Source organism: Pygocentrus nattereri, chromosome 7 (assembly GCF_015220715.1).
Source record: "Pygocentrus nattereri isolate fPygNat1 chromosome 7, fPygNat1.pri, whole genome shotgun sequence".
Lineage (NCBI taxonomy): Eukaryota > Metazoa > Chordata > Actinopteri > Characiformes > Serrasalmidae > Pygocentrus > Pygocentrus nattereri.
Genome location: NC_051217.1, coordinates 32,560,081 through 32,686,030, shown reverse-complemented (window position 1 = coordinate 32,686,030; position 125,950 = coordinate 32,560,081). Strand labels below are relative to the sequence as shown.

At 40.0% G+C, this 125,950-nt stretch overlaps 5 protein-coding genes and 1 long non-coding RNA gene across 12 annotated transcripts; 1 reads left to right on the top strand and 5 right to left on the bottom strand.

The window, feature by feature from the left end:
• Positions 1-13,893: 13,893 nt before the first annotated feature.
• On the bottom strand, positions 13,894-19,039 carry LOC108431192. The gene is made up of 9 exons (XM_037540234.1): positions 18,830-19,039; positions 17,347-17,402; positions 17,159-17,233; positions 16,970-17,047; positions 16,742-16,840; positions 16,579-16,626; positions 16,407-16,487; positions 15,883-16,286; positions 13,894-14,581 (listed from the first exon to the last, which is right to left on the bottom strand). The coding sequence occupies exons 1-8, from the start codon at positions 19,002-19,004 to the stop codon at positions 16,137-16,139; spliced, it is 762 nt and encodes a 253-aa protein (XP_037396131.1). The 5' UTR covers positions 19,005-19,039; the 3' UTR covers positions 13,894-14,581; positions 15,883-16,136.
• A 9,371-nt stretch (positions 19,040-28,410) lies between these two features.
• On the bottom strand, positions 28,411-35,009 carry LOC108431183. 4 transcript variants are annotated; one of them, XM_037539911.1, is made up of 10 exons: positions 34,462-35,009; positions 33,779-33,849; positions 32,292-32,347; positions 32,104-32,178; positions 31,915-31,992; positions 31,687-31,785; positions 31,524-31,571; positions 31,352-31,432; positions 30,856-31,231; positions 28,411-29,394 (listed from the first exon to the last, which is right to left on the bottom strand). In XM_037539911.1, exons 1-9 carry the CDS (start codon positions 34,467-34,469, stop codon positions 31,082-31,084), a joined length of 666 nt encoding a protein of 221 aa, XP_037395808.1. In that variant the 5' UTR covers positions 34,470-35,009; the 3' UTR covers positions 28,411-29,394; positions 30,856-31,081. The 4 variants fall into 4 exon arrangements, with proteins under 4 accessions (XP_037395808.1, XP_037395807.1, XP_037395806.1 ...); XM_037539910.1 differs by lacking the exon at positions 34,462-35,009 and having other exon boundaries at positions 30,856-30,953; positions 31,121-31,231; positions 33,779-34,133; XM_037539909.1 differs by lacking the exon at positions 34,462-35,009 and having other exon boundaries at positions 31,915-31,989; positions 33,779-34,133.
• Positions 35,010-36,962: 1,953 nt separating this feature from the next.
• Positions 36,963-42,611, bottom strand: LOC119263743. The gene is made up of 4 exons (XR_005130491.1): positions 41,947-42,611; positions 38,571-38,693; positions 37,611-37,713; positions 36,963-37,016 (listed from the first exon to the last, which is right to left on the bottom strand). It is a non-coding gene; the product is annotated as an uncharacterized LOC119263743 (long non-coding RNA).
• A 2,898-nt stretch (positions 42,612-45,509) lies between these two features.
• On the bottom strand, positions 45,510-56,056 carry nutf2 (nuclear transport factor 2). Of its 2 annotated transcripts, none has more exons than XM_017704191.2 (5): positions 55,971-56,056; positions 51,082-51,203; positions 50,601-50,672; positions 50,093-50,191; positions 45,510-47,252 (listed from the first exon to the last, which is right to left on the bottom strand). In XM_017704191.2, exons 2-5 carry the CDS (start codon positions 51,178-51,180, stop codon positions 47,139-47,141), a joined length of 384 nt encoding a protein of 127 aa, XP_017559680.1. In that variant the 5' UTR covers positions 51,181-51,203; positions 55,971-56,056; the 3' UTR covers positions 45,510-47,138. The 2 variants fall into 2 exon arrangements, with proteins under 2 accessions (XP_017559680.1, XP_017559681.1); XM_017704192.2 differs by lacking the exon at positions 55,971-56,056 and adding an exon at positions 55,760-55,919.
• A 2,022-nt stretch (positions 56,057-58,078) lies between these two features.
• Positions 58,079-68,401, bottom strand: tsnaxip1 (translin-associated factor X interacting protein 1). Of its 2 annotated transcripts, none has more exons than XM_037540013.1 (16): positions 68,341-68,401; positions 65,285-65,342; positions 65,059-65,165; positions 64,675-64,801; positions 64,429-64,522; positions 63,888-64,084; positions 62,388-62,529; positions 62,028-62,197; positions 61,069-61,228; positions 60,317-60,444; positions 60,095-60,223; positions 59,629-59,787; positions 59,412-59,521; positions 58,953-59,076; positions 58,621-58,727; positions 58,079-58,453 (listed from the first exon to the last, which is right to left on the bottom strand). In XM_037540013.1, exons 4-16 carry the CDS (start codon positions 64,708-64,710, stop codon positions 58,249-58,251), a joined length of 1,761 nt encoding a protein of 586 aa, XP_037395910.1. In that variant the 5' UTR covers positions 64,711-64,801; positions 65,059-65,165; positions 65,285-65,342; positions 68,341-68,401; the 3' UTR covers positions 58,079-58,248. The 2 variants fall into 2 exon arrangements, with proteins under 2 accessions (XP_037395910.1, XP_017559682.1); XM_017704193.2 differs by lacking the exon at positions 68,341-68,401 and adding an exon at positions 66,710-66,817.
• Positions 67,147-119,584, top strand: ranbp10 (RAN binding protein 10). 2 transcript variants are annotated; one of them, XM_017704194.2, is made up of 15 exons: positions 67,147-68,118; positions 82,445-82,556; positions 83,340-83,392; positions 90,775-90,942; positions 91,133-91,155; positions 91,491-91,675; positions 92,710-92,822; positions 93,971-94,079; positions 100,638-100,783; positions 103,654-103,846; positions 105,212-105,351; positions 110,101-110,246; positions 111,865-111,976; positions 113,069-113,210; positions 116,790-119,584. In XM_017704194.2, the coding sequence occupies exons 1-14, from the start codon at positions 67,920-67,922 to the stop codon at positions 113,197-113,199; spliced, it is 1,830 nt and encodes a 609-aa protein (XP_017559683.1). In that variant the 5' UTR covers positions 67,147-67,919; the 3' UTR covers positions 113,200-113,210; positions 116,790-119,584. The 2 variants fall into 2 exon arrangements, with proteins under 2 accessions (XP_017559683.1, XP_037395911.1); XM_037540014.1 differs by lacking the exon at positions 67,147-68,118 and adding an exon at positions 68,376-68,482.
• The last annotated feature ends 6,366 nt before the right edge of the window (positions 119,585-125,950 follow it).

Below are 125,950 nucleotides of genomic sequence, written 5' to 3'. Positions count from 1 at the left end.
GTGAAGTGCATTTTTATGCCTGCTAGAATCTGATCAATGTATTTATATTTGTTTTGTAGCTGCTATAAAAGGTAGAAATTAATTTTAAACAAGACACATTTTCATGGTTTTCCTGGGGTCAAACCACCTGACTGACACCTGTGACAATAAATTAGAGTTTTTACATTTTTACTCATGAAAGGGCTGCTAACCTTGTTATTACACCATGAAGATTACTTTTTAAAGACGTCAAAATAAAAGTCTTCTTCTGTTGGTTTTGCTACGACATGAAAACTCCCCATTTTCATAGGTTTTATCATAACTGGACATTCAGCTTTTAACTGTCTGAAGCCTTAGAACTGTGCTAAAGCTACATACCTGCATAGTGATATTTTACAACACGCTCCTGCATTAAATCCTCCCAGAGTTTAAAGAAGGAATAATACTGAAAAGCAGGACGTTATGCAGATGATGATGTAGTTCCAGTTTAAGATTAAAAGTGTAAATAAGGAATATCCATGCAGTTCTTCTAAAATGATCTTATTCATTGAGTTTAGGTAGTTTATGAACATAATTCAAAGCAAGTCTATGAAGATTTTGGTGAATATTTGTGGAAACGGTTTAAGTCACTGTCAAAGTCCAGTGTTTGTTAGCACCGTTAGCTTAGTAGTCCTAGGGTCATTATCATATGCTGTGACTTTAGAATCTCAGAACTTTCAAAAAATGACTTAAGGTTTTTAATTATTTTTAATATTCATCATCACTAAAAGAGTGAAATACACAGAAAATGTCTGCGTGAAACTTAAACACTTTATTTTGCAAGGTCAAGTCAACAACTTATGATGCAACTCCATGTTGTGTCCACCCTGTCATGTAAAAAGACAACATACATAAATGATGTCTAGAAAGTCTTGTAGAAACTATGGAGTCATTTTCAGAGAGACATGGTGTCCTGTTTTTCACAGTAACTCTTATGGCCCGTCAAAATGATTGGTATCCATAATTACTGTTTACTCAAAAACACAGTAAAAAGATCACAAAAATCTGAATCAGAGTCAGAGCCAGTCCAAAAAGTCAAAAAAAAGATAATGAAACAGCAGTGGCACCAAGGGGGGATCAATAAAGAGAGTCAAAGACTTCAGAAAAAGGTCTAGTTACTCTAAAATATCCAACAGTGGAGGAATCAAGTCAGTACTCAGGTGAGGATGACCTCTGGTGATGAAGCCAGGTATTACACCTCACAAGATCATTTCGTATTTACAACATTCCATATTTACTCACTGGGTGGTGAGAGACTGAGTGTGTCATGCTGACTATTTAAGTGCTCTTGTTACAGTGTGATGAGTGACAGGACAAACAATTAACCTGTTTTAAAATCCTTGAAATAACAGTTTCATTCTTTTAACTTCAGTACTTAAACTGTTAATAGAAACTATTATTTTATATAAAAAACAACAAAGAATTGTCATGTATATGTCCACCCTGTCAATGACAATGAGAATTAACTCAATATTTCAACATGACAGGGTGGACATCTTTAGTTTGACCTCAGCTAACTATAGAGACAATATGAGAAATATTAAGCTTAATTCATTTCCATATTTACTGACCGTGCAGCAGGTCTTCAGTCCATTGAAGATAATATGACAGATGTGATGTCAGTGATGTCCGAGGTCACTTTCTTAAAGGGTCAGATATCCCAAGATGACAGAGTGGACAGCAAATCTTGGACATGTGTGAATAATTTTAATAATCATAATAATAATAAATTATTATTATTTATTATTAATAATAAATAATCTAAATGCCTAAATTATTAACAAGCATCTTTAAAACTTCAGGAAAGGTTTCCGGTCTACCATGACGTTGAGAACGGTCGACTAGCTTTATCGCTCCTGGACATTCTGAAAAAACAACCCTGAAAACTCGGAGTATACACAGAAAAATAGATTGTTTTGGACTATTTAAGAAGGGGTTGTCACTAGAAGCAGAAGAACAACAACTACAGCCGTGAATATGGAAGCAGAGACAAAACAAACAAGTCAAAGCAGCTCCTCAGAACACAGGAAGATGGCGCCCATCAGCCCAGCGCTAGTCTCGAATGCATTCTGAGCGAAATTAAAGAGTTCAGACGCGACAACTGACAACAGCTTACAGATATCAAACAAGAACTGAGCAAGACCAACAGAAGACTGGAAGGAGTAGAGGGACGAATTGAAGAAACCGAGCAAAGAACGACCACTTTGGAAACTGCGCGTCATACAACAGCAAACCGCAGTTGAAGCTGGACTGCTCGACCAAGAGGGACGCGCGCGCAGGGAAGACATCCGAATCTACGGTATTCCAGAAGGCGCAGAGGGAGGTTGCATGGTGGATTTCTTGGAAACCCTCTTGAAGAACCAGTTCGACTACCCCGAAGATACAGAGCTCCGAATCGAGAGGGCACATAGAGCCCTCGCTCCAAAGCCCGTTCTATTGTGGCAAAGTTCCAGAGTGCCTGCATGAAAGAAGACGTGCTCCGCGAGCTTGGGAAAGAAATCTTCTTCAACAATAGCAGATTCTTTGTAGATCATGAATATCCACCCACAGTCCTCAAAAAACGCATGGAATATGCAGAGGCTAAAAGAGAGCCGAAGAGTAAGAAAATCAGGTTTCAAACACCTTTTCCAGCGAAGCTTCGAGTTTTCTACGAGGACAGGGTGAAGGTATATCAAACTGCTACAGACGCTACAGAGACACGGTCAAGCGGGGACTCACAGTGAAGGTGGTGCACACATCTCCAGCCCTCATTGAGGAGATTGAAAAGCTGTTCGTGTGGCAGGAGACTGAGAAACACAGCCGCGGAAAGAAAGGTAAACTGAGCAGGCAACCAAAGGAACACTCGGTCCCTCCGTATAAAGAAAGACTGCAGAGTTTTAGACGGAGATCTCCTGAGCGCGAGTGACTTTAACAAAGTGAACTGCTGCTTTCCAAACACATGCATATTATTTAAAAAAGGTTTTCTGTATTTTATACACGAATTTCTTTAAAATGTCCAGATACGTTATCCCTTTCCCCCCCTTTTCTTTTTAGAAAGTAAGGCACACTGTTCTTATTAAGGGCCTCCTCCCAAAAGCGGAGGCCTTTTCTCCCTTATGAGAGTCTCCTAACATCAGACTCTCAAAAGGTTCAAATTAAACGAACCTCAACCTTGGAAGTCAATGTTACGTTTAATTTGTCAATGTTCATAATTGTTTATATTATATGGTTGTTTAAGTTATATAGGAGGGTGCCTAATAGTTTAAACATTTTCTATAGTGAGAGAATGTGATATTACTTCAGGAACATGTCAGAAACTCAAGATAATTTCATTTAACGTAAATGGTCTATTAAACCCTGTAAAGAGAAGCCAAATTTTGACCAAAACGAAAAAAGAAGAGGCATCTGTCGTTTTTCTTCAAGAAACTCATTTAAATGACATGGGACACGAAAAGTTAAAAGGATTAGGCTTCTCCAAAATATATTTATCTTCATATAAAACTGGGAGTAGAAGAGGTGTAGCAATATTAATATCACAACGAGTAGCTTTTGAGTTACTTACAATGACCAAAGATGAGGAGGGCAGGTTTATTTTCATTTCAGGAAACGTAGATGGGATGGAAATAACATTGTTAAACGTGTATGCTCCCCCAGGTAGCAATATTAAATTTTATCCGAAAATGTTCAATTTAATGGCAGAAGCTACAGGAGTATTAATATGTGGAGGTGACTTTAATATTCATCTTAATCCAAAAATGGACGTGTCCCATACGTCACCTAAAAAAAACAACCTCAATACAAAAAAGAATTGGACTTATAATGGAGGAACTAGGAATAATAGACTTGTGGAGGGACTTCTACCCAACAGAAGATGATTATACTCACTACTCATTTTCCCATTCAACATACTCCAGAATTGATTATTTCTTTATTTACAAACAAGACTGACATAAAATATTAAAATGTGAAATAGGAACCATAGACCTCTCTGATCATGCACCAGTCTCAATGACCATACTACTCAGAAATGTTCAAAGAAATAGAACATGGAGATTAAATACAAGTGTACTTAATAATCCTCAATTTATTGAACAAATAAAACAAGAAATTAAAATGTTTTTGTTTGGGATAAAATTATTTCTAGATACATATGGCAAGGCCGAAAACCATGAATTCGATTTCGAACGTTGCAGCTCCCAAAAGAGAGAGGAGGAATGGCATTACCAAATTTGGAAAAATATTACTTTGCAGCACAGACAAGGCCTCTAATCTATTTATGTAATCCTGAATATACTGCAAGATGGAAAGATATAGAGACTTCATTGATAAATGATCCTCCAATACAGGCATTCCTAGGAGATCAAGAATTAAGCAAAAATCTAATTGAAGATATAAAAAACCCTTATATCAAAACAACCTAGATTACTTGGGTGGAAATAATAAAAAAAGCATAATTTAAAGGAATTAATGAGACTAATCCGATGGTGCACTTATGATACTGATTTCATACCCAATAAACTAGATAAAAGATTTAAAATCTGGTCTACGAAAGGGATTAATGCGTATTGCAGTATGATTGAAAAAAATCATTTACAAGATTTTCAAAGTGTAAAAGAGAAATATTCCCTTGAAAATCAAGATTTTTATCATTATCTACAGATTCGGCACTATCTCGAGAAAACAATTAAAAATAACTCATTTGAAGATGACATATTAAAATTATTTATTGAAGCATATCAATCTCAACCTTTAAAGGGAATTATATCTAAATTGTATAAGGGACTAATGGAAAAAACAGGAAATTCAACAGAATACATAAAACAAAAATGGGAAAAAGAAAATAGGCAATATATTACGGAAGAGAGATGGCATAAAATATGTGAACAGCCATGGAAAAGTACTAATGCACTTAATTGGAGAGAATTTGGGTGGAAATGTATAACTCAATATTTTATTACACCTAAACAGAGACCTGGAGAAAACCGGGAATGCTGGCGAATGTGTGGTCAGGAAGCTGGACACTGGCATATATTTTGGGGATGCCCGAAATTAAGGATTTTTTGGTCAGATTTGCACGATACATTAGAGAAAATATTAGGCTTAGATGTTGACTTTAGATTTGACACTTTATTTTTTGGAGAGATCAGTCCTCAAGAAATAGGATCAAATAGATATCTCTGGAACATCCTCTTGATTGCAGGTAAAAAAAAGCCCTAACAAGGAGATGGCGCATACTTGATCCCCCAGTAATGGAAGAATGGATAAACATAATGAATGAAATATATGTAATGGAAAAAATTACGTTTGCTATTAGACTGCAGAAGACAAAATTTGCAAAACTATGGTCAAAAAGGACAAAATATATGAAAAGTAAAAGACCAGACTACATTGAAACACAAACAGAATAAACTACAACTCAGAACATAAACGTACTATTCCTCTCATTTACTTGTTTTATTTCATTTTTGATTTTCATTCATTACATTATATGAAGACACCCGTCTTGTAAATAGTTCTTTGTTCTGTAAATGTTTTTTTTCTGTTAAAAGTATAAAAACTGTCATAATTGTGATATCAGAAGTGATTAAAAAAAAGGAAAACTGTGTATCATGAATGACAATGATTGGAAGTTTACACTGGAAAAATAAAGAATTGCAAAAAAATAAATAAATAAATAAATAAAACTTCAGGAAAATCTAGAAATTTTAAAAAGACAATCAACTTAACAACGAGCACCTCAGACATGTCCAAATCCCATCTCCACATAAAAGAAAACAAATGACATAAAATGTACAACATTAATTTTAAACTGAAGGTTATCTTCCTTATATATTCATAATATTTTGTTAATTTAGAGTAAAACTTACTAAATTAATGTTTCTCAATGTTCTTATGAAATTTAAACTATGCTGGGACACTGAAGGCACATTACACTGACATTGACCAATAACAGGCATCCCGTCCTGCTTTTGAGGTGTGTTTATGACAGTTTTTTTACGAGATATAAACAAGAGACCTGATCATCCTCCTTGTGAATAAACAGCTCGCATGTTTTTGTTTGTTCGTTCCCTGATTGTTAGATGTTGCTCCTTTATCTTGTTTTTAATCTTTCAAGTTACTTTCTTGAACGGAATATTTATTTTAAAATTTGTTTCTTAACCTTTAAAACGTTGTTTTCTCAATTTTTAACTAACCTTCATTTCTTTGTTTGGATGCTGAAATAATGGTGGCCATCCCTGAACACGAGCTCCACACGCTGAACAGGGAGCTGCAGCAGCTGGATCAGCAGATCAGGCCTCGCCTGAAGTGGCAGACAGAGCTCCATGAGTGGAAAACTCACTTGGAAGCAGCCTGGGACTCATCATACACAGCTGTTTCAAGACTAAGCCCATTGGCAACTTCTTCTCTGCCAGCGCTACTACCACCTGGGTTTGCCCATCTTCACACCCGCACTGGAGCAGGGCTGGGAACGTCAGCCTGGCTGGGGAAAGAGAAGGTTTCACTAATTCTTCCCAGTCTGGATTTCACGTCCAGTATCCGATTCAAAGCCTTTAGCTTGTCACCTGCTTCAGTGCCTCGGACAGATAATCAGGAGAGAGTTGTTATAATTGGAGACTCTGTAGTGAGGCATCTAAAAGTACCTGGCTTTAGAAGTAACGCTGCTGTCTGTTTAAAGGGCACCTGCTTCTTGGATATTTCCAAGCAGTTCCCCACGGCTCTGAGCAAACACAGGGACGTCGGCACCGTGGCCATTCATGCAGAGGTGAACGATGTCTCATCCCATCAGAGTGAAGTGCTTAAGGAGCATTTCAGATTACCTCTAGACACTAAGAAAAGAACCAAGGCCAGGATCCTCATCTCAGAACCTACCGGAGAGGAAGCGAGGTGTTCAGCAGGTTCTATGCGCTACACTGCTGGCTCTAAGGCTGGTGTAAGAACAACGGTGTCGGCCCCTTGAAAAACTGTAGTATTTTCTGGGAGCGGCCGGCATTTTACTACAGGGATTGATTACACCCGAGAAAGTATTACACCAGGCCTGACTGGACTTAACGGTACTAAACAGACATTAAACTTTGCGCTACTCAATGTGAGGTCACTAAATAATGATGATTCAAGATCTTATAAATGAGCATAAGCTAGATTTTATGTTTTTGTCAGAAATGTGGCTTAGTTATAACAGCACAGCAACTAAAAACTACAGATGCATACTTATTATGCATACTGTAAGACACGGCAGACAAGGAGGCGTGGCCTGCTTTTATAATAGTGACTGCAAAAGTACTACTATTGGTGAATTCAGTTACGTCCACAAACTACGATCAGATTCTTCTGTCTGAGGACTTTAACTTGCATATTAATAATAATATTAATAATCCATCAGATAGTAATGCATTTGAATTCATTAGGACTTCTAGAGGGCAGCTCTACCCATAAATTTGCTCGCATCCTGGATCTGGTCATCACTAAAGGTTTAAACACAAATGTGTCCCAAATCTCTGATGTTTTCATATCAGACCATTTCTGTATTTCTATTTTCTGTGGTTGGTATAGTGTAGTGGTTAACATCTTTGCTTTCCAGGCTGTAGGCGGGGGTTCAATTCCTGCCTGGGCAAACACCCTACACTATACCAATAAGAGTCCTTGGGCAAGACTCCTAACACTGCCTTTGCCTACCTGTCTAAAATGGTCAAATTGTAAGTCGCTCTGGATAAGTGCGTCTGCCAAATGCTATAAATGTATTTTCTTTCAAATAAATTTATACATAAAGAAGAAAGTACCTGAAATTTACTTTAAAAAGCATTACATTGACTCTATAATAGTTCAGAAGTTTAAAAGTGTTTATAATGGCTCAGCAAATACAGATCTGACTCATCCTGTAATGGTTTAGTCTCTGAACCAAGTGCTAGATTCCATGAAACCATTTACTCCATGGTTTCAAAAATCCATGGTTGATTGCAGAAATACACCAGCGTGAGAGAAGTTGTCATAAAGTAGGGAGCTTGCAGATACATTACGATATTCTCAAAGATCAGATCACAATCTATAAAAATACTATCAAAATATCCAGACAGTCGTACCTCTCTAGTGTAATTAATAGACATAAAGACAATACCAAAATCTTTTGTTTAACCACAGACAGACTGAACAACCCCAGCTTTTCTGCTAGTGCATTTCATGGTGGTTTAAGTGTTTGCAATTTCATTTTCAAAATAAACTTGACCTGATATGACAGAGTGTAGCTCTGCTGACTAAAACAAGCTCTTATAATGTTCCTGACAAGCCTTCTACAACCCCAATTCCAATGAAGTTGGGACGCTGTGTAAAACATAAAAACTAAATACAAAAACAGAATACGATGATTTGCAAATCCTTTTCAACCTATATTCAAATGAATACAGTACAAAGACAAGATATTTAATGTTAAAACGGATAAACTTTTTTTTGCAAATATTCACTCATTTTGAATTTGATGCCTACAACATGTTCCAAAGAATTTGGGACGGGACAACAAAAGACAGGGAAAGTTGAGGAATGCTCACAAAACACCTGTTTGGAACATTCCACAGGTGAACAGGTTAATTGGAAACAGGTGAGTGTCATGATTGGGTATAAAGGGAGCTTCCCTGAAAGGCTCAGTCATTCACAAGTAAGGATGGGGTGAGGTTCACCACTTTGAACAACTGTGTGAGCAAATAGTCCAACAATTTAAGAACAATGTTTCTAAATGTGCAATTGCAAGGAATTAGGGATTTCATCATCTACAGTCCATAATAACATCAAAGGATTCAAAGAATCTGGAGAAATCTCTGCAAGTAAGCAGCAAGGCAGAAAACCAGCACTGAATGCCCGTGACCTTCGATCCCTCAGGCAGCACTGCATTAAAAACCGACATCATTCTGTAAGGGATATTACCACATGGGCTCAGGAACACTTCAGAAAACCACTGTCAGTGAACACAGTTCGTCGCTCCATCTACAAGTGCAAGTTAAAACTCTGCCATGCAAAGCGAAAGCCAGATATCAACAACACCCAGAAACGCCACCATCTTCTCTGGGCCTGAGCTCATCTGAGATGGACTGACGCAAAGTGGAAAAGTGTCCTGTGATCTGACGAGTCCACATTTCAAATTGTTTTTGGAAATCATGGAAGTCGTGTCCTCCGGGCCAAAGAGGAAAAGGACCGTCCGGATTGTTATCAGCGCATAGTTCAAAAGCCAGCATCTCTGATGGTGTGGGGGTGTGTTAGTGCCCATGGCATGGGTCACTTGCGAAAGGGGAATTCAGAACTTTTCCTCATCTTCTGTGCCCCTGCACCCCCACCCCCACCCCTGCAGACTCTGTTCAAAGTTAAATGGACTAGTGCTTTAGTTTTCTGTTCATGGCCTGTCCCTTTACTCGCTGTGCTCTAGTAGCTGCAGAGTACTTGGCCTTGTTTATCTCCACACTTGTTTTTACTAGAATCTGCCTGTGTTGGCCATTTATTGAGTTTTGGCCTATTTATTTGTATAAAACGTAAACTTTATTTTTTCTGTTAACTTTGTCTCTTTGTTCACAGCTCGTCCACCTGCTCCAGCTCCAAGAGCATCTCCTTCCACAGCGACTTCAGCCAGAGTGTCTCTATTGCCACAAGATGGTCAGGGGTCCCACCTTGCTTCTGAGGTGTGTTTATGATGCTTGTCTGTTGTTTCATTATGAGATACAGTGGGTTGCAAAAGTATTCATACCCCTTGAACTTTTCCATATTTTGTCACATTACAACCACAAACATAAATATATTTCACTGGAATTTAATGTGAAAGACCAACACAAAGTGGTATACAATTGTGAAGTGGAAAGAAAATTATACATGAATCAAAACATTTTTTACAAATAAAAAATTAATAAGTGCGACGTGCAAAAGTATTCAGCCCCCTTTTCCCTGAGTGCAACCAATTGCATTCAGAAGTTGCCTGATGACTGCTAATGACTCAAAAGGGTCCACCTGTGTGTAATCTAATCTCAGTACAAATACAGCTGCTCCGTGACGGCCTCAGATGTTGGTTAAGAGAATATTGGGGAGCAAACAGCATCATGAAGTCCAAAGAACACACCAGACAGGTTAGGAATATGGTTTTGGAGAAGTTTAAAGCAGGCTTAGGTTATAAAAAGATTTCCCAAGCTTTGAACATCTCACGGAGCACTGTTCAATCCATCATCCGGAAATGGAAAGAGTATGGCACCACAGTAAACCTGCCAAGACAAGGCCGTCCACCTAAACTTACAGGCCGAACAAGGAGATCACTGATCAGAGAGGCAGCCAAGAGGCCCATGGTGACTCTGGATGAAATGCAGAGAGCCACAGCTCAGGTGGGGGAAACTGTCCACAGGACAACAATTAGTCGTGCACTACACAAATGTGGTCTTTATGGAAGAGTGGCAAGGAGAAAGCCATTGTTAAAAGAAAACCATAAGAAGTCCCGTTTGCAGTTTGCCAGAAGCCATGTTGAGGACACAGCAAACATGTGGAAGAAGGTGCTTTGGTCAGACGAGACCAAAATAGAACTTTTTGGCCACAATGCAAAACGCTATGCGTGGCGGAGAAATAACACTGCACATCACTCTGAAAACACCATCCCCACTGTCAAATATGGTGGTGGCAGCATCATGCTCTGGGGGTGCTTCTCTTCAGCAGGGACCGGGAAGTTGGTCAAAGTTGATGGGAAGATGGATGGAGCCAAATACAGGGCAATCTTGGAAGAAAACCTGTTGGAGTCAGCAAAAGATTTGAGACTGGGGCGGAGGTTCACCTTCCAGCAGGACAACGACCCTAAACATAAAGCCAGAGCTACAATGGAGTGGTTTAAAAAAAAGAATATTCATGTGTTAGAATGGCCCAGTCAGAGTCCAGACCTAAACCCAATTGAGAATTTGTGGCAAGATCTCAAAACTGCTGTTCACAAACGCTCTCCATCCAATCTGACTGAGCTTGAGCTGTTTTGCAAGGAGGAATGGGCAAGAATTTCAGTCACTAGATGTGCAAAGCTGGTGGAGACATACCCTAAAAGACTTGCAGCTGTAATTGCAGCAAAAGGTGGCTCCACAAAGTATTGACTCAGGGGGGCTGAATACTTTTGCACGTCGCACTTATTAGTTTTTTATTTGTAAAAAATGTTTTGATTCATGTATAATTTTCTTTCCACTTCACAATTGTATACCACTTTGTGTTGGTCTTTCACATTAAATTCCAGTGAAATATATTTATGTTTGTGGTTGTAATGTGACAAAATATGGAAAAGTTCAAGGGGTATGAATACTTTTGCAACCCACTGTATAAACAATGCAGCTGTGTTTCATCCTGTTCAGTTTTTTTTTTAACTTGGTGATGTAAATAATACTTGTCATGCGAACCAGTATCAAACAAACAGGACCCCCATCACAGTTTTACCTCATTATTACAGTAATTGTAATGTTTGTAACACAAATTATGCTTTTTTCTAAATTCTGTGTGTGTGTGTGTGTGTGTGTGTGTGTGTGTGTGTGTGTGTGTGTGTGTGTGTGTGTGTGTGTGTGTGTTGGTATAAGTGGTCTATGAAGACATTTTTCTTGACTTTTCAGTGTGTTAAGATGACAATGTGGCTTATCAAGATATTATTATGTCCTTGTAAAGTAAACATTATAAACTTTGTTATATGACTGTTATAAGACTCCCTATGCGATTTCCATGAATGTCCTGATAAAGCAACAAACCTGACTTTTGCTGTATCGTGTTGTATCACTTTGCTGCCCCCAGAGGCAGGAGTTGGTATTGCAGCCACCATACACGTCCTTACAATCCATACACATGACCCATACATAATACCCAATAAGTCAAAAAATATTACTTTTTTGTATCGTGTTATAAATTTGCTGTCACTAGAGCTACAAACTGGTACTGCAGTCACTTTAAATATCCACTAATTCTTTACACAAAGCGCTCCATTTTAAAATAACCGTATTACAGAATGCTACACTGATAAGATCCAGATTTTAAGGACCGCACAACAGAGAAACCTCATGTAGAAGTGAGTATTAATCTCATATCTAAATATCTAACTCATATCTAACTCTTATTTAAAAACAGTTTTAATCATTGATTACATTCACAGTACAGTAGGCTTGCCCGTTCCAATTAGTTTACCTGGTTAAATAACCTGCATTTTAAAATAAAAAGAATGACCATTTATTAATTTTGATGTAACTAAGTAGTGATATAAAATAAAACTGAATTAACCGTACTATTTTTAACATAACAGCTACACATCTTATGATATTAACAGATAGCTATCTATCAAAGTTATAGGCCCCATTTCTGGAAATGAGTAAGAGATTGTGAAATATTAAAAATATGACTTTTTGTCATTGTTCTCTTTTTTAAAGTTATACTGTACGTTTTGTGGATTTGGAGACCTCTAGGGTGGAAATTGCTCACAGGCTTTACAGGGTGACTCACAGCAGCACACTATATTTTAGCGTTTTTATTGTATGTCATATTGTAATCATGTGATTGTGTGTGTGTGTGTGTGTGTGTGTGTATATATATATATATATATATATATATATATATATATATATATATGTATATATATATATAAACACTCCACAGCAAGCACAGGGAATATGTATTCATATGTAAACCAGACACTGGGAAATTACATATATTTTCTGCTAAAATATTATGCTATGCCTCTAATTTTAATGACTCATGTACAGTATGTCAATGGTAACACATACAGTCAGAAACAGTAACATCAGAGTATATGTCACCAAGTATCAGAACTTATAGATTAGGAGTGTTATATACAGTACAGAACTGGAATCTACACCGACTGGCTACTTCATTAAATACACCTCCTTGTGACTGCAATCACTTTCCATATTATCAGCTCCACTTACCATATAATACCTCTTTTCCACCAACAAAGTGCCGGTGCTCGTATCACGAGCTGGCGCTGGTTCCCAGGAACTAGCGAACCCTTTAAGAGCAGGCCCATGTTTCCACTGGTTTGAGAGCCGAGCGATTGCGTATCTGGATGTGGACGTTCCCGAGCCCAGAAACAGAAGTCGATAGACAAAGCATAAAAACAACATGGTGGAACACGTTCTTCATTTGAAAATTTTACTTCTTGCTTGACGATTCATTTTTCCATTGTTTTCCATCTGCTTCCATAGTTTTCACTCTTTCTATTGCTTCTTTGGAAAATGGCGTATCAACAACTTGACGTGGTGATGGCACTAGAAGACCAACACAAACTGTGCAGCAGCAGATGATCTATCGTCTCTGACTTTACATATACAAGGTGGACCGACAAGGTAGGAGTGTCTAATAGACTGGACAGTGAGTGGACACAGTGTTTAAAACCTCTAGCAGCACTATTGTGTCTGATCCACTTGTACCAGCGCAACACACACTAACACGCAACCATCACGTCAGTGTCACTGCAGTGCTGAGAATGATACTACCCAAACAGTACCTGCTCTGTGAGGGTCCTGTGGGGGTCCTGACCACTGAAGAACAGGGTGAAAGGGGGCTAACAAATTATGCAGAGAAACAGATGGACTACAGTCTGTAACTGTAGAACCACAAACTGCTCCTATATGGCCAGTGAAGCTGATAAACTGGACAATGAGTGTATAAACAAGGAGGTGAACGCAACAAAGTGGCCAGTCGGTGTATAAATCCATTTATGCACTTCACAACTTTTTTTGATGAGAATTTTTCAAGGAATAATTTTGACAGAAGGTAAAAATTAGAACAAATCCATTTGTTTGTAACATTGAAATAAATTCAGACTTTATTGAAAACTATTCATAGGGTTATAGTTGTTATAAATACTCTACAAATACAATTTACAAAACAGAAATAATGATAATTGCCACTATTTTGATTGACAATAACTAAATATAATCTTAATTATTTTTACTTATTAAAGTCAAAATTCCTTCTGAATGATGATTAGTCTGAGCATGGATGCCAAACTGTTAGTTATAGACAAACTGAAGAACAGCAACTACAGCCAATAGTCTAGAACCCAGGCTGTGAAGCCTTCTAGCAGGATCTCAGTAAAGAGTCCATGTGTGTCACTCAAAGCAGATTCACTGCTTTAACACAAAAACCTCTGAGCTGGTTGGTAGCTTGATGTCATGATGATGAGATGAAGTAACATCTTCTGACTCAGTCCATGGCTAAGATGATGATGATAACTGAGAGCTTGATGTGTATGATGGCAGTGGTGATGAAGCTTCTGCTGATGATAATGTCCAGTGGTGATGATGGCACTGATCTCCTCTTCATGGGTCCTGATGTCTTCAATGGTCCTGGGTCTGTGGTTAAGACAATAATGATGATGCCAGAGGCGATCCTGCTTCTGATGAAAATAAACGCTGGAGATAAAGTCCAGTGATGGCTGATGGTGAAGTCTCTAAATGTCTTGCTGCACTTCTTGTCAAGGCTTCCTTCTGCGTACATCCTCTGATCTGGTCCAGACCCTGAAGTCCACAGTTTGAAGACATGTAGGAGTCACTGCTGTCTAGAGCCTCGAATCCAGAAGGAACGAAGCACTGGAACCCTGAATGAAGCACAGTGAGAAAGAGAGAAAAAGAGAGAGTAAAGCTCTATTCAGACAGGTTGCACTTTCTATGAGGAGCTGGGGCAATGACAGTTCACCCTGAGGACATCTGTAATGTTTAAGAGTGATTCACACAGGATAAGAAATCTCAGGCTAAATGGAAGAGATGGGAGTGGCTGCTTTATTCATGCACTGCCTTCACTACAGGAAAGAGTAGAACAGATGTGAAAACATTTCATTTATCCATTATTTTGTCTACATAATGATTTACCTCACTGTGTTAGGTGAATGCAGTGTGTTATTAATTGCCATTAGCTTTTTTTTTTAAGTCATGTTTACATGTTCTCAGTTGTGCACGTGAGACAGGACAGAAACGCTGCATATTAGCCTGAGAAGTTGAAGTTAGCTTCCTATTCACCAGCTTCTTGTTTGATTGTTCTCCTTCTACCTTAAATGGTCCAGCAGTTACATTCTGGCTCCTCAGGCATTATAATGATAACTGCAGCATCATTTAAGGAGGAACAAGAAAATTCCCAACAAGAAGCTGGCGAATAAGAAGCCGACATCAGCTTCGTCAGAAAACACAAGTAAGCGCTTCTTTGAGCATCTCCCGACTTGAGAAACTCTGTTTCCACAGGATATGATAGTGTTTTACTAACATTTCCATTTGCACAGGATTAATATAACTGGAGGTTATTTTTATGGCTCATTTTACAGAAGATAAAAGGCATTAGCATCTTTACTGACACGGGAGCAAATTGAACTGAATATACTTTATAGTCTATTATTAAAACATTTGTACTCATGAAATTGTTCAACCTCAAAGATCACACATCACACACTCCCCACACCATCACATTCACTCCAATCATAAACTCTGACTTACTCCTCCGTTTCATGTTCTCCTGACATGCCCTTCCAGAGTTACAACACAACTCTATTATAAATGTTAATGTTTTAAAATGTTAAAACTCCCTTAATGCCTACTGGTGTGATCATTTATAATAAACAGGTAAGCTAATAAAACATTGTCCATCACTGGATAAAAAAAAAACCTGCTGATACAATTTATGAAAGAAATATGACTGGATTAAAATGTTACTTTTCAGAGTCCACATTTGTATATAAAAACAGATGTAGAACTATTTTACTGTCACAAAGATTACATAGAAAACATTTCTCTACAGTAAACTATTTCACATCAAACCACTCTGAATGACTTTAATATTACACTGCAATGATTCAACCATGCAGGATTTGAACAGTTACTGTTATTCCCCTTTAAAATTAATATTTCATACCATGTTTCCAGTCTAGAGATGATAAGATGTGATGATCCACCGTCATTCTCTCAGAGATAAATCTTCAGGGGCTCTCCTGGTTACACAGAAAACTGCATCTGAAAAACACACACACACACACACACACACACACACACACACACACACACACACACACAGAATGATAGAAAAAAATGATATAATTAGCACTATAATAACTACAGTTACAATGATAATGAACTTAAAAAGGTATGATATTAAAGTGTAGAGTGTGATTAGAAGCCTGGTGGGGGTCCTCGTGGTTTGCTAGAAACCATGTACGGTGCCAGCGTCTCAAGGATCCGGGTGTTGCTGGAATGGTGAGTCCTGAAACAGCCATCTGAACCAATGGATACCATCTTCAGTGTCTTCCCCACTTTGGTTTGCTGCAAAACACACACAGAGAAATGCTGAAAATGCTTACATTTATAATTGGACACAATTTTACAAACTACTAAGTTACAATCTATTAACTGAACTGCAAAAGTACACAATGAAGTACTAACCAGAGTAACATTCTGCAGTGATGTCTCCACTGATTCAGTGCGAAGGTAGAAGGTCGCCTCGCTGATTGATGTTCCAAAACGCTGAATGAGCAGATGAGATGTTGATGAAAACATCTAAACAGGGCAATCTGGCAGCAAAGGTCTTACGGTCCAAATGAGATTACAGCTTTACCTTGATGCAGGCCACAGCAGCCACAGTAGCGAAGTGCTGAGGAGGAAGCTGTAAAATCAGTGAACACCATGAGGTTCAAATAAAAAGGCAGTAAAACAGACAGAAATGGCAGAAAACATGATCACAGTCAAATGATGAACCTGCTCCAATAACTGAGTCTCACCTCCGGGAACAGATGATAAAATTCGTTGCTGAGCACCCACCAGTGCTCAGACTCCAGCCCCTCACAGATGGTCCTGTGTTGGAGCTTCAACTCCACCAGCTGCAGGAATCATGAAAACATCTCATTAACTTCACCATCGTCACACTCAGAATCAAACTACAACAGTCAGTAAAGTGTTTCTCTGTGCTGAAAAGTGAATCATTGGCAAAATAATCAGCTGAAACGAACCTTCGTGCTGTCAAAACGTGGCTGTGAGAAGGTGTAAGCAAACATCCTGTTTGCTCTGTCCAAAGCTTGGCAGTGCTGCTACAGGGACAGAGGAGAATAAAGTGTTTGGGGGAGACTGCAGTACTAATCACATATTAGTGGGAAAAATTCTTTCTTTGAATTGAATCAGTGTGAAGAACAGAATTTTACCTCAAATCTCACCAGCGCTCCGCAAGAAAGGGGTGGGATGAAGACCGCCTGCTGCCAGCTGAGCACAGAAACCTCCTACAGCAAAGACAAATCAGTGGTTAATACAGGGACATTGGTGTAGTCAAGTCTGAATAAACTTTATCTTCATGACCTTTAGCCATTTTAAACTGATGAGTAAGAAAGACTACCTGTGGCACGGGGGCACAGCCTGAAGGTAAGATGGCCAGCCTGTGTTCCTCCATTCCTGAGGAAAATAGTTTAAATAGTAACTGGCATGTTCAGGATCCTGAAGGGCTTTACAGTGTAAAGAGAATCTGCAGCAATGTTCAACAACTCTCCTGAATGAAGGGCAGCTGAAGGGTCACTATGATCTGACCGTTTGTTACTCTGGGGCTGAATTACAGAAACATCTTAACTCTGATATCTTATCTGTTTAGTAACCATGACAACTTCAGTTAGGACTGACTTTAGGACAAAACCTATCACAGAACAACAGTTCCTAACTTCATGATCTCATCCTAACTCCAGATCAGAAAACAGTATCACAGAAACATCCTGACTAGACAAATTTTCCTAATTACTGTCCCAACTTTAGGACAAGGCCAGTGTTACTCTAACCTCTGTTTTAACGGTCTGTTTCTATTGTCTTTAGACAACTCTCAGACTGCAATAGAGCCCCCTGTTGCCCCACTGAGGGCAAACTGGCAGCCCAATGACTTTTGCTCAGCGTTTTCCAGGCAGTCAACCAGTGGTTAAACAGAGTATTAGACAAAATGTCATGTCCATCACTTTTTCCACTCACAGTCCTAGAGGGGGTCGATCTTATCAAGCCATTGGACCAATATCTGCTTAGTATCCGGGCTGTGACAGGCAGCATAGTTCACTACCAGCATAATGACTTTACATTTATCCCTGCTGCAAAATGGTGGGTTGACTTTTGATGTTTTAGTTTTTTCTAAATATGCGTTTTAAAAAGCCCAGCAGACTCGATCTACCCCGTCTCCTCTCATCGACTTCGTGTGTTAATGTTGGTGAAAGCTCGTCTAATGAGCTATTCCAGTGCTGGTGGTGAATAATGAGGAGACAGAGCTGGTCTGTGTCTGTTTATTAGGAGGAATAACGTTAGCGCTGCTGGTTAAAAGCGTTTGGGAAGTAGAAACTGACGCTGCTCTGATAAACAGCACTGAGCGCTTTCACTACATTCACATCTTACAGTTTATCACACTGTAGTTTGGACCTTTTCACATCAAGAACTGCAGCTCTGTGACAAACTGACTCACATTTTTCACATTATTGTGGAGAAGTGTTCACGTTTCGGCTGCGCGCGGATCGTCTGTTGCTCAGTAACAGACACAAGTGATTAGCTTTAGGCTAAAGTTAGCTAACGTTACTGACACAAAACAAAGTGAAATCCCTCCATATCACCCAGTCTCGGCCTGTTAAAGTCTTCAACCGGTCACTTAAATAAAAAGCGCATTTTTTAAAAGTCTTTCTCCCCAAAAGCCCCTCAGACCTGTTTTCCACTAAAGCCCACCGTCAGCTGTAGCTGCTGCAGGTCAGAACACGCTGTCAGGATCAGCAGCACTAAGTTTCTCTCTCTGCGGCCGTTTTTCTACATCAGGTGTCTCTCTTAGCGCCCTATGCTGGCAGAAATATCCGCTCCTAACTCACCGTCGCAGCCGTCCGTCTGGGTCGCTGCATCTTCGTCCCTCGTCGTCCGCTGTCCGTCCTGGATCCGCCACCTGTAAAAAAGAAGAGCAGACGTTACAGCTGCTGCTGAGATGCCGGCGGCCCAAAGAACCGCTGGCCGCAGCTGAGCGCCGAAGATGAACGCAGGAAGCTTCATCTTAAAGCAGAAGGACTCCGGTAGTTCGCTGAGAGTGAGAGCTCAAGAGAAAGCAGCTTGATCGTTTGGGTGTCGGTGAACGACTGAACGATTTTAGACGTTCAGCTTCTTTAATGTTCTATGGAACGTTCTTTCACCTTGGTAACGGTCTTTAGTTCAAAACATGTTTAAGTTACGTGACAGCGGTGTTTGTAACATACAGTCCATCAAACTTCACATCTCACCTTTAAACTCATCTTGTGGTTTGAAAACTGTTGCAGACAGAGAGACAAATAAGACAAATAAGAAAGAAGATGTAGAGAATTTACAGAGAGATTAACATAGTAGCTCTGTGTAAAGGAGATTTAGACTGTATTTACTGTAAAATAGCTCTACAAGTGGAACAAATCAGAGTCTTAATCCTGCTGTGTCTTACAGGAAAGTGTCCCTGAAAGACAGTAAAAGACAAGATGGAGATGAAGAGTGAAAACAGTTTGATTCACTTTACTGAACCAGTTCATGCTTCACTCTAAATGAACACATTATTATGAATATCTAAGAATGTTAAGCTTCACTTTAAAATACATTTTGTACTTTTTAGACCTTTTTCTTTGACATGGATTTTGACGTGTCTGAGGTGCTCATGGTTAAATTTAATGTCTTTTAAGTGTAAATTCAATAACAACTTTATAAAATGTATGTATTTTTCATCAAGGTATAAAATGTTTTTAAATTATTTAGGTATTTAGTTTATTCATAAATGTGTTTACCTGTTCACACATGTTCAAGATCTGCTGTCCAATTTGTCATCTTGGGATGTCTGACCCTTTAAGAAAGTGAACTTGTACATGACTTCACAACAGTCATGTTGTTGTATCTACAATGCACTGAAGACCTGTAAAAAGGTTCAAATGTCTAACTTGTCATTGTCCACCCTGTCATTTATCTTGCCATGACAGGGTGGACACATACATTATATTTCCAAAAGTATTCACTCACCAAATCATTGAATTCAGGTGTTCCAATCACTTCCATGGCCTCAGGTGTATAAAACCAAGCACCTAGGCCTGCAGACTGCTTCTACAAATATTAGTGAAAGAATGGGTCACTCTCAGGAGCTCAGTGAATTCCAGTGTGATACCATGCTAGGATACCATGCAAGTCTAGTCGTGTAATTTTCTCACTACTAAATATTCCACAGTCAACTGTCAGTGGGATTATAACAAAGTGGATGTGATTGAGAATGACAGCAACTCAGCCACAAAGTGGTAGGCCACGGAAAATGACAGAGCTGGGTCAGCGGATGCTGAGCCACATAATGCACAGAGGTCACCAACTTTCTGCAGACCCAATCACTACAGACCTCCAAACTTCATGTGGCCTTCAGATCAGCTCAAGAACAGCGCAGAGAGCTTCATGGAATGGGTTTTCATGGCGAGCAGCTGTATCCAAGCATTACATCACCAAGAGCAATGCAAAGTATCAAATGCAGTGGTGTTAAGTGCCGCTACTGGACTCTAGAGCAGTGGAGATGCGTTCACTGGAGTGATGAATCGTGCTTGTGCATCTGGCAATCCGATGGATGAGTCTGGGTTTAGCGGCTGCCACGAGAACAGTAATTGTCTGACTGCATTGTGCCAAGTGTAAAGTTTGGTGGAGGTGGGATTATAATGTGAGGTTGTTTTTCAGGAGTAGGGCTTGGCCCCTTAGTTCCAGTGAAAGGTCCTCTCAAAGCTTCAGCAGACCAAGAGATTTTGGACAATTTCATGCTCCCAACTTTGTGGGAACAGTTTGGGTACAGCCCTTTTCTGTTCCAACATGACTGCACACCAGTGCACAAAGCAAGGTCCATAAAGGCATGGATGAACGAATTTGACTGGTCTGCACAGAATCCTGACCTCAACCCAATAGAACACCTTTGGGATGAAGCGGAGACTACAAGCCAGGCCTTCTCGTCCAACATCAGTGTCTGATCTCACAAATGCGCTTCTGGAAGAATGGCCAAAAATTCCCATAAACACACTCCTAAACCTTGTGCAAAGCCTTCCCAGAAGAGTTGAAGCTGTTATAGCTGCAAAGGGTGGGGTGACATCATATTAAACCCTATGGATTAAGATTGGAATGTCACTCAAGTTCATTTGCGTGTGCAGATGAGTAAATATTTTTGGCAATATAATGTACATGTCATGTGCTTGTTTTTTATTGTTGTTTTTCTTGGTTTTATATAATTAATTATATAATTCATAACATATAATAAATATTAATAGTTTCTATTAACTGTTGAACTATTAATGTTAAAAGAATCAAACTGTAACAAGAGCACTTAAATAGTCAGCATGACCAAAACACAGACACACTCAGTCCCTCACTCACCCAGAGTCACTCTCCTCTCTCATAAGCTGAGGTGTTTATGATGGGCACACTGTTAATGAAACTACTGCCATTGTTGTAAATGTGAAATGTTCTTGTCCACCCTGTCATATCCTGGTCCACCTCGTCATCTTCATGTTTTATTAGAATAAATCAGAAATTCTTCACATGTAAACAAAGCATCATAATTGCTTTATTATACAGAAGAGTCTCAAAGACTCAGCACACCGATAATGACTCATAGGGTTTTCTGCTCACTCCAAATGCAGTCATTAAACAAAGACATGTTTGATGTCCAAGTTCTGCTTCTTTAGTGTAGTATTAGGGCTGCTAGGCTAACAGTGCTAACAAGCATGGGAAGAAAATAGTCATCTAAATGGTTTCTGCAAATACAGGCCAAAATCTTCATCATATTTGCTTCAAATTATGTTAATACGCTACATAAACGTTTTTGTAAAACAGTTTAGTAGAACTGCATGGACATATTCACACATTTAATCTTAAATTGGAACTGCAATGTCATCTGGATAATGTCCTGCTTTTCTGTACTATTCCTTCTTCAAACTCTGGGAGGATGTAATGCAGTGTTGTAAAATGTCACTAAACAGATATGTAGCTTCAGCACTGTCATATCACAGCCTTGCTGTAAGACAGTTGGAAGTTGAATATTAAATTTTGATAAACCTACAAAAATGAGGAGTCATGTGATGCATCAAAATGAACAGCAAAGGACTTTTATTCTAACATGTTCTTAAGAAAGAGTGGTGACCCAAAGAAGAGCCCAAGTGACCTTTAAGTTCAAAGCCAAGGTCAGTGGCCCTTTCATGACTCCTAAAAAAAGAAAGAAATTGAGTTAGAATTTGTCAGTAAGGTGGTTTGTCCCCAGGAAAACCATAAAAATGTAATATAAAAAGATAAATGTTCATATACTTGAAATGTTTATTGTTGAAATGTATGTTTATACATACATTTTAAGAACACATGTTTACATTGGTGTCCAAGTACAAAGATTACTTTAAGTTACATACTGATAAATGTGATTAAATATTAATTCTTTTTTTCTTTTGTCTCGTTGCACTAGCTGACATTGTCTTGGTGAAAAATTCAATGATCCAGTCTAAAACGAATTCAAAACTATGAAAGTTATCATCATCATCGTTAACCACTAGTCCAGATAGGGTCGCGGTAGCAGTTGAGGGAGCAGAGAATCCCAGACAACCCTGTCCCTTGCAACTTCCTCCAACTCATTCCCGGGGACCCCAAGTCTCTCCCAGGCCAACTTGGAGATATAATCCATGATGATCAGATGCCCGAACCACCCCAGCTGGCTCCTCTCAATGCTGAGGAGTAGCGGTTCTACTTTGAGCTCCTCCGGGATGACAGAGCTCCTCACTCTATCAAATAGTGTAGCCTGCCACCCTATGAATAAAGCTCATTTCTGCCGCTTGTATTCCAGAGCTCGTTCTTTCGGTCATTACCCACAGCTCATGACCATAGGTGAGAGTCGGGATGTAGACCGACCGGTAAACAGAGAGCTTTGCCTTTTGGCTCAGCTCCCTCTTCACCACTACAATCCGGCAGGGTGACCACATTACTGCTGCTGCCTGTCCCAGCCTGCAGCCGATCATATGATCCCTCTTTCCATCACTGGTGAACAAGACCCAAAGATACCTCAACACCTTTCCCCTTACCTGGAGCGGGCATGCCATCCTTTTCCGGGGTAAGACCATGGACTCAGACTTGGAGGTGCTGACCCGCATACCAACCGCTTCACACTCAGCTGCAAACTGGAGGCATCCATGTGATTCAGCCAAAAGAACAACATCATCTGCAAACAGCAGAGACACCACCCTCCGGCCTCCACACATCATGCCCTCCTGACTCCGGCTACACCCTGATATTCTGTCCATGAATATCACAAACAGGAGCAAAGACAGAGCACAACCATGGCGGAGCCCAATGCTAACACTGAAAGGGTCTGACTTAATGCCAATTATATGAACACAGCTCTCACTCTGGGAGTACAGAGATCGAATGGCCCGGAGTACCCCATACTCCCGGAGGACCTCCCACAAGATATCTCGGGGAACACGGTCATATGCCTTCTCCTAGTCTAAAAAACATATGTAGACTGGGTTGACAAACTCCCATGCCCCCTTAACAATCTGTGAGAGGGTGAAAAGCTGGTCCATTGTTCCATGGCCAGGACGGAATCCACATTGTTCCTCGTCAATCTGATGTTCAACTATCAGTCAGAGTCTCTTTTCGGGCACATTGGCATAGACTTTCCCAGGGAGGCTGAGCAGTGTGATACCCCAATAGTTGGCACACACCCTCCGGTACCCCTTTTTAAAAATAGAGACCACCACCCTGGTCTGCCAGTCCAAGGGTACTGTTCCTGAGGTCCATGTAATATTGCAGAGGCGTGTTAGCCATGACAGCCCCACAGAATCTAAGCATCTCTGAACAAATCTCATCCACCCCAGTGCCTTGCCACTGAGGAGCTTACCAACTACCTCAGTGACCTACAACAGGGAAATGGAACTGAGGTCTTGATGTGTATGATGGCAGTGGTGATGCTGCTCCTGATGGAGAAGAAAATCATATGACGACAGTGTCCAGTGGTTCACAATTCATGACTATCAGGAATGGTCAGCCTGTTCAGTCTGTGTTTGATCCACTTGTACCAGCACAACACAAACTAACATACCACCACCACTTCACTGTTACTGTAGTGCTGAGAAGGATTCACTACGCAAATAGTACCTGCTCTGTGAGGGTCTATGGGGAGTCCTGACCACTGAATAACAGGGTAAAAGGGGGCTAACAAAGTAGCAGATAAACAGATGGAATCCAGTCTGTAATTGTAGAACTACAAAGTGCACCTATATAGTAAATGGAGCTGATAAAACAGATAATGAGAACTTTTGAAAACAGGAATTTCCCTTGATTATTGAACAATATAACTATGATTATTTTCTGCCAAGTCTCCAGTCTGGTGATGAGTAGATGTGATACTCCACTGTCACACTCAGAGAGGAAAACATCCAGAGGCTCTTCTGACTACACATAAAACTACATCTAAAAAACATACATACAGACACACACAGACATTGAATTTAATTCAAATAGGTTGTTAAACGTTTTACATTTACAGCATTTGGCTGACACTCTTATCCAGAGCGACTTACAATTTGATCATTTTACACAGGGAGGCCAAGGTGGTGTTAGGAGTCTTGCCCAAGGACTCTTATTGGTATAGTGTAGGGGATTGAACCCCAGTCTACAGTGTAGAAGGCAAAGGTGTTAACCACTACACCATCCAACCATCCAAGGTAAGGGGAATGGACCTGCCCCTAGTGGAGGTGTTGATAAAGGCTCCTTATCCATCTACAATGTTTGTGACAATACAATATCATGAAATTCACTTACAAAACTGTAATGTTGATTTGCCCTAAAGCTCCCTTCCCCTTAACTTACATAAAGAATCTGTAATCTTAATGTTATTGCCAAACAAGGTGAAGGTTGAATCAGGGTAGGCACTTGAGCACATTTTCCCATTTCCCTCACTCACATTAACAATCCATAATCTTGATTTATATATCTGTTATTTTATCATGACTTTAAACCTAGCACAGCACTATCCCTAAAACCCCAAACCATAATTTGGGGCCTAACCCCTAAACGTTTCCTCAGATGTACAACAGTGGTTTTAATGTCTGATTGTGAACCTTAAATAAATTTTTTTGGGTTAAAAGTTTGTATTTGTACCTTTCCATAAACGATTGTTTTAAAACAGAACAGTAAAATAAAAAGCCTGGAGACGAGACGGGGTGTGTGGAGAAAATATCATTTCAGTGGATTATGGTACAGTAATGTTCCCTGATTAAAGGTACTAAGGTGGACCCTTGAGGGTCCCACCCCAGTAACAAAAGGGGCACTGACCCAGAGACAGCTTAACACCTTTATTTATGACAGGATGTGTTTGTTCTCGGTGCAATTAGTCATTGGGACAAAGTAGGCTAGCAGTGGATGAGCAATAAAAATAAATTTGTGTTTTCATTTATGTGTTTATGTGTTTATCTTTCATACCTCACAGAATTGCAATCACTGTCATAAAAAGCCAAAACATTCCCCTTGCTTTAGCAAAGTGTATATGGTATATGAGAGAAATATAGCAGCTCTCAGAAGCAGTATCACTTATCCTAATGAGAATTATTCACAAGCAAATCCCTCTTTTGAACTTCACAAAACAAAGCTCTAAGTTAAATTTACCTACAGCAGCAGCAGCTCAGGGAACCTGAATTTTCTCTTGACGAAGTGCAAATAACTGCAAACACAGACAGTAATTTCTGCTTTGAATTTGTAAAATACTTAAATATTTTGACTAATAATAAAATGTGAATGGTTTATTTTCCTTAAAATGTTAAACAGGATTTCAATACTAAATTGTTTCTGTTCTTTGAAATGCAGGACAGGAGGAATCTCCCAGCATGCTTCAGGCTCTGCAGATGCTCTGTAGTGAAGTTCAACCAAACTATAACAACGGCAGTCAGAAGAGCGCCTAGCTATTTTAGTGATGGACATCACAACAGGTCACTACATGTTCACTACCTAACAACTTCTGCACAGGATCTCAGGATTTTGCACCACTGAACTCCAGCAAAGTGAAATCTGCATATTTACGCATGAATTTTTGTTTACACAATGTACATTTTTAGTGCATTCTTATTTTAACTTCATTTTTTAATTACTCAAATTGTTTGGAGCTCCTTTAAATTTCATTTATGAATAAATTCTATAAGCAAAGTCTGCTGAGGCCTGCACCCCAAGTGACTATCTTGGAAGTTTGCATTATCCCTTTAACAGCCTAGAAGAATGGTAGAAATAGACAGCACTATAGCGCTGCAGCTATAAAATGTGATTTCTGCTGTTTCGGAGGTTCCTCAGATAACCTATGCATTCTTTTTTCAGTAACAATGATCGAATATACTGTATTTGTATGATAGAAATGTGCAAGATGTACAAACCGGAGATAAACTGGATTTTCATCCTCATAGGCTAGTGAGTAAGTCAACATTCCTGTTCATTGTATTTAAGTACTATTATCTATTGTGGCAGTTGTATGTAATGTTATTATATCAAGAAAGCTGTAGTTGTCCTGACTTTTATCTCAGTGCTTTGCAGAGAGATGGGAATTGTTTGCATAGCAGGCGGTTCTTACGCCTGCCTTTTCATCCCGCATTGCTCGCTAGCTGCTTAACACAGGATGACAAGTTTTCATAAGCACAGAGCCGGAGAGGCCACTAGGGGTCCTAAAGAAAGGGGCAATGTCTATGTTTCTGCATTTGCAGAGAAGTGGGCACTTCTTGCAATAGGCAAGATCAGTATGAATCGGCACAACTGTTATTTCAAGGATTTTAAAACAGGTTAATTGTTTGTCCTGTCACTCATCACACTGTAACAAGAGCACTTAAATAGTCAGCATGACACACTCAGTCTCTCACCACCCAGTGAGTAAATATGAAATGTTGTAAATATGAAATGATCTTATTATGAACAATGCCTCCCACCCACTCTACGACACAGTGATGAGCTCATTCAGCTCAAGACTCACTCATTCTTACCTGTGGCCATCAAACTCTATAACTCCTCCCTCAGTGTGTGATTCACAAAACTCAATACGAAACTGTTCATATGTGCAATATTAACAATTGTGTGTGCAATAACTCAGAGGGACACTAACTTAATTTAAATAATTGTAACTGCTTTATACCTGATGTTTCATATTACTATCACAATCACCGCCACCTTACTATATTCATAAGTACTTTAAATTTTTAAATACTGTAAATTTCTCTATATTGTCTTAAATTATTAGTAAAGTGTTTATTTTTACATAAGTGGCTGCAACTGTAACAACTGCAATTTCCCCCTGGGATCAATAAAGGAATCTGAATCTGAATCTTGTCAGGTGTAATACCTGCCTTCATCACCAGAGGTCATCCTCACCTGAGTACTGACTTGATTCCTCCACTGTTGGATATTTTAGAGTAACTAGACCTTTTTCTGAAGTCTTTGACTCTGTTTATTGACCCCCCTTTGGTACCACTGCTGTTTCATTATCTTTTTTTTGACTTTTTGGACTGGCTCTGTCTCTGATTCAGATTTTTGTGATCTTTTTACTGTGTTTTTGAGTAAACAGGAATTATGGTTACCAATCATTTTTAGGGCCCATACGAGTTACTGTGAAAAACAGGACACCATGTCTCTCTGAAAATGACTCCATAGTTTCTACAACTTTCTAAACATCATTTATGTATGTTGTCTTTTTACATGACAGGGTGGACACAACATGTAGTTGCATCATAAGATGTAGACTTGACCTTGCAAAATAAAGTGTTTAAGTTTCACGCAGACGTTTTCTGTGTATTTCACTCTTTTAGTGATGATGAATATTAAAAATAATTAAAAACCTTAAGTCATTTTTTGAAAGTTCTGAGAAGTCACAGCATATGATTGGCCGATTTGGAATTTGACAGTGACTTAAACCGTTTCCACAAATATTCACCAAAATCTTCATAGACTTGCTTTGAATTATGTTCATAAACTACCTAAACTCAATGAATAAGAGCATTTTAGAAGAACTGCATGGATATTCCTTATTTACACTTTTAATCTAAACTGGAACTACATCATCATCTGCATAACGTCCTGCTTGTCAGTATTATTCCTTCTTTAAACTCTGGGAGGATTTAATGCAGGAGCGTGTTGTAAAATATCACTATGCAGGTATGTAGCCTTAGCACAGTTCTAAGGCTTCAGAGAGTTAAAAACTGAATGTCCAGTTATGATAAAACCTATGAAAATGGGGAGTTTTCATGTCGTAGCAAAACCAACTGAAGAAGACTTTTATTTTGACGTCTTTAAAAAGTGATCTTCATGGTGCAATAACAAGGTTAGCAGCCCTTTTATGAGTAAAAATGTAAAAACTCTAATTTATTGTCACAGGTGTCAGTCAGGTGGTTTGACCCCAGGAAAACCATGAAAATGTGTCTTGTTTAAAATGAATTTATACCTTTTATAGCAGCTACAAAACAAATATAAATGCATTGATCAGATTCTAGCAGGTATAAAAATGCACTTCACAACTTTTTTTTGATGAGAATTTTTCAAGGAATAATTTTGACAGAAGGTAAAAATTAGAACAAATCTATTTGTTTGTAACATTGAAATAAATTCGGACTTTATTGAAAACTATTCATAGGGTTATAGTTGTTATAAATACTCTACAAATACAATTTACAAAACAGAAATAACGATAATTATATGCTGTTGAGACTTGCCACTATTTTGATTGACAATAACTAAATATAATCTTAATTATTTTTACTTATTAAAATCAAAAGCCCATCTGAATGATGATTAGTCCGAGCATGGATGCCAAACTGTTAGTTATAGACAAACTGAAGAACAGTAACTACAGCCAACAGTCTAGAACCCAGGCTGTGAAGCCTTCCAGCAGGATCTCAGTAAAGAGTCCATGTATGTCACACAAAGCAGATTCACTGCTTTAACGCAAAAACCTCTGAGCTGGTTGGTAGCTTGATGTCATGATGATGAGATGAAGTAACATCTTCTGACTCAGTCCATGGCTAAGATGATGATGATAACTGAGATCTTGATGTGTATGATGGCAGTGGTGATTAAGCTTCTGCTGATGATAATGTCCAGTGGTGATGATGGCGCTGATCTCCTCTTCATGGGTCCTGATGTCTCCAATGGTCCTGGGTCTGTGGCTAAGACAATAATGATGATGCCAGAGGTGATCCTGCTTCTGATGAACATAAACGCTGGAGATAAAGTCCAGTGATGGCTGATGGTGAAGTCTCTAATGGTCTTGCTGCACTTCTTGTCAAGGCTTCCTTCTGCGTACATCCTCTGATCTGGTCCAGACCCTGAAGTCCACAGTTTCTTGATGACATGTAGGAGTCACTGCTGTCTAGAGCCTCGAATCCAGGAGGAACGATGCACTGGAACCCTGAATGAAGCACAGTGAGAAAGAGAGAAAAAGACAGAGTAAAGCTCTATTCAGACAGGTTGCACTTTCTATGAGGAGGTGGGCAATGAAAGTTCACCTTGAGGACACCTGTAATGTTTAAGAGTGATTCACACAGGATAAGAAATCTCAGGCTAAATGGAAGAGATGGGAGTGGCTGCTTTATTCATGCACTGCCTTCACTACAAGAAAGAGTAGAACAGATGTGAAAACATTTCATTTATCCATTATTTTGTCTACATAATGATTTACCTCACTGTGTTAGGTGAATGCAGTGTGTTATTAATTGCCATTAGCTTTTTTTTTTTGTCATGTTTACATGTTCTCAGTTGTGCACGTGAGACAGGACAGAAACGCTGCATATTAGCCTGAGAAGTTGAAGTTAGCTTCCTATTCACCAGCTTCTTGTTTGATTGTTCTCCTTCCACCTTAAATGGTCCAGCAGTTACATTCTGGCTCCTCAGGCATTATAATAATAACTGCAGCATCATTTAAGGAGGAACAAGAAAATTCCCAACAAGAAGCTGGCGAATAAGAAGCCGACTTCAGCTTCGTCAGAAAACACAAGTAAGCGCTTCTTTGAGCATCTCCCGACTTGAGAAACTCTGTTTCCACAGGATATGATAGTGTTGTACTAACATTTCCATTTGCACAGGATTAATATAACCTGAGGTTATTTTTATGGCTCATTTTACAGAAGATAAAAGGCATTAGCATCTTTACTGACACGGGAGCAAATTGAACTGAATATACTTTATAGTCTATTATTAAAACATTTTTACTCATGAAATTGTTCAACCTCAAAGATCACACATCACACACTCCCCACACCATCACATTCACTCCAATCATAAACTCTGACTTACTCCTCTGTTTCATATTCTCCTGACATGCCCTTCCAGAGTTACAACACAACTCTATTATAAATGTTAATGTTTTAAAATGTTAAAATTCCCTTAATGCCTACTGGTGTGATCATTTATAATAAACAGGTAGGCTAATAAAACAAAAAAAAACCTGCTGATACAATTTATGAAAAAATTACTGGATTAAATTGTTACTTTTCAGAGTATTTGTATATAAAAATGCCTTTAATAAGCTAAAACTGTCCTTAAGAGGGGAATTCAAAACTGTACACTGTACATATACATATATACACAGTAGTTCTGAGATAATGTCATAGAGTAAAACAGTTTTTTAAAACTTTTGTGGTTGAGGGATTTGTAAAGTTTTGTAAGGCAATATAGTCCCTTATGAAATCTGAATTTTTCAGATGTAGAACTATTTTACTATCACAAAGATTACATAGAAAACTTTTCTCTACAGTAAACTATTTCACATCAAACCACTCTGAATGACTTTAATATTACACTGCAATGATTCAACCATGCAGGACTTGAACAGTTACTGTTATTCCCCTTTAAAATAAATATTATTTCATACCATGTTTCCAGTCTAGAGATGATAAGATGTGATGATCCACCGTCATTCTCTCAGAGATAAAACTTCAGGGGCTCTCCTGGTTACACAGAAAACTGCATCTGAAAAACACACACACACACACACACACACAGAATCATAGAAAAAAACTATATAATTACCACTATAATAACTACAGTCACTATGATAATGAACTTAAAAAGGTATGATATTAAAGTGTAGAGTGTGATTAGAAGCCTGGTGGGGGTCCTCGTGGTTTGCTAGAAACCATGTACGGTGCCGCCGTCTCAAGGATCCGGGTGTTGCTGGAATGGTGAGTCCTGAAACAGCCATCTGAACCAATGGATACCATCTTCAGTGTCTTCCCCACTTTGGTTTGCTGCAAAACACACACAGAGAAATGCTGAAAATGCTTACATTTATAATCGGACACAATTTTACAAACTACTAAGTTACAATCTATTAACTGAACTGCAAAAGTACACAATGAAGTACTAACCAGAGTAACATTCTGCAGTGATGTCTCCACTGATTCAGTGTGAAGGTAGAAGGTCGCCTCGCTGATCGATGTTCCAAAACGCTGAATGAGCAGATGAGATGTTGATGAAAACATCTAAACAGGGCAATCTGGCAGCAAAGGTCTTACGGTCCAAATGAGATTACAGCTTTACCTTGATGCAGGCCACAGCAGCCACAGTAGCGAAGTGCTGAGGAGGAAGCTGTAAAATCAGTGAACACCATGAGGTTCAAATAAAAAGGCAGTAAAACAGACAGAAATGGCAGAAAACATGATCACAGTGAAATGATGAACCTGCTCCAATAACTGAGTCTCACCTCCGCGAACAGATGATAAAATTCGTTGCTGAGCACCCACCAGTGCTCAGACTCCAGCCCCTCACAGATGGTCCTGTGTTGGAGCTTCAACTCCACCAGCTGCAGGAATCATGAAAACATCTCATTAACTTCACCATCGTCACACTCAGAATCAAACTACAACAGTCAGTAAAGTGTTTCTCTGTGCTGAAAAGTGAATCATTGGCAAAATAATCAGCTGAAACGAACCTTCGTGCTGTCAAAACGTGGCTGTGAGAAGGTGTAAGCAAACATCCTGTTTGCTCTGTCCAAAGCTTGGCAGTGCTGCTACAGGGACAGAGGAGAATAAAGTGTTTGGGGGAGACTGCAGTACTAATCACATATTAGTGGGAAAAATTTGTTCTTTGAATTGAATCAGTGTGAAGAACAGAATTTTACCTCAAATCTCACCAGCGCTCCAAAAGAAAGGGGTGGGATGAAGACCGCCTGCTGCCAGCTGAGCACAGAAACCTCCTACAGCAAAGACAAATCAGTGGTTAATACAGGGACATTGGTGTAGTCAAGTCTGAATAAACTTTATCTTCATGACCTTTAGCCATTTTAAACTGATGAGTAAGAAAGACTACCTGTGGCACGGGGGCACAGCCTGAAGGTAAGATGGCCAGCCTGTGTTCCTCCGTTCCTGAGGAAAATAGTTTAAATAGTAACTGGCATGTTCAGGATCCTGAAGGGCTTTACAGTGTAAAGAGAATCTGCAGCAATGTTCAACAACTCTCCTGAATGAAGGGCAGCTGAAGGGTCACTATGATCTGACCGTTGTTACTCTGGGGCCGTATTACAGAAACATCTTAACTCTGAAATCTCATCTGTTTAGTAACCATGACAACTTTAGTTAGGACTTAGTTTAGGACAAAACCTATCACAGAGCAACAGTTCCTAACTTCATGATCTCATCCTAACTCCAGATCAGAAAACAGTATCACAGAAACATCCTGACTAGACACATTTTCCTAATTACTGTCCCAACTTTAGGACAAGGCCAGTGTTACTCTAACCTCTGTTTTAACGGTCTGTTTCTATTGTCTTTAGACAACTCTCAGACTGCAATAGAGCCCCCTGTTGCCCCACTGAGGGCAAAACTGGCAGCCCAATGACTTTTGCTCAGCGTTTTCCAGGCGGCCAACCAGTGGTTAAACAGAGTATTAGACAAAATGTCATGTCCATCACTTTTTCCACTCACAGTCCAAGAGGGGGTCGATCTTATCAAGCCATTGGACCAATACCTGCTTAGTATCCGGGCTGTGACAGGCAGCATAGTTCACTACCAGCATAATGACTTTACATTTATCCCTGCTGCAAAATGGTGGGTTGACTTTTGAGATGTTTTAGTTTCTCTAAATATGCGTTTTAAAAAGCCCAGTAGACTCGATCTACCCCGTCTCCTCTCATCGACTTCGTGTGTTAATGTTGGTGAAAGCTCGTCTAATGAGCTATTCCAGTGCTGGTGGTGAATAATGAGGAGACAGAGCTGGTCTGTGTCTGTTTATTAGGAGGAATAACGTTAGCGCTGCTGGTTAAAAGCGTTTGGGAAGTAGAAACTGACGCTGCTCTGATAAACAGCACTGAGCGCTTTCACTACATTCACATCTTACAGTTTATCACACTTTAGTTTGGACCTTTTCACATCAAGAACTGCAGCTCTGTGACAAACTGACTCACATTTTTCACATTATTGTGGAGAAGTGTTCACGTTTCGGCTGCGCGCGGATCGTCTGTTGCTCAGTAACAGACACAACAAGTGATTAGCTTTAGGCTAAAGTTAGCTAACGTTACTGACACAAAACAAAGTGAAATCCCTCCATATCACCCAGTCTCGGCCTGTTAAAGTCTTCAACCGGTCACTTAAATAAAAAGCACATTTTTTAAAAGTCTTTCTCCCCAAAAGCCCCTCAGACCTGTTTTCCACTAAAGCCCACCGTCAGCTGTAGCTGCTGCAGTTCAGAACACGCTGTCAGGATCAGCAGCACTAAGTTTCTCTCTCTGCGGCCGTTTTTCTACATCAGGTGTCTCTCTTAGCGCTCTATGCTGGCAGAAATATCCGCTCCTAACTCACCGTCGCAGCCGTCCGTCTGGGTCGCTGCATCTTCGTCCCTCGTCGTCCGCTGTCCGTCCTGGATCCGCCACCTGTAAAAAAGAAGAGCAGACGTTACAGCTGCTGCTGAGATGCCGGCGGCCCAAAGAACCGCTGGCCGCAGCTGAGCGCCGAAGATGAACGCAGGAAGCTTCATCTTAAAGCAGAAGGACTCCGGTAGTTCGCTGAGAGTGAGAGCTCAAGAGAAAGTAGCTTGATCGTTTGGGTGTCGGTGAACGACTGAACGATTTTAGACGTTCAGCTTCTTTAGTGTTCTATGGAACGTTCTTTCACCTTGGTAACGGTCTTTAGTTCAAAACATGTTTAAGTTACGTGACAGCGGTGTTTGTAACATACAGTCCATCAAACTTCACATCTCACCTTTAAACTCATCTTGTGGTTTGAAAACTGTTGCAGACAGAGAGACAAATAAGACAAATGAGAAAGAAAATGTAGAGAATTTACAGAGAGATTAACACAGGAGCTAACACAGTAAAGTGTCATAGCAAAGGCTCTCAGTTTTACTTTTAATACATAAAAAAATCTTTGTGCAGTATTTTGGAGTATAATGGAGTATATCTGGAGTATAATGGAGTATTTTTTGAAGATTGATGAGGTAATTAATTTAATTTGGAGTAAGACTGTAATGACAGGCCAAAACTTACATCATCATTTATCTTTGAAGTCTTGGGGTCCTGGTAGTTTTTAAGTCATTTTTGACACTTCACCAGCCCGTCTCCTGTTAAAGAGTATGACCTGACAAAGGGTCAAACTTGCTAGTGCAGCATAATCTTTAGCAGATGTTTTCTCTTTTAGGACCCTCAGTGCAGATTGTGTCTCCTGATGAAGGAATTCATGGAGCTTTTGGATGTCTCTAGTAAGTGGCAGGGGAGAAGCTTTGTTGTATTTTGCTTCACTGAGATTTGTCAAGGCAGAATGGGAGACAAACTCTGACCACTTCATTTCACACAGCTTCTGGAACATGCTGACAGGTCTGATAGCCTCCTGATCATCTGCCATGAGTCCACGGCACTGTACAAGGTCACTGACCTTTCTCAGAGAATCACCCATTTTTAATGTGAGGCTTGGAGACTTGGAGGGCAGCACGGTGGCGTGGTGGGTAGCGCTGTCTCACAGCGAGGAGGGCCTGGGTTCGATTCCCTTGACGAGTAACTCCTCTTTGTGGAGTTTGCATGTTCTCCCTGTGTCTGTGTGGGTGTTCTCTGGTTTCCTCCCACAGTCCAAAGACATGCAGTCAGGCCAATTGGATATGCTTAATTGCCCCTGTGTGTGAGTGACTGTCTGTGTTTGTCTGTCTGTCTGCCCTGCGATGGACTGGTGACCTGTCCAGGGTGTATCCTGCCTTCCGCCTGATGACTGCTGGGATAGGCTCCAAACTTTTCTCCGGTCTTTAAGTGCATCATCTGCACTCTGTTTTTGGCCTATAGATTTTAAAAGGCATCTTCGCACATATCTCCACAGTTCTTTTCTGGAAAACATTCCTTTGCAGTACAAACAATAGTCAAATGCTCCTTTTTTTGTTGCCCATTTTTGGATTCCTTTTTACTTTGAGACAACCCGATCCAGTCTTTTGTACTTCTGAATTGGGCTTGAAATTTTCCTCATTTCTTAATTTTTCCAACAGTATCTTTCTGTTTTTGGCTCCATGGGGGAGACTAAGAGCCTGAGCAATTTCCAGACTTTCTTTTTCATGTATTTTGAAATGTCATGTGATTTTTGTTTGAGGCTTTCCACAAACAAAACAGTAATTTCTCTCATTTGTAATTTCTATGCAGCTTCCTAATTTTACTTCTGTCTTTGCAATCTTAGTGCTGTTTTGAACATCTCTAATGGAATGGCTAATTTCACCCAAATCATCTAAAAGATCTAATGTGGATGTCTCTGAAAGAATGAGTCCTGTTTTCTTGATTTTCCTTGATTTTCCACAAATTCAATGTCGCATTCATAGTCTGAACTTTCAGATGCAGATGCAGAATCTGGAATGTACTGCTCCCCTGATGAATTACTGTCTTCTTCTTGACTGTACTCCTCCCCAGATGAACTGCTGTCCTATATATTAAACAAAAAAGAAAAGTATACTAAAAAGGTTATAGAATTCATTTGTGAGCGATATATTCAGTTATCAAATGTTTTTATAAAGAGCAGTTTGTTTCAGTAAACTTAGAGGATTGTCCCAAGTCTTCAGACCACTTTTCAAGGCATGCTCTATGTCTTATACCATTGCATACTATAAGAAACAAAGTAATTATTTCAGATGACTCAGTAACATGGCTAACATCATTTCTATCTACAAGTCTATCAAAGAAAATCATAGACAAACCACCTCTCTCATGTTATATGGCTCAACTATAAATGCATTAAGTGATGTTAATGATTTACTGATTAGCTGTTAACCAACAAATACATAAATGTTCAACCAATGCTTTCAGTTAAAAAGTTCATGTAATTTCCAATAAACAACTCATATTTGAATATGTAGGTTTTTCATTGAACTTGAGGACCATTTTTGATGCAGTGCTGTATTAAAGTTCAGCAGAAGCACAAGCACAGTGATGTACCATATCAGTAGCAAACATCTGCAAGCACAAACCAAGACAGACAACTATTTTGTACATATTCTCAGAAAGAAAGTGCAATTGCACGGCAGGGCGAGGAAATTGTGTGGTAAATGTAAGCAAGTAGACTACATTATGTTACTGTTATAACTGTTATGTTTGGCTGTGTTTTTTCACTCAATAAAGACTAAAGCCTTATTTATACAAAACAGTTTGATTGTAGGTTTATCGATAATCACCGACTAATAACAATTAGCTATCAGTCAAAAGAATTTGCCAAAATTCATCCATCCATCCATCCATCCATCCATCCTCCACCGCTTATCCGCAGCAGCCTAAGCCAAGAGGCCCAGGCCTCCCTCTCCTCCGCCACCTCCTCCAGCTCTTCCGGAAGGATGCCAAGGCGTTCCCAAGACAGTCAAGAGATATAATCCCTCCCATGTGTCCTGGGTCTTCCCCGGGGTCTCCTCCCCTTCGGACATGTCTGGAACACCTCCCTAGGGAGGCGTCCAGAGGCCATCCTTACCAGATGCCTGAATCACCTCAACTGGCTTCTCTCAACGTGGAGGAGCAGCGGCTCTACTCCGAGCCTCTCACGCATCACCGAGATTCCCACCCTATCTCTAAGGAAGAGCCCGGCGACCCTGCGGAGAAAGCTCATTTCAGCCGCTTGTATCCGCGATTTGCCAAAATTCTCATCACCAAAATATACAAAAATTTTACTCTTCAAACAGGAAAACAATATGCAAATGCAAACATTAAACAGTGATATCTCCTAGTCTTAGAAGACACATGAACTGGAAACCAAACCATTCTTCGGCACGTTTTCATGAGAATGACAGGCTGCTTTAAAGCTAAATGCATGTTTTTCACTGCTTACAGATATAGGATGAACAAATTGGTCATTGTCCATCAGTGGCAGAAATTCTGGCAGGAATTAGTGTTAGAGATATATCGTTCTGTTCCAGTTTGCGTTTTAGTGTTTTATTTTTATTTATTGATGAAGTCATGTGGTTCTCTTAATTCCTACATTTAAATAAAGTAATATTACCTTAATTTATCCATCTGATTCTATAGATATATTATAAAACACAAACAGGCTGATCTACTTTTTTGCTCATGATTCTTGATATTCTGTGATAGTGTTACATTCTCATACATGTTTTTTAATTCAATGGATACACATCAAGATTAAGAAAGCCTGGTGTGTACATAGTTGTCAAGTATCTCAAACTCACCTTTGCATCAGACTCCATGCCACTTGAAAGATGTCAGAGGTGTGTAACATGTCATGCATTTCTCCAGCATCACAATTTCATTTACTAGGTCATGAGTATGACACTGAATAAGATAAGCACAACATCATAGATCAGTATGTACAGTTGTACGCAGAAGAGAAAAAGAAATGAAGAGAAATTAAGTAAATACAACTTCTCCAAGAAACCTTATTTGATACTTAATTAACTTGCTCAGCCTTAATTAACTTGTTAGGACTGGTTACGTAGGTCAAGAATTGTCAATAGGACTTGTCAGCTGATGACAATTCTAAAGCATAATGAATTTTCTGACTTCAAACCTTGAGTCAGCACTCAACAACCATGGGTTCCTCTAAGCAGCTGGCTAAATATCTGAAAATGAAGCTAACGGACGCCTACAAAGAAAGGGAAGCCCCAAAAAAGATACAAAATACTATTATTTTTTATGTGACAGCACATGTTTTTTACCAAAATAAAAAATGTAAAATGTGTAAATGTACAAATATCGGGATTCATAAACTAGTTTGGCTAGATGGAGTAATTATTAATAGTGGTACTTGGTATCGGCCAATAATTAAGGATCTGTAACCAGGAAGGGAAAAAGTGGTGCTGGTGCATCACCAGATACTACTACTATATTAATATCATTATTGGTTTGTAATGAAATTTAAAACTACATAGTATTGGAAAAACATCACTGATAAACAATTATTGTCATAGCATACAATGATTATCCAAGGTCAAGCTTGTTTGACCCTGCACCTCCCACTCCACCCATGTTGCTGTGCCTGTCTGCCATAACCTCAAACCGAAAATGACAGGGCAATTATTGTCTCCATTGCAAAAAGTCCTTAATGCATTTAAAAGTACACAACAGTTTTAACGACAGCATTCTCCTGTGAATGTATGTGAAATTACTTGAATAGTCAATGCCCCACTTACCTTGGAAGGGTTGGTAGAACTGCTGGGTGCTGGCTCAAGAGATAGAGCAAGTCACAGCAATTAAAAAGCTTAGTTCAAAAGCCTCAGCATTCTTATTCACTGGGTGAGTCTCCTGTCCTGTTACTATGGAATAAAACAGCAGGAAAATGTTCAGAGATCCTGCTATCGCTGGGTACCACAGACTGCAAACATCCACAACTAACAGGTATTGAACACGTTGCCTTCAAAGAATCGCCTTCCATCAGAGTGCATCACATAAAAGTTTCAGGTCACAAATAAGTGATGAGGTTTGTTGGAATTGACATTTAGATATAGCCCCAATCTTTAACAAATACAAATTCTATAAAAACATTCACTGGTGACTGATGTTTCCGGTTCCTGGACTATCCGCTATGAAAACAATAATGAACAGTGAGCGTGAAAGGGCTGTTCATTACATCTTACTTTTTTGTTAAGATTTTTAAGATGGAAGGCCCTGTCCTCCATATTCATACGTTATTTCATCCCCTACATCAATTTCTTTCAGAGGAAATAAACACAAGTGAAGAATGTTTTTATCACCACAATCTTCATTTTGGTGTTCGGCCTCACACTATCATTACAGAGCCTTCCGAGCGAGCCATCTTCAGATGATGCGTCAACGCTAAAAGATATTAAAAGCATCAAAAAGGGATGAAAACAATATTTTGGGGGGGTCAAAACATTTATATATTCTTCTAACCTATAATGTGAAATATTACAATATATGTACAGATCCATGCCTGGGAGAATCTTGTAATACGATTTCACACACCCCTAAAGTGGATCATACCATTCCGTGTTAGTAATAATCCCTCTCGTCTGCCTGTCTCACACTAATTATTGGTCACGTGGCTTGCGTCTTCACTAATGTGCACAAGCTGCACAGGCCAAGGCTCTGCGTGTAAGTAGCTGCTATCTAGCTCCCTTAAATACACTTCACTACCTTCAGTAAATCACTCACATGAAGATGTGAGATTAGATTGTTCAAATTTACCATTCCACCTTAAATGCTGCTGTGGCAACACAGGCTTCAGGCTGAAGATGTGCCATTTATGCGCTTTGAACTTAACGTCTTCGGGTTTTAAGGTGCAACAGAACATTCTAATAGGAATCCAGGTTTAGTTTTACATTTGCTATGATATTTAATGTTCAAATAGATAAACTTTTTTTTTGCAAATATTCACTCATTTTGAATTTGATGCCTGCAACACGTTCCAAAGAAGTTGGAACAGAGGCAACAAAAGACTGGGAAAGTTGAGGAATGCTCAAAAAACACCTGTTTGGAACATTCCACAGGTGAACAGGTTAATTGGAAACAGGTGAGTGTCATGATTGGTTATAAAGGGAGCATCCCTGAAAGGCTCAGTCGTTCACAAGCAAGGATGGGGTGAGGTTTACCACTTTGTGAACAACTGCTGAGCAAATAGTCCAACAGTTTAAGAACAACGTTTCTCAATGTGCAATTGCAAGGAATTTAGGGATTTCATAATCTACAGCAGTGGTCCCTAACCCCCGGGCTATGGACCGGTACCGGTCCGTGGATCAATTGGTACCGGGCCGCCCAAGAAATAATTAATTATTTCCGTAGTATTTATTAGCTGATTCTGAACAATCTTCTATTTTGAGAAATGACTGGATTCTCTCGGTTACATCTCTGTCACTTGAGCGCCAAAAATTTAACCCACAAGCTAGCAAAATAAGTAAAAAACAGACGTCTTTGGAAAGTTTCTTTTCAAAGGGGAAAAGGCCCAGTGAAGAAACAGAAGAAGAGCCTACAACTTCCAAGAAAAGGAAAGCTTTTAACAGACAATACCAGGAGTTCTACTTGAAATATGGATTTGTCGCGACAGGTGATTCCCTCAGACCAAGCCCGCTCTGCATAATATGCGGGGAACGGCTCTCTAATGAAGCAATGAAGCCTTCAAAATTGCTTCGCCACTTGGAGACCAAGCACCCTGGATTAAAAGACAAGCCCCGGGAGTATTTTGAAAGAAAAAAACAGGAATACGAAGGACAGAAGAAATTACTGGTGGCCACCACATTAATAAATGCGAATGCACTGAGAGCATCATACTTGGTGGCTAACCGTATTGCTAAGGCTAAAAAGCCTTTCACTATCGGTGAAGAATTGATCTTGCCCTCCACTAAAGACATTTCCCGTGAACTTCTAGGAGAGGCCGCTGTTAAAAAGATAGCACGGCTAGCACTGTGACTCGGCGCATTGAGGAAATAGCCGAAGACATTGAGAAACAATTGTTAGAGAGGGTTAATACATCACCGGGTCTCCAGATTAATACATCACCGGGTCTCCAGATTAATACATCACCGGGTCTCCAGATTAATACATCACCGGGTCTCCGGGTTAATACATCACCGGGTCTCCGGGTTAATACATCACCGGGTCTCCAGATTAATACATCACCGGGTCTCCAGATTAATACATCACCGGGTCTCCGGGTTAATACATCACCGGGTCTCCGGGTTAATACATCACCGGATCTCCGGGTTAATACATCACCAGGTCTCCAGATTAATACATCACCGGGTCTCCAGATTAATACATCACCGGTCTCCAGATTAATACATCACCAGGTCTCCGGGTTAATACATCACCGGGTCTCCGGGTTAATACATCACCGGGTCTCCAGATTAATACATCACCGGGTCTCCGGGTTAATACATCACCGGGTCTCCGGGTTAATACATCACCGGGTCTCCAGATTAATACATCACCGGGTCTCCGGGTTAATACATCACCGGGTCTCCAGATTAATACATCACCGGGTCTCCGGGTTAATACATCACCGGGTCTCCAGATTAATACATCACCGGGTCTCCGGATTAATACATCACCGGGTCTCCGGGTTAATACATCACCGGGTCTCCGGATTAATACATCACCCGGTCTCCGGATTAATACATCACCCGGTCTCCGGATTAATACATCACCGGGTCTCCGGGTTAATGCATCACCGTGGTTCGCACTCCAGGTTGACGAATCTGCAGATGTTGACAACAAGGCAATACTACTTGTTTATGTGCCATATCTTTATCAGGAGCACCTGAATGTGAATCTACGCCCTGTACCCTTCACAGTGAAATGCTGGCAAGCCGAAAAATGCCACCGGAATTGAACCGCGTTTTGAACGATGTCGTTAAAGTTATTAACCACATCAAAGCACACGCCCTTAACTCGCGCCTTTTTGAGCAGCTTTGTGAGGAGACGGACACAGAGCACCAACGGCTTCTCTTATACACAGGAATAAGATGGTTATCCGGAGGGAAGTCGCTGGCCAGAGTGTTCGAATTAGAGCCGCTGCAAAGATTTCTCTCAGAAAAGAAGTCACCGGCTTACCTGGGCGACATATTCCTCCTGCTCAATGACTCCAATCTGTCACTTCAGGGGAAAATGACAACAGTCTTCAAGGTGGCAGATAAAGTAGCTGCATTTAAAGCTAAACTGGATTTGTGGGGACGGCGCGTGAACAGAGGCATATTGGACATGTTTCAGACATTAGCAGGGATTTTTGTGAGACTGAGCCTGAGAATTCATTCTCACAGCTGGTGCACGATCTTTGCTTTTAAAAGAGTTCGAGCGCTGCTTCCCAACCAAAAAGGACCCAGGAACTGGCAAGGGATGGATCCGTGACCCATTTATCAACAAGCCAGGTGAATCCAGCACGTCTGAAGAAGAAGATCAACTGCTGGAGATCGCAAACGACGGCGGCTTTAAAAGCACTTTCGAGACAACAACCGATGTCCTGGATTAAAGTCATGGCAGAATACCCGGAGATTGCCACCACAGCACTGAAAAACCTGCTGCCATTTCCGACAACCTGTCTGTGTGAAGCGGGGTTTACTGCAGTGACAGCAACCAAAACAAGACAACGGAGCAGACTGGACATAAGCAACACACTTCGGGTGTCATTGTCTCCAATTACCCCCAGATGGGAGCATCTCGTTGCAGCGAAACAAGCTCAGGGCTCCCATTGAAAGTTAAAATGGTCACGCACTTTTTTATATTCATTTTTGTGGCGTCTGTATTGTGGCGCAGCTGTTGAAAAATAACATTCATGCAGTGTTTAATAATAAAAAATGTAACTGTTGTGTATGTATATTTAAATAATAAAGAAAGAAATGCGGAATTGCTGGTTCTTGTTCTTTATTTGTTTTCTCCATGTGTATTTTTTATAACGTTTATTATTATATTATTATATTAGTATTTATTATCACGTTTATTATATTCGCAATATAAACAATCTACGTAAACCCCCCACCCCCACCCCACGGTCCGCAGTACAATTATGAAGCGTTGACCGGTCCGGGGACCACTGATCTACAGTCCATATCATCAAAAGATTACATTTCTTTAATTTAATAGAACATTGAATGCCCGTGACCTTCGATCCCTCAGGCGGCACTGCATTAAAAACCGATATCATTCTGTAAGGGATATTACCACATGGGCTCAGGAACACTTCAGAAAACCATTGTCAGTGAACACAGTTCGTCGCTCCATCTACAAGTGCAAGTTAAAACTCTGTCATGCGAAGCGAAAGCCATATAGCAACAACACCCAGAAACACCGCCGGCTTCTCTGGGCCTGAGCTCATCTGAGATGAACTGACGCAAAGTGGAAAACTGTCCTGTGTTCTGACGAGTCCACATTTCAAATTGTTTTTGGAAATCTTGGACGTCGTGTCCTCCGGGCCAAAGATCTCTGATGGTATGGGGGTGTGTTAGTACCCATGGCATGGGTAACTTGCACAGCTGTGAAGGCACCATTAATGCTGAAAGGTACATTCAGGTTTTGGAGCAACATATACTGCCATCCAAGCAATGTCTTTTTCAGGGACGTCCCGGCTTATTTCAGCAAGACAATGCCAAGCCCCATTCAGCACATGTCTCCCATTGAAAATGTGTGGCGCATTATGAAGCACAAAATACGACAACGGAGATACTGGACTGCTGAGCAACAGAAGTTGTACATCAAGCAAGAATGGGAAAGAATTCCACCTACAAAGCTTCAACAATTAGTGCCCTCAGTTCCAAAACGCTTATTGAATGTTGTTAAAAGGAAAGGGGATGTAACACAGTGGTAAACATGCTGCTGTCCCAACTTCTTTAGAACGTGTTGCAGGCATCAAATTCAAAATGAGTGAATATTTGCAAAAAAACAATAAAGTTTATCCGTTTGAACATTAAATATCTTGTCTTTGTAGTGTATTCAATTGAATATAGGTTGAAAAGGATTTGCAGATCATCATATTCTGTTTTTATTTGTTTTACACAACGTCCCAACTTCATTGGAATTGGGGTTGTAGTTAGTGTTACGTATGTAGTTATGCAAATGTAGCATATGCCTTTATAAAATAAAAAAAACACTAAATAATTAGTTTTAGTTTTTCTCAAATGCATTGGCATATAAAGTGAAATAAAGTACCGTACAGAGAACATACTCATGCATATTTTAATGTAAAGCTATTGTTTACTTGTTGAATTGAAGCTATTGGGTAGAAATAATACACAAAGAAAACATAGCCTATGACTTGCAGTAATGTTAATACCATGGCAAAAATACTTCAATTGATATACAGAGAAAAATAAAGTGTGTGTGTGTGTGTGTGTGTACGTACACTATATTGGCAAAAGAATTCAAAATAGAGTACAGGTGTTCCAATCACTTTCATGGCCACAGGTGTATAAAACCAAGCACCTAGCAATGCAAACTGCTTCAACAAACATTTGTGAAAGAATGGGTTGCTCTCAGGAGCTCAGTGATTTCCTCACTACTAAATATTCCACAGTCAACTGTCAGTGGTATTATAACAAAGTGGAAGTAATTGGGAACAACAGCAACTCTGCCACGAAGCGGTCGGCCATGTAAAATGACAGGGTCAGCGGATGCTGAGGCGCATAGTGTGCAGAGGTCAGCAACTTTCTGCAGAGTCAATCACTGCAGACCTCCAAACTTCATGTGGCCTTGAGATTAGCTCAAGAACAGTGCATAGAGAGCTTCATGGAATGGGTTTCCATGGCCAAGCACCTGCATTTAAGCCTTACATCACCAAGCGCAATGCAAAGTGTCAAATGTAGTCGTGTAAAGCGCCACCACTGGACTCTAGAGCAGTGAAGACATGTTCTCGGGAGTGAGGAATCACGCTTTTCCGTCGTCTGGCAATCCAATAGACAAGACTGGGTTTGAGGGTTGCCAGGAGAACAATACTTGGCTGACTGCATTGTGCCAAGTGTAAAGTTTGGTGGAGGGGGGATTATGGTGTGGGGTTGTTTTGTCAGGAGTTGGCTTGGCCCCTTAGTTCCAAATGAAAGGGACTGCTGAAGCAAGAGTACAAGAGATTTTGGACGATTTCATACACCCAATTTTGTGGGAACAGTTTGGGGACGGCCCCTTCCTGTTCCAACATGACTGCACACTAGTGCTGAAAGCAAGGTCCATAAAGACTGGCCTGCACAGAATCCTGACCTCAACCCAAGAGAACATCTTTGCGATGAATTAGAGCGAATTAGACAAGTGTCTGACCTCACAAATGCACTTCTGGAAGAATGGTCATTCATATATATATATATATATATATATATATATATATATATATATATATATATATATAGTGAATAAGTGTCAGTTTTGAATTTATGTGGACAATCTTTAAGTATGTGTAGCTGAGGTTCTAACAAACATGCGCTGCCTCAACTCACCTTTTTAAAATAACAATGCCATCAGACATCGCTTTCATCTCCTTTATTTCCACATACATGTCAGCATTTGAAATAGCCTCTTTATGTATTACATGGCGTTTCTTTCTTCTGTTTTAAAGCGAACATTCTAGTTTCTTTTTCTTTCTTTTGCTACTTCCAGCTTGATGGAGTGAAACTCCACAAAACAGTGCAAGCATGGAGAACACAAAGAACATTTTATTTGCATGATGAGACCAGAAAAAAAATATACACGTTTAAGAAAGCTGACTATTAGATAATCACATGGCAGCTCTTCTCTGAAGTTCCTACAACACGTCTTGGATATTTCAGTGCAAAATCCACAGCGCATGTAAATGTGTACCATCAGTTGACACAAAAGCCTTCATAATATGCCTCTAAAACATTTATTGCCCCTCGTAGTGTAAACAGCACAGAAATGGTCAAGCCTTCCACACGCTAGTCTTTAAATTCTGACCTATTTTAAAGACATGTTCAGCAGTATTATGTTCTGTTAATATTAACTCAATTTAAGGCCTACTAGGGATTTGGATAAAATAAGGATAATAGCAGTGAAAATTCAGGAGCACTTAATGACACTGTGGTATTAGCACAGTATTAGCAGTCAAAGCATATAAGCTGTTATATACCTTTCCAGTGCTTGGAGCAATGAATACCATCTGCCCTCATAGAATCTTTTTCTAATCAAAAGGGAGGGAAACCTACACCCTTCAGATTCATCTCCAACAACTTCATATGGCCAAAGTGCATCAGGACTGCACAATAAGTTTCCATTCTTAGTCCCACTGTTAGACAGACCTCACTAACATGCTAGATCACCCAGAGTAAAATAGTGTTCCAAAAAAGGAATTGTGTATCTGGGTCAGGTGCCAAACAAACACATAACCCATAACTATTTTACAGCCATTACTATATTGCAAGCTAAGCTGCCCAAGACCGTCTTCTCCTAGCAAATACTTTTTGGTAAAAGGTTAAAAGGTTTTTAAGGGCTCACATTAAGTTCTAAGAGGATGAACCAACTTTCCCTGGCTTTGTGGCCTTCTAAAAGGAATGGGACTAACTTCTGCAGAAGTTCAAGAAGAAAAGAAATATAAAAGAACTTGGTTATGTAAAAGGGAAAAGGTAGATGCAAAACCAGACATGGGGAGGAACAAGATGATGCCATTGTTAAGAAAAAGTCAAAGGTTTTATTGTGTATCGTGGCTTGGTAATTATTGTCACAGACAGTAATGAGCAGAAGGTGGGAAGCACACTGGTCTGAAGGGAGAGGGGGAGTCTGGGTGGTGTTTAACGTTTCTTTGGATAGCTAGAGCAACCTGACATCACAATGAAGGGAGACTCCAATTCTCAAGAGGGAGAACAAAAAAAAAAAAAAAAAAAAAAAAACATTCTCTAAAAGCAAGCTGGTAATACAATAGGTATTAAAGCAAAAGGACATTTAAGACATTTATTAGTTCAAAGTCAAACAACTAAAATGTAAATAGTAACCAGCAGAGGTTAGGTTAATACGTCTTTTTTTTCCCCCTGGCCAGTGTCCTCTGATATTCGAGCTCCCCATCATCATGCAGATCAGTGGAGGAAAAGGGGTCACTTTGATGAATCTGTGGGCTTTCAGCAAAGATACACTTCTCATATCTGGAGTAGAGGCGCTACTGTATGTGACTGCACGTTATCTGCGATTTGACTTCTTGGAATCCGGTGCCGTTTCTCAGAGAGTGATGAATGAAGGGCAGACTGAAAGGTTCAGGCGTCACTGGGGTCGGAGGACCCCGTTCTCCACCCTCCCCCATATCCCTGACAGCAGTGGTGCTTTTAGCCAAAGTTGTGTATCGCCAGGCGGAACATGTCGTTGGTGCACACCCAGGCCTCATTAATGTTCTTCAGGATGAAGCTCTGATGAAATCCCATGATGGGGTCATCATCGGCCTACAAATGAATATACAGACCAGCATTGTTAGTTACAGCATACAGAGAGCCACAAATACACAGGATCTACTTGTTATCAACTGTACAATAAACATAACTGCTATGCCAGATAAAGTTAGCCCTGGCAAAGTTGTAAGTCATGAGTAGAGATGGCACAGCTTCACTTTGTCTGATACAGACTGAAACATTGAGTACTGATACAGTACTTTTTTTAAAAGTTGTTTTTCTTCATAAACCACAAAGCTTTGAATTGAGCTATTTTTAATTAATTTTTTTTTTGAATAACAAAAAAAATTGCATTTACATGAGGTTCCACACATCTCAAATGCAGTTCATCAGCCAAAACATGTTTGGTGTCCAAATTAAACTTCTTTAGGTTAGAACTATAGGCACTAGGCTGACAGTGCTAACAAACACAGTCACTTCATTTATAAGTTATGTTAATAAGCTATGGAAACAAAACATTTAGTTGAATGGCACAGATGTTTTTTTACACACCAGCTAAAACTGTAACTTATCCGCCTAACGTCCTGCTTTCTGCTACTGCATTATGTTATAAAAAGTACTGTGGCCTTTGTCAATGAACCACAAACGGGCAGAGAGATTTTCGGTAAATTACATTTTTTAAGTCAAATCTGTGTGTGTGTGTGATGAATTTTCCACTGGATATCAGAAAGAAGTGTCTGCACAAACTGAATTAAGACCTGCATGAACCACAAACCAGACTGAGGAAGTTTTGGACATGTATTCATAGAAACTGACATTCATGACAGTGTTTTCTGCTGATATCAGTCTGACATGCCATCTCTATTCATGGGACTACTGTTCTTCAGGACACTATTTAGCCAATAATATGCAAAAGCTCCATTAAATGTCTAGAACGCGACTGGAGGACCAAAAACACTTAAATTCCACCCAAACATTAGGACAGCACATTCTTAAAAGTTAGTCAATGCCATAACACTGCTCCAAGTTATACCCACAGTTAGTACACAATCTTTACACTCAAGCAAACGGCTAGCAGAAACTGGTCATTTCCTCATACATGCGTCATGTGTCAAGATGGCTAAAAGGGTTGGGAGACAATTAAATGTTTGTATTTGTCTTTGGTATATAACAACACACAAGGTGTTCTAATGAGTAACATTTCTTATATATATATATATATATATATATATATATATATATATATATATATATATATATATATTTATTTTTATTTTTTTCTCATTGTACAACATTGTTCATCATTATACAAACCATGTATCCCTAAACTGCATGACTTGCCACAGTATTCAGCACGCCACAAGTCAGGTTTGCTCTCAACAAAGCATGCTGCAGTTATTCTCAACACACTAACTAAATATCAAGATTAAGAACTAGGTAATAGGCATGAAATCAGGTGCAAAATAAAACGAAGCATTATATTACAATATACAACTTGGGCTCAATGACATTAAATTTCTCATCTAAACAAGTTAGAGTGTACAGTGAATAAAATGGCAGGTTCTGCATTTTGAAAATCACTTTGTTGTTAATTGTTCAGCCCTACAATACATAATACCGCCATATTTCCCACCCTATAGGCCAATTTTAACACATCTGTAGCAGTAGTTTTTACCTACCACAGGTAGCCACACCAAAAGCAATGTACATGCTGTCAAACACTTTTAAACTCCAATGAGCATAAACTGACCAGTGTTGCTGCAAACCATGTTACTGTAAAAACAGAAATTAAAAATCCCCTTGACTAATTCCAAATCCATGTTTAAGACTGAAAATTAAAAATAAAAAACTATCATCTTTTTGAATATGCTGAAAACTGTACTGATTGGAGCTTTAAAACACCACTGTGTGAGAATATTTATAAGAGTAAAAGGCTTCCACAGATGTGAGATGCTATACCCTGCTGTACCACTAGAGGTCTCCCCAGCAGGTCTCTCAAAGACATTTGCAATTTACAACCATGGAGAGAACTTTTTACATGCTCTGTATCTGAACACTTAGAGCTGCACAATCTCACCTCACATTCAGGTATGTTAATTATGTTAAATGAAAAACAGCATTGACAACTTTCATTTTGTAACAGCCAAAGCTTGAAGAGAGTTCAACAAATGTCTCCTTCTAAAATGACTCGTCTCATGAAAGGGTTCCAAACCTAGCATAAAAGCTTTGGTATATTAAGAATACATGGATTTATACTGAAAGCTTTATAGCTTTTATGAAAGGCCAGTATATGTTATAAATAAAGATCAGACGGGTGGTCAAATAGCAGGGGAATTTTAACAGGAGCTGGTTCTGCATGCTGCCCACTGTTATAAGTAGAAGAGCATGTTTGGACCAGGGCAAGCCAAGCAGCACAGATCCTTACATAAAGTCAGAGAGGAAGGAAGGTCATGTGACCAGAGAGAGCACGTGAGGTCAAAGGTTGTGCAGGGCAAGCCTGAAGACCTCGTTGGTGCAAACCCAGGCATTGCTGTAATGTTTCAGCAGAAAGGTCTGTTGGAAGCCCAGCACCTGGTCTTCATCAGCCTGACAGACACACACATACATACAGACAGACAGACTCTACAGCTCTGAAATACCTTTTCATGTAAAACCTATGAATGTGCCCCTCCACGTGTTATTTGCCTTAGGCTCATGTTACTGGTGTAAAGCTTAGGCCTTTCTGTAGATGTCTGAGATTAGTCTCTCAGATGGTTTTCATCTTTCTCCCACAAATAAAATGTGTATATATTGCACAGAATGTAGGGCTAATCATAATTAGCCCACTTCCCAGCAATTATGCACGTTAAAGTAAATGCTGTGACAATAGAGTAGGAGGCCATGAAAACACTTACTTTTAGTTGTCCTACTACCATACTCAATATGCAGCTGTCAGGAGTGGGCTGGTGATCTTGTGCTGTTATGCTATGGGCTATTTTTGTGAAGGGCAGGCTCTGAGGAGAGTAAAGAAAAGATGATTTCAAACATTTGCTCAGTGCTTTGACACATCTTGTACTTAAGGCCTGTTCTTCATGTATAATTTCCCTTTTCAACAGGAAATTCACACACAATAGGCTTGGCATAAACTATATTTTTAAAAAATCCACATGAAGAGCATTGAAAAATCAGTACCCAAAGAATGTTTTCTCCAAATGTACCATTATCAAATTACATATAAAACCTCTGGTCATATTGGATAGTACATTAAATGGCTATATTTATTCTCACCATCACTGTAAAAAAACATGAATCCTTAAGTGTCATTACAATACGATCTTAATGACTGAATTAAGCAGAATTTTGATTTTTTTAAGTATAATGTCCCTTCAAGTGTATTTAAACCTTAATCATGTAAGTTCTTACAGATAGTTTTTCAACAATCGCTGCTTTTCCCTGGAATTGCTGTCCTTCCCACGTAAGGCATGATGCATCAATCTGTAAAAGAGAGAATGGGGGCAGGTAAATGAGCTGATGGGTTAATGGGGCAGATGTAAAAGTAAAGCCATTTCCACTTTTCCCTACACTCTCCTAATATACTTTCCTACACTCTCCTACAACCCAAAAACAAATACAAATGTCTGAATAAAAAAAAAATAATAAAACATGTTCTTGTGACAAAGCAAAGAAGTAATATGTCAGCTTCATTCTACATCATCCTACATTAATGAAACAAGTGGACTAAACTATGGCCAGTTACAGTTCTGTTAACTATTCATGTTATGCTGATACAAATACACAGTGAGAGACTCAAACGGAACAGGGTTCATTGTCACTGCTTCAAGGGATGCAGAGAACTGTAGAAAGGAAAATGATGTATCTGACTGTATCCCCCATTAATACTTACATATATTGATCCAAGCTGTGTTCTGTCAGTGTCAAACAGCTGATAGTAATGTTGAACAAAGCTGGATCCTATTTGTTCCCAAATCGGCTTGTCTCCCATCCTGATTCACCCAGCTACAGGCACTGATGGAGAAAGTATCAATCAATTAGCTGGATTTTTTAATTGGATTTGCAACATCACAAATTCCAAAAATCAGCGTTTTATTATATTCCAGCACTATTATATCCATTTCTTGACTATAATTAACACATTCTTCCAAAATGTACCACCTTCTGCTGTTTGCTTTCAACTATGGTTAAAAATACATCCATGAAATGCCACTCACACACCCCCAACACCACCACCCCTACTACCCTTAGATTTGGTCAGCTCCTCTTCCTTCTTTTTGAGTTTTTTGTTGATGTATTTTTCAGTCATCTGCTAACACAATGGTTTATTTTAAATCTCCTGTAGATTTTTGAGTCCTTAACTGCTTACCCATGAAGAAAAAAAAGATGCCAAAAATTCCCTTTTTCACTATACAATTTCCTATTGCAGCATACGCATTAGGCTAAAATTAAAATGGTAAGAAATGAAACAGGAAAATCCCAAAAGACATGATGACAATTTCCACGGTCACTTGCGAGGCAGGACAGGTGTAAAAAGAAAAGCATGAAAAATTTGTTCTGTTTTACGAGATGTGTTGCACGGTTTCTGGTGTAAAAGCTGTATTAGCAGTAGTCTTGGAATAGATATAATCCCACAACAAGAATGGGGAATATCTGAGGACAACTTGTTAACATTTAGTGCTTGTTAAGGTCCGGAGTACAATCAACAACACAGGCAAAACAAGCTAGGTAGCACAGTACTGCCATTAGCTAAAGAAACTCTTTCTTCCTTGCGAGAATGTTTATTTTGACCAAACGTTGTGTTCTCTGCTCACGTTACACACAACTACATGCTTTAACTTTTCAGCTGTGCTAACATTTGTTACATTGAGGGGCTAACGACAGATTTGTTGTCCACCAGACATGCTAACAAGCACACTATCATTCCCGTCTTTGAGCGCCACGTTAATAAGGCATTGATTGGACTGATTTTAGAATTTCACACACGGGCCCTCTTCGCATTTGGTTTCAACATGTCTCAAGTGACCTGAGCATAGGTGGACAGTGTGTAATGTCAAAGCAGGTGGATCCATTACCAATTTGCACATTTTATAAATGTTTATGTATTGACTGTGCCCCAAAGTTGCCATATCAGTTTATCCCTGATGGTTATTTCACACAAACAGTCCAAAAACAAGATGATGTCTGCTTTAACTTATGTTTACCCTCGCTCTCACATGATTTTATTCGTTCTTTTTTGTCTATTTGAAACATTGGTTGTCTAACTTAGGCATGAACGCACTCAACTGTGTAACATCTTGCCACTGAATAGTTGCTGTAGAATTATTTTATGGAAGTTCTGTATTTATTGTACTGTTTTTAAAAAAATATTTTGAAATGGTGCTCAGGACTCAGATACAGACATTTGAAGTGGGGAAAGGTATCTACAGAGTTTTTAAAAAAAAGTTTAAGATATTCAAAAGGTATTACGTCTGTGTGGTCTGTTGGAAAGCATTACCAGTAAACAGGTCAAATTACTGGCTTTTACATTCATTTCAATTTCCTGGGGGGTTTTTTTGGGCTTTTGCCACAAACCCATACTTTCACATGAAACAAATTTTGTTATTGGCTGATTAAATTTACTGTATGAACCTTTATGGTGTGCTTGAGATCAGCCACTGCTCCAATTTCATGAGCTAGATCTTAATTTCTCCAAAACACCTCCACTGGGGAGCAATTTGTGCCAAATTGAAAAGCAATCACCACAGTGGAAAAATATGAAATGCAATGCACAATGCACATTACTTTTCCATAGGTGACATGCAGAATGTGCCAAAATTGAAATATAACCAAAACAGTAAAGTGCAATGCACACAAGACTGCATTTAGACACCAATATGTGGAAAATGTGTCCAAATAAAAAGGAAAATAAAGGATCTCTTACATTGATTTAACACTATTTTAAAAACAGAATTCAGGGTGGATTATATTCAAATTCAGATCATTCAGATAAATTTGTTTGTAAAATTCAAATCCTCATACACTGGATTTCAGTAAAAAGGTCAAGTGATGTGAAAACAACGTAACATGTTTTGGGGTTGTTTGTAGGGACTGATTTTTAGTTTGGCACAAACTCCTCTTCATAATTTCTACATCAAGAAACACAACTGATATCATCTGTATTAAGATGACATCACCATCGCACCATCACCATTTTGGTGGCCAACATCAAGTTCAATCAGTTGTAAAGACAAAAGCATAACAAATCCAGCAAACGGAGTAAAACACACTTTTAATCACTTTTTCACTCTCATTTTTAAAGTATTCACTGTTGTATTTCAGTGTATCCCTTTGATTTTATTCAGATTTGTTGCTATAATGATAAATAAAAGCTGAAATCTAGATGGCTGAGATTTCTCAGTGCGTTACTAGGGCCTCATCCCAAACTGCATACTAACACACTGAACAGTGTATAAAAATATTGCATATACTATTAGCATTCATTAGTGTAGTAGGTACAGTACAGAAGTGTGTGGTTTGGGACACGCCATTAGATCAGCCCGTGAGACACGCTCAGCAGCTGCTTTGCTGTGCTGCATGTTAGCCGCTCATTAAACATCTGCAAGAGGACATTTAACATATTTGTTGATGCATTTACTGTAGTAAGCTGATGCTGGCTTCGCATTTGCCAACTTTCGTCTTTCTACATTTAATGCACCTCAGTGTAACTGCAGCACCATTTAAGGTAGAACGGAAAATTCAGATGAGAAGCTGGCAAATAAGAAACTAACTTCAGCTTTATGTATGTGTGGGTTAAGCTTCCTACTTATGAGCTTCACTAGGCACTTTTATTACCTTTCCAAAATCTCAGACGGCTACACGGATCCAGTCCTCCAATCTTACTAATCTTGCAGCATTTTCTGGAAACTGCATCTAAAGCGTCCACTTTTTCAGTCATCCTGATCTATTTTGCTTTTGGTCTTGAGCCATCTACAGGACTGCAGCTGCAGTAAGGGTGATGAGATGAGCTCTATCAGAGTACAGTCAGTTACAGCTTGCCTACCAGCATGGCATTGCAGTCTTCTTAAGGATGCAATGAAATACTATGAATAAATAAAAGTAGGAGTAAAAATAATTAAATCTCTCAAAACGCCACTGACCTCACTCCTTTTATACAGAAGAGAGACCATGTTCTTCACTGCTGCTATATCCAACTACAAACGTGTAAACGAAACCCTGTGTGTCCTGCAGAGACGTGAACTTTCTTTGGAGGGATGGGAGGTTCTCTAACAGGGAGCAGTCACAGAGGAATCTTAGCACAGCCCTGTGGGCTCCACCCTTATATTTTCACTTTGAGCTCAACACATTAATACTATTCATTTCGTGCAGCCATATGTGTTGTGAATCCAGATGAAACGAAAGAAGACAGTCTATATGCATTTTTCTGGAAGTGTTTTCTGCATTGTTTGAGGGGGACGATTTTACTACACTAATTACCACCACGACATATTTAGCTATAGATATATACACGTATCTTTCCTGCGTGTGGATCGTCACTGTAAGCGAATGGAAAATCAACAGATTTAGTCTGTCAGTGGTCTGGCCCGGGGAGATCGCATACACTGTAAAGCCCAGCTGCTCATTCAAAAGGTGGACTATCAATGAACAGACCCATTAATCAATCACACTGTGTATAGGAGCAGACACCAAAAACTTCCGCCGCGACTTCATCGTTTTTTTTTCATTGTAAAGTTCCTCACAGCCCACACCGACATCTGTGTTTAGATGACTCGAGTGTCACGTGGCCAACTTATCCGTTTCCAGACGACTATTTGACTTCTAGCGAAAGCTGCAGGAAAGCTTAACGAGACGGAGTCCATGTAAATGTGACTTAAAATCGGAGGTGAAAACTGTTTTCTGTAAACTGCCGAATCGTTTTTCGGACCGAGGGATGACTGCTTGCCTATGTTTGCTGAAAGACCAGGGAACATATTAAGTTAACCCGGCGGATCGTCTTAAAAGTTGCAGTTTAATTACCCATTTAACCATACAAACGCTAACTGGCCGACTGGACATGTGGGAGCTGCCCATCTCGCCAGGTCTGTTAGCTTTTACATCAGCTAACCGACAGAAATCTGTGTGGCTGCAGCACTAGCACAGCTAACGTTGGCTAGCGTTAGCCAACGAAGTCCTCACAGAAAAACAAGGCTAGCAAAACTAGTTAAGATAAAAGTCTACGGTCAGTTGTGCTGCTTTCACTTGAGTTGTAGAAATCGGAGCCGGCTCACTACCAGACAACACAACGAAATGTTAGTCACACTAACTTATGCTGGTCATGCTCTACAGCTAACGTTAGCCAGATACGCGCGAGTTGATTCATCTCCCCGTGCAGACTGCTAACACGGACGAGCTAACTCGCTGTGACCGAGCGCAGCTCGCTAATCTAAAGGCTCAGACAGGAACACGCTGGCCTGCAGCTGTAGCCTAGTCCTGGTCCGCTGTCGCAGAATATGTCTCTGTAGGGACATGCGACTCCAAACACGTGTTTTCGTTCCTTTCTAAAAATACCTCGGAGCCACTTGAGCCCTCACCGTAGCGTTAGCGCCCCGGTTATCGCAGCTCCGGCGCGGCCCGTCCCGCCGCTCTCTTATAGGCGTGTCCACAGACAGAGACCCCGGAGCGAACCCACCACCGCTGGCGGCACAATAGCGCGACTGTTCTCCGTTACTGGCCGTTACTAAACAGACTTCAGACCGGTGGTGGACTCCGTTAAGCGGTACGCTACATTTGAGGCTAACTTACCTCCGTGAGCCCAAACCGATTCCCGGTTCCAGTTATGGCGGTTACGGCGCGCGCCGTGGTGAAGTCGAGCCGCCCCCGAGCATGCGCAGATCACATATACGTATGAATGCTGGGAGTTGGCGTTTTTGGTGTTGGTTTGCGCTGGCCACTAAGACCAGTGTGATCATCTGAAAATAGCCTAAAACCTCACCTGCTCTAAACAAAACGGCTCAGTAATGTAAGATGTGAGATGAATGTAAGTATGTGTAAAACAACAGAATACGATTAATGTTGCAAATTCATTAACTACTCATATTTGGTTGTGGCCTGGTCAACAATTCCTCCCTACTGAAAAAATACCTTTAGAACCAATGGGTCCTTTACAACCCATCAAGTTGATTTCACCCAACACTAAATAGAATTAGTGATTACTGGACACCACCAGGAACCAGCAGAAGCTTAGTTGATAGTTGTTTGACAGTTACAATATTTCCCAATAGAAACAATCTAAACCCTTTGATACCTTAAATAATGATAAATCCTTCTCCTTGCGTTTTTTCCAGTCAGTCTGGTCCTAGTCACTCTTTAAAGTTTATGAATCTTTTTTTTTTTCAGTTTGCTGCATTACACTACTCACAAAAAGTTTTTGGCTTGCAGGTGAAATTTCAGGATAAACCTAAAATGCACTCTAACCTGTACAGGTGAACCTTCTCTTAACTTTTGAATGTACATGTCCAACCGTTCAGTGTTTCAGTACTTTTTGCACAACTTGCTGTTCTCTATCATGCTTAATGGCAAGGTGGTGGTGGTGGTATTACAGTGTGGGCAGGTGTGTCTAGTCAATACAGAACTGCCCTACACTTTGTGAATGGTACAGTGACAAGCCCATACTACTTGAATAACATCATTAATCCAGTCATTGTGCCACTGCATGAACAACTCAGGCCTAATTTCATCTTCACGGACGACAATGCTCCAGCTCATAGAGATCGCATCATTAGGGAACGGCTGCTGGAGACTGGGGTACCTCAAATGGAGTGGCCTGCACTTTCTCCAGACCTGAATCCCATAGAAAACCTATGGGATCAGCTGAGTCGCCATGTAGAGGTTCGTAACTCTGTACCCCAGAACATCAATGACCTGAGGGCCGCCCTTCAGTAGAGAAGACCAACTTCAGAAGAGTGGGATGCCATGCCTCAGCAGACAATGAGTCGACTTGTGAACAGCATGAGACGTCGTTGTCAAGCTGTAATTGATGCTCAAGGGCACATGACAAGTTATTGAGACATTGACATTTTTTGTTGGGGTATACCCACCACTGTTTTTGGCTTTTTTTCAATAAATTGTTTGAGATGAGGAAATCACCATTGCATGCTTCTACTTAAATGCCTGAATTTCACGATATAATATCACTGTAGCGTGAACTTTTTACGTTTTCCATTAATTTCACCTGAAAACCAAATATCCCTAATTTTTTGTGAGTAGTGTACTTTTCACTGTAAAGAATGAAAGGGTTGGAGGGGTCCATGTGAGAGGCAACTTATAGCACTAACTGAAATTGATTGAGAACACTGGCAATCAAAAGAACAGTGGAGATGAGAATGATGTTAGTCTTTCTACTGGCAAAAAATCAAAACCAAATCTCTCCCACTTCTCTATTTCTTGATGGAAAATATTTATCTTATGTTATATATGGTCATATAAACTGTTGCAGCTGCCAGTAGCTCAGCAGGTAAATACAGGTATGCAAAGTTCTCTATGTCTATTTAAGCTTTGAAAAAAATTTCGCATTCTTTAGTTTCAAGCATGCTCAGGATAAGGTTTTCTGAGAGTTCATTGGTTCCTTTTGAATGAATTTGGCTAGTGCACTTGGTCTTTGCTATAATATTTACAAAGAGAGCGCATAACTATGTAACTATTTTTTCATTACATAACAATGAAACATAATTTGACATCTATAAATGATTATTTTTGTGTTAACTAAATGAAACTTAGTTCACAGAGGTAATGTGATGACTGTTGATTGATGACTTTGCAGCAAAAAACTCTAATATATATCATTGTGTCGATATCCATTCCTCACTGAATAAATGATATAATTGAGCCGTTTTGCTGATTATTTACTGATGTCTTTTAATGCTTTTCCAAAATACAAAAAATAAAACTAAATCTACAAAAAAGAACAATTAATTTCTCTTGATTTCAAAACTAACTTTACCTCATATGCATAATATATAATGAATGTGTCACGTTGTCTAATACGTGGAGCCATATAAGCATGTGCAACATGTTTAAAAGTTTACTCAGGCAGAGTCATAGGTCCGGCCCTGCTCACATTGGCCACTGAGAGGCGCTGAAGGGCGATCTCAGTGTCCAGAAGTGTTGCATGCAGGTGCAGGTCTTTAGTTTGGAAGGCTTTACGTAGGTTCCAGTCCAGAGATGCAGAGTCCAGCGTAGGATCGATTGTTGTGAAAGCAGACCTTAAGTCCTCCAGATCCACTTCCCTGCAAGGCGGTGGGACAGGACTATTCAACATCCAATTTGCTGAACTATATATATATAAATATATATATATATATATATATATATATATATATATATATATATATATATATATATGTATGTATGTAATACCAATAGCTATTATTTTTAAGGCATAGTGGACTTTTACCCTTTGCCTTCTAGCTGTGTCCTCAGCTGGTTGATGTAATGATCTCTCTCTGCCATGGCCTGCCTTTTCACAAGACCGAGGAATTCCCCATGTTTTCCATCGGCATCCTGGAGTAGGAAGAAACAGAATCATTTTAGATGACATCGTTTTATCATATAATATCATATCTGATTAATGTCAAAATCATAACTGATAAACCAGTACAGTGTTAGTACAGGACATTGTTTGAATATAACACATTATATGAACATAAAATTCTGTGGTAGGTAAATTCAGAACATTTTTCACATAGATACATTTAGTCCAGTGTTGATGCCTTTTTTAGAGCTCACCTCTGAATACAGCCTCTGATAGGCAAAGCCTCCTCCGCTGGCCTCCAGTTCTGATTGTGCAGCCACCACCAGCTCCTCTAAATCCTGATCTTTCTTCAGGGGGAAAGCCATCCTCAGAGCCTCTCTGAAAATCAGAAGTTTCTCATTACTCACCATTATTAAAATTTTTATTTTATCTTCAGTGCAGCAAATGACACTTCAAAGAATCAGAGCCAGTTTCTCAGACCCGATTAATCCTAAATCTAGAGTAATACAGCTTTTTTTTTTGTATCGATATATTTATTGAAAATGTACAAAACTTCAGTAGAGGATAACAGTTAGTGAACATAACAACAGGTAATACAGCTTTTTTAATGGTGAATCACCACTGACATTACAATGTAGTTCAGGACTTTTAGTTCAAGTTTTAATTAATATCCAGGAAACAAGCTCTCAACACATTTTAATACCTCCCCCCACCTGAATTCAGACGCAGTAAGTGAACCACTCTCAGCGCTGTCACTTTGTATGAGCACTTTGAGCAGGTGAGACAGAAGGTCGGTCTGGCCATGGTACAAACTCTCATCCACCTGCCACACATCAACATAAATCAGCATTATTTACACTTAATTATTAACTGTTTAATACTTTATAAGCCGTAACCTCTATAGGTGGTGCCTCAGGTTTAAGAACCAACCTTGTCTGTGAGGATGTCATAGAAGAGACAGATGAAATCATCTTTCAGGTTACACTTGATGCTGTCCAGTAGGCTGTAGGCCCACTGTCCCGCCTGCTCCCCATGTTGTCTCTGCAGATACTGATGTAGAAACTCCTTCAGATCGCTGCTGTCATCTGTCTTATTGGAAAAGCAAACCACCAAGAAAGACATTATCACCTGCTTTAAAGGCCCTATATCTTACAATTACACCTGTGTACCAAAATCAGTCATTCATTTTTACATGAGCATTTCAACTTTATCCTGTAGAATTAAACAAGCTGTTTCAATGTGCCTTTAAGAACAAAGTATGCACATGATCTTTTTCTGATTGGTTGTCCTTCATTCAAAAAGCAGTCCAGGCTGAAAAACCTATAACATACAGTATGAACTGCTATAGGCTGTATAGGCCTGTTTGACTAATTTAAAGGCACTAAACTGGTGCTACCTTCTCTGCTTCACAAGCTTTTTCTCTCCATATGTCCTTTATAATTCTGAGAACATCAGCTTTTTTCAATCTGAGGTTCTTCAGCTGCCCCTCATAGCGCAGGTAGATTGGAACATCATTAGAGGCACCCTGGGAAAACAAAAAACATCTTTATTAGAAGGCAGGTCCTCTTGAGTTCCATCAGCCACAAGAAGTGCAGGTGCAGGTAGTAGTTGAACTTGCCAGTCCAGTGAAGAACTCTTTCTGGTCCAAGCCCATGCTGTTCTGCTCCTCCAGCAGAATCTCCAGCCTTTTCTTACTGGGCTGGCCCTCAAAGATCTCAGAGCAGCGTTCCCTGCCACCAAGAACATCTTAAAACAACATGTAGAGTTACACAAACAATACAGTAACAGTCTATACAGTTTCTCCATTGCAATTCTCAGTAAGTCCATAGGACAATGGAATACACAGCCGTTCAAAAGCTTGGAATCACATGTCAAATTAATATATATATATTTTTAATGTTCAACTCACAGAATGTAGATTTAAATATATTTTAGATGTTTTACTCAATATTTAATTGATAAACAATATAATGTTTTCATCTATTTAGAATCAAGAATCAAGAAGTTTTGGCCTTGAAGTTTGACCACTACTTTTAATACACACTGCATTCCGGATATTACTTTTCTTATAACTTCATTCTTGATGTCGTACAGCATTCTCATTCATTTTAGTCTCATCTATATCTCTGTTCATCAATCTAGATTTATTTTTTTCCTGTTCTAAGAATATCAGTTTGTGACAAATCATATGAAACTGGTGAAGTAATACATGAGTAACATATTAGAATCCTTCTACAAGCATTGTTTATCTGCAATCAAAAATGGTTTATTTTATTGAAAAATAAAAAAATCATATATTGGAATCCTAACCCTAACCCTATTTTTAATACATTACATTATTTATGGGAGTACTGGTACATAGCGCTATACCTGCACATTGTTCCCAGCATGGTCTAGGAGTGGAGGTCTCTCGGAAAACCTCTAGGTCATTCTGAAGGCTGTCTCTCTGCAGGCTGACCTGTCGGTGTACGTCTAGCAGCGTGTCATATTCTGCCTTCATTTGGTCAAAGTCTGTCTGTAAGGTCTCCAGCTGCAACAGGGAATCCAAGTCTCATTGTCAGAGCTTGAGCTGTGCTGGCTGATCTGTATACTGTTGATATAATCAAGGCTTTAACTTAAGCATTTATGTATGTTGTTATATAATATATTTTGGGATGTCCAACTGTGTTTCAGCTGTTCTTTTGATTTATGATAGCCCATATCCTACATTTTACTTGTGTCTTTTTTTTTTCTTCCCTAAATCCAATTTCAACATATGTGTGGTTTTATGCACCAAAAGCAGTCCTAATTCATTTAGACCTTTTTAACCTCTGTTTACCTCTTAGAGTTTTTTGTTATTGTGCTTTTAAGACTGAAATATGGATATTTGATCAATTGTACAAGCAGTCCAGGCTGAAATACTCTATAATCTCAGTGTGAGTGAGCAAGGCTAATATGCCATAGGTTGAGTAGATAGACAAATGTAAATGTGTTGATTTTTGTGACATAACAAAAACAATAAATTAAAAATAAACTGCTTAGTTTCCATATTTGGACCTTGCATTGGGGGGGGGGGGGGGGGGGGGGGGGGGGTGAAGGGTACATTTTGAACATTTAACAATGATTACATACAACAAACTGTTTAATTAAAAGTGACTGAGGAAAATGTATTTTTTATGATATGGTCAATTTAAAATGTTAACTAGGTCCTATGGTAATAACTGTCACTTGTCAAAGCAAAAGAAACTACCTGTATTTAGTATTAACAGCATTCGCAAATGTTAATTTTGTGGAAGAAAATGAACAATGCCTTGGTTTTCCTGAGAGTCACATGAAGTGCTGCCTCATACCTTTAGGAGGTTCTCTCTATTCATGCTGTCTAGATTCTCCCAGTCTCTCCGAGGAACCACATCTCCGTATTCTGCGTGCAAGCGGTTCAGCTCCACCTGGGCCTTGCTTAGACCCTCTCTACACACCTTTAGAGCCAGCTTCACCTTCACAGGATCCTCAGATTGCTCCTCTAAAAGAAGAGGAAACAACGAACACACTGATTTATTGTATTCATTGGAAAGCAACATATGAACTCAGTCCAGCAGTGTTTGATCAAAATCCAACTTGACTTCTTCCAACTGCGATCAATGACTCATAGTGCCTCTGTGTGGCCAAAAGCATCTACTGATTTTCAGGATTATCTGCTGAGTATTACTGACTGTCACAGTCGTGCTCCATGTTAGGCTTCTCCTCTGGGCTGCAGCTCATGCTGCTGATATTGGCAATGAGCAGCTTGCGGGCATCACACTCCTCCCTGTACTGCAGATACTGCGCTGCCAGTTCCTTCTCTAAATGATAAACCTGTGAAGAAACCCAAGACAGAAGAAGTCAACATTGAAATAAAATAAGTGCACATACTGTAAATAACATTCTAGTAGTGTTAGCGTGTTAGAGCTCCACAAGCCCTTCATCCTTTGGATGTCATGTATTTAAGTTGTTTCTAATTTTCACTGCAATAGGAATGGCTTGTCATGTTATCTTACTAAGAAGTAAAACAGAACAAACTGCTTAGATTGCACTTTAGATAATGCGATAAACTATAATACAACTATTAATCTATTTTATCTCTGCACACAAACACTGACAGTGATGTTATCACAGAGCTCCAATGCCATCTCAAATATCTAATTCAAGCCCTTTTCAAGAATAGTCAGATACATCTCACATTAGTGCCAAGACAATTTACTTGATTCACATAGGAATATTAGAACAAATTGGAATACAGTGCTGTGCAAAAGTCAGAGACCATCCTTGATTTATTATGGGACTCAACAATGGTGCAACGCCTGGTAGACCACCAAAACTGTCACTTTCATCTATGAGATCTGTAAAATCCACATTTTTATGTCCACCTCAACGCTATGAATCTGAACGGACATGTAGCTGTCAAGAAGCCATTACTGAGAAAAGGAAAAAGAGAAAAGAGAAGAAAGTTTACAAAACTAACAAAGAAGCTGCTGGTGTTTTCAGAACAGTGCACTGAGCAATCCAGACCTGAATGTGATTACTTGGATTGTGGAAAACAGAAGATTTCTTTTAAAAACTAAAAGCAAGTCTCCTGAAGGGAATGGAAGCTCCAAATAAAATGTAGGCACACTAAAAATGGAAAGAAATAGATATTGAAGTTGTTGTTTGGCTGTTGAGGCTTCTATTTAATTTTCAGTGAAATATATTTTCTGGTTTTTCCTGACACTGAAAAATGAATAATATTCATTTTTAATGGCCGTAGACTGGAAATGAAACAAAGGAAGGATGGACTTTGACATTTGCACTGTACTATACATACAAATCAACATTCATATAATAAAAAGTAACGATTAAATAAAAGCCACTGATATCTTGTGAGCTGGCTAGGAAAGCAGTGGTTTGGTTCCTGAGATCTCTGTGCAGGATGAATTTGTTACATTCAATCAGCAGTTAACCTGATTTAATTCTGAAAAATACAAATTAAAAAAATTTTACCAGTTCTTTGTCTCCTTTAGTACACATGGTTGGCATTAATGAAGCAGCACTCTAAATCCACAACATTGAAAAATCCTAAATAAATAAGGTTTGTATAGTTTAACAAGTCTGTTACATTACAAATCTCTAACAACAATATATAGATCCCTTAGGCAGGTAAGTAATTACAACAGTATAGGTGATAGAACAGGGCCGACCTGGGTCTGCAAGGCTCTCTGTTGCTCCCTCATGCTCTCAGTGACCTGCTGCAGATGCTGGCGCTCCTCTTTTAAAGCCCTGATCTCAGTCCTCTCCTGCTCCCTCAAACCCAGAACTTTCTTCTCACACTGCTCAGACAACAGCACCAGCTGAGCCCGGAGAGGCTCCAACTCACGGATCTGCTCCTGCAAATACGCTGGGACAACAGTTAACAAAACTTCATAAGCAAAACTTACATCAGAGTCAGAATGAATTTACAGGCCTTAAGTACATTCTGTAAATTAGAACATTACATATAATTTGATGTATAGATACCAGACTTGCTTTTAATGTCCATTATCATAAGTTTACAGCACTGAGCATTATTAGGCAGAGCCCTGACACAGGACTTGAGGTTAATGTTGTAATTTGCATCTGTTTTGAGGAAAGTAGTGCTTTGTGAAACTGCCACTTCACATTAAACATATGTAATACAAAAGTGACAATAAGGCTATACAGTAAATGCATCATACAATCATTTGGAGCAAAGTGTACACATACCAAGAGTGATGTCATATTCATTCTTGATGGCGGACAACAGTGGCTTGTATGTTTTAAAGTTTTCAATAAAATAGTCAAAAACCTCCCGGTAAGCCTTCATAAGACAAACAAGAAAGTTAGATGAAGAGTTCTTCATTTGTGGCATGTATCATTTGGGAATAGTTAAAAACAAGAACTTGGCACTAAACTAACAACAAATCTCTGCTATATACAAGTTTAAATTGTCTCCACGTCTAAAGTGTCAACCTGAAGTTTACGCTCCTGGAGTTTGGGGCTAAGCATGTCTAGAGATGTCAGTTCTCTCCTCAGAAAGCACTCGAGCTGTTCCAGGAACCGCGGCTTAGAAACAGGTCCTCCAAATTCATCACTGAACCTGCAGCACACAATGCATTACGAGGTATGAGCCACTGCCAGGATTGTTTCTGAACATTTCAACGACAGCCTACTTGGTATGCATAAATAAAATAATTTATTTAATAAAATAAATGCAAATAATAACATAAATATGTGATTTAGAGAGACATTATTATATTCTTTCAAAAAAATGTGATTTTAACATTACTAGAAAACATTTGAGTTCTAAAAAAAGACATAACACTTTATATACGCTTTTATCTTCTAATAACAGACCCGTGATGCTCATTCGCTCCAGATGAAGGAGTTTTTTGCCGGGCAACCTGAGAGGTGATGTGGGCAGGCCAGGTTGAAAGGTAGCCAGAAGCATCAGCACCTTTAGTCTGAAAGAACAGGGATGTCATTTTAAATGAAGGCCTGTGAGACACACACAGAACAGAATGAGTTGATACATGGCAAGTTATTGTTAGAGTATGTCCTAATAAGATCATACACTACTAACTCTGAGTAATCTTGAAGCAGGCTTCGCTTGCCATTGAGTCCCCTTGCCTGATGAAGTCCTAGAACAAAGAAGAAACACAAACTAATGGCATGGCACCTATTATTAACACTTTATAAACAGTAAAAACATTGTTTGAGGTGTGTGTAGATACTGCTACTATTGAAAACAGACATATTCCTTATGTTTTTAAGCCATATAAGACAACTAAATTTTGTATGGAAAGGAATAATGCCACTGAACTTCTTCTTAGCATAAAGTGTTCAAATTTTGGACAGTTATATGTTGGAAGAACATCAAAATTAAAAACCTAGCACTCCCATACAACATTAAGCGACAAAAACTCACTTTCTAGCCGTATGGTTTGATACATTTCTATAGACTCAGAAAACATATGCCCCAAAGTTAAAATCAAAATCTCAGAAATGGACATGAATCTTTTACAGGGAATTCTTTTCAAGGTTGCATATTTAAATGGTTAAGAAGGAAACAAAGTCATTCAGAGTGGTTTTGTGTGAAATGCTACTTTCTAGAGAATCTTGTCAAACCAGAACTCTTTACAGTGGTAGTGACAAGAACCAGACATCCGCCTCTAAATGCTCCCTTACAACGATATTATTACATGAAACAGTTATGAATACTTAGCTTGATGTCTGAGACATTGTTTTATGTTTATTTCTCATTATTTATTCAAATCTATTCATTAGGGGTACACACAGGGCATTTAAGGCAAAGTAGTCCATAAAGAAAACTTTTTTTCAGACTTATGACTAATTTACCATGATCAACATCACATGTAAAACTCAGACGACTCACGCAGGTTCACTGGTGGGTTAAAAAAAATGGACATACACATTGGGAACCAGGGTTCCTATTCCTATTAACCTAGCTTCTCTACAATGAACCATTTCACATCAAACCACTTTGAACGACTCTGACACTTACAAGAAGTGCTTTGTCTATCTAGAGAAAGAAATATTCCGAAATGTTGAACAACCCCTGTTATCGACACTTAAGGCCGGTTTTCCAGATTCAGGTTGAGGCTAAACCAAAACTAAATTAATGTCCAGAGATTATTAGCCATTTGCACTGCAGGCGGAGGGCTACTTGATTCATATGCTCGTCTACAGAGAAAAGTTACAGCTACTTCAGTTTCAAACGTAGACGTCGCTAGCCAGGACTAATTTCATGCACTGGTAGCTTTATTTTTTTTTTTTTAATCGAACCACAGAAATACAAATAGAAATGCATGAATGGTTTCATCTCACAGCAGGAGCATAGGTTAGTTAAATCTGTGAGCGGTGGGGCAGCTGGGTGTGACAGCCACCTCTCCGTCATTTTAAAGACCGCAGTTCTACAACATTTCCACACGTTTTAACGCCCTTTTTTGGCTACTGCCCACATTTGCTAAGCCATATTTATTCTTGCCTTTCAGACGTTGAGAGGGGCGGTAAGCGTACGTCCTTTTGTATCGACATGCAGAAAAGCATTCAAATAAAAAGCGTCTTCACTTTAACAGAACCTCACGGCACGGCATTGTTGTTGTTTATAAGTGGTTACCATAGTATCGAAGGACCCCCACTAAGCCCTTCAATTGGCAGGTGGCTGTAGCGTGCCTGAAATGAGGGTGAATTATTGTCGGTGGCAAAAAAATAATGTACTCGCTCCAAGCTAGTTACTCATCAAAATGAACTATAAATCCACATGTGTTTTCTTGAAGGGAGTATCAGGCCCGGCGCAATGTCAATATTCCTGAATCGACGCAATATTTCATCAAGGCAACGCTGAATACGCCCATCTCTTTCACACATGATCCACGGGCTTGTTTTTCTGAGCCTGTTCACGGCGCAGCGTCTGTTTTTCCAGAGTGACCAGCATATTCAAAAATTGCTCTGCTGACGTAGTAGTGGCTATTCATCTCACAGTGGCTGTATGCTAGCAATCTAGTTAATACATTTTGTACTCTGACCATCAATAAATCAAGAACTGTTAATGTGACGTCACTAAAGTCCAAGAATAGTGTTACTGTAATATCTCGTGTAACCGCCGCGAGTTGCCGATTTACAGTAAAAAAAAAAGAGAGAAGGGCTTCGCTGTGCGCCAAATTGCACAAAATGTTCCGTGGCTTAGGCATTCATAATGCCTGGAAAGACATAAGGATTAATATGATCTCTGTTACATAAAGAGTTGTACTGTACTTAGCGAGAGTAGCTGTGTGTGAAATTGTTTTCCTGAACGCAAGAACAGTGATACAGATTCTCAAAGGACCCGAAAGATAAACGACGCCTGGCGCCCAAGCTTGTGGCAAGTAAACAGAGAAAGCACCGAGAACGGCCACTAATTAATTCCTATAACTACTTGTACTAGGCTTCTACTTCACTCGATCACCCTTTTTTCCAGACTCCCGTTATTTATGGGTTTTGTAGTTTACAGCCCTGCTGGTGTCGTCGTTAGGTAATGCACGGGGTCGTCCGTTGAACGACATTACCCACACGTCTCTGCGCGTTCTACTGTAGAAGCGTTGCTTATCCGGGGATATCGCTACTGCTGTTTCTGCTCAGTCTATCGCTCTCCCCCCCCCCTTTTTAGCGGATTGACACAACAGGGTAGGAATTAGAAGACGGAAAACAGGGGAAAAATGGCAGAGCTTGGAGCGGGGAGCCTGCTGCCGGGTGATCCTTCTTCAAATGACCAAGAGCAGGAGCTGAACGAGCGTCTGAAGCGGCTGTACCCGGCCGTGAACGAGGAAGAGACCCCGTTACCCCGATCCTGGAGCCCCAAGGATAAGTACAGCTACATCGGGCTCTCGCAGAACAATCTGCGGGTGCATTACAAAGGTACACAGCCGTGACAGCAACTCTCCAACGCTGTTTCGGCCATCGGCTTTCGGGCCTCGGCCGCCCCACGGGCAGATTGTGTGTTGTTATGTGAATGTGTGTGTTGGAGTGTGTTTGTGTGTGTGCCAGCTCTCCAAGCTGCTTTCCGTCCCTCTGCTTTGTTTCAGAAGAGGAAAGAGGAATATACCCGAACGGGTGACAGATTACAGCAAAACATCTCACCGCTTGGCTAGCGACAGCGGCTAGCTGCTTAGCTGAGGCGAACCGTGTTTAGACAGGACGGTCTTGTTTGGATATAAAACTCATTCCAGTATGTGCTTTTATCGCTGACATTGTATCCCAGAAACACTACACGCCACGCTAGGTATGTTTTTTTTGTTTAACCTAAACTAATTCCCCTCACAATTTTAGGACATTGTTCAAAGCTAGTAAGCGTTAGCAACCCGATCACCGGATGAAAACAGGTAGCGTTAGTTTAGCAAGGCAGATGCAGCAATGATAAAAACGCGTTAGTAACAACGTCTCCTCTTCTGTCGTGTCTCTTTTTGAACATTAGAGCCAGAAAGGTCGGTGGGTTTTCTGCGTGGCTTTCTTTCACCTACAGCGGTGTCGCAACAGGCCGAACACCTAAACGATCCAGATCAACTTTATTATTTTATGTGTGGTTTACGCTTAATGCCTAACCGCAACGCGGCTTTAGTTAACGTTGCACATCATCGTTTTGCCCATACACTGAACTCGGGCGTGTGCGTGTTAACTTGTGCCGGGCGAAATAAACATCGGGTGAGCTCCCGATTGTGAAATACTGGCCATTTCGAGTCATTTTGAGTCCTGTGGTACGATTTATGTCTGTCAGCTCTGGCGCTGTCCGACCACACAGATGCCTTCTGCGACATCTCCACTCTTTTCCCGGTGCAGATGTGCGGTGTCCGGGGCTCTGATGAAACGCAGTGAAAGCCTAGCGTTGGTATTCATCATCGGGTTAAGCGGCTCTGTGCGTTTTATAACCCCTCCGACGATGAACTCGCTTTGCCCTGCCTGCTGCAATGCCAAGCAAACGGGCTTGCGGTGCAATGGGGATTTATCTCGTTAAAGGGGGTCAGAGCGCATCGGTCCATTGTACATGCGAGCATTTCAAATGGCAGTAATATCTTGGAGAAACAAGCACACGGGCACGTTCAGCAATCAAACGTCTCGAACATAGTGTCCCATTATAGGAGGCGTCTCCAGTCACATTCCTGTTATAGATGAACAAAACTGCTCAGTCGGAAATAGAGCTGCCACTCTTTGATTGAATTCTGTTGTGCCGTTCGGTGATCTGTCAGCTCTCATGTTTCAGCGTTTCTTTACAGATGAGAAGAGCACCCCATACAGGCGAGGTGTGTGTTTACTGCTCTATTTTGTACGTGAATCTGGTTGGCAACAATAGAGAAAATGTTCACTCATCTTGCTTGTGTTATGTGCCTCCCTGCTGCCCAGGTCTATTGTGATATTGATTTCATCACACAATATACGTATTATGGACTGCACACAGGAAATCATTGTGTGTGCCGTTCATAATATTGAGTGTTTTGATCACTCTGTTCTGGGAGTATGAGGTCAGGATCTTGACAGTGGTCTGAGTTTGTGATCGGCATAATGCCTGTGATTACCCACTTTCGGGTCCCTTCCCACCCCATTGTCTCAGCAAGTTCGTGGCAGCTGGATTTAACCTGCTACTCCTGCCTCACCCTTGTGATTTCAGTGCTATTTTGGCCAGTGTGCCAGTTTCCGTTTCTCTGGGCTAAATTGAAGCTAATTTGTGCAAGGCCCTGCTTTGTCAAGATAAGAGCTGCCTCAGCTTTAATTGGGAGAGCAGGACAGCGTGGCGGTCAGAGCGAACTGGCTTTGTGCGTGCTGTGTTTTTGGCTTTTGTGTTTGAGTCGAGGGCTTGAGAGTGGCCTTTAAAGGGAGCTGAGAGGTTGCTGGGTTAGTCTTCTGTTTTTCACTGTGTACCCAATCAAAGGAAGCTAAAAAGAAAAAAGGACGGCTCTGGAGCGAGATGCCTGTCAGTTAGGTTAGGTTCTGGTCAACAGTTAGCTGGTTAGCTGAGGCAGACCGTGTGTCTTTGGCAGTTTAACTCATTTGTAAATGTGTTTTTATCATTGACTCCCTATTATTTAAAGCTAGTAGCTTTTCCATGCTGTACTCCAGGTAGCAAGATAACTACAGTCTAAATTATATAAATGATAATGGCCATGTCTCCTTTATTGACATTTTTGAAATGTAGAGTGAGAGAGGTTTCATGCTCGGGTTGCCCTGATCTAGAGCACTGACGCAACAGGCCGAGTATACGGTTTATGTCCTGCATGTACTGTGTAGGTCAGTTCCTGGGCTTTGGTGTACAGCTTTTTGTCTGAAATTACAATGTGAATGTGCTGACCGGGTTGATATTTCACAAAGCAGGATTTCTCCATTAGCCACATAAGCCCAAAGTCAAGTCTGTCTAAAAGAAGAAAGAGATAAGAAATGTTCCTATTAGGCAGTCTTCACTTTGAGCTTACTGAGAAGTCTTTTGAAATAGCCCCCTACTGATGCAGAGAAGAAATCTAGGCTAGCATCTTTATGCAGATCTTGATCCAGCCTTTTTGGCCCAGTACCTATTCCAGTGTCGGTATATAGGGGCTAGTGTACCTTACTGGAGAAGATCATACACCAGTATTGTTTTTAGGATTGTGCAGTTTTTAAGTTAGATTGTTCTAGAACGTTTACAAAATGCATTTTTGCAGTTTTTAAACAAGCACGATTGTGAAGCAGTACCTAGTGTGGAGAAGTCATAGCTAGCAATATCCTTTTTATGTAATATAGTGTCAGTTCAATACATTGGCTTGGTGCCTCACTCTTTTGACTCTGTCTGTGATGTGTTTTGACTAGATATGGCACGCAGACGTCTGAAGTCATGTCATCACTCTGTGGTTGGCACCTGTCCATAGTAGGAGCTCTGTAGCTAAACCACTGTTCTCCATGAGAAAAATTAAGTGTTTAAAAGATTTCTTCTGTTGTACCCTGTTAAACCACTGGGTTCTCAAGCCAGGACATTTTGCAGTACATGTATCTGTCAGATAAGGAGGTTAAGGACCTGAAATACAAATATTGCTACATGCAAGCTAACACTGCTACACTGAATTGACATGATAATATTGGTAAACTCACCAAAATACCCCAAGCAAACTAACAAGCTTTGTCAAATGTGATATTTAAGTTACTTTTGCAGTTTTAGTAGCCGGTGTTGGTATAATACAGTGTTGGAAGGCTTTCATGTAACATCATTTCAGTGCACAGTGTTAGCTTGCTAGTAGAATGTATGTAGCATCGTTCATAGTTTGATTGCTGGACAGTTTTTTGCTGAAACTTGTGGTGGAGTGGGAGTGTAAGTATGACAGCACATAATTTGCCGGGCATTTGAGTTCTTAATATGGGCATGACTATGGAATGACGCAAGCCTTCATAGGTCTATAGGTGCAATGGGTATTGGTATAAGGCTGATATCAGAAGAAAGTATTGACTTGGAGATGGAGGGGGGAAAAGTAATGAATTCAACCCTTTGAACTGAGTGAGAGTGTGCTTTAAACAGTTTAAAGCTTTTTTGGCCTACTTTTAGATGCTTATCTAAAGTGAAATGCTTCAATTAAAACTAATTTTAAAGCTTGGTAGTTTAAAAAAACAAATGTCTCATCAGAAAAGAAAACGTGGTATCATGTCATCTCTAGTTTTAACCTAAATTGAAAGACGAATGCATGCTTGATAGAGTTAACAGGTTAGTGGGGTGTGTGTGTGTGTGTGTGTGTGTGTGTGTGTGTGTGTGTGTGTGTGTGTGTGTGTCTGTGTGTGTCATTAGCTGAGTTATGTGCCTGCTGTTAGCTGACTGCACTGTTTGCGCATGCAGAGGGGCTTCAGCCTCCTGAAGAGCCAATCATGCATGCTCAGTGACATCACCAGATTGTGTCGGCTTCCCTCTAGTGTCTTCGAGAGAGTCTGGGAAGCTGTGTTTGCTAACACTGGCACATCGCTTCTCGTCTCCCTCTCCCTTTGTTCCCTTCTCATATTTTTTCCCCTGTTACTGCTTTTCTTTCTGCCCGGCTGCTGTTCAGATGTGCTGTTTTGTCAGCCCCTGCGTTGTGTTTACATCCTTCAGCCTTGACCTGTCAAGGTTTCTTTGTGTACCCTACCTGTAGGGCTGGGTGAAAAGGCAAAATATATATCACAATACTTCAAGACACCTCCACAGTACATAATATTTATCATAATTTTTTTTTTTTTGAGGTTGTAAATAATGTTGCTCCGATACCAGTACTGTATTGGTATTGGCGCCGATACTGGCACCTAAATGCAGTATAATCAAAAGCTGTAATGCCAGTATTTGGTCCCAGAATGGTAGTAGTGGGTGGAATTCTTCCTAACCTATTGGGTTCACTGGTATTTCACAAATACAGCAGATAACACAACATACAAATAGTGTAAAACACATCAACCTTAACAGCTTAACTCAACAACTGAGCCATTGCTTATTTTAGTAATCACTCATCTCCAGCTTTGTAATCAGTTATAGTCCGAGTTAAAGTTAGTCTAGGTGAGCCGGGCTTGTGTGTCCAGTAGCCCCACCTGTGGTACAACTCCATTGATTTGGTCACACAGCAGCGGGGTCTCGTGGGGTCTCTATTTACTGAATTGTAGCAGAGTCTGACACTTGAAGATGTAAATGCGAGTCTGTGGGACAGGCGTATGAGACAGTTGACTTGAGGAATTTGAATGTGTAACAACATTTGGCGTCATTTTTGCCGAACCAGAGAAGCTGTTATGTGCTTACATGTACACACCACTGCTGATCTAAATAGTTTGTTTCAGTTTTTTAACTATTTTGCACAATATTTCAGTTGCTAAATATGGTACTTATTACTAACTATACAACAGTACTGATTGTGTATAATAAATAAACAAAATTAGGTTTCTGAGTTCTAGGCAACAATAAAAAAAAAGCAGTGGTAGCCACTGAATACACGGTTGTATTGTAATCTGGGTATTTTAATTAATCACCTTGGGCTGTTTACACTAACTGTTTGCTAAATGTTTACTAAGTTCAGGTTTACACGTTACATATAACGTTTACTGTCAGATGGCTAGAAACCGCTGATTAAAAAATAAACATTTTGTTGTCACAAAAATATTTAAGAATAAAGAGAAAATATGACTGGTATTCCGCTTCATTTGTACACGTTGTTCTATACTGGATACTTTTTCCATAGAATGCAGGCGGCTGGCGTGTTTTCTAGGTAGCACATTTCTAGCTTGGTTCTGAACAAATAGAGCAAGGTCTGCGTTAGTTAGCTGTTAGTAGTTAAGACATGACTTGAGAATTTGTGGTGCTACCAAATTTAGGAGAACAATTGCTAACTAATTTTAGCCAAAGACTTTACGCACACACTTTTCACACTTGTTCTAAATACTTGAGTCCGCACCCAGGACCGATTCTGGGCTTGGATGGAGGAGGGGCTCATTGTCATTGGATTGCTTTCACACAAGTTGTCTGTCCGTGGATTGATTGTGCAATTTCGTGTGTCACTTTTTCTATGTGCAGGTTTGCAAAAGGGTAGGCACTCGCTTCATCGGTTGGCTGCATCTTATTATTTTCCTTAATACAATACTAAAGCATTCTTTATTACAAATACTCAAGCAGCAAAGAACAGTGCTGTTTTTTTTTCACAACAGTCCTTTTCCCCACCGTCATTGAAACTTAAGAGATGTAAAGCACTAGGTCGGAGCGTTCACATTACAAAATGAACTAACCATTATGGTTCATTTTGCCTGGACTGGATAGATTCTACATGTGCGGCGGACAGTACCAGAGTTTGTTGGAACAAACTCAAGACCATCGATTTCAGAAGGACCAAAGAGCAGTTCTCAGGACCGCTCTGAGGCTCAAAAACAGCTTCACACTTGACCAAACGTACTGAACTCGCAGAGCAAGTGGTCTTGGGTCTTGATAGAAGCTCTGGTGTGAAAACGCCCTTCGGTATAAGCCAGTCTGACCCCGTCCATGTAAACAATGCAGGCTAAAATCTTTATTAAAGATCTTACTCTCATCTACATGTGAGGAAACTGATATGAGCTTATGCTTTTCAATGTTACAAACCGGATAAAAACATTGCTCATCTAATGCGCATGTTCTGCTCTTTGTTTTTGCAGCAATGCAAAATAAAACTACTGTCTTTGATGACAACAAAGAGCATTATTCCATTCTTGTTTCAGACCCAAACCACTTGAACACACATCATGTACTTACAACTAGAGATGTGCATGGGCACCCACACACTTGGTTAACTGTTTAAGGCGCTGTTTATTCGAATGCTGAAATGACTCTTTGATTATTCGTTATTATGGTTCATTTCAGGAAGACAGAGAAAACGTATAGGCTACTGATTCAGTGACAGTTTTGTTTTACAGTACTGTAAAGTTTGGAAAGTTTGCTCTTATTTGCCTGTAAGAGTATGTATCATTTAAACTACTCAACACTCTACTACTCAGACACAAGTGCTTTAATGTAATTGAGTAACTAAGGATGCATTGTAAAGAAAGAGATGCAGCTTTATCACTAACATGGCTGAATAAGATACTGTAGCTGATGTTGGGAAACCCACCGATATCCCTCAGCTATTTTTGTTTTAAGTATAATCCTTTGCATACTGCTGATTTTTTTTTTTTTTTGCAACACCACTGCTGTTCACCTACAGGCTTACATTAATTTCAAGTAAAGTCAGTTTTCTTTGCTGATGTTTTTGCCTTGCCCACAGCTAACCAAGTATCCGTTCGTTAAACTTTTTTGGGCACTTTTATGGGAATTAGTCAGAATGCAGATCACTGTTTACAACCTCCAAAGTCATAGTCATAGTAGGAACTTCCAAGGAGGACCTAAAGGCAGCGATTGAATCATGGAAAGCGTGTTGGCTCAGGCTTCACGTATTAGCTTTTAGCCGGTGCTTTACATTGTGGTTTGAACGAACTCTGATTTTGTTTAGTGTTTTTAAGTTGCTAAGGAATGGAAAAGGGAGAAACTCCACTGTGCCGTTCTAAAGTCTCAGATGTTGTACTTTTATGTTAAGCGCTAATAAACTGAAAATGGAAGCTTTTACACCTTAACATTCCTTATTTTTGCTGTATTGAAAAATGTATTAAATTAAGGCACCACTCAATTGTATCAAATTGTGTTATGTATTTTGAGAATTATTACACCCGTGCTGCCACTTAACATCCTTCCTTTGTGTCTGATTGGTCTTGTGTGCTTTTGTAGGAAGCTTGTGCACCTCATGCATTTGGTGTTTCATTTTGGTGGTTTCCTTTATACTGTTTCCTTAGCAGTGGTGTGACTTGGGTGTGTCATTCATAGGCTCTAGCCCTGTCAGAAGAGGTGCCGTGGATTAAGGCCATATTCCGTTCTGCATAAATGTGAGCTATTTGGGTTTTAATAGGGTCAGTGTTTTTATTAATGATTAAGCCATTCTGCAGTAGCAAGCTGTTAACAGATTACCTCTCCCAAGTGAAAATAAATCAGTGGCCTGCATATCAGAATAGAAAGCAGGCCTGGTGCAAAACGGATGACCAAATGGCTGCATCTTACACAGGGTGAATGTTGTCAGGGTGTCATCCATTCACCAATGACAGGCTATGATTATGTACAGTGGGTAAAAGCTGTGTTTGTGAGAGACACACACACGGCAAGAAGGAGAAAATCCGTCAGGGTCGTCTTGCTCCTGTGTGCTGTTAGGTTGTGTGTTGGTGGTATAAATAGAACAGTGTGTGAGGGATGGGGGCAGGAATGAGCGCATATGTGTGCAGTTGTATGTGAGTTTGTGTGTGTGTGTGTGTGAGAGAGAGAGAGAGAGAAGGGTTTATACATACAGGGTCGTCTGACTTTACTCCGCTCGTGTGAGTGAGTTATATAAATAGATATTGTGTGTGTGTTTTTTCAATGTTTCATTATGGATGTTTGTCTGGGCATAACAGGGAGGCCTGCTATGGCCTGGTCGTAGAACTGAGGATGCTAAAATTAGGGGTGATTAATATTGCTGCTGAAATCGGAGATGATGAATATTCACTTAATTCATTAGTCATAATGTAATAGACTGTAGTAATGTATGGCTGACAGTCTGTCGTATTTCTTCACTATGTAGGACTGGGTGATGTGCAGCCAGTATGTTTTCGTCAAGACATTCGATTTTGTCTGCCACACGTGCGGTAGTTTCCATTGGCATATACTGATATTTTACTAGTATATATGAAATGTATAAGACTTGTTGTTGCCATGAATAGAAAACCTTTTGAAACAGTCTTTTAAGGTCACATTAGTCATTTTAACTTTAATATACTTGTTTTGGGGGCAGTCGTGGGCTGGAGGTTAGGGAGCATGCCCTGTGACCGGAAGGTTGTCGGTTCGATCCCCAGGGCCGACACTCCATGACTGAGGTGTCCTTGAGTAAGACACCTAACCCCCAACTGCTCCCCGGGTGCCGTGGATAGGGCTGCCCACCGCTCCGGGCAAGTGTGCTCACTGCCCCCTAGTGTGTGTGTGTGTTCACTAGTGTGTATGTGGTGTTTTTGCAATAGACAGATTAAGAATTTGTGGCCAGAATTGTAGAATCATTTATCCTATATGCATTATATTATATTGTATTTACAATTAAGAAACATGTGTAACTAAACCAAAAACTGCCCAGGTGCTGCTTTGAAGAAGAAATGCACAGTTGGCGAATTCCAGCAAATTCTGGTTAATTCTATGTCCAATAATACAGGCTCTGGGTCTTGTATGGGAGGTGGGCTTATAACGTATTAATGTTGGTTACTTGTGAATGTGTGAAAATTCAGCAGACCTGGTGGTTTGTTGGTTTGTTTACAGGAAGAAAAAGAAAAAAGCTTCCAGAGAAAGTGGTCGCTCGGGCCAGAGGTTCTCTAATTTTAGTACGCACATTGTGAAATGTTTTTGCTAGAGGCAGTGTTGACCACTGGATTGGTCAATTTATCATGAATGTTGTATGTATACATTCTATGTAACAGGCAGACAATTTATTAATTTATTTAATGTAAACCATAGCATAGGCATATCCTACATTAATACTGCATTTATTGTACCTAACATAAATCTTTATTCTCTAAGTGCAGCTGTTTAGCTGAGCTGGTTGAACACATCTGTGCAATATGCGTTTTACAGTACTGTGTACATATACCATCAGTCTTCTAACATAGGGTGTATGTAGAAGGCTCCTCCTCCGACCGCAGCTCTCATACAGTTAGGCAATTGGATAGTAAAGTTTGCTCCTTCAGTTAGGTGCTGTCTAAAAATGACCTGAAGAAAACTTGTTTTTTATTATTATTGGGAAACCTCAGCAGAGGTATTTACAGAGATGGTAATAATAGCAATGTTTTTCCTTCTGGTAATTTTTAGACTCTTTCTGACTCGTTTCTGCATTTCTCTGCGTTTCTTTACTGCAGTGATATTCCACACTTTTTTTCTAAACAGGAGGTTTGTCATTTAAAGTCGTGTAGTAATTATGACCAATGCATTACACATGTTTGTGTATTGCACACCACAATAATGATATTTATTCCACACTGTTGTGATATGGATTTATCTACCAACTAGGACAGCACAGAGACAGCCCGTAGCACTGCTTTCTGGTCTCTCACGCACACTCAGGCCTTAAGGTGTCCTGTTATCAAACGGCACGTGGGGTCAAGTTACAGTCCTGGAGAACACATGCTCAGAGCACACATAGATAATGAAATGCATGGACGCAGACACACTAAAATACACACCCCACACAGGTCAAACACAAAGGAGCTAAGGTTTTAGTAACAACTCTTTACAGCCCTGAAGGGTCTCAGTCATTGCTTAATAGGGACAGTGAATGAATTAGTGATTAACTGTGGGGGGCCTGCCATAAACTGTCTGTTTCACAAACTGTACATGACTGATCACTACTCCCCCAGGCCAGTTTGAGGGAAACCAACACCGGGGCACATATGGACGTATCACCAATCTCAGAGTAACAGAGCCGATCTAGGGCCATGTGCTGATTCTGTCTGTGAAGGGCTGATCCAGGATCAGCCCCCTGACTCTGAGAAATTAGATACAAGCCCTGCTCAGTCGGGTTTGTGCTTGCAGCATGCTGGATATAAATTTAGAGTCCATGGACATAAATGAGGGGCTTATAAATGGAGGGGGGGTGAAGAGTGAAGAACGTTTTCATGAGCTTGTCCTATTACTTACTAAGCCTGAACATTTTGTGGTGAATAGGAATGGGCTTAAAAGAATAGTTTGGGTAAAAAATCACATTTACAGGTTTCCTCTTTGAGATAAAGGTAGTGGAGTTTTTGAACACTCATTGTCCATTCTATTAGAGATATGTGTAAATGTAAAGTCAGAGACAGTATCTCATCTGTTGCTGCACAGTTTTTGTTAGTCAACTTCCTGTCCTTTATCAGTGATCACAGAAGACGTTTGGCTGGATATTTTTGATTGGTGGACTATGCTCAGTCCAGCAGTGACACTGAGGTGTTTAAAACCTCTAGCAGCACTGCTGTGTCTGATCTGCTCGTACAAGTGCAGCACACACCAGCGTGACACTCTGTAGTCAGAGTCACTACAGTACTGAAAATGATCCACCATCCGAATAATACCTGCTCTGTGGTGGTCCTGTAGGGGCTATGACTACTGAAGAAGAGGGTTAGAAGGGGGCTAACAAAGTATGCAGAGAAACAGATGGACTACAGTCTGTAATTGTAGAACTACAAAGTGCACCTATTACATGGGCGTGATAAATTGGACCATGAGTCTAGAAACAGGGAGGTGGTTTTAATGTTATGGCTGATCAGTCTATCTGACTGTTTGCCAAATGATGTCAAGTCCTGCCTCCTTTAGTTACGGTTGTTATGTCCATCAAAAGCTCAGGCTACCTAGCATCAGCAACACTGCTACAGACTTAAAATATCAGTATACAAAGGAAATTTTAGTAGCACAGAAGAGTACATTTGCAATCATTTAATATTCAAAAATAAACTGGCTTCAAAAAATGCTCAGTGCAGACACATGTTTTGGAATTGACAGTATGAATGTAGGCCAGTTTAGAGTCCAAGGAGTTGGAAACAGTCATTAATCAGACCAGCAACATGAGGTTTAAGCAGTAGTTTTTTATGTCTAATAAGGGGGAGGTTTGCGTTGAGAAAGATGCCCTTTCAAATGAGCTGCAGTTGAGTTGGGAGTGAAGATGATGCTGAGGAGGACTGGCCATCTTACCCATAAGGTTTTTTACTAAACTGTAATAGTACATCATTACAAATGATGGTGTGTATGCATGCAATATTACGTACAGAGACTTTTTTTTTTTTTTACCAAGCTCTCAGCAGCCAACTTGAGAGAAGCTATCATAGGCTACGTTTCACAGCAGGTAAAAGTGGCCCAAATCTGATTTTTTTCACCAAATCTGTCTTTTTTTTTTTTGGTTGGCTGTTCACATTATCTTTTAAATGTGATCTGTATGTGACATCAGTCTGAACAGATCAGTTCCCAAACCAGCCTGCATGCGCAAAAGAACAATACTTCACGAGGCGGAGTCATGATGGCCAGCGAACGCCTGTCGCTCCCAAAGCTTTCAGTGTCATCTTCGCCAGCATCACAGGAGCGTGGTTAGGTCAGGTTATGAAGATCCAGTGGTTGACAGCTGGACTCATCACCCAGAATATGCTCAAGTTCGCCTTAAAAAGGACGCGTTATTTGGCCATGGTCACTCTTTTGGTTCGTGTCCTCAGGCCTCTTCCAGCCATGATCAGCCGTTTCGTTCAAAGCCTCCGAAAAGCACGAAGCAGTTGTGATGAGTCTCCTCTATAGTTTTGGTACAGAAACATCTGCCTAAATGTTTCTGAGTCTCAGCAATGTGGAATGATGACTTATGTCGAGCTGGACTGACGTTAAAGTCACATGAATTCCGATTCTGGATGTTGAGACTGAGTCGCGTTGCCGCAGATCAGAAACGAATCAGATATCAGTACCACATATGAAAGCATCTCTAATCGGAATTGAAAATGTCAGATTCAGTGCGCTTTTTTTTTTTTTTTTTTTTTTTTTTTTTTTTTTTTTTTTGCTGTTCACACATCCACACAAATGACACATCGGTGTCATATATGTGGAAAAAGATCAGATTTAGGCCAACTAATTGATCTTAATATTGCTCTTTAACACTATTGGCGTCATGGTAGTAACCCAGATTGAGTTTAGTTTACCCTAACAGGCAGGCTCATGCTGGCTCTAATAGTTTTGATACTCAACTGTGAGTAATAAAGCCTAAAATCGTTTTTCAGCTCTGGGAAAGAAATAAAAGCAAAATCATACTGCAGATGATCAGGTTTGTGTGTTTTCACCTTTTCACTTATCCTAATAGTTTAGACAAATTTTCTGCCACTGCCGTTCTCACTGCAGGTTTGTTCTGAGTTTTTCACTTGACGGAGGACGTAGTCTTTAGAGATGGTTGTGACTGAGAGGCGTGACAATCATCATTTTCAATCCGTTAAATCGTGAACATGATTTGTGGCCATAATATTACTTTATAGCTATATTAGCATCATAACTCTAGTGCAAAACTAAGAAGCATGCTTCAGACACCAAACATGTCTTGGATTATCAGCTGCCTTTGGGCTGAGGGGTGGATTATGGAAATTAGGTTTTGGTCAAATCATTGCTATATGTGGATGATTTAAAGGTTTGTTCTTTTGTATAAGTATTCCTCACTTTCAAAATATAGATAAACAGTAAACAGTTCCCTTATTTTTTTTTATTTATTACAGTCAACAACTGAGACAGTTAATCACCATCAAAAGCTGTTTTGACTTGGTTAGGATTGTAGAAGCTCTGTCTATAGTGATGATTTTCTTTTAATTATTTTCTATAGTTTCTGTCATGTTTTTACAGTGGAGTGGCAGAGAAAGATGTAGGGAACCACAGTGATTGACTGTTTCACAGATTGTTTACGTTGCCTGGGAGACCACTGTGAGTCATTTTGCACTCTCACGGCCATAGTTATGAGTCGGCAGCAGCTTGGAATTTTTGAAGCATTGATCTACTATTAAATTGTATTAATATGTGTGTTCCTTGAATACAACACTGATAAACGCTTTTCTGGCCCATATATTTACAATTGAAACAAAAATGTAAACATTTGAAACCTGCACTGTGCCATTGTTCAGTGAGTGTGTGCTGTGTTAGACTGTGAGACTGTGAAATGATTCTATTTCCAGGTCCAGGTTCTGGGTTTGATCTCTTGTGAGTTTACCTCCCCTCACACACATCACTGCATGATTAGTGGCATTCTTTCCAGGTTTTTGTCATGTACCAAATCATGCAGAACAACCTGGACAAGGTTAGATTGTTGTTAGATCTCGGAGTGGATGTACTGATAAGTAGTCACTTCACTACCAGCAAAGTTTGGAATTCACATTTGACAGAGGTTATGTGTATCCAGCTCTGTGGAAAAATGATCATCCACGTCCAATTTTTGCCCTTCATATTCCTTATGACTATGTCGATAAAGAGTGGAGTACTCTGACTGTACGCCGACTGTATCGGCGATAACTCATTCTAAGAGTGTGAGGATGCGTTGATGTGAAGGTGTTGATTTATCAGTTTTGCAGTGTTGGAACTGATCATCTGTTCTAATAATGTTCCATAAAGCCTGTACTCATTTTTTTTGGCCAAAATAAAATTCTTGAGCTATTGTATATGAAAATATAGTTTTAAAGCATATATATTGTGCTCCACTTGTATATCATATTTTATTGTATTGCACTGTGTTTTGTAGTTTACTTTATTATTGAATGCACTGTATATTGTAGTTGTATTGCATTGCATGGCACAGAGTTCTGTGCTCAACTCTGTTCCTTTTTTCTGGGTAGCTACACTGACTTTTGTTTCTAGCAGTATCTGAGCTCAGGACTGTCTTTTTCTCTAACCTATTGGTAACTAGCAACGATACTTTCTCTAGATAGACAAAGCACTTTTTGTAAGTGGCTCTGGATAAGAGCGTCTGCTAAATTCTGTAAATGTAAAGTAAACATTTATGTCTTATTTTAATTGTCTACAAGTGTTGCATATTCAGTGTATTTTAAAAAATAATTCTGAATTGAAACAGAATAATTTGACAGAAATGTCTTCATTTTGTACTTCACCCCTACTTGGTGCTTACAGGCGTTTGTGTTATAGCAGCCTGTGGTCAGTAACTCATAGTCTTGTTGTTCACTTCTTTTCCAGGCCACGGAAAGAACCACAAAGATGCAGCATCTGTCCGAGCTACCCACCCTATCCCTGCAGCCTGTGGCATCTACTACTTTGAAGTGAAGATAGTAAGCAAAGGCAGAGATGGGTAAGTGTTGTGTTTTGTTGAGTGTTGGTGGGTGAGAACTCAGCAAAAAACTAGTAGCTTTGATTAAGCTGCCCCAGTTGTTGAGCCTGGAAAGTAGTGATCAAATTCTACATGACTGTGGACGTATTCGCTAAGAGATGGGCGCTGCAGCAGTAGCCCTTTATCTTGAGCGGTCCTGTTTGTTTCATCTGAACACTCAATGGACTCAAACATGTCAAAAACATGAAGATTAGGATTAGGGTTAGGTTAGGTTTTGCATAATTGAAGCAACATATATGTATAACAGGACATCTACTTAATGTAAGTAATGTGTCTGATGTGTTGTTTAACTGTTAACAATAGTCTAAGTTTATTAATCACCTTCAAAGAACCTTTCCAAAGTGTTACTGTAGCTACTTGCAACTGTGGGTCCACAGCATTTTCTAAAAATAAGGGAAGACCAAACAATGGGGAGTTTTAATTGGAGAGAGAAAAAAAGAAAGATAATTGTTTGTCCACTGGTTGGCCTCGTTTGTGTTTTGAAAAGATGTTTGGATTAGAACTTGCCCAGACCCAAAAGGACTGGTCAATTTCTATCTAATTTGGTTAGTTTCAGTCTTCATTTTTAACATATTGGTTAGACTTACTTGGGTGTTACTTCTCATAGGCACTCTCTCAGCTTTAACAAAATTGGAGGTCCTTGGTCTATATTTGAGTACTGACCAAAATTTCAGGTCCAATTGTTACGTGTTGGGCCTGAAAAGGGTATGAACTTCTGTTTTCCTTTCTCACTGTTGTTTACAGGTACATGGGGATTGGTCTATCTGCCCAGGGGGTCAACATGAACAGGCTGCCGGGTGAGTTAGCAGGGGGAGAGTGTGTGAGTGGTAAGGGCTGGTTGAGTGACTGTGGTTTACAGGGAGTCATTCAGTAAACATGACTTCTGATCTGTGGTGGACAGGTGGATTTTGGACTGAGCAACACTGGGTTGTTGGGTGTGTGTGTGTGTGTGTGTGTGTGTGTGTGTGTGTGTGTGTGTGTGTGTGTGTGTGTGTGGTTGGTCTTGAATGCATTTATCTTATAAAAAAAAAAAATCTTATAAAAGGCTTTTTGGCTGACTCGTCAGAAATGCACTCAATGCAAAATACACATGAAAATGATAACACTTAGTCAGCACATATACAGTATCTCACAAAAGTGAGTACACCCCTCATTTCTGCAAATATTTTATTATACTTTTCAAGGGACAACAATATAGAAATTAAACTTGGATGTAACTTGAAGTAGTCAGTTTACAGCTTGTATAGCAGTATAGATTTACTGTCCTCTGAAAATAACACACAGCCATAAATGTCTAAATAGCTGGCAACACAAGTGAGTGTGTGTGTGTGTGTAATATATATATATATATATATATATATATATATATATATATATATATATATATATATATATATATATATATATATATATATATATATATATATATATACATACATACATACATACATACATACACACACACACACACACACACACACACACACACACACACACACACACACACACACACACACACACACACACCCATATATGTGTATATGTTAATACGAGCAAACTAGTTCTACAAGAGGCACATTGAACTACTGGCCATTACTATATCCCGTCCTCTCGTTTCAGTATGGTTTATAACAAGTACTTGTTTTCCCTCGGGGTATCACAGACACGGTTCTGTTGCTATATTAGAAGAGAAGTTTATTAGATGAGCCCCCAGAGAGGTGAGGGATCGATTGAACTGTGCACATCTGCAGCAGAACTTGCCCAGAAATCACTGTGATCTGACTGGATTCCTTTTACATTCCCCAAAATATTGGCAGAAAAATGTATAGCAATAAAATGTTTTTAAAATGTCTAATATTTCAAAACTATAACATTTATGTTCAGACTGAAATATATGTATCATTGCAGCTGATTAGCAGGCTAAAGGCTTTGCAGGTAATGTTTTGTTAATTATGTTCATACTTTTGAACAAACATTCTAATTTACAAAGTGCATGTAGAGGCAGGCAATATGGCAAATGTATAATCACAGTTCTTCAGAAAGTGATACTGGATGTGTCACAGTATTTATTTTTTCTGACATTAAATAAATTAGAACAGACAAAGTAGTGGCACATTTTAAAAATACTAACAAAAAATATGAATCCAATTACTTGTATTGAGTATTTCACCCACGGTGTTGTACTAAATCCAGTTAAACAGGACTAATTATACTCTTTCATCACACCTGCAGTTGAGAAGTGGTTAAGTGCTGGTGATGTCCACAGTGTGCTCAGAAAAGCATATTGTATTAAATAGCTATAAATATAAGTATTTTTATTGCTCAGCTCCATTTACCTGGTTAGCTAAATAGCCACTAGTAGGTGGCCACTTGTATACAGTATATATGACACACTTCCGAATGGAAAGGGCATGTCAAAAATACTTTTGGAAACGGGTTCTGGGAGAAAGCACGTGGGCAATCCAAGACCGCTTGTCTTGGCCAGCCTCAGCAGTTGCTGTAGTGCCTCTTGCTGCAGTGTTTAGAATGCAGCGTGCAATTGAGTTGTGCACTTGTGTGAAGTATGTTGTTTTTTTTGCACAGTGCTGTGTTTATATATCTGATAACTTAAAGCATTTCTGGTCATTGTTTCCGTAATCTCAGTGAACACTGTAAGCGTATATACATAAAGAAGTTCTTAAAGGGCCCATATCCTATGTCTTTTTTTTTTTTTCTTCTCTCTGTCATCCACTTATAATATTTGTGGTTTTACATATAAGAACATTTATAATACATTTTTCAATTACTGTTAAACAGGCTGTTTTTGTTGCTGTGCCCTTACGACTGATATATGTATGTGATATCTGTTCTGATTGGGTGCCTCGTGTTTCATTCTTGCTGAAACATCCCTAAGCTACTCTAGACTGATGTGGCGGATATATGTAGATGAATAGCTTTAAGTGACATTACGAAAGCAATGAATTCAAAACAGCTTGTTTGTACAGCTCAATTTCCATTTCTGCAATGTATGGACTGGGGAGCAAGGCTGCATTTGGAAACTAACAATGTTTACATCTTACATCAAAGTCTTTTGTTCTAGTGGGGAGAGGACTATTCTGGTTTCTGAGAAATTGACTCTAAGTAAATAATTGTCAAATATGCCTTTGCAAATCCCTGTTTCTGACTCTGTTTACCTGTGTAAAGTCCTTGTTGTTAACATTGCACCTGCTCTCATGCAAATGTGCATTCTGTAGTTCCTCAATAGCCTACTTGGATTTCTATCATATAATTTGTTTGTGGTTTGGCACCATTGCACCCTCCATCTTTTCTGTGTAGTCTGTCTGTCCTTAGCCTCACCCACCTTTTTTCACCAGCTGTCTCTTTCCTATGCAGTCCCCTCTCTGCTTCTTTGAGCATGCCTGAGCATGCCCTGGGAAAGACTGTCAGCAAACAGAATGACCTTAAACGTCTCCCAGTCTATCTAAAATTGCTTCACAAGATCGCTCTTTGAAAGGGCATGATGTCAAGTGGACAGTGTCTGTGAATTTCCACGTAAGACCTTAGTATTTTTCCCCTGCGCCTTGATCTTCTACTGTTATCCATTTTTCCTAGTTGAGTTTTCGGGCACACACAGATTTTCCTTTGAAAGGACTTGCCTTATTGAATAAGAGCTGAATCCCAACTATTGATTTGGAATTTGTGCTATGTTTTTCTTGAATTTGCATGTGCTAGTTCAACAGAATGTTTGTCCTGTCAAAGGAGGTATGATTGGTTTGGATTGAATATAATTAAACAATGTGCTGGATTAATATGTTTACTGTTAAAGCCGCTGTAGAAAGTGAATGGTGGAATTGGTGTAATGTGTGTGCTCATGTCAGCGCTGCTTCTGATTTAAGAGTTTAGAAATTATGTTAAGTATGAAGTAGTAAACATGCTGAGATTGTTTTGATGAGTACTTTATCATGGGCCTGTGAGGTAGTGCTCAGTGACATTGTCTATACTGGTATTGGTAGGTCAGTGCAGTATTTATTTTTGTTCTGTTTATTGCTGGATAACAAGAACTTGGGGAACTTTCACACCTACCTTGTTTGATGTGGACCTCTTGAAGTTTTTCGTTAACAGTCTGTTTTGACAGGTGTGTAGACCCCACCCACACTTACAGCTGCAGCAAAAAAATGAACTGTAGTCTGACAAAAATCCAGTTTGCTGCAAGTGGGAATGCATTTTTATGAGGGCATGCACTAAGGAAGGGAATAAAACATTGGAGCATATTCTTCTGCTTATTCCAGCATAGTACTGCTTGCATATACTGTCTGCATTATCCATCCATCCATCCATTTTCTAAGCCGCTTCTGCATCGGGGTCGCGGGGGGGTGCTGGAGCCTATCCCAGCAGTCTTCGGGTGGAAGGTAGGATACACCCTGGACAGGTCGCCAGTCCATCGCAGGGCAGACAGACAGACAGACACAGACAGTCACTCACACCTAGGGGCAATTTAGCATGTCCAATCGACCTGACTGCATGTCTTTGGACTGTGAGAGGAAACCGGAGAACCCGGAGGAAACCCACGCAGACATGGGGAGAACATGCAAACTCCACACAGAGAGGACCCTGGTCACCCGGCTGGGGAATCTAACCTATCGAATCGATCCTTGCTGTGAGGCGACAGCGCTACCCACCACGCCACCGTGCCACCCTTCTGTCTGCATTATCTGTTTTGCTTGTTTTAACATCACAGTCTTTACAGGCGGTCATATCATTCATGCAGCATAACAGCAGATGAGCAATAAAATTTTTGTCACATGGATCACAGAACATATTACATCAGGACAAACCAATCATAAAGAGGCAGATATCAAGTAAGGTTTATTATTATTATTGCTGTTGTGAAACAAATAGACATTAAGCATCTCTATTTTTTTGGGAGTTTTTTTTTTTTTTGGCTCAAATGTTGGCAAATGTGAAAGTACCAGAGCGTAATCCTGCAAAACGTCTGACCAATAAACAAGCACTTACATGTAATTTGGTGCACTTTAGCCATTGCAGGGTGTAACCAATAAACAAATGAATGAAAAAGATACAATGTCACAATCAGATGTCACAAATCAACCAAAGGTTTGGAAAGATTCTTCTATCATACTCTGCAGTGTACTGAGGAAATATGCTGTCATTAACTTGAATTAACTTCCGTTAATTCTAACTTGATATTAAATGTAAGTATTCAGGAGTTATGGGCAGATGCTGATTTCTGATATTTTGCATGTACGTACCTGCTGAAGCATGAACATTTTAAAAGTAGGAGTAGACAGTAAGACAAATTTTGTAATTTGACCTCTGTCTGGAGTTACAGCCAGTTTTTACATATTCCCTACATTTTCACAGGCTTAAAAGTAATCAAACAGTTGACTGATCAGCAGTTTAATGGCCAGGTGTTGCCTGATCCTTTATTTCATGACAAATTAAGGAGATAAAAGGTGCGGAGTTGATTCCAGGTGTTGAATATGCATTTGGTAGCTGTTCATGGTAACGCTTAATATGTGGTCTAAAGATGTTTTGATGCAAGTGACGTAGGCCATCATTAGGCAAAAAAAAAAACTATCAGAGAAAGAGCAGAAACTGCAGGAGTGGCCAAATCAACAATGTGGTACATTCTTTAAAAGAAGGAATGCATTAGTGAGCTCAGCAACACCAAAAGGCCTGTAAGACAATGGAAGATAACTTTCCATGGTGAAGCAAATCCCTTCACAACATCTAGTCAGGCACATTCTGGAGATGGTTGATGAATCATTATCAAAGTCTACAGTCAAGAGACACCTTCATGAATGTAAATACAGAGGTTTTACTTCTAGATGCAAACCACTGGTGACACTGAAGCACAGAAAGGCCAGATTAGACTTTGCTAGAAAGAATCTAAAAAGGCCTGGTTCTGGAACAAGATTCTTTGGACAAATGAAACCAAGATTAACTTGGAGCCAAATGATGAGAAGAGAAGAGTAGGAGAAGCAAAGGAAGGGCTCATGATCCAAAGCATACTCTGTCATCTGTTAAACATGGGCATGTATGGCTGCCAGTGGAATGTACTGACTTCTTAGCTGACTTCAACCCAGTTGAGCATGCTTTTCAATTACTATGAATGAAGGAATGTGTGTAAATGAGTTTTGTGTACATTTGGCTCCATGGCTATTCCTATCCAATCAGATGGCACCTTGTGATGTTCTGTCCGATCAGCTGCCCCCAGCCTGCAACTCTGTCACCAGGCATGGTGCCTGTAGCCTTTGGAATGCTTTGGAGTAATCCAGCCAGTTCTATACACACTTGCTGACTGCAACATGCCAGTTCGTTCAGCCCATGCTGCTACTCTTTGTTTTAGAGTATTTGGAATATGATAGAAATGGAAATGTGCTCATATAGGCTGGGCTGTCCTTTTGGCCTGATGTAGTATTCTAGTATAGGCATCAGTGTACCACCTGTAATGGTAGTAGGTCCTTTAGGTGATTCAAGGTTTGTCTGATTTATTTTCTGTTTGTGGTAGTAGTGTAATAATACATATTTTCAACTTTTGATGGAATTTTAATTCAGAGGTCAAAATTCAAGTTGCATTTTGATATTTTAAGTTGTTATGCATTGAAATTAAAATCTCGGCCAAAATCCAAACTCTGGACACACCGAGCCGAAAACCAGAAATAAAAACTAAAAAAAAAAAAAAAACTGGCAATAAACAAGAGCAGTTTACATAAAATAAACTTACCAAAATGATTATAGTGTGCAGTCTACAGTATGCACCGCATAATCCTACATCCTTGACAAAAGAACGAGTGGCCATCCAAGGCAAAGAATTCCATTATGTTTTTAGTTTTGCACATCTGTTCGTTCATTTTTTTTTAAAAATTATTTCAAAAACGGAGGCTACAGATTGTAAGCTCTCTGCACCAGGACCTTTCCTTTCTGCTTTTGCTGTTTTGCTGCATTATTTATACTGAGCAAGATGTCATGTTTTTAAGTGGTTTCAAACCTGTAGTGGAGACATTCTTGAGTGTTTTATCCCCCACCTGATACTTGACATGAGAAGTGATTACAAATTACTTGTCTGGTGTCCCTTGTTGCTGATATTTTTTCTGATATGCTGATGCTGTTTAAACGTATCTGCACTGACCAACACAAGATAATGAAGGAAACAGTATCATTTATAATGACTGTTCCTAATTTTTATTCCCATTAAAATGATTTATAAAGACATTTTGTAGGCATATTAGACCATAGAGAGTATTTGCCAAGTTTACATTTCAGTACACATTTTAATTTTTTTTTTTTTTGGATTTTCTGAAATTATTACACAATTATGGTTTGGTTGGCAGTGTATTAGTGGTTCTGGTAAATTTATGTGTAATAAAAACTGTGTTGACATGTTGTGATGTATGACTTCAAATTGCTGTTACTGTGGAAGAGAGATGATGTCACCTGTATGTGTGTGTGTATGTGTACGTGTGTGTGTGTGTGTGATTACAGCATAATGGTCTTACGCGCCCTGTTGACCTCTGCGTCTCTGATCCCATAGTGGAGCCCTGCCCGTTTCATTAGCATGGAGGGAACAGTGAACGCGGCTTTAGGAGCAATATCCCTGTCAGTGCTGCTCTGCAGATTAATCTAATACCTCACAGTTCACACACGACCTACTTTCCATCCTGCCGTTCCCTGATTTACTTTTTCCTTTTGTCCTTGTTTTGGTTTCGTGTCTGTCCAATCCGTCTCTCTGCATTGCTTTTAAATCGGTGGAACGTGCGCATAGTAATGCCAGACTATTCACACACTTCCATATGCGACGCCCAGGACTGGCATGCACAGTCCGCACTGGGATTCGCAGTGTCTGTGGTGCACAGTAAGTGTTGCTGAGAGTTGAGTGACTCATTGGGCCTCAGTCGGCTCTGATGTGTAGTCGGATGCCTCCTTCTGGCTGGGGGAGACATTGCATGTTATGCTAAATGGCTGAAGAGAGTGAAGGGGGGACAAAAACTAGAAGCACAAGTTCATCTATCTGGATTCACATAGATTATCGAGGTCCAGTTTCTTTTGCACACCCCTAACTCTACAGTATTCAGCATGAGCTGCTAAAATGATCTCATATCTGAATCTCAGGACAACTTTAATAATACTGTATTTGTAATTGCAGTCTCTTGTTTGTTTTCTTTATCGTTTCTCTCAGGCTGGGACAAGCACTCCTACGGTTACCACGGTGACGACGGACACTCCTTTTGCTCCTCAGGGACCGGCCAACCATACGGCCCGACCTTCACAACGGGCGATGTGATTGGCTGCTGCGTGAACCTCATCAACAACACATGCTTCTACACCAAGAACGGACACAGTTTAGGTAAAGTGAAACCTGTCTAGTTGAAAATGTCAAAAGAACACCAGGTTTTCTAATTGTGTTTAGTCATATATGATAAATAGTGTTTGGCCTGTCAAACTTGTTTTTCGAAACCAGTTGGAATGTTAAATAGCTTGACAAGTTTGTTGTGTTTTACATAAGTTGATGTTTGTCTGCTTCTTTTCTCTTCCAGGTGTGGCCTTCACAGATCTCCCAGTAAGTGAAGAAAGAAGCACTGACTCACTCACTCTTGCGCTCACACATACATCACTCCGTTCATCTTGCCATACTTTTGGAAAGCTTTTGTTGTATGTCCAGGTTAAGAGGGTGGTAATGCGCTTGGCTGAGCATTCTGCTTGTAGTGTATGATTAATGAAGCGGACACTTCACCTGATACTTTGCCAGTTGATGTGATTTGGATGAAGGCCCTGTGCAGTGACTCAGTGACAGAGCAAGAGAGAGACACCATGAAGATGCAAACAGTACTCATTATATCCTCCCCGCTCCACCTCTCCGTCTCTCCTGTCTTGTTTTTTTCTCTCTCTCCCCAGCCCAACCTGTATCCTACAGTAGGGCTGCAGACTCCTGGAGAAATCGTGGACGCTAACTTTGGCCAGCAGCCATTTGTGTTTGACATTGAGGACTATATGAGTGAGTGGAGGGCAAAGATCCACGGCATGATCGCCCGCTTCCCCATCGGAGAGAGGCTCGGCGAGTGGCAGACAGTGCTGCAGAAGTGAGAGGCCATTTTCACCTATCAAATAGGGCTGCACGATATTATGAAATACCATATTACGATTATGTTGTTACATATTATAATAGCGATATGTCTTGTAATATTGTAAAGCATATTGGCGACCCTCCTGATGACATGATAAAAAAACAAGTCATCGTATTTATTCCTAAATTATTTGCATTTGTTTGATCGTGAGTGCCTTATTTGCATATTGCACCCTCAGGCAATATCAACATTAGAAATATCAGAGTCATGATAATGACTAAAAATGTGCAGCTTTACTATCAAATAATCAAACCCTACAATGTAAAAATGCCACTTTTACATTGTCTAGTTAGTTGTAAACATGCAAGCACTCATTTTGATACAAGAAATTGTCATTTGTAACTAGTGCTTATAAAATGGATAATACAGTCCTAAAATCTGATTGGTTGAGCTGCGTTTGAAACTGTTGTAAAATGCTTGATAAATGCACACCATGGCAGAATAGTTTTTTAATGCAATTATTATTAATTATAACTGAAATATTTTATTGAATGTGTGCATTTTATAATATTTTGTTGTCACCGTTTTATAAAAGCAGTAAGTGTGTGTGCTACTGTGATTTAATAAGGGGTATGGGGTGATGATAGAAATCAGTGCTAATAGCGTATTGCTTTAATTGAAACTTTACTGGTTACACAAGACAAGTTCTAACAGGTTGCAAAGACGGGGAGCATATATGTTCCTTCACCTCTCTGCTAGCTCTCTCATTGGGCCATCTTGCATTAGAGGACTCATGAACGGTTTTTGTGTCATAAAAATCAAACAAGTTTAAAAAAAAAAAAACTTTTCTTACACATCATTCATGCTGTGAACCGCTTCTGACCAAGCTCCCAACCTGGAAAAGCACTTCCAATTGTAAAAAGTTTGCTGGAAGGGACAAGTTGAGGGTTAAATCGGAGTAAAGATCATGTAGTGTGCACCCAGTTTAAAGGAAATAATGCTTATATGCTCTGTTCTCCTGCAATAACTGTGCCTGATGCTCTTTTCAGTATGGTGTCCAGCTACCTGGTGCATCATGGGTACTGCGCCACTGCCATGGCCTTTGCTCGAGCCACAGAGACCATGATCCAGGAGGACCAGACCTCCATAAAGAACAGACAGAGTGAGAATCCATGCACAGACACACGCCAAATTCTTCCTAAAAATATAAGATAATTGCTTAAATACAGATCAGAGAACCAGTTCATGTTTGTCCCATCTGTCTGCTTATTATTGTAGATTATGTTCAAAGACTTTCTTTAAACTGCTGCTGCCATATCAGCCAGTTTTTATCACAAAGGACAGGTACAGAAAGCTTTTTTTTTTTGCTACTGTACAAAACACAGTCACTGTGGTGTCACTGTTTGGGCTAGAAAAATGTTTTGTGAAGGGGAACAGTCACATTTGAGTATTTCTTAGGCTCAGAAGGTGCTGTATGATGCCAGAGGAAAAAATGTTTTTGTTTGTTTGGTTTTTGTCGCTATCAAAGTCACTTCAGAGAAATAAGCAAGGACAAACCCCATCAGAAACGTCTTTTGAGCATGTTTGAAACAGAGAGAGGACCCCCCAAGAATCACCACAGCAGGCTGACTCTGCTGTGAACAGAAATAGTGCATCCACAGCATTTAGTAATGCCCCTGTTTCAAACTCGCAACATACCAAACGGTCTTACAAACCAGAAATACAGAACAAGTTATTAGCAGTGCTGATATTGCCACGCCCATACTAGACCGAATGAACTGGAATGAACTGAAATGAATAGGAGTTAGTTTAATAAAAAGAAAAAACTTTAAAAGTGTATGATCAAGTGTCTTGATTTTTGTTCTTAATGGTTGTAAAACTGATGAGCTGTTTCACTGTGTGACTGGACCCCTTTGAGTATTGCAGTCACATTGTATCGCTCTTAATTTTTTTTAAAAACTATTTCTGTTTACTTATAATACATTCTGTGTTGTTCTTTGTCTACAGAGAGATGGAGGACAGGCCTATAATCGATTAGACTGTTGGACAAATAGGCAGCATTGCCACTTTCTCAGTAGCAATTGGTGGCTATAAACAAGCAGTGATAGAGAAATATTTTCTTTTATTTTTGTTCACAGTTAGCCGGTTAATGTTTTTGACAGTTTAAGCTGTGGAATCGTGCATTATTGGTTCAGGCGTTCTGACAGCATGCGTTTTTCGCTGGGTTTCGGGTTAGTTAAGATTGGTTTTAGGTCTGCCTTTCTGACAACCCTACAGCCACAAATGGTGTGTGTGTGTGTGTTTGAGCAGGAATACAGAAGCTGGTCTTGGCGGGTCGTGTAGGAGAGGCTATTGAAGCCACACAGCAGCTGTACCCCGGGCTCCTAGAACGCAACCCAAATTTACTCTTCATGTTGAAGTGAGTGATGTCTATACACACATGCGCCCCCCCCCACCCCACACACACACACACACACACACACACACACACACACACACACACACACACACACACACACACAAATGCACTTATGCTAGAGATTTACCAAAACAGCTTCAAAACAGTGAAGTGTTGTGATCATGTTAATATAGCTGACAATGAGTGGGAGTCTGCTCTTTTGCATGCATTTGATTTGAATAATGATAAATACTGACTATTGCTTTTTATTAATTTAATTACACTTACAAATACATTAACGTATTTGAATTACTGAACTGTTCCTTTAAGCAAAGGTGTGCCAGGTTCTACTCTGCTTAACAGCACTGTAGGGTTGCAAACCCTGCATTTAACCTGGAATGGTCTGCGTTCCATGATTCTAACATTATTGAAGCGCATAAATCCAAGGTTGGGTCAAAAGTGAGTTCTGGATCAAATAGGGCCTTCATTGTAATTTACATAATGCTGGAAATAGAAACAAACCCACTATCATGTATTTAATCACCACCATGCCTTAGTCCCAGCCAACATTAATCATAATTGGTGTATTTTATGACAAGCCAGGCCATTGTAAAAAAGTGGTAGGAAAACCTGGCCAGATGGTCTTGAGGTGAAGATGTCAGTATTGATCTAGAATAAGTTTACACTGCCTGTTTTTCCAAGAAGTGTTTACAGTTAGTCATTTCTTTCATTTTTCTGCTATCCCTGCTACTGGCAGCATTTTAATAGACTTTGCTTGAAAAAAGCTGTCAGTGTGCCATTACTCTCACACAATGGCACAAACTTTTTAAAACCTTGGAACACTCTGTGCTTTCCAAAGACAGCGAAAGATGTTTGATTATATTATGAGAGACACAAACATGAAGGTACAGTCAGAAAAACAGGCAGAGAGACCGGCATGTTCCCTGACATGCTTCTTAGCTAGAGAACAGCATTTTTTTGTTATGTGCTCCTATGACCAGCATAGTGGCAGGGTGAACCACCGGTCAGTACTGCTTGAGAGTGTGCTGCACTCAGTTTGGTTAGTCAGTTGCTGGGCTGATTGTCATGTGTTAGAAGTAAAAACAAAACTCTGTGTTGACGGATGACAGATGGTGTCATTCTTGCTATAAAGTCATATAAAGTGTAATTTACATATTTGTCGCATTTCTATTATCTTTATATTTTTTTCCAGCTGTTATTGCCATTGTTTTTTTTCCATATCTGTATATGTCATTTATCTGAAGTTATCTGCAACTATATTTCCAAAAGTATTCACTCGTCTGCCTTCACACTTACTTGAGTGACATCCTATTCTTAATCCGTAGGGTTTAATATGATGTCGGCCCATCCTTTGCAGCTATAACAGTTTCAAATCCTCTGGGAAGGCTTTCAACACGGTTTAGGAGTGTGTTTATGGGAATTTTTGACCATTCTTTCAGAAGCGCATTTGTGAGGCAGGACACTGATGTTGGACGAGAAGGCCAGGCTCACAGTCTCTGCTCTAATTTATCCCAAATGTGTTCTGATGGGTTGAGGGCAGGACTCTGAGTTTGGTGTGGAAGAACTTGACAGGCCTGCACACTCATCCATGTCTTAATGGACCTTGCTTTGTGCACTGGTGAGCAGTCATGTTGGAACAGGAAGGGGCCATCCCCAAACTGTTCTCACAAAGTTGGGATCATGAAATTTTCCAAAATCTCTTGGTCTGGTGAAGCATTAAGAGTTCCTTTCACTGGAACTAAGGGGCCGAGCCTGACTCCTGAAAAACAATCCCATATCATAATCCCCCCTCCACCAAACTTTACACTTGACACAATGCAATCAGACAATTACTGTTCTCCTGGGAACCATCAAACCCAGTCTCATCCATCAGATTGCCAGACGGCGAAGCGTGATTAGTCATTCCAGAGAACACGTCTCCACTGCTCTAGAGGCTAGTGGTGGCGCTTTACACCACTGCATTCAACGCCTTGCATTGTGCTTGGTGACGTAAGGCTTGGATGCAGCTGCTCAGCCATGGAAACCCATTCTGTGAAGCTCTCAAGGTACTGTTCTTGAGCTAATCTCAAGGCCACAAGAAGTTTTGAAGTCTATAGCGATTGACTCTGCAGAAAGTTGGCAAAGTGCCTCAGCATCCGCTGACCCCACTCTGTCATTTTACATGACCTACCACTTGTTGCACAGGAGGCATCCTATCATGGTACCACGCTGGAATTCACAGAGCTCCTGAAAATGATCCATTCTTTCACAAATGTTTGTAGAAGCAGTCTGCATGCCTAGGTGCTTGGTTTTATACATCTGTGGCCATGGAAGTGATTGAAACACCTGAATTCAATGATTTGGATGGGTGAGTGAATACTTTTGGCAATGTAGTGTATCTAGGGTTATTTACTATATATTTGAGTTTTTTTTTATCTGTATCCTTTCAACCACATGAATAAACTAGCTTCCATTTTATTTTCTTGTCTTTTGGTCCAGCGGTTTGAAAGTGTCATTTTACATGGTCACATGATGCGTTATTGCCATTTTGACAGACTTTCTTGAAACCTACCGCTGGAATTGGCTCCAGAACCCCCCGCGACCCAGCTGCATGAAAGTTTCACCATGTAAAGTTAGCCTTTGACTTTGCTTTAAGATTTTGGACTTACATTTTCAGTGAGATTCTCACTGTGACCCTTTTTGTGACCATAGTGTTAAAAAAAAAAAAACCAACAAAAAAAAACAGAGCAAGTTGTTTATCCTAACTATCCATCCATCCATCCATTTTCTAAGCCACTTCTCCCTCAGGGTCGCGGGGGGTGCTGGAGCCTCTTCCAGCGGTCATCGGGCGGAAGGCAGGATACACCCTGGACAGGTCGCCAGTCCATCGCAGGGCAGACAGACGCACAGTCACTCACACACTCACACCTAGGGGCAATTTAGCATGTCCAGTTGGCCTGATTGCATGTCTTTGGACTGTGGGAGGAATCCCATGCAGACACGGGGAGAACATGCAGACTCCACACAGAGAGGACCCGGGGAATCGAACCCAGGCCCTCCTCGCTGTGAGGCGACAGCCTACAAAGTTTACAACACAGTACAACACAGTTTACAAAACTATGATATTGCAAATGCTGAGATTCCGCTCTGCCTTTGAACATCCAAATGTTAGGGTGTTCTTCTTCTCTTTCAAATGATTTGAACTTTGCTAATGCCCCAAGCTGTTTTGATGCTGAGAAATGTGTCTTTAAAGTGGGAAAACCACAAGTGCAGTGAAGCAAATATCATTGTGAACATATTATACATGGACAGAATAAGTAGTTGTGCATATTTTATTTTGCTAAGAGAATATATGAGCGTGAATGGATTTTTATGTAGAGTGGCAGCCTCCATTTCCAAATAGTGCAACCCCTGCAGTTACACAGTTTTTCTTTAGGTAGTTTTTTTTTTTTCCTTTTTCCCCCTGAGGTACAACTCCTAAAACAGGAATCGTGTTTTGATTGACAGCTGGACTGCTTATACTCAATTCTGTCATATACTTACTCTCTCTGTCTCTCTCTCTCTCTCCCTGTCTCTCTCTCTGTGTCTGTGTGTGTGTGTGTGCGTGCGTGCAGCCTTCTAGCTGTGCTCATTCTACAACCCCAATTCCAGTGAAGTTGGGACGTTGTGTAAAACAAATAAAAACAGAATACGATGATTTGCAAATCCTTTTCAAACTATATTCAGTTGAATACGCTACAAAGACAAGATATTTAATGTTCAAACGGATAAACTTTATTGTTTTTTGCAGATATTCACTCATTTTGAATTTGATGCCTGCAACACGTTCTAAAGAAGTTGGGACAGGGGCATGTTTACCACTGTGTTACATCACCTTTCCTTTTAACAACACTCAATAAGTGTTTGGGAACTGAGGACACTAATTGTTGAAGCTTTGTAGGTGGAATTCTTTCCCATTCTTGCTTGATGTACAACTTCTGTTGCTCAACAGTCCGGGGTCTCCGTTGTTGTATTTTGCACCAAACATTTCCAATGGGAGACAGGTCTGGACTGCAGGCAGGCCAGTCTAGTACCCGCACTATTTTACTACGAAGCCACACTGTTGTAACACGTGCAGAGTGTGGCTTGGCATTGTCTTGCTGAAATAAGCAGGGATGTCCCTGAAAAAGACGTTGCTTGGTTGGCAGCATATGTTGCTCCAAAACCTGTATGTACCTTTCAGCATTACTGATGTCTTCACAGATGTGCAAGTTACCCATGCCATGGGCACTAACACACCCCCACACCATCAGAGATGCTGGCTTTTGAACTTTGTGCTGATAACAATCCGGACAGTCCTTTTCCTCTTTGGCCCGGAGGACACAACGTCCATGATTTCCAAAACAATTTGAAATGTGGACTCGTCAGACCACAGGACACTTTTCCACTTTGCATCAGTCCATCTCAGATGAGCTCAGGCCCAGAGAAGCCGACGGCGTTTCTGGGTGTTGATATATGGCTTTCGCTTTGCATGGCAGAGTTTTAACCTGCACTTGTAGATGGAGCGACGAACTGTGTTCACTGACAATGGTTTTCTGAAGTGTTACTGAGCCCATGTGGTAATATCCCTTACAGAATGATGTCGGTTTTTAATGCAGTGCTGCCTGAGGGATCGAAGGTCACGGGCATTCAGTGTTGGTTTTCTGCCTTGCTGCTTACTTGCAAAGATTTTTCCAGATTCTCTGAATCCTTTGATGTTATTATTGACTGTAGATGATGAAATCCCTAAATTCCTTGCAATTGCACGTTGAGAAACGTTGTTCTTAAACTGTTGGACTGTTTGCCCACGCAGTTGTTCACAAAGTGGTGAACCTCGCCCCATCCTTGCTTGTGAACGATTGAGCCTTTCAGGGGTGCTCCCTTTATACCCAATCATGACACTCACCTGTTTCCAATTAACCTGTTCACCTGTGGAATGTTCCAAACAGGTGTTTTTTGAGCATTCCTCAGCTTTCCCAGTCTTTTGTTGCCCCTGTCCCAACTTCTTTGGAATGTGTTGCAGGCATCAAATTCAAAATGAGTGAATATTTGCAAAAAAACAATAAAGTTTATCCGTTTGGACATTGAATACACTACAAAGACAAGATATTTAATTGAATATAGGTTGAAAAGGATTTGCACATCATCATATTCTGTTATTTATTTTTTACACAACGGTCCCAACTTCATTGAAATTGGGGTTGTAGTTGCTATAGTGTAGTGGGTAACTATTCTGTCTTCTACGCTGTAGACCAGGGTTCAAGGCTCCACTACCTTACCCTACCTGTGTATAATGGTCAAATTGTAAGTCGCTCTGGATAAGTAGCAAAGTAGAGATGACAGTTTTGGAGAAAACATGTTGGACCAGACTTTTGTACTTCTGTAATGCTGCTTGTTTGGTCAGATGACGATATAAAAAAGGAAAAAAACATATATGGCATAACTTATTGCAGAGCGGCTCTACTGTGGGCATACACACTATCTTTCAGAGACATGACCTGGCAGAAGAATAGATACTGTCAGACAGTGTGATGGATCTCTGAGGAGCTGATGATTGTCAAAGCACTGAATAGCTGCTTCTTAAAAACTGAGCAACAGCTAATGTGAAAGTGTCACACACATCAACTGAGAGAAGGATGAGTTATAAATAGTGAAAAATAAAAAGTTCTGTTTTCAAAAGTAAACTTAAGACATAAAGCTTAAAAGATTTGTGGTTTAAAAAAATGTTTACTGAATAGTTTATTGTACATGCCACATAAATGCTGGACAACAACTCGAAGTCATGGACTTCAGCAGCTTGTGTGCTGGCTTTTCATCACCATAATAAGCATAGTAGATGAATGAGGTGTCGGTAATGTAATTATTTAATATAGTAGACCCACTTTGTGTTCAATTCCTATTATACATATGGACCATGCTACTGAATTAGTCCAAACTGTGGTCCAACAGTAAAAGTCCTGGACCCTAACCCCTAAATTTCAACTTGTGAAAATAATACATTTTAGATTGGATTATTATTATTGTTGTTATTATTATTATTGTTATTATTGTTATTCACTGGATGTTCAAAAGAAGTCATCACTCCAAGAGATAATCTTTTTTACAAGCCACCACCGTTGTGCAGATCTTATTTTGTCTGTCTGATTTTGCTGTCGCACTCCAGCATCTGTGTTTAATATTTTGGAAGTTTGTACATTTTCCACGTTTCAGTTAAGTAAACATGACTTGTAGCGCATCGCAGACAGAGCTGGTTATCTCCCTGCTTAACATCAAAATAAGATTTGTTTGTGTTAAAACTATGTTTTGTATTTCATCTCTTCAGAAAACAAAGACATTGTGCTGTCTTTTCTCATGTAATGCAAGAGTGAGTGTTTCTTTCCCTCCTATACGTATCACTCTTGTCTGTCAGTGTGTCTGAGACTGGAGAAAGAGCTGTCAGGCAGGCTATACATGTCAGTCAGACTGCAGAGAAGTGGTTGCTCATTTCAGCATTTTAATGCATGCTGAGTGCTGGAGATCTAAGACACATTGGAATTCCTGCATTGATTTTCTTTTCCTCAGGTGTCGGCAGTTTGTGGAGATGGTGAATGGTACAGACAGTGAGGTACGATGCTTTAGTGTCCGCTCCAAAACCCAGGACAGTTACCCCGACTCCCCCAGCCTAAGCCCCCGACACGGAGCCACCAACCCCCATCTGCACAGCACAGGTGACACACACACACGCACGTGCACCCTTACTCATTTACTGTTTGCTCGAGTTGTTTTGTCTCAGACAAAACTTTAAGTAAGGGATTAGCTCTAGTACTACTGCCTGTGCACTGTGCATTCATAGTTGGTTTTCTTGCATCCTCATGTGTCTAGTCAACTGTTCCTGTGAGCAGTTCCAAACGCATGTACTACGGACATGCCATTCAAATCCTAAGGATCAGTATCTTGAATCATGAATCTGACAGACTTTTCTCAAGAACAAATTTAAGAAAAACGTAAGATGTTGGTGAATGAGGCCCATTGATTTCTATCTTTATTCAACACAAAATGGACATTACAGACAAATATTTAACATTTTAGTCAGAGAGAAGTTAAATAACCAGATAGTCAGCATACCTTGCTAACTTTATCTTTTAACTTATCCACCTCATCTAAAAAGTAATTTCTGTCACTTGAGTGATCAATCTCCATTTCACTTATGGTTTCAAGACAGTTATACTGCTACAGTAAGACATTCTGCTTCTTAGCAGTAGCATTAGCTATATGATCCCCTCCACCCCCCCAAAAAAAAAAAAAAAAAAAGATTCTCCATCTACATCACCAGGGGGTGTTCATAGTCATTTAAACCATAAAATCTCACTCTAGAGATAACTGCAGCACTGCTGTAGAAAGTGAGAGGACATGTTTAGTGGTGGTGGTGGTGATGATGATTTGGACCCTGACGGAGAAGCGGCTTAGAAAATGGATGGATGGATGTTGCAGTGGCTACATTTTTTTTTATTTTTGGCCAGAGTAGCCTTAATGCTAGCTGCCTATTGTTAAAATACAGGGTAATTAAGCATGTAAAATTTGAAAGGGGGCCAGTTATACTTCACATAATTTTTTGCCAAAGCAGTTCAGAGTGCATGACATCATGCACATACTATAAATAAGTGATTTTACTGTAGAATTATACTGGTAGCAAAATCATCAGATTTGTCCATCAAATTGGATCATGCCATATAAGTACTGAACACTTGAAAAAACTAGGTCAGAAACAAATGAATCAGTTGAATGTGTCGCACTATGCATAGACTAAATGTGAAATGATCTTATAATCCCAATTCCAATGAAGTTGGGACATTGTGTAAAACATAAATAAAACAGAATACAATGATTTGCAAATCCTTTTCAACTTATATTCAATTGAACACACTACAAAGACAAGATATTTAATGTTCAAATGGATAAACCTAATTATTTTTTGCAAATATTCACTCATTTTGAATTTGATGCCTGCATCACGTTCCAAAGAAGTTGGGACAGGGGCAACAAAAGACTGGGAAAGTTGAGGAATGCTCAAAAAAACACCTGTTTGGAACATTCCACAGGTGAACAGGTTAATTGGAAATAGGTGAGTGTCATGATTGAGTATAAACGGAGCATCCCTGAAAGGCTGAGTTGTACACAAGCACTTTGTGAACAACTGCGTGAGCAAATAGTCCAGCAGTTTAAGAACAATGTTTCTCAACACGCAATTGCAAGGAATTTAGGGATTTCATCATCTACAGTCCCTTAAATCATCTCTTAAAGAAATCTCTGCAAGTAAGCGGCAAGGCAGAAAACCAACATTGAATGCCTGTGACCTTCAATCCCTCAGGAGGCAATGCATTAAAACCAACATCATTCTGTAACGGATATTACCACATGGGCTCAGGAACACTTCAGAAAACCATTGTCAGTGAAGTGTAGTCCAAGTTAAAACTCTGCCATGCAAAGCGAAAGCCAGATATCAACAACACCCAGAAACGCTGCCTGCTTCTCTGGGCCCAAGCTCATCTGAGATGAACGGACACAAAGTGTCCTGTGGTCTGACGAGTCCACATTTCAAATTGTTTTTGGAAATCATGGACGTTGTGTCCTCCGGGCCAAAGAGGAAAAGGACTGTCCGGATTGTTATCAGCGCAAAGTTCAAAAGCCAGCATCTCTGATGGTATGGGGGTGTGTTAGTGCCCATGGCATGGGTAACTTGCACATCTGTGAAGGCACCATTAATGCTGAAAGGTACATACAGGTTTTGGAGCAACATATGCTGCCATCCAAGCAACGTCTTTTTCAGGGACGTCCTGCTTATTTCAGCAAGACAATGCCAAGCCACATTCTGCACGTGTTACAACAGCAGGGCTTCGTAGTAAAAGTGCGGGTACTAGACTGGTCTGCCTGCAGTGTGTGGCGCATTATGAAGCGCAAAATACGACAACGGAGACCCCGGACTGTTGAGCAACTGAAGTTGTACATCAAGCAAGAATGGGAAAGAACTCCACCTACAAAGCTTCAACAATTAGTGCCCTCAGTTCCTCAGTTATTGAGTGCTGTCAAAAAGAAAGGTGATGTAACACAGTGGTAAACATGCCCCTGTCCCAACTTCTTTGGAATGTGTTGCAGGTATCAAATTCAAAATGAATGAATATTTGCAAAAACAATAAAGTTTTAACACTAAATATCTTGTCTTTGTAATGTATTCAATTGAATATAGGTTGAAAACGATTTGCAAATCATCATATTCTGTTTTTATTTATGTTTTACACAATGTCCCAACTTCATTGGAACTGGGGTTGTACTTTGCATTGTAAAATAACTGACAGCCTAGAATACCTTAGCAAATTGGGTTTGTTTCACTAATGTTAATTAATGTATTTGAAGTGTGCAGCTACATCATCTACAAAAACACAAATATTGGATTGGTTAAGGGCAAAAAAGGTGATCCTAACATCTTTTGCATATACCTTATCCAGCATGATGTTACTTAGAAGTAATACACCTGTAATGATGTCCTTGTGTGGTGATAAAAGTTCTTTTGGACGAGTGAACTGTTCTCTTATCCATGCAGGTGCAGACAGTCCTACATACAGCAACGGAGTGACCCCTTCTAACAAAAACAAGAGCCACAGCAAATACCCTGGAGCAAGCTCTGCCTCTTCTTCTCCTTCCTCCTCCCCTTCCTCAGTTAACTACTCTGAGTCCAACTCCACTGACTCCACCAAGTCCCAGCCACACAGCGCCACCAGCAACCAGGAGACTAGGTATGTTTCTCCTTGTTTTGTATGCTGGTGTGTGCCACATCCAGGAATCACACATAAGAGCAGGATTGTCTTCCCTTTTACTCCATTACTCATGTGAAGCTAGCCAGTGCCTATATCAGTTAGCTGACGTAACAGAATTGACAGTTACACTGCTTTCAGTGGGTGCATTATATCAGAAAAAACTTCAAATATCCAAGACCCCTTGAAAGCAGCACAATTGTGATTTCCTATCACCTCAGGAATGCTTTTGAAGTCAGGTGAAAAACTTATGTACATTTGAAATTTAAAATGCTGCTTGTTCTGGCCGGGTTGTGACGTCACCATGGTGGAAAATAGAAGTTAACAGTCCCTCAGCAAAAAATCACTTTTTTTCTGCTTTGTTCTGTTCACGGACCCCCAAAATAAGCCAAAACTGACTGACCCTAGCTAGCAATGAACTACAACAATCATTTCACATCCTTCATGTTTTGTTAAATCCCACTTAAACCATATGAACAAGTTCTTCTTCAGGAAAGAAAACTGTGCCTAATGCAGCATTAGCATTCCCTTCTAAGAACCTTGAGCTGTCCAGTAGGCAGAGACATCTAACAATAATTATGATATTTTCTAAAAATAGAAATAAAATCTTGAATATTGATTAGATCACCCAATATTTCTATGATTTCCAAAGCCATGCCCACATGCTTTACATTTAAAAAGAAATTAATGTTCTAGTGGAGCCACTCTAGATTTAAGCTGTGGATGCCTTTGGAAAGGCATGTAGTCTTATTTTCATAATTTAACCCATCTGAACAACTGGAACACTTAAGCTGTACAGAAAATGCTGCAATATTTTCTGAGATATTGTGTGACACTTTGGGAAGCCTACAGCAGACAATGAGGAGTTTATAGAAGTAAAAGTGAATAAAACCTGTGAACAAGACAGCTATTATCACCTTTTAAGTGTCATCAGGTTACTTGTCAGTCATTGACGATGTGCAATTATATTGCCCTGTTGCCCAGACCTAATGTCGGCTAATGTTGTATTACCGGCAGAAGAGATGAGGTGGCCGGCTTCATGTGTCTTGGAGGAAACGTGCCCTCACCCTCCCATCATTTTAGCATTGTGTGATAGGGTGAGACCTGACCTGAGTCGCAAGGGGGACATTATGACTAAATTGGAGAGAAAATAAGGTTACAAATTTGCAAGAAAGAAAACCTCCAAACAAGTTTTGTGTTTGTGCATTTAGGTGTCCTGTGCCTCACTCTGAATGCCTCTGAATTTCCCTCTCGTGTGTGTGTGTGTGTGTGTGTGTGTGTGTGTGTGTGTGTGTGTGTGTGTGTGTGTGTGTGTGTGTGTGTGTGTGTGTGTGTGTGTATGTGTAGTGACAGTGAGATGGAGATAGAGGCAGAACACTACAGTAATGGAGTGGCAGAGAACTCCTCCACCCGCATCATGAACGGCACGTACAAGCATCAGGAGATCCTCCAAGGGGGTGACAGCAGTGTGGGCAACGGAGTAGCAGGTAAACTCTAACAAGCGCAGTTCTTAATGCTAACAGTTCTTTGCGCACACTGATGCAACTGTAGACTCACCAAATGGATAGCGTATTGGATGATAATACAATCCAACACACTTAAGATCATCAGTGGATTCCCCGTCCAGCCTTTAACATAAATCAAATTTTATGTATGTAGTGCTTTTTACAACAGGTGTTGTCACAAAGTGGTTTTACAGAAAAATCTGGATCCAAGCCCCTATGAGCAAGCCAAAGATGATAGTGGCAAGGAAAAATTACTTAAGAGACAAAGGAAGAAACCTTGAGAGGAACCAAGACTCAAAAGGGGGCCCATCCTCCTCTGGTCAACACAGGATGGCAAAACAATACCACAAGCAATATAAACAGAGAATAAGGTTTTACCAATAGTATAAGAAAAGAAGGTGAAGCACTGCCACTGCTGTACCAATAAGAGTCCTTGCTCAATGCTGCTTTCAGCTGCCTTTGTAAGTAAATATATATTTTTTTCTTCTTTTATTAATGGCGATATTGAAACATGGAGCACTGGCCAATACTAATCCAATATATTCTTCTTTTTTTAAAACTAATGCTCTAAAATCAAAAAACGAATTGCTGGTTAGTATCGTTATTGGCCACAGCAAAGTGGTGTTGGTCATGACTGCTGGCCCAGAAATTCCATGTATATGTAGTATTTACTACTCACCACTAATAACTATATTAAGAAATCTCTCTCTCTCTCTCTCTCTCTCTCTCTCTCTCTCTCTCTCTCTCTCTCTCTCTCTCTCTCTCTCTCTCTCTGCTTCTTTGTGAGCTGTTGCTAAACTAAGCTCTGCTGTAAATCAGAGAATTTAATGTTTGTCTCCAAGGTTACTGGGAACAGGAGAGGGTGAGTGTGATGTCATGGACTGTAACCACATTTGAAAGGCCTACTCATTTCACTAACTTTCTAAACAATATATATTGTTGTTGTCAGAACAAAACCTTGTATCTCCATTTTTGGTGTTTTTCAGTTTTTGACAAAGCTGAAAAAGTCTGTTGCTGTGTACATTATGCATACATTTTATGATAAATGGTCCAAAAGAAATGGCTTAAAATTACTTAGAAAAAAGTCTGGTTCCATTGACTTATGTTAAAAGTAAAATGTGTTCTTTCATTCTCCTGTAAAGTTAAGATAAAAGGTTTTGTTTTGACAACAGCGATACACATACAACCCCAATTCCAATTAAGTTGGGACCGTTGTGTAAAACATAAATAAAAACAGAATACGATGATTTGCAAATCCTTTTCAACCTGTATTCAATTGAATACACTACAAAGACATTTTATATGTTTAATGTTCAAACAGGTGAACTTTATTGTTTTTTGCAAATATTTATTCATTTTGAATTTGATGCCTGCAACATGTTCCAAAGAAGTTGGGACAGGGGCAACAAAAGACTGGGAAAGTTGAGGAATGCTCAAAAACACCTGTTTGAAACTAGCACTCCCGGTTCTTGACCCTATACTGGCTGAAGAGTTAGATCACCCATTCACCTTAGGGGAAATCTCAGAGGCTATTAGATCCTTAAGTAGTGGTAAATCCCCTGGATGAGATGGGTTTGGTATAGAGTTTAAGAAATTTGACAACCGACTGTCACCTGTTTTACTGGAGGTATTTAACGAGTCCCTGGAAAAGGGTTCCTTGCCCCCTTCCCTGACACAGGCTAATATCTCATTTATTGCTAAAAAGGATAAAGATCCCTCTTTTTGCAGCTCATATCATCCCATCAGTTTGCTTTGTAATGAGCACAAAATTTTAGCTACGTTTCTGGCCAAAAGCATTGAGATTGTCCTCCCATCCATTATATTAGAGGACCAAACAGGCTTTATTAAAGGGAGGCATTTATTTTCTAACATTCTTAAACTTTTAAATATATACATCCGATAATTTGCAAATTCCAGTAGCTGTTGTTTCACTAGACGCAGAGAAGGCCTTCGACCGTATAGAATGGGACTGTTTATTGTTAGTTCTTAATAAATTTGGGTTCGGAAATACATTGATTTCCAGGATTAAGCTGCTCTACACTGCACCATTAGCTCGTGTCCATACAAACTCTGTATATTTTGATTATTTTTCTTTACACAGAGGTACGTGCCAAGGATGTCCCTTATCGCCCTTACTTTTTTGCTATTGCCATAGAACCTCTTTCAATCACTCTTAAAACTGCTCCTGGTGTACAAGGAATCACGAGGTATGGAACTGAAAATAGAGTTTCCCTCTATGCAGACGATCTCTTGAAATATGTAACTCACCCCCTGTCTGCCATTCCAGTTATTAATTCAGTTGTCGTAGAATTTGGTTTATATTCGGGCTATAAGCTAAACTTCTCCAAAAGCAAGTTTTACCCAATTAATGCTGCTGCCTGTACAATTACACAAACAGAAATCCCCTTTAGGCTGTTACCTGATGGATTTAAATATGTAGGTGTAAATATCACTCGCAAAATATCACTTATTCAGGATGCTAATTTCTCCCCTCTACTTACTAAAATGTGCAGTGTCCTCCAGAGGTGGAGTAGCCTTCCCCTCTCTTTAGCGGGTAGGGTACAGTGTATTAAGATGAATGTCCTTCCTAAATTTTCTTTTTTATTTCATTGTCTTCTTATTTTTCTCCCCAAATCCTTTTTTGTTTCTATAGATAAGGCTGTCACTGGGTTTATTTGGGGTGGTTGTGTCCCCCGTATCAGGAAAGGAATTCTTCAGTGTCCCTGTTCTTCTGGTGGCTTGGTCCTCCCTAATTTTATGTATTACTACTTTGCAGCCAACATACAAAAAATGGCATTTTGGTTTAAAAATCCAGAGGCTGCATGGTGTATTATGGAATCCCTTTCCTGTCACTCATCTTCTATTCACACCTTGGTTTATTCCTCTCTTCCCATACTTCCCTCTCATTTCTCCTCCAATCCATTAGTTGTGGAGGTATTGTCTTGCTGAAATAAGGAGGGATGTCCCTGAAAAAGACGTTGCTTGTATGCCAGCATATGTTGCTCCAAAACCTGTATGTACTTTTCAGCATTAATGGTGCCTTCACAGATGTGCAAGTTACTCATGCCATGGGCACTAGTAAAAGAGTGCGGGTACTGGACTGGTCTGCCTGCACTGAAAATGTGTGGCACATTATGAAGCGCAAAATACGACAATGGAGACCCCGGACTGTTGAGCAACAGAAGTTGTACATCAAGCAAGAATGGGAAAGAATTCCACCTACAAAGCTTCAACAGTTAGTGTCCTCAGTTCCCAAACACTTATTGAGTGTTGTTAAAAGGAAAGGAGATGTAACACAGTGGTAAACATGCTCCTGTCCCAACTTCTTTGGAACATGTTACAGGCATCAAATTCAAAATGAGTGAATATTTGCAAAAACTCTGTTTGAACATTAAATATTTTGTCTTTTTGGTGTATTCGATTAAATATAGTTTGAAAAGGATTTGCATCGTTTTCTGTTTTTATTTATGTTTTACACAATGTCCTAACTTCACCGGAATTGGGGTTGTATGTATATGTGTATATAATGACAAAATGTGAAGTTTTCATGGACAAAGGCACAGAGTTCTTGCATCCTCGTGATCCTGTGAAAGAAATGGTTTGCTTTTAATATTCAAAACTGGTTTTCCGCCGGATTATGCTAATAGACAGGTAATTTTGTTACGATTTAGTTAAAATTTTGTTAGATAGTTGGTGGTCATGCTCACTACATGCTCACTACATGCTCACTATGGACTTCCACCAGTTTTTCAAATATGCTGCATAATTCAGTCATTTAGATGTAAACAGAGAAATTCAGAGTGGTTCGATCTAAAATAGTTCATGGCAAAGAAACTTGCCAACTCTGATTGCCTTACAGTGGTGGGGATGAGAACCAGGAATGACAACACACATACAGCCATTTTATTTACTTTCTGAGACTGCCCTTGAACCTATATGTGTCTTCTGAGCCTTATATGTAATGTTGATAATGGTAAAATAGTGCTAAATATGAAAAAAGTTTTCTTTGGGAACTATTTTACACCCTGCATTCATCTTGTACAGACACTACTCTGCTACATAACTTTAAAGGTGTTAAATCACAGTCGCTATGAGTAATTTTAACTAGTCACATCAAGCTACTCTGCTTTAATTATTCAGAAATTTTGAAGAATTGGTGGATTCCACATGAATGCTTTCCTAGCTGGCCTCCTCAACCTGTAACCAGAAAAAAAATCACATCATACAACTGCATTTAACTCATAGAGAAGCAGCTGCTGGGAACCTTCAACTTGTGTGAGTTGTCCAGGTTTTGTCTCTGTGCTGTTATGGTAAGGCAATTCTAATGTGCTGTAAAACATCTCCCCCGGTGCCTGCTGCTGCTCCAGGTCTGTTTACCTTTGCCTGCCGCAGGTTTTGCAGTGAGGTTGGCCTTCGTCCAGCTTGATCGCTAAACACACAACCTGAATTGGAAAAACAAATTGTGTGCCTTACCTTTAATCCTGACCTCTGTCTAAAGAAAAACATCAAAAGCTAATCAGAGATTGTGACAAATCCTTTAAAAATGCATAGCTTTGTTGCTGTGATTCACAGTAAAATAATGGAAATAGGTCAGTTGTTGTGGTATATCTATACTTATTTTTTTCTTAGAAAATATATTGCTCTGTGTGGAGATGCTAACACAAGTTTTTTTTAATTGATCAATAACCTATAACCCATAACCAGGCTCCTCCTTCATTATATCTCTTCCAGACGATGGCTGTGGCTCGAGGCAGCTGTGTGGGGGCAACCAGGCAGCTACAGAGCGGATGATCCAGTTCGGCCGTGAGCTGCAGGCCCTGAACGAGCAGCTCTCTCGCCAATATGGCAAGAACGCCACGCACAAGAAGATGCTGCAGGTAGGACGAACTCTGGGACAGAGAAATGAGGGATGTCCCAGTGTTTTCTGACCAGCATCTCAGACCCAATCAAGGCATATTTAAATGCGTCATTATCAGCTATATTCAGCCAGAAAACCCCATTCCCATTACCCCATTCCATTCTGCCACGACTAGAGGAAGTATAAATTGATTTTAACCATGAGTTATGGCATTGATGCATGTTTTCAGAGTTTACCAAGCAACCAATATCTGTGGTAAGTAACTGTAAGTGGAAAAAGATGATTCAAAAGCCGCTTCTAATATCTGTTTCCTATATATATATATATATATATATATATATATATATATATATATATATATATATATATATATATATATAAAAAATATTATAAAATAGTTTCTACACTCATTTTGCATTTTATCAGCTCCACTTACTATATAGGTGCACTTTGTGGATCTAGAATCACGGACTGTAGTCCATCTGTTTCTCTGCGCACTCTCCATAATTTGTTAGCCCCCTTTTACCCTGTTCTTCAGTGGTCAGGACCCCCATGGTCCCTTACAGAGCAGGCACTATTTGTGTGGTGGATCATTCTCAGCACTGCAGTAACACTGACATGATGGTGGTGTGTTGGTGTGTGTGGTGCTGGTATGAGTGGATCAGACATAGCAGTGCTGCTGGAGCCAAATCTATTAGACGCTCCTACCTTGTCAGTCCACTTTGTAAAATGTAAAGTCAAAGATAATAGCTCATCTGCTGCTGCACAGTTTGTGTTGGTCATCCTCTAGTCCTTCGTCAGTGGTCACAGAACGCTGCCCACAGGACGCTGTTGGCTGGATATTTTTGGTTGGTGGACAATTCTTAGTCCAGCAGTGACACTGAGGTGTTTAAAAACTCCAGCGGCACTGCTGTGTCTGATCCACTCAGACCAGAACAACACACACTAACACACCACCATCACATCAGTGTTACTGCAGTGTTGAGAATGATCCACCACCCAAATAGCACCTGCTCTGTGAGGGTCCATGGGGGTCTTGACCACTGAAGAACAGGGTAAAAGGGGGCTAACGAAGGATCAGAGAAACAGATGGACTACAGTCTAACTGTAGAACTACAAAGTAAACCTATATAGTAAGTGGAGCTGATAAAATGGACAATGAGTATAGAAACAAGAGGTGGTCATAATGTTATGCCTGATCGGTGTATATAGATATATATTGATGCTCTGACTGATGGTTCAAGCTCAAAGTCATTGCACTTTAATGGATGGTAGTCATTTGCTCTTACATGTTTGTCTTGTTTGATTGCTGTTATGGCTTAGATCGGTAAGCAGTTAGCTCTTGTGTATGCCCTCTGTCTTTGTTGTGCTGTTAGGATGTGATGAGTCAGTCAAAGTTTGGCAGGCAGATGCAGTTTGACATTTAGTGTGCTTCTGTATGGTTACTAGCACGCATTAGCGTTCCCTCCAGCCTCTCTTTTCTTGCAAGGGCTGATGTTAATGGAGACTGTTGGAAAGGTTATTAGCCCTCACGCTATTACTGCACTGGCATCTACAGCTCTCGTTGCCCTGTGTGTGTGTGTGTGTGTGTGTGTGTGTGTGTGTGTGTGTGTGTGTGTGTGTGTGTGTGTGTGTAGGATGCATTCAGTCTGCTGGCATATTCAGACCCGTGGAACTGCCCAGTGGGCCAGCAGCTGGACCCCACACAGAGAGAAGCCATCTGCTCTGCCCTCAACAGCGCCATCTTGGGTAAGAACCTGCTGACATATATACATGCACTGCTGACGTTACAAGCTGATATATTGACGACCTGTGGGTTTAACTGTGTCAGCAAAATTGTGCTGATAATAGCAACTTTTTTTGATCACAATATCACAGAACTCTGATCTGCCTATAGGGCAAAATCTTAGACAGTTGTGCCAGTGGGATATATATATATATATATATATATATATATATATATATATATATATATATATATATATATATATATATATGTCATATATATATGTCTTGAGTATCAGGATTATATTTTGGATAAGGTCAAGCCACATGAAAATGCAAGTGTAACGTACACCAGACATATATTTAAAATACACACATTTGATCACTCACACTACTTCAGGAGGTGCTCTGAGATGCATTTCAGCCACATTACAGTAGTATGAACACATCCATCTCTCCAAGACGTCACTGGACACATGATCTGTGTCTGCGAGAGGTGATTATGGAGGATGCACATGATTGGGGACTGGATGAAACAAAATGCTTAATACCAATATAGACAGCCACTACTGTGCTCAACAGATTGCAGACGACTTAATAAACAATTGATTACCATGTAATGACAGGATTTGCATATTCTGTCCCACACAGCAATCCGATTTCAGTCCGTCTAACCGGAGACGCATTTGACTACTAAGTGTAAATGCGTGTGGCTAAAATTTGATCAGAATACAGTTCAGATAGTAGTCACGCGACGTGACCAGGGGTACGTGGGGTCATAGCGTTGTGTTGTCTTCTCACAATGGAAGGATGGACAGAAATGCTGTTGTATTTATTCAGATCTGAAACGAACTCCTGTTGTTTTTCACTTTATTTCCTTTGAGTTTCTCCTTCCCTGTGTCCTGTGCATTATTTTCTATTTAATATCCTAAGAAATATCCTGTAAAATGAGCAACTTTTAATTAATGACTGTTTTGACTAGAAATTAAATGAAAAGGTGAAAATGATTGGTTATTAGAATTTTTAGCTCCTTATCAGTCCGTCACAAAATTGGTATATTTCTTAACCTCCATCTCTATTTGCTGTTTTCTTATTGAGAACTTCTCTCTCCTGCAGAGTCTCAGAACCTGCCTAAGCAGCCGCCACTCATGCTGGCGCTGGGCCAGGCCACAGAGTGTGTGCAGCTCATGGCCCGAGTGCACTCCGGCTCTTGTTCCTTCGCCAGAGTCGACAACTTTTTGCACTAGCCCTAGTCCAGGTGATAAAGTCCAACTCTCTGTCACTCTGTCTCTCTCACTCTCACACACACACACACACACACACACTTTTCATTCAAAAGTCTCAAAGGTTCAAATACATGTATGACGTGCTGGTGATATGATACTACTGCTCCACAACTTCATATATTTCAAGTAATTTGTAGACAGCTAAAAAAATGAAGTTTTAGGTGGGTCCTGAACGTATTCGATAATAAGTGAGTCACTCCAACAAAAAAAATCACACACCTAACAATTCCACCCTTTTTTTGGATTGTCAGTTATTTTGTTTTCTATTATATTTTTGTGCAACATCCATCCATCCATCCATCCATCCATCCATTATCTTCCGCTTGTCCGGGGTTCGGGTCGCGGGGGCAGCATCCTAAGCAATGAAGCCCAGACCTCCCTTTCCCCAGCCACTTCCGCATAGAATGTAGATCGACCGGTAAATCGAGAGCCTTGCCTTATGGCTCAGCTCTTTCTTTACCACAACAGACCGGTAAAGAGCCCGCATCACTGCTGACCCAGCACCAATCCGCCTGTCAATCTCCCGCTCCCTTGTACCATCACTCGTGAACAAGACCCTGAGATACTTGAACTCCTCCACTTGAGGCAAGAGCCTATCCCCGACCCAGAGAGGGCTCTCCACCCTTTTCCGCCTGAGAACCATGGTCTTGGATTTAGAGGTACTGATTCTCATCCCAGCCGCTTCACACTCGGCTGCAAACCGATCCAGCGAAAGCTGAAGTTCGCGGCCTGATGTCCCCAATAGGACCACATCATCTACAAACAGCAGCGATGTGACCCTGAGGTCACCAAACCGGACACCCTCCATCCCTTGACTGCGCCTAGAAATTCTATCCATAAAAATTATGAATAGAATCGGTGACAAAGGGCAGCCCTGACGGAGTCCAACTCTCACTGGGAACGAGTCTGACTTACTGCCGGCTATGCGAACCAAACTCCAGCTTTGTTTGTACAGGGCCTGAATGGCTCGTAGCAAAGAGCCATGTACCCCGTACTCCCGAAGCACCTCCCACAGAATACCCCGGGGAACACAGTCGAATGCCTTCTCCAGATCCACAAAGCACATGTGGACTGGTTGGGCAAACTCCCATGAACCCTCCAGAATCCTGGAGAGGGTGAAGAGTTGGTCCAGTGTTCCACGACCAGGGCGGAACCCGCACTGTTCCTCCTGGATCCGAGGTTCGACTATAAGCCGGACTCTCTTCTCCAGTACCCCTGCATAGACCTTGCCAGGGAGGCTGAGGAGTGTGATTCCCCTGTAGTTGGAACACACCCTCCGGTCCCCTTTTTTAAAAAGAGGCACCACCACCCCAGTCTGCCAATCCAGTGGCACCGCCCCGATGTCCACGCAATGTTGAAAAGGCGTGTCAGCCAAGACAGCCCCACAACATCCAGAGCCTTGAGGAACTCAGGGTGGATCTCATCCACCCCTGGAGCCTTGCCACCAAGGAGCTTCTTAACTACCTTAGCGACTTCGGCCTCAGTAATGGACAAGCCTATTCCCATGTCCCCAGACTCAGCCTCCTCACTGGAGAACGTGTCGGTGGGATTGAGAAGGTCCTCAAAGTATTCCTTCCACCGCCCAATCACGTCTTCAGTCGAAATCAGCAGCACACCATCTCCACTATATACAGTGCTAGTGGCACACTGCTTTCCCCTTCTGAGTCGCCTGACGGTTTGCCAGAATCTTTTCGGAGCCGACTTAAAGTCACTTTCCAAGGCCTCACCAAACTCCTCCCATACACGGGTTTTTGCCTTGGCAACAACTGAAGCCGCAGATCGCTTGGCCTGTCGATACCTGCCAGCTGCCTCTGGTGTCCCACAGGCCAACCATGCCCGGTAGGACTCCTTCAGCTTGACGGCATCTCTCACCTGGGGTGTCCACCACCGGGTTCGAGGATTACCGCCCCGACAGGCACCAACTACCTTACGGCCACAGCTACAGTCAGCCGCTTCAGCAATGGAGGAACGGAACATGGCCCATTCTGAGTCAATGTCCCCCACCTCCCCCGATATCTGGTCAAAGTTCTGACGGAGGTGTGAGTTGAAGATCAATCTGACAGGTTCTTCTGCTAGACGTTCCCAGCAAACCCTCACTATGCGTTTGGGCTTGCCTGGTCTGACCGGCATCTTCCCCCACCACCTGATCCAACTCACCACCAGGTGGTGATCAGTTGACAGCTCAGCTCCTCTCTTTACACGAGTGTCCAAAACACATGGCCGCAAGTCCGATGACACGACTACAAAGTCAATCATTGAACTGGGGCCTAGGGTGTCCTGGTGCCATGTGCACTTATGGACATCCTAGTGTTCAAACATGGTGTTCGTGATGGACAAACTGTGGTTTGCACAGAAGTCCAAAAACTGAACACCACTCGGGTTCAGATCAGAGAGGCCATTCCTCCCAATCACACCCCTCCAGGTCTCACTGTCATTGCCCACGTGAGCGTTGAAGTCCCCCAGTAGGACAATAGAGTCTCCAGGAGGAGCACTTTCAAGCACCCTTCCCAAGGACTCTAAGAATGCTGGGTACTCTGAACTGCTGTTCGGTGCATAAGCACAGACAACAGTCAGGACCCGTTCCCCAACCCGAAGGCGTAGGGAAGCTACCCTCTCGTCCACCGGAGAAAACCCCAACATACAGGCACCGAGTCGAGGGGCTATGAGAAAGCCCACACCTGCCCGCCGCCTCTCACCATGGGCAACTCCAGAAAAGAATAAAGTCCAGCCCCTCTCAAGGAGATTGGACCCAGAGCCCAAGCTGTGTGTTGAGGTGAGCCCGACTATATCTAGCCGGTATCTCTCAACCTCGCGCACCAACTCAGGCTCCTTCCCCGCCAGTGAGGTAACGTTCCAAGTTCCAAAAGCCAGTTTCAGCAACCGAGGATCAGAACGCCAAGGCCCACGCCTTCGGACACTGCCCAATCCACAACGCACCGAACATTTTTTTTCGATTTTTGTGCAACATTTCGCTTTAAAAAGCCAGCTGTGCATTATTCAAGGTTTACTGACCTGTTTGGTTTAAATACTGGGCAAGAAAACCATACCATCTTTATATGATTTTTACAAAAGCAGGCTCACATTCACATAAGACATTACATAAATAGGTTATAGTAATTACAGTATATCATCCCTCATATAATAATTTATTGTTCACAATAAAACTTCTGAAAAAACTGTAGCTAATACACCGTCAGGAAAAAAAAAGCTGCTTTGCATGTACATTTTTTCATTCATCAAGGTACACAAAATGTAAATGTACTCAACAATGGTTTTAAAACAGAACAATAAAATAAAAAGCTTGGACACAAAACAAGATATTTAGAGTAAATAAAACTTTAAAAATGTAATTATAATGGATTATGGTGCAATCGTGTTCTATAAGTAAAGGTACTGAAGACCTGAGGGTACCACCACAGTGAGAGTGTTCACTGAATATAGTCATTATTAAATAAAATGACTGATTAATATGCAGAGTGATTCCAAACTACTTCTTTGCTTTCCATGTAATAAAGTGCAAGGGATGTGTCTGTTTCTGCGTCTCTCCTCAGGCAATGTTCAGGACCGCTAAGAAGAGGACTTTCCAGTTGGTTGCCATGAGGAACACGCTTGTTTGAATTAGTGTGTCGCTTGCCGCTTGCCACAGGCAGTCCGGATGAGGAATGACTAGAAACATGAGGAGGAGAGAGGCTTCTTTTTAATTTTAGTATTATCAAATACAAATTGTGTGACACTATTTAAAGATAATTAATTATTATTCCGTTTATCTAGTCATTTTTATTTTAGTTTCTATTTTGTCAGTTTGTTGTGCTCATCTTAAACCAGATTTCCCTTTTTTGTTTTTATGGGTGGATTCAATGCATAGTATTCTACACACGCACCATATCAAGGACACACACCGTAGTCAACTCTTCTTGAAAGCGTAAGAAGTCTCCCTTATTCAGAACTCAGGTATTTGACACGTGTCATTTTAGCATGGGACACTGCAGAACGAGATATTGCTCTTATCTGGCAATATTGTGGCTACTTATTAAGGCCTCGCTCATTTAACTGAAATTTTACTGGCTACTGTACCACTTAACTACAGTTTTTAGGTTTTAGAGAGATATCGGTGGTGTTGTGGTAGAGGGAGCTCAGTTGTTCCCTTTACACTTGTTTTTCAGATTCATTTGATAGTGCGTGTGAGATTTGTGAGAAGGTGCACGGCTCCCACGTGTCTCACTTCCAAGCTAATAGTAAAAGCTCAGGCACCAGCACCAGTCTTATTGGATACAGAACACATAGTTGCATTACAGACTTGGCTTCTGGGTCTGAGTGTAACCAAGCCTATTTTTTATGAACTCTGGTCTCTCTTCAAAAAGGGGCTTCTATTTTAACGACGATCTTTCTAGGGTACCGTACAGATATTATGTTAAATCCCCAGCTTTTTTTTTTTTTTGTAAGGTATATCAGAATTAACTTGTGGGTGTCTGATTAATTATATGGCTGTAAGGAATAAAAACTGTCAATTTATTGTCAAAGAAAAACAAGGATAGCAATTTCATTCATTTTGAATAATGGGCTTGGAGGACAGCTTCGGGCTTGGAAGCTTGACTTAGTACACTAATTCCTACCTTTATATCCCCTCATATAGTGTTTATGGTAAGGTTTTCCCCTGAAATAATGACAAGTACTGATATCTTAATTGATTCTACATTTGTTTGTTGTTTGACTAATTAATTGGAGCATTTGGAGACACTGTACTTTGGCCATTATTGAGTCCTAGCATGCAAGATGATAATTAAAGCCCAAAAATGAGTAGAAAGTTAGATTTGCTATATTTTTTGCCCAAACCATCTTTCTCAACCATTTTGCCCCGTTCTTTTTTTTTTTTTTCCTCTTCATTCTCTTTTCTTTCCTTCTGATTCTATTTCCTGCCCCTTTTGCCATCATAAGCTGCAGCACTTTGATTCTGCACACAGCACTGACTCAGTCACTGTATGACATGTGGCTACAGCCGGATTCTTCTTCTCTTCTTGCTCTTTCTTGGGGTTTCCTTTTTTTTCTATGCTATTCTCTCATTTTGATTTTGCTTTCTCGCCCAGCGTGGAGTGAGAGATCGTTCGCATCCATGTGTTTAACCCAGTATTTCGCCCAGTCAGCCAGCAAGTGGTGCTCCACTGTGTCGTTGAATGTAGCCTAGCCGTTTACTCCGTTTATTACTCAAGTTTCGCTGCTGGCCACCATGAGATTGTTTGTTACATCCCTCATCGTTACACCTACCTTTGGACATATTGCATTGTATTTTCAGTTATACCTCACTCACATTTCGAACAACCATGTCTAGCTTGTTCGTGTGACAGGAAGCAGTAGTAAATAGGGACAATAGTAGAGGCTGTGCAGTAGCTGGTTTGGTTGACTCGTTCACCAGGCAGGCCGGGAGGGTCCAGGGCTGTCAGAGGTAATGGTCTGGAGATTCTATCTTATGTACTCCTCAAGATCACTTGCTTTTCATCTTATGATCAACAGGAGCTAAAGCCAAATACATGACTGTTTAGATAATAAAATAAATTAATAAATGTTCTCTCTGACCACATGGTTATGGCTACTTCTATGGCTACTGCTTTGTACACTCTCTGACACCTGGTAATCTATGTTCAAGTCAGCATATGTTTAAGCATTTCTTATTCTGGTAGATGAATTGATGAAGATAACTGAGTGGTGTTACCCTGTTGCATGGAGACATCATGTGTCACTCTTAACAGAGCCATAATTGTTTGATATTGACACACAATGCCAGCTCTAACTGAAAGCTCATACTTTTACTGATGTGTAAGTAGTGGAGCTCGTGTTTTGGGATTGTTTTTTAATGGCAAAAGAAAAGAAAACGTCTTTGGGAACTCATCATAGGCTAACCACCCAAACTGTATATTGCCATTTGAAAGTGATCCATCATAGAACTTAATCTCAAATAGGGACCTACAGTATACTATGAAGGGAAAAAAAATTAGCTGAAAATCCTCCCAGGACACATTTGTCCCCTCTTTGCCCATCCATGTGGTGCCATCTTGTGCCTCGGATGACGGAGAAGCAGGACAAATAGAGCTAAAGCTGAATACAACAAGCTGTGCACAATTTACTTCTGTTATGATTTAAAATTTTATTTGAGTTTTAATTTTAGCCATTGTGAAATGATTTACCCTCTACTTAGCATGAACCTTTAAAAACCTTTAAAACAACATAAAAAAAGGAAAATGATGGAAAAAAAATACAAAAAAAACTATGTACTGGAAACATGTTAAAGAAATATTGTACTCGTTTAATTTTGACAGAATTATTTTTATTAAAATACACATCCATGAGCATATATTGATTGTCTCTTGTATTATTTTGCACATCTTGTTCCTTTGCATGCAACAAAAAGGTAAGATTTTTTGGATATAATAATAGACTCTAGGACGATATACATTATGGACAAAAGTATTGGGACACCCCTCCTAATTATCGAGTTCAGGAGTTTGTCACATCCAATGCTAACAGGTGGATGAAATTAAGCACACGGTTGTGCAATCCCCATAGACAAACTATGTGACAGTAGAATGGGTTGTACTAATTAGGTCAGTGACTTTAAATGTGGCACCGTCATAGGATGCCACAAGTTAGTGTGTGAAATTACTGTCCTGCTAGATCTGCCCCAGTCAGCTATAAGTGCTGTCAATGTGAAATGGAAGCACCAACAGCTCAGCCACAAAGCAGTAGACCACCCAAACTCAGAGAATGGGGTTGCCAAGTGCTGAAGCACAGAGTGCCTGTCCTCTGTTGAATCATTAGGTTCTCTGGAACTGTACTGCAGTACTGTACTGTCTGTACTGTCTAATCTCCCACTGGTGTTCAGTTTGGTTGAGATAAGGTGACTGAAGGCCACAGCACGTGATTTACATCATCTTAATACTCCCATTAGGCTAAAAGTGTTTCTATATATGGGGGGTAAGGATGGTTAGACAGAATAACTTTGTATAGTGGACCCATGAGTGAGTTAAGAATGATATCTGATACTGATATCTTTCCCAAAGACCTAAATGCAGTTGTACCTTTAGTCACTACTTATATTAAAAGACTGGCCTGCTGAACATCTGTGTGCCTTTAGCTCCTGCCATGCATGCCTGATAATGACCCCGCTCATCTTGATCCAAAATCAAGGTCAACTGGGCCTGCTCAGAGTTTTTGTGTTCCCCAGAGCATGGCAGGATGGTAATTACTTAATAGTATAATGCAGTACACTTGTTTGGCATCTGCGCTCCTGTTCCTCCATTCAGTTACCCAGGATTTCCTTTAAGTTGCCCATATCTGCATTTAGTATAAGGAGAAAAGAATCTGATTAAAAATGCATTAGATTTAAATGAATGTAATATTTGCATTCCTGTTGGTTTTATGGGTTTTTAACCAAATCTTTGATGAAATAAGACTTACAATGTGTATTGTAACAATGAGTAAAACTTACAGAGAGCACACAGAATGCATTTTAAACCAGTAAAGACCAGCTGATTCACATTTTGTTTTCCTTTTATTAATTCAGAAGCAAGCAGATTCTAAACTGTCATACTTGAGTACCCGCCTCTCTATTCTGTTGGTGTAACACCTGCATTATTTAGGCGTGTTAGTGGAGCCACAGAGCTCAGGGTCAGTGTGAGTCAGAGCTGGAGAGGGAGAGGCCTCAGCAGTGCTAGAGAGAGCATCCTGAGGAACTTTACTCTACCGCGCTGGGCGAATATAGTTTATGTACTGATACAGGCTTCTAGCATTCCTCCTCTTCACTTCATTCTAGTACACAGATTGCTGAATAGACTGGATTTGCATTTGCCACATTTGTTTTTATTCTATAATATAATAATTCAGCAAACAAACAGTAACTGTGCATTAAATCCTGCAAAAGGATGTTTGTTCCCTGTAGAGGATGTGTCCAAACTTTTTCATAGGTTTGTCAAGTTTTGGATAATACTTTTACCTCAGCACATATAGCTACATATGTTGGGACGTTTATCTACTTTATGCCAGTGGTGGGCAAAGTGCACAAATCATGTAGTTGAGTTAAAGCCGAGCTACGAAAGGTAAAATATAATATACTCTAGTAAAAGATCCTCCATTTAGACCTCCACTTTAGTAAAAGTACAAATGTATTTACCTACAAATGTACTTACGTATCAAAAGTAAGAGTAATAAAAGATTAATTATGACTATTAAAATTTCTATAAGAAGACTCTTGGTTCATTTACTCATTTGAGGTGAAAATACTTGTCACTCTTGATAAACCAGTCTTTTAATAGAATATCATTAATTAGTCTGACACTGAAGTCTATTAAAATGATCATAAGCACAAAACACTGAAGGCAAACAGTTTCCATAGGGTAGAACCGAGTGGCTCTGAAATCACTTTGTGCAAACAAGCAAAGTTTCAGTTTCAATTTAAGATTTATTTGCAACTTAGTTACAAGTTCAAGTTTAAAAACATGCTTTAAACACAGATTCACAAGCGTTTTCCTTTAATATACTGCATCTGTAGTTGTTTGTTCGTAAAAACCGAAAACAAATTTACTATAAAATGAAAGTGTTTGTTTAAATTCTGAGAAAAGACGTCAGTCATAACTGCACATGTGTACGTATTTCTATATTGTGGTCTGTTTACACAAAGTTAGGTTAGTTCCATCATTTATGTTGGCATAGCCGCTTAGGCTGCTGCACTGACATTGAGCCGTACACTTGCACTGGGTCGGTATGTCCAACAGGTCAAAAAAAGTGGCTTATTTGGCTTGGGAATGTAGTGGAGTGAAAGTAAAGTCACCCAAAATGGAAATGCTTCAGTACAAATACACAAAAAAACTACTTAAGTACAGTAATGAATGACATTTACTGTCCTTCTGCAGGTTTAACTCTTCAGCTGCGTTGCTGTTGCTCACATGTGACGTTTGACCTTAAGGTTTATATTTTAGACCAGAAATACCACAAAAAAAGAACTGAGCCTACCTGGTTTCTATCCTGATAGATAGTGAATGTGCTAAGACATTCTACTGCAGTTCTCTATGGAACTGTGGGAATGTGGTACCTTTTTCACCTGGTCAAGTTGTTTTTGTTTCCTAGCCTGTCTTTGCTTCTATTCGAGTGCAGTGTGTAAGATTAAGGAATGTATTATGCAACACCTTTGTAATTAAGTAGTGTATAATCACCTGTAACTACAAATCATTGTGTTTTCGTTAGCTTTGAATGAGCCCTTTATATCTACATAAGAAGCAGGATTTTCCAAGAATGTGCCGTTTCTACAGTATCCCAGAACGGACAAACCAAACACTGGCTGTAGAGAGTGCCTTTCACGTTTTTACGTTGAAGCACAAGCTTGAACTTGGTGGTAGCACTGATGGGAAGATAGAAGAAGGAGTAGATAGTAGAAGGAGGAGTAATCATGTTATGAAACAGAGGGATGAGGGAGGGCTATTCAGCTGGTTGCTATCTGCAGCATCACTGCTAGGTGCCACTAAATCTTACACACTGCACCTTTAATTAAAGTACCAACACATTTGACTGAGGGTTTACGCTACTCTGCCTCTGACTGCACCCGATAAAGCATTCTGTTATCATTCCACAGTAGATAGATGGTGTACTAAGATTACTCCTCTGGGAAGCAGTTACACAACAGATCTGGAGATGAGGCTGCAAGCACCTTCTTCCTTTTAGGCTTCCTTAAGTGTTTTCCTCGCTGTGGATCGAGGACAGATGAACTTAAGAAGACAGTTTTCTTCTTATGTCTGAAAGAAGTCTGGATGCTGGAATACATGAACATCAGCACTGGAGCTCCTGCCAAGTGCAATATGGAAAGACTGGGTACGCCAAAATATAATCTTCACGTAAATGTGGGTTAAAACAGCATAAGAGCAGCAGTTTGAATGCGTGTTTGCTGTGTTAAATCTCACTGTGTGATCTTCTTAATGCTGTGAGCATAAAAGAAATCCAGCAGAGCATCAGCACTTCTGAACTTTGCTCAGCTCCTCCATAAGAGTCTGCAGTTAACAACCACGGACTTCCCTTCTACAGCCCACTGACAGAAACATGACCTTTCAGGTAACAGCAGTGTGGACCTAAAGCTGCATCCTGCTACACTATACAGACTAAACTAGGGGTGTCAAATTAAAAACTCTTAGCTAATTCGTGGGCCAGTTGTGTTTCTATTTCATTTTTGCTTAACTAGCATTTTGCTATGACATGAACAGCAATAGCAGTAAATACTTATTCAAAAATACTTCTAAATAAGTTTTACGTATTATTTTTAAACTGTCTATATTTGAACTAGACACCATGCATATTTTCTTTGGTATAACTGCTGCTGGAGGAAAGGTGTCAGGTATGTATATCTACGGTCAGAACACACACTAAGTTGCAGTGCATGTGATTTGTGTATATATAGGATTGGGATAGCTACTGAAAAATTAGTAGTTAGTTACTTTGTAACTACTTTCCCAAAATTTGTAGCTAGCTAGCTACTTTTCCAGAAAGAGTAGTGACTAATTTTTAGTTACTTTTCCAGAAAGAGTAGTGGCTACTTTTTAGGTACTTTTCCAGAAAAAGTAGTGGCTACTTTGTAGCTACTTTCCCAGAAAGAGTAGTGGCTACTTTTTAGCTACTTTTCCAGGTAGAATAGTGGCTACTTTTTAACTACTTTTCCAGGAAGAGTAGTGGCTACTTTTTAACTACTTTTCCAGGAAGAGTAGTGGCTACTTTTTAGCTACTTTTCCAGGAAGAGTAGTGGCTACTTTTTAACTACTTTTCCAGGAAGAGTAGTGGCTACTTTTTAGCTACTTTTCCAGGTAGAGTAGTGGCTACTTTTTAGCTACTTTTCCAGGTAGAATAGTGGCTACTTTTTAGCAACTTTTCCAGGAAGAGTAGTCGCTACCTCTTTTTAAACATTTCAGCAAGATCCACTAATCAGGCATAACATTATTACCACCTCCTTGTTTCTACACTCATTGTCCATTTTATCAGCTCCACTTACTACATAGGTTCACTTTGTAGTTCTACAATTACAGATCTGTTTCTCTGCATACTTTCTTTGCCCCCTTTTACCCTGTTCTTCAGTGGTCAGGAAAAGTAGCTAAAAAGTAGCCACTATTCTTTCTGGAAAAGTAGATAAATTGTAGCTAGCTACAAATTTTGGGAAAGTAGCTACAAAGTAGCTAACTACTCATTTTTCAGTAGCTATCCCAAACCTGGCTGTCAGTTATGATCAGTTACTCAGAATATATTTTGCTCTTACTAAAAGAAAACAGAGGCACTAACCTGCCTTTAACACGTTTGTTGACTATGTAAACCAAATAAGTTTTTTTTATTGTTTGCTAATACGTATAAAATACTGAACAGTCTAATAGTCTAGTGACGGTGGAAGAAGAATGCAAGTAAAATTCATCTCTGTTCTGTATGACACGATTTATTACAACGTCCCAAAAATGACCACTACTTTTAGTTATTTTGGGTTTAAAATATTTATTTAAAGTGTTTTGTTCATCAAAAAAACATTTTTGTAATATCTTTTAAAAGCCGGGATATTAATCATAACATCGAATATTTGTAGTATGTGTAAAGCCCACTGCCAACTTATTATTAACTTAGTAAAATATTGAGATTTTCATTTTCTTTTTCCTGGGATGCATTTGCCTGTACTTTTAAGAATGTATTGTAGTTCAAGACTTGATAGAAGTTTAATATTTTTCAAGACACATTTTGTAAAACATAATTGTGTATATATATATATATATATATATATATATATATATATATATATATATATATATATATATATATATATATATATATATATCCATCCATCCATCCATCCATCCATCCATCCATCCATCCATTTTCTAAGCCGCTTCTCCGTCAGGGTCGCGGGGGGGGGGGTGCTGGAGCCTATCCATATATATATATAAATTTATTGCATAAATAAAAAGCATGAAACGTAACCCATTAAGCCCTATGTTATTGGCAGAATTTGTGGTCATTATCAGAAATTAACAGTAGAGGGCACCATATCCACAGGTCTTAAAGGGGAAGTCCAGCTTTCGTCTGTCAGTGTTAAATATAAACCCGCTCGCTTGCATTGAGGGACCAGACCAGGCCCATGAGACTGAGAGCAGTGAACGGCTACACAGGCAGCAGTCCAGTGATAATCATCACAGCAGTCATAACAAGTGTCAGGAAATGAAATGTCTATGAGCTGGACGTGGTCATATCCTGCATGGTTAGAGTTAATATTCCTGTGTTTTTGTTGGGGTCACTCTCCCAGTCATTTGTGTATCATTTGTGTATCACACAGCTTTCATCATCCCCTCACACCACTACCGTTCACTTTATACACAGGTAAACCCCACATTGACTATTGAATGAGACTGAACGAGTGAATTCTGATGAAGCAGAGATCAGACAGCAAATATGTCCTCCTTTTAAATACTTTTATTATCTCCATAGAACATTTTAGAATCAGCACATAGCATTCACAGTATTATACACCTTTCCCCGTCTGATTAGAATAAAACCACAGGCTTTTGCAGATTTCAGTTTGGTTTCTCATACGCAAAAAGGAAATAGAAACGTCCTCTCCTGGATTCTAATATACATACAAAAGTACAAGAATAAGAAAAATACTTTCCATATTTTACACATATATAAAATGCTCTTTTAATAAAAAGGGCTC

What these genes read in the sequence shown, in the direction of transcription:
- LOC108431192 (XM_037540234.1), bottom strand. Translation starts at nt 19,004, where the DNA reads ATGAAGCTTCCTGCGTTCATCTTCGGCGCTCAGCTGCGGCCAGCGGTT. An exon ending in GAGCGCTGGTGAGATTTGAG is followed by an intron (nt 17,048 to 17,158) that starts GTAAAATTCTGT and finishes CTGTCCCTGTAG; the next exon opens with CAGCACTGCCAAGCTTTGGA. An exon ending in CACGTTTTGACAGCACGAAG is followed by an intron (nt 16,841 to 16,969) that starts GTTCGTTTCAGC and finishes TGATTCCTGCAG; the next exon opens with CTGGTGGAGTTGAAGCTCCA.
- LOC108431183 (XM_037539908.1), bottom strand. Translation starts at nt 33,953, where the DNA reads ATGAAGCTTCCTGCGTTCATCTTCGGCGCTCAGCTGCGGCCAGCGGTT. An exon ending in GAGCGCTGGTGAGATTTGAG is followed by an intron (nt 31,993 to 32,103) that starts GTAAAATTCTGT and finishes CTGTCCCTGTAG; the next exon opens with CAGCACTGCCAAGCTTTGGA. An exon ending in CTGCTGTGGCCTGCATCAAG is followed by an intron (nt 31,433 to 31,523) that starts GTAAAGCTGTAA and finishes CTGCTCATTCAG; the next exon opens with CGTTTTGGAACATCGATCAG.
- nutf2 (XM_017704191.2), bottom strand. Translation starts at nt 51,180, where the DNA reads ATGGGAGACAAGCCGATTTGGGAACAAATAGGATCCAGCTTTGTTCAA. An exon ending in CACAGCTTGGATCAATATAT is followed by an intron (nt 50,673 to 51,081) that starts GTAAGTATTAAT and finishes TCTCTTTTACAG; the next exon opens with ATTGATGCATCATGCCTTAC. An exon ending in CGATTGTTGAAAAACTATCT is followed by an intron (nt 50,192 to 50,600) that starts GTAAGAACTTAC and finishes TACTCTCCTCAG; the next exon opens with AGCCTGCCCTTCACAAAAAT.
- tsnaxip1 (XM_017704193.2), bottom strand. Translation starts at nt 66,771, where the DNA reads ATGCTTTTCTGCATGTCGATACAAAAGGACGTACGCTTACCGCCCCTC. An exon ending in CTGCTTCAAGATTACTCAGA is followed by an intron (nt 65,166 to 65,284) that starts GTTAGTAGTGTA and finishes CTGTTCTTTCAG; the next exon opens with ACTAAAGGTGCTGATGCTTC. An exon ending in AAGCTTGTGAAGCAGAGAAG is followed by an intron (nt 59,788 to 60,094) that starts GTAGCACCAGTT and finishes TTTTCCAATAAG; the next exon opens with ACAGATGACAGCAGCGATCT.
- ranbp10 (XM_017704194.2), top strand. Translation starts at nt 67,920, where the DNA reads ATGGCAGAGCTTGGAGCGGGGAGCCTGCTGCCGGGTGATCCTTCTTCA. An exon ending in TCTGCGGGTGCATTACAAAG is followed by an intron (nt 68,119 to 82,444) that starts GTACACAGCCGT and finishes CTTCTTTTCCAG; the next exon opens with GCCACGGAAAGAACCACAAA. An exon ending in TGGCAGACAGTGCTGCAGAA is followed by an intron (nt 91,676 to 92,709) that starts GTGAGAGGCCAT and finishes TGCTCTTTTCAG; the next exon opens with TATGGTGTCCAGCTACCTGG.